Source organism: Mauremys mutica, chromosome 15 (genome assembly GCF_020497125.1).
Source record: "Mauremys mutica isolate MM-2020 ecotype Southern chromosome 15, ASM2049712v1, whole genome shotgun sequence".
NCBI lineage: Eukaryota > Metazoa > Chordata > Testudines > Geoemydidae > Mauremys > Mauremys mutica.
This window is the reverse complement of record NC_059086.1, coordinates 27,998,526-28,142,704: the sequence shown is the minus strand read 5'-3', so window position 1 is coordinate 28,142,704 and position 144,179 is coordinate 27,998,526. Positions and strand designations below refer to the sequence as shown.

Sequence of the window (144,179 nt, the reverse complement as noted above, 5' to 3'; positions counted from 1 at the left end):
GGTTCCCCTACCAATCACTGCGGAGTGGCAGCGTGGGGCAGTGAACAGAATGACTGAGTCACTGGGGGAGTCACGGCTCAGAGCAGCAGGTGTGAGGCCTGCCTGACGCTGCTGGTGGAGAGCGACTCTGAGAGACTCCCCCAAAAGGGGAAATCACAGAGTGACCTGGCTGGAGGGCCAAGTCACAAAATGGCTGTACTGAGACTCCGTGAGTGGGAAGAGAGCAGCAATGGTAGAAAGCAGGTGCTGAATGAGATGGAGCTAATCCCCAAAATTGCCAGAAAGGGGCACCACCCTGCAGTGAGTGAAACACCCTATGACAAGATCCCACACCCCCAGCACAGCCCCCTTCCTCCAATTATGGCGAAGGGGCAGCAAACAACACAGGGCCATCTGCTATATGAGAAACATGGACACACATCATCCTGCTCCCACCGATGGGGATGTGAAAGGAAACAGCACTGGGACATCTGAGATAAAAAATATCCAAAACTACTTCCCCATCCTGAAGAGAAGAGGGATAAAATAGAGCAGGAGCCCTGGCAAACAGAAGGGGGAAAACAAATATTCTCAAGCATGCAGGGATGTAATCAGGAAGGACAAAACACAGCTGGAGTTGCAGCTAGCAAGGGATGTGAAGAGTAACAAGAAGGGTTCTTCTTCGAGTGCTGTCCCTGTGGGTGCTCCACTCTAGGTGACGGTGCGTCCCGGCGCTGTCGATCGGAGATTTTCGGTAGCAGTGCCTGGTTGGGGCGCATGCACCCAGATGGTATCTCCCGTCTAGTTGGAATCTTCCTGAGTGCATGCGCCCCACACGCTCCTCAGTTCCTTCTCAACCGTCCTCGGCTGAAGACGGGACTCGGAGCAGTGCTGCCTTCTCTTCCCTGATCTCTGTAGGAAACATAGAAATAATTATTAATTACTTCCCAGTTGTTTCCCTTCCTTTAGTATAGTTACATAGTTAGTTACTTAGTTTAAAAAAAAAAAAAAAAAAAAAAAAACCCACAGGCTTGTCTCCCATTGAGACACTTTCCTCGCCCATCTCCAATTCACAATGCCAGGAGCTTCGGGTTTCAAAAGATGCATCTCCTGTCAGGACTCCATGCCACAGTCAGATGGTCACTCCCAGTGTGTGAAGTGCCTCGGGGACACCCACATCCCCGCAAAGTGCCAACACTGTGCGAGCCTCAAATCAAGAGCTCGTTGTGACAGGGATCTGCGCCTCAAGATCATCATGATGGAGAAATCCCTGCAGCCACTGTCGGAGACGGGAAAAGTGGAACCCGCTCCCACACGCTCCCCAGCCAGATCAGAACCGGTGGGGAGCGTCGCTTCACCCTCCCTGGAGCGGAGGCACGAAGCGCAGAAGTCTCACAAACGAGACTCTAAGGGCAGGTCTACACTAAGAATGGGGGTCGAACTAGGGTACGCAAATTCAGCTACGTGAATAGCGTAGCTGAATTCGAACTACCCTAGTTCGAACTACGTACCCGTCCAGACGCCGCGGAACCGAACTCCGCGGCTCCAAGGTCGACTCTGCTAACTCCAGCTGCCGAGGTGGAGTACCGGAGTTCGAACTAGCGCTTCCGGAGTTCGAACTATCGCGTCTAGATCAGACGCGATAGTTCGAACTCCGGAAAGTCGAACTCACCGCGTCGACCCGCGCGGTAAGTGTAGACTAGCCCAAACAAGGGTAAGGGGTCTCCGGCGAGATCCCTACCCCCTGTGCTGACAGCAGGAAAGACAGCTGCCTCAGCCTCTTCGAATGCCTCAGCTACTGCTCTGACAGAGCTGAAAGGCAGGGACCAGACTTCCCGCGCTGGGAAGGCACTTACCCATTCAGTCCCCTCGGCGCCGCAAACGGCTGCGGCACGGACACCTCGCTCCTCTGCGGCACCCAGGCACGCTGCACCACCGGCACCACGTGCCTCGGCACCAGCAACAGCAGCGGTGCCGACAGCGCATTCGGCACCGACACCAAGAACAGCCGCACTGCTTTCAGCCTGGTCAATTTCAGCGCTGAAAGCAGCCGCGATCCCGCCAGCGCGCTCTGCCTCAGCGACAAAAATAGCTGCAGTGCCGACAGCTCGATCAGCCTCGGCACCGAGAACAGGGTCGGCACCCAGCCACTCTGCTAGCCGTGCACTAGCAGCAGACCCCCTGCAGGGGGCGTCCAAGCACAATACAACAGGAGACTCTCTGTCACTCTCGCCTAGTAAACAGCTACAGCAGAGAGTAGACTTAGCTCAGCCTAGAGAGCAGGAACGACAGCTGCTCACTCAAAGGGACCTTTTAGTGCCACCTGAGCCTCATTCTCCACTCCTGGAAGCAGAGGACTCCTTCCTTGACCTGCCACTTTCTCCACCTGAAATGGCTTTCACCGACGGTGACCTTGAACTGCAACAGCAGGCAGAGTTCTCCCCTCCTGCTTCTCCTCCACAGGCACCTTTACCACCTCAGGTCACGGCTCAAGTTCAGCAGCCTCAGTTTCCCTATGCTGCCCCTCCGTGGGTGATGCCTGGGTTCTCCTACCCCATGCCTTGGCCGCAGTGGTACCCGTGGCAGAATCCTCCTATCAATCACCTTCCTTCGGTACCTCAGTCTCCTGCTCCATCCACTTCCAGGGTGCCTGAACCCCCTCCTGAACTGGGGAGCTATGCACCATATCCTGATTCGCCTAATCCTAACTCTCCATCAGCCGCAGATGAAGCCAGCCTCCCTCCACCTCCACAGATCGTGGACGACTGCAAACAGTTCCAAGAACTTTTTCGGAGGGTTGCGATCAGCCAGGATATTCCCTTAGAAGAGGTTCAGGAGAAGCAACACAAACTCCTTAAAATCCTTCAACCGTCTGCACCCTCGAAAATCGCGCTCCCTATAAATGAAGCACTCATGGAGCCAGCTGACACTCTCTGGCAAACCCCAGCTTCTCTGGTACCAACTTGCAAGAAGGCTGAGCGTAAATATTACGTTCCTGCAAAGGACGCAGACTTCCTATTCTCTCATCCACCACCGAACTCCCTTGTCATCGATGCAGTGACACAGAGGACCAAACATTCACAATATCGACCCACCCCTCAGGACAAAGACCTTAGACGCCTTGATGTCCTGGGACGCAAGGTTTATACATCCTCTACACTACAGTTCAGGATTGCTAACTACTCTGCCCTCCTCGCCAGTTATGATTTCGATAATTACAATAAGCTTTTCGAATTTGCCTCCTACATACCAGAGGACAGAAGAGCAGACTTCAAATCAATCCTGTCTGAGGGACAATTAATCTCCAGAACAGCCCTACAGGCGTCTTTAGACACGGCGGACACAGCAGCCCGTACTACCGCAACTGCTGTGGTTATGCACAGAACCTCATGGCTCTCTGCATCCGGCATTCCTAAAGAACTCCAGACTAAAGTGGAGGATCTCCCATTTGACAAGGACAAACTTTTCTCCCAAAAAACTGACGAACTCCTCCATACCATGAAGGATTCCAGAGCGACACTGCGCACCCTGGGCATTCAACCATCTCTTCCCAAGAGACAGCGATACCAACCCTACCAAAGAACATGTCAGTATTATCGCCCTCAATCCAGACCGTACGACACAACTCGGAATCGTAATAGACCTCCCAAACGCAGACAAAATCAAAACCAAGCCACCACCTTCCGTCCACAGGGCAATAAACAACAGTTTTGAAGCTTTGGTCGAGGGTCTGCACGACCACCCCTTGATTCCACCACTTACTTTCCCATTTGGCCACCGCCTCCAGTATTTCCAACATGCCTGGCAGCGGATCACACAGGACCGCTGGGTCCTCGAAATAGTTCAGACCGGTTACTCCATTCCTTTTATTTCCTACCCTCCTACCCATCCCCCTTCCCCGTCCCTCTTCAGGGACCCCTCCCACGAGCAATTACTTCGCACAGAAGTGGCTCACCTTCTGCAATTAGGCGCAGTGGAGCCTGTGCCTCTGCAACACCAGGGGACAGGTTTCTACTCCCATTACTTTCTAACACAGAAAAAGACCGGGGGATGGAGGCCTATATTAGACCTACGCCGACTGAACAAATTCGTGAGGACACAAAGATTCAAGATGGTCACACTGGGCACAATAATACCCGCATTGGATCATGGGGACTGGTTCACAGCCCTCGACCTACAAGACGCTTACTTCCACATATCAATTCATCCAGCTCACAGACGCTTCCTACGATTCACAATCGGTCACGATCACTTCCAATACCGAGTTCTTCCTTTCGGACTCTCCACGGCTCCAAGAGTTTTTTCCAAGACCTTAGCCGTCGTTGTGGCTCACCTCCGCAAACACGGAGTCACACTTTTCCCCTATCTAGACGATTGCCTCATCAAGGGCGACTCCTGTGGCGACACACTTCAAGCCACACGTCTCACCATCTCCCTCTTTCACAGCCTAGGTCTCCAAATAAACACCCAAAAATCCACCCTGATACCCACGCAACAGATAGAGTTCATTGGAGCTCATCTCGACTCAACCCAGAGCAGGGCCTCGCTCCCATACAACAGATTCCTCACTATCACACAGCTCATACGCACACTCTCTACTCGTCCCAGGACACAAGCAAGAATCTGCCTACAGCTCCTTGGTCACATGGCAGCTACCACCTTCGTGGTTCAACATGCCAGGCTACATATGAAATGCCTCCAGGGCTGGCTCAACTCCAATTTCAAACCCAGCAGACATCCCTTAGGGATGCTGCTAACTCCTCCTCCCAATGTTATAACTTCCCTACAATGGTGGACAAGTCCAGAAAACCTCTGTACAGGGGTTCCCTTCCAGCAACGATCCCCAACGCTCATGCTCACCACGGATGCTTCCCTGATAGGTTGGGGAGCGCATCTAGGAGAACACAAAGCACAAGGTCGATGGTCTCCATCAGAGACGCATCTACATATAAATCTCCTAGAACTCAGAGCAGTGAGGAAAGCATGCCTTCACTTTCTTCCCCTTATAAAGAACAGATATCTGCGAGTTTTAACAGACAACATAGCATGTATGTATTACATAAACAGACAGGGGGGTGCCAGATCACATTCCCTCTGCATGGAAGCCATTCGACTCTGGAATTGGTGCATACAACATCGAATACAGATCATCGCCTCCTATCTACCAGGCTGCCACAACACTACTGCCGATGCACTCAGCAGGCACTTCTCCACAGAACACGAGTGGGAACTGCACCCCACAGTACTCCAACACCTTTTCTCCCACTGGGGCACTCCATCAATAGATCTCTTCGCCACGACCCGAAATCGAAAATGCCCCCTGTTTTGCTCCAGGGCGGGACTCGGGACTGCATCCCTAGGGGATGCATTCCTCATTTCATGGAACAGTTACCTCCTGTACGCCTTCCCGCCTATCCCTCTACTACACAGGGTTATTCGGAAGATCGCGGACGACAAGGCCCAGGTCATCCTTATTGCCCCGGCTTGGCCAAGACAGACGTGGTACCCTTACCTTCTCCGCATGTCCTCCCGTCACCCATGGGCTCTCCCCAACAGGCCAGACCTCCTTTACCAGGACAACGGGCGGGTCCTTCATCCCCAACTCCAGAAGCTCCACCTCACGGCCTGGTTCCTTCATGGTTCCAAACCCATGAACTAGCTTGTTCCGAGCAAGTCCTACATGTCCTCCTGCACAGTAGGAGAGACTCCACCCGCAAAACCTACCTTCAGAAGTGGAAGCGCTTCGCTCTTTGGTGCTCTCATAAACATTTAGCACCTAACAATGTGACCCTTCCTAACATTCTAGATTACCTCCTCGAACTAAAACAGGACGGACTTTCGCTTAGCTCCATCAAAGTGCACCTGGCGGCGCTTACCACCTTCCACGAACTATTGGATGGGTACTCACTCTTTACACACCCCACCATTGAACGCTTTCTCTCTGGCCTGCAAAATCTCTACCCTGAAATTCACACAACAGTGGCTACATGGAATCTTAACCTCGTTCTTCATGCTCTCATGAAACCTCCATTTGAGCCCTTGGCTACCTCCTCTGATCTCCATATGTCCATGAAGGTGGCTTTCCTAGTTGCCATAACATCAGCAAGGAGAGTTGGAGAAATAAGTGCCTTGATGGCCCACCCTCCATACACAATCTTCTCCAAAGATAAAGTCACTTTGAGACCGCATCCTCAATTTCTTCCTAAGGTGGTATCGACCTTCCACCTCAACCAACCTATATATTTACCAACTTTCTACCCCAAACCTCACAAAACGCCACAGGAGGCAACCCTGCATACTCTCGACGTCAGGCGAGCAATTGCCTTTTATTTAGACAGGACTAAACCATTTCGCAAGTCTCCACGACTCTTTCTTTCAATTGCCGAAAGATCAAAAGGCACGGCTATTTCTAAACAACGCCTATCCAAGTGGATCTCTGACTGCATCAGATCCTGTTACCGTGCGAAGAATCTTCAACCGCCTGAAGGCATTAGAACTCATTCCACTAGAGCCATGTCGGCATCCATTGCCTTCCTACACAACGTTCCCATTCCCGATATCTGCAAAGCAGCTACATGGTCATCTGAACACACGTTTGCAAAACACTATGCTTTAACGCAAGACACCACGGCAGACACACTAGTAGGTCATACAGTACTATCTTCAGTACTCCCTGCCGTATCTCCAAAGTCCCACCAACCGTAGTGGGTACTGCTACACATTCACCTAGAGTGGAGCACCCACAGGGACAGCACTCGAAGAAGAAGAGAAAGTTACTCACCTTGCAGTAACTGAGGTTCTTCGAGATGTGTGTCCCTGTGGGTGCTCCACTCCCCACCCTCCTCCCCTCTACTTTGGAGTACTGAGATGACTCTCCACGGTAGAGAAGGAACTGAGGAGGGTGTGGAGCGCATGCACTCAGGAAGATTCCAACTAGACGGGAGATACCATCTGGGTGCATGCGCCCCAACCAGGCACTGCTACCGAAAATCTCCGATCGACAGCGCCGGGACGCACCGTCACCTAGAGTGGAGCACCCACAGGGACACACATCTCGAAGAACCTCAGTTACTGCAAGGTGAGTAACTTTCTCTTTCTACAGAAAAACGTCAGGGAAAGTGTGGGACCCTTAATGAATGGGGGAGGCAACCTAGTGACAGATGATGTGGAAAAAGCTGAAGTACTCAATGCTTCTTTGGGCTCGGTCTTCACAGACAAGGTCAGCTCCCACACTGCTGTCCTGGACAACACAGTATGGGGAGGAGGTGAGCAGCCCTCAGTGGTAAAAGTACAGGTTAAGGTCTATTTATAAAAGCTGGACATGCACAGGTCCATGGGTCTAGATCTAATACATCTGAGGGTGCTGAGGGAGTTGGCTGATGTGATTGCAGAGCCATTGGCCATTATCTTTGAAAACTTGTGGTGATTGGAAGAGGTCCCGGATGATTGGAAAAAGGCAAATGTAGTGCCTATCTTTAAAAAAGGGAAGAAGGAGAATCCAGGGAACTACAAACTGGTCAGCCTCAGCTCAGTCCCTGGAAAAATCAAGTTGCAGGCCCTCAAGGAAACCATTATGAAGCACATGGAGGAGACGAAGTTGATCAGGAACAGTCAACATGGATTCACAAAGGGCAAGTCATGCATGTCCAACCTGATTGCTTTCTATGATGAGATAACTGGCTCTGTGGATATGAAGAAAGCAGTGGACATGATATATCTTGATTTTAGCAAAGCTTTTGATACTGTCTCCCACAGTATACTTGCCAGCTTGTTAAAAAAGTATGGGCTGGATGAATGGACTAAAAGGTGGATAGAAAGCTGGCTAGATCATCAGGCTCAGCAGGTAGTGATCAATGGCTCGATGTCTAGTTGGCAACCGATATCAAGCGGAGTGCCCCAGGGGTTGGTCCTCGACTGGTTTTGTTCAACATCATTATTAATGATCTGGATGATGGGATGGATTGCACCCTCAGCAAGTTTGCAGATGACACTAAGCTGCGGGGAAATGTAGATATTCTGGAGGGTAAGGATAGGGTCCAGAGTGACCTAGACAAATTGGAGGATTGGGCCAAACAAAATCTGATGAGGTTCCACAAGGACAAGTGCAGAATCCTTCACTTAGGACAGAAGAATCCCATGTGCTGCTACAGGCTGGGGACCGACTGGCTAAGCAGCAGTTCTGCAGAAAAGGACCTGGGGATTACAGTGGATGAGAAGCTGGATATAAGTCAGCAGTGTGCCCTTGTTGTGGGAGCATTACCAGCAGATCAAAGGAAGTGATTATTCCCCTCTATTCAGCACTGGTGAAGCCACATCTGGAGTATTGTGTGCAGTTTTGTGCCCTCCACTAGAGAAAGGATGTGGACAAATTGGAGAGAGTCCAGCACAGGGCAATGAAAGTGATTAGTAGGCTGGGGCACATAACTTATGAGGAGAGGCTGAGGGACCTGGGCTTGTTTAGTCCGCAGAAGAGAAGAGTGTGGGCGGGGGGGAGTTGATAGCAGCCCTCAACTATCTGAAGGGGGTTCCAAAGAGGATGGAGCTCAGCTGTTCTCAATGGTGGCAGATGACAGAACAAAGAGCAATGGTCTCAAGTTGCAGTGTGAGCGGTCTAGGATAGAAATTAGGAAACACTCTTTCACTAGGACGGTAGTGAAGCACTGGAATGGGTTACCTAGAGAGGTGGTAGAATCTCTATCCTTAGAGGTCTTTAAGATTAGTTTTGACAAAGCCCTGGATGAGATGATTTAGTTGGTGTTGATCCTCCTTTGAGCAGGGGGTTTCACTAGATGACATCCTGAGGTGTCTTTCAACCCTAATCTTCTATGAGGCTATGACTCTATGAAATGCTAAACCCCCAAGGTCTGGAAAGAAATGCGCTCAGAACTTGACTCCAGAGGGGTCTCTGGAGCTCACTCTCTCATTCCATGAATATCAGATACAGGACTGCAATGCGGGAATCAGACCCAAACACTGACACCTGGGAAAGAACCTCTCCCCACAGGGAATGTGCGGAAATGGCGACACATCAGAAGTTCCCTCCCAAAGGAAAACAGCAGCGATTCATGATAACGCTTTGACCCAACCCTCAGTTAAATCAGAATGTGCTAATTGGAGGGAACTGTGTTAACTTGATGGATAAATGTAGGAAATTCAATACACACCAGTTGGGGGAGGCAGAGGGGAAGGGTCTCACAGTGGCATTGACTCACTTCCATTGCAGATACACACACACTGCTCCTGCCAGCATCAGGCCATGCAAGTGGGTGACAGGATTGGGCCTTCCTTGTATCAGACTGAATTGTGATAGCCTCACACTGAGCAGCACTCTGCCCCACTAACCTCCCCTTGGAGCAAGGCTGGGGCACCAAGGATGATGGATGATGCTGCAGAAGCTTCTCCTGGAACAAGGACGTGGGGAAGTACAAACCCTGTTGGAAATTGTAGTGAAGGGGCTGAGGTGCAGATGGGGAACAGGCTGCCAGAGCAGTGTTGCCAAGTATCATGGTATTTGCTGTTTCCCTTAAAGTCCCAGCTCCTGGAATCCTGGGAGTGTGGGAGAATCTCAGCTTTGATTTACAACAAATAAAAAAGTCAATTTCTAGCCTATGGCTGTGGGGTGGAGATGTAAAGTGTGACCCTGTTGCATCTCAGTGCGTCTCATGCGGGCATGGACAAAGCCCAACAACCAATGTGATTGGTAGCAGAGTCATTTATTTCTCTCCAGCATACTTCTTATATACAATTATGGCAAGCAATCAAGCAATTGCTAATTGGTTAATAAAATACACACAGGCACAGCTATAACTTCATTGGATAATTGTCATCCTGTACAACCTTCTGATTTATTATCCTGTTTACGGCCTACTAGCAGTGAGAACCAGCCAAGGCCAGCATCTCACTACACAGCTCACAGCCTAATTAGCCCGTCCTTGAAGCCTAAACACCTCAGCTTCCCACATTCCCATCCGCCAAGTTAGCAATACATTCCCACATCTCCCCCCTTTTCTCAAAATCAAAAAAAAGGGGGAAGGCATTAGCAATACATTCCCAGCTCATAGCATCACATTACTACAATCTAATACACACCAAAACTAAAAGGCAAATAAAAACACCAGCTGCCTAAATAAACCGTAACAATATCTTCCGTGGTTCCCTAGCCTCCTACATTCCTCCCCTCATTTTCTCAAGCGCTCCGGTACAACAACAGCAGCATAACCTTAAGCTAATCTAGCAATACAAGCACCAGCATTACACCTAACGCCCAAATGAACAGAGCAGAAAAACAACAGTAACCGGTTAAACAGAACAGAACCAAAACCAAATAGTATTTCCTTATTCTATAGGGCTCACCTATAACCATGCAATTCTTAACATATAACACCAACAGCACCAAACAAAACAAACATAAAATAACAAGGGTAAAACTTATAGATGGTGTAAATTCTGCAGGGCTCCCCCATTCTCTATTGCTCACCAAACTGCAACAAATTTCTGTTACCAATTCATCCCTCATATGTCAGGTGATCAAACTGACACTGAGGGGAGGGGGAAAATAGAGAAAACACACCATGTAACCACATTTTAAATCTTCATTAAAATTAACACAACAACAATTCTGGCCACAAGACAAACACCACAAGACAAAACATAGAACACAAAACATAAATTTCAACTCTGTAAGTAAATGCATGGTACATTAAATGCTATGCAGCTAGCATCAATTTTCTTTAATATCTAAAAAACAAAAACAAATCTACCCCTACTGGGCAATCAATCATTACTTAAAATATACAAATACCCTATTGATTTCAGGCAAAACAGGGGAATTACTTCATCAGTTAAATCATTTACATTAATACAGTTGCTTCCTGGCTTGCTTCTGGATTCAAAGCTATTCACAGCTTAAAGTTTCTTACTTTAACTTCTGCTTTTAAACACTGAAGGAAAACATCACCACTTATATGCCCATAGGACCTAATACAATCTCAATTACATAGCACTGTATACATTCTTTAATTAATTTAACAAAATTATTCATAGCCAAACAATTGCAAACTAATTTCTTTGCCTAAATTTATTTACAAACATTTCAAAAACACCAGAAACTTCTCTTTAGTATCTTTACAAAATTCAACTGTTGTTTCCTCCAGCAACTTACTAGTCCAAATCACCATTCCAAATATTCTCCTGAATATTTGAAATTCCCAAGCTTGTGCTTAATTACCTTTTCTTTCCACTACACCCTCAAAAATTTCCAACCTGCTTTCCAATTTCTCTGTCTGTTGCCTGCCCGCCTGGGCCCGATCCTTTCTTCCTCTTGCTAAACCGTTCCTTTCATGGATACCAACTTGTCTCACTATCAATTTAGCTAGGAGGGTGTGGCGTAATCACCGGAAAAGCCTCGGGTGTCAAACCTTCAAGGATGGCTTCCTTTAGAACCCCATGCCAGCGCTGTACCGGATCCGGAGGGTCTCCAGTTGGAGGGTCCCCGGGGCCAGACGGGGCGGAAGGGCGAGTCGGATGAAAACACTCGTGAAGATGCGAACGCGATGATCCAGGCGGAAAACCTTGCATTTGATCCAACTTATTATAAATATCCTGCAGCTGTTGACCCTGGCGCTCCATCTCCTTATAAAAGGCGTCAGACTGAGTAAACTGAGTAAACATAGTCAAATCGGGATGTATCTGTATCTGTGATGGCACATGTTCCATCCGAGCCTCCTCTGTTTCCCGGCAATCGTGACACCCCCAGGTCCCGTGAACACGGCATGGCTTTGAGGGGGGTGCGTACGGCAAGGCTGTCTCCATAGGCTCGGGCGTATCAGGGGGTAACAGGACCGTAACAGGATCAATCATGTCGGGGCCGAGGGCCACATTGGAGGGTAGTGGGACCGTACCAGGGGCAAAATCATCCAGGTCGGAAGCCAAAGGTATCACCGTGTCCTCGCCACCGAAAAACTCCCTGGCTCCAACCGGCAACACAGAAGGCATTTCGGGCGTTGGGTGGAAAATCTCAGAAAGGGCCGCCTGCACTCCTGCCTCGGCTGCGAGAGTTTCTACTATCTTCCTTGTTTTATTCCATACTTGACTCAGGGAGAAGGCTTCCTTATCGCCCTGAGTCACCGACTCCCAAAGCTCGGAGCCTAGCCGCTCCCAAACAGTTTTATCAAAAATTGTACTCGGCTTAACGAAAAGTCCCCTTCTCTGTCCCCACCGTAGCAGGCGGGATAACATATCAGAGGGGAGCTTTTCTCCCTGCCGTTCCGCGATGCGTATCAAATACTCATGCACTGTTTTTTCTTCCGCTGATGCAGCGGTACCCATATTTGCCGCTCACCTCTGAGCTCAGTTGCGCCTCTCTTCTCGGACGCCCAGGAGCTGACCCTTCTCCAGTACTCCTGCCGCGGCTCTTCTGCCTGGTTCAGGACAACGACTCAATCCGATTCGGATCACGTCGGGGTCACCATTTGTTGCATCTCAGTGCGTCTCATGCGGGCATGGACAAAGCCCAACAACCAATGTGATTGGTAGCAGAGTCATTTATTTCTCTCCAGCATACTTCTTATATACAATTATGGCAAGCAATCAAGCAATTGCTAATTGGTTAATAAAATACACACAGGCACAGCTATAACTTCATTGGATAATTGTCATCCTGTACAACCTTCTGATTTATTATCCTGTTTACGGCCTACTAGCAGTGAGAACCAGCCAAGGCCAGCATCTCACTACACAGCTCACAGCCTAATTAGCCCGTACTTGAAGCCTAAACACCTCAGCTTCCCACATTCCCATCTGCCAAGTTAGCAATACATTCCCACATGACCCCAATGCCCCTATGCGCCGTGTCTGGCTTTACTGCTCAGTGTGCTGCATTTAAACCTTAAGGCCTGGCTTTTGATTTATTGCAGGTCGTGATGGGACCCAGCAGTGAATGGGGCACAGGGAGCCCTGGGCAGCGCCAAGCACAGACGCTTGGTCTGCACTAGGTAAAAGGTGTGTGTGCGATGAGCTTGCTGGGCCAGGCAGTGTTCTCCTTGTCAGATCCTATTGGGGACAAGGCCACCTCGGTGCCATGGGCATTTCACGTCCCTGTAGCTGGTGGAGGTGAACTCCAGGGAGGTATTACAGTGTGAAAACACCTTTCTTCTGGTGTAGACCGCACCCAAACCAGCCGTTTCTATGTTGGCAGCAGCTGGCAGTTGACTTCCTGGCACAGACAGGACACTGGTTGCCATGGGTGGGGAGGCAGGTGAATCTTACGGGAACAAATGAGAATCACTAGGTGTGACGGGATTAGAGCTTCCCTGTAATAACCTCTGAACTTTGCTGTTTATCTGACTGTTGTGCCGAGGTCACTGCATGAACACAAGGGATTAAGTTGAGCAGGGGTTGTTTGCCCCCTAAACCTCCTGCCAAACACTGCAAGGGATAAGAAACACCACAGAGCCATCCATGCCCCCTGCTGAGCCACCTCACCCGTTAACCAGTCTCAGGGATACAGGGGGGAACAGAGACCTCGTGCTGCACTGAGAGACGAGCTGAAGGACAGGGAGGGGACAGGCAGAGACACCGGGGACCAGATGGTCTAGGGATGAGGTAGACTTGCAGGGAGCCCCTTTACTCTTGTTCTCTGGCTGCGCCTGGCTCCGGCTCTTGAGATTAAACGAGACTTTGTGTAAGAAGGTGTTTGGGTCACTGCAGTCATGGCTGGTCACAGCTCCTGGTGGTAGAACTGCAGGTTCTGAGTCCAGTCAGACCAGCTGGGAGTCAGCACGGCCAGTCCACAGGGGGCTGTAGCCAGGTCTTGTGTGAGAGGGGGGAAGGCCTGAGGGTCCTCCAGAGAGGGCACAGAGGAGCAGCCAGCCCCATAACCGTGACATGAGGTTTGTGCACTAGCGTGATTAGAGCTGCCGGGAAAGGAGGATTTTCCTGGGAGAATTTTCTCAGGAATAATCCTCATTTGAGATGTTCCCTTGGGCTCTCCATGTCTCCGTGGAGGGAGGAGAGGTGAAGGGATAATGATTTTTCAACACTTTGGTTACTGGTTTGTAGCTGTCTCAGGAAGAAGGGATGGCAGCGGTTTGTGTCCCCCACTTTCTCACACTCAGGAATTCTCCTGCAGGATCAATCCCAGCTGCCATTGGCAAATCCTGATTTCAGGCAAACCACATTTTCCACTGGGAAAATTGTCAGTCAGGTTCTAACCCCAGCCAGTAACTCTTTCCACAGCTAAAGAGAGAGAATGTCTATGGCCCCCTCCCCAATGGCACCAACCATTACCCCCCCATCCTTCATCCTGCAGCGCCCCTAGGGCAGCTGCTCTTACCTGCACCCACCTGCTGCTCAGCCAAGCCCTCATTTCTGATAAGCTGGGATTGGTTCCCTGCTGCCTCTTTCACTAGACCAGGGCAGGAGATGAAACTGGGAGAGCAGAGACAGGGAAATGTCCCCAGATGCAGTCTGTGTGCATGGAGCTGGTAGGGCAGGAAATATGCCCCATCTGTCTGTCTGTCAGGCCCGGCACACTCTGCTCCGGGTACTCCCAACCTGGCAGATGTTTTGCCAGATGCTGGAGAGGGATCACCCAAGTCTGGCTGTTCTGTGTTCCAAGGGACTGCAGCTGAAACCCAGCCTCTCCTGGTACAACCAGCGGGACACAACAAAACCAGTATGAGCTAGACGCTAATAAATGTTTGGCTGCATGTGAGTGTTCCCCATGTATGCCGTCCCAGCTCTGCACAGACAGCTGGCACAACAGATCTCGAGTGAACTGCCCAATGACCACAAGATCCATCAAGATGTGAAGGCACTTGGTCAGGTTTATTGTCAGCAAAGCATGGTCCTAGATCCGTGGATCAATGCCTACAGTTATGCTATCACATGTATGCTCATGACAATGGACCGGCTCAGTTAGTGGTGGGACTTTCCACTATCCCCTAGTCCAGACAAAGACAGCACCTTTGAGATACATCTTTGTGACCTTGCACTCCATATGTTTTATAGAAATAAGCTAAGAAGTGTGAATATAATGTAACTGGAATATGCTTCATGCAAAAGATCTCTTGTAAGGTATCATTACAAAGCTTGTAATCTATTGAGTGTGTTCATCCTATTTGTATTATGTATCATTCTGGTATCTGAAACTAGAAATATGAAATATAACTCTGAAGTCCTGTTGTAATTATGCAAAATGTGGGCCATTAATGGTGGTTTAGAATCTTGATGGCTCCCATGGACTAGGACAATTGATTGTAAATGGCTCTGTTTACTTGCAAGCCTTCCTGCATTTGTGTGTCAGGCCAGGAGGAATGGAGGCTTGGGGTCTCACAGGACATGTGACCATGTCACCTGATACTGGAATCCATCTTAAACCTCAGAGGGGTAGCCATGTTAGTCTGGATCTGTAAAAAATGACAAAAGGAGTCCTGTGGCACTTTATAGACTAACAGACGTCTTGAAGCATATGCTTTCATGGGTGAATACCCACTTCATCAGATGTAGTTTCAGCTCTTCAGGTAACAGTCCCAAGGGGGTCTCTGTGATCGAACCCATCACAATCTTTATACACAGATACAAACAAGTTATGCATCACTCCTGACATATCAGGGTGCCACCCTCAGACGTATTAGGGATGCCTCATTGACGTATCCAGGGGCCTCCCATTACCTTGTACATGTTGGTTCGATCAAAACATCTCTATTCATCATGTTGTCATCCTGTTCTCATCTTTAGGATGGGTCAGTGTGTTCCTGTTATCTGTGGGGAATGTGCTGTTATCAAGCTGTTCTGGTACCGCCTTTCTGGAATGTGTTTGTGTATATATTCTTGTGCCTAATATGACTTAGGAATATCTGTTTCTGCAGTATCAGCCATATTCTTGCCAGATTCTGTGCTTGCAAGCAGGCAGAACCTGATTTAGCTTCTTTGGTTTATATCAGCAAATCTTGACCAGTACTTTAGTTCAGGCCTCAAGCCTCACACCAGGCCTCTGATATACGGGCTTATGTTTCAGACCCTCTTCCTACTACACATGCAAACCACAGCCACCATCTGGGCCAGAAATATTACAGTGTTAGAGGTTCTTCAATCTCACATCACAGCGTGTGGCTCACTCCTGCTCTGCTGGGCTCCTAGGTCGTGGTCAGGCTGCTCACTGCTGGGCTGCTGGGCTGCTCACTGCTGGGCTGGGGAAGAGGCGTCTGCACAAGGGACACTGCAGATGCTCAGTGTGCTGTGGGCTTGTCCTGTGATTCTATCTCTGCACAGCTGCATGGAACAGCCACACTGGGTGCAGAGAGTCACTGAGCAGCAGCCAGTTGCTCTCTAGTCCTGCAGCATCTGGCTCCATCAATATCCCCTGCAGGACGGGTCTAATTCTCCCCTGGCTGCCTGGGGGTTTGGGCCAGGGGAGGGAGGAAGGAATCAGCTCACGATCCAGGCCCAGCAGGTCAGGGACACTTTGTGAGATCAATGAAACCCACTCAGACTATTTCCCAGCATGTGTCTCTGACACTTGCCCTGTGTTTTCGGGCTCATCCTAGCCAGACTCACCCCAAACTGGGACACAAACAGCCCTTGACAGTTGGCTTCCAGGGCCAGAAGGGACATTAGCTCAGCCAGTGTGATCTGGACAGCCCAGAGACTCCCCCAACCCCCTGAATTGAGCCAATAGCTCGTGTGGGACCAAAGCCTCTCCCAGGAAGGCCTCCAGCCTGGCTCTGACACCGTCAGGTGATAGAGAATCCCCCCTGCCCTGGATGGTTTGTCACAGGGTTAATCACCCTCCTGACTAGAAATTGAGGCTTGTTTCTCACTGGGACTTGTCTGGCATCAGCTGGGCCCAGGCTCCCCAAGGCTCAGCCTGTTCCCAGCGTTAGAGTGGGAGGGACGTGATAAGGAGGGTTTGTGAGAGGTGGGAGCTTTGGGTGAATAGCCCCAAGTCACTGGAGCCCTGGGCTGTGGGCTCAGCTCTGACATAGCATTGTCAGCCCTAGAGCTCACAGCCTGTCGCCAAGGGGGGCTGAATAGATGGGGATTGGCTGCCTCAAGGGCCCCCATGAGGGAGCAGAGGGGAGACAGAGCCCAGCTCCCCTAATGCCTGGGGACTGGACAGCGCCACCTCCCCACAGTCAGCAGTGTGTGGCCCTCAGGTGACAGCTAAGGGCTCCTCAGGTAACACACGGCCACAGCCGCCGTCCTGGCAGTGACCTCCCAGCGCCTGTGCAGGACACGGCTCACACACGAGGGCAGGCAGTTTGGGGGCTGCCTGGCCCCACTCTGCACAGAGAAGAAGCTGCCCTTTCTCACCTGCTCTGGGTCCTTCAGCACCTGGGGCCAGATTCAGGAGCTAAGCAATGGAGACGGGTGCCTTATGTGACTGACAGAGTGCGCAAGGGACTGACTTTCATCAGCTGCCAACAAGAGTCAGGTGCCCGGCCTGCCTAGGAGCTCTAGTGAATCCCACTAGGTACCTGGCTGTTTTGCTAAATACCTTTGTCACACTGGCCCCTTGGGTAAAGAGAGGCAGTGTGGCCTAGTGGACAGAACACTGGCCTGGAAATCCGATCTGACTCCAGTTCCTGACTCCGCCCTACTGGGTGACCTTGGGCCAGTGATATATTCATCTTCCTGTGCCTCAGTTTCCCCATCTGTTTCCCTCCTTCCACTTTGCAATCTATGGATGCACTAGGTGTGATTAATGTTAAAACCTCCATCCAGGCCGGGCCTGTGTTTACCAGGATGGGTTTGGCTGAGTCGTCTACTACTAAATCGGGAGAGGAGGTTTATCAACATATTTGATGTGTGGTTGATTCTCAGGCTTCCGACACTAAATAAAGATGATGTGGCCATGGTGGTTCATGGGACAGGAAACAGGGAGTGGTGACGATCAGACGTGAGGACAGGACGGGGCAGAGCAGAGAGGGGCTGCGGCATCCCTGCTGCCTCAGCCATAAGGCCCTGATGGGGACTCAGAGCAGCAACAGCATCTGGGTTCACAACATTCTGAGCAGGGAGAGGGTCCTTCTGCCCTGAGCCCTGAGGGGCAAAAGGGGCAGGTGGGAGCAGGGAGTGACTGAAGATTGTCTCCACCCAACCCCATCTAGAGCTGAAACCACTGGACCATTTCAGTCCCTTGCAGTTCCTCTCAACTGCCACGATGATCCTGTCTCTGTGCATCTTGCTGCCTGGTGAGTATCCGGGACGCCCCTGCTATCTCCTAGGGGGTTGGGAGGAAACAGAACCGAGAGCAGCCCCTGGCCCAGGGAGTCAGCAAATGCCCTTTTGTGGCAGAAAGGATTGCATTGTTGGATGTTTGAGGGAGTGGGACTGTCCCAAACCAGCACAGGGCCAGCACTCGGTGCTGGGGATGGGCCGGGACTAGCCGTCGGCACAGGCTGCGGTTACAGTCACAATCTCACAGAGTTTAAGGCCAGGAGGGACCATTCACCCATCCAGTCTGACACCCCGATAGCCCAGAGCAGAGAACTTCCCCCAGCTCCCCTGCACTGAGCCCAGTCACTTGTGTTTGATTAAAGAATGCCCCAGAAAGGCCTCCGGCCTGGCTGTGATTCCCCCACTTCCCTGGGGAGCTGGTGCTGGGGGTTAATCCCTCGTACGGGGAGAAACTGCTGCCTCCTTTCTCACTGGAGTTTGCCCAGAGTCTGCGTCCAACCCTTGGGTCTGACTCTGCCTGTTTCTGCGGCACTGAAATGCTCCTCAGCATCTGAGGTTTCTCCCCAGAAGGAGCTTAGACACTGGGACCAGCCCAGCTGTCTGACCAGCTCCACACACAGAGCTCCCCCGGCCTCTCCTGTGAGGCCTCTTCTCCAGCTCTCACAGCATTTTTCTGGCTCTGCCCTGCACCCGCTGCACTTTTCCAATAGCCTTTTAAACTGGGGCCCCAGAATCAGGTGCAGGATCCAGGATCGGAGTCACCAAGGCCGCACGCTGGGGGAAATCCCCTCCCTGCTCCTGCTCCCCTCGTTACACAGCCATGGGGCACATCAGCCCTGTTCCACAGCAGTGCCCTGGGAGTTCATGTTGAGTTACTTGTCCCCTGGGGCCCCTAAATCCTTTCCTGGATCCCTGCTGTCCCAACCCAGGCTCCAGACTGCAGGTCTGGCTGGTGTCCATTGCTGGGAGCTGTGACCTGGCATTTGGCTGTATTCAAACCCCTGGTGTGTCACTGGGCCCAGCTCCCCACACCAGGCACATGGAGTCAGGATGGTCTGGGCTTGGGGGAGGATGCTCATGGGGTGTTAGCTCAGCCTGGAGGCAGAGAGAGCAGGGACGGCTGTTGCCTTTGGAGGGTGGGGGATTATCAGGTTCCAGCCCCAGGGCTCCCTGTTACCGACAGGCTAGAGACACCGAGCTGGGATCCAGGCTGGGCTCTGATTCTGGATTCTCCTGGAATTCAGAGGTTCTGGATCTGGGGCTCGGGGTGAGATTTGTTATAGGTCTGGGCCCAAGTCACACAGTTTGGATCCAATCCCAGATCTGTGTATGGGAGTAGGGGTTGGGATCAGGGGCTCTGCTTTGGGCCGGTGTCTCAAATGTCTGTATGAGGTCTGGGCCCTGTGTCTCTGTGTGTCTGTAGCACATTCCCTGCTGCAGGCTCTGCTGGGGAAGTGAGGGGCTGAGCTCAGTTAATGGGGCTGGGGATGAATGTAGGTGCCGCTGGGCTGTTAGCAGAGCCTCGTTGTGACAGTACTGCCCGTGGGAGCCTGCTGAGGTCACTCAATTAGGGTGAACTGCAAACAAAACGGGGCAGACAAACCCCAAACGCTGGTAGATATTCCAGTACTTAGATTTACCAAGTCAGCACAAAACAGCTTCTATAGTACCTCACTGGTTACTTAGAAGTTCAAACACTCAGGCCTCCGTCCAGACACACCTGTCAGATATGATGATGATTACTAAAAATCTTATCTCGTCATATAAAAGAAAAGGTTCTTCCAATCACAAAGGATGATCCACATACCCAGGTCCAATTATAACTTAGATTTTACCCAAATACACATGTATAGCCAATTCTTGTTAACTAAGCTAAAATTTATTTAAAAAGAAAAGAGAGAGAGAGATACTTGGTTAAAAGATCAATATACATACAGACTTGAATTCAATTCTTGAGGCTCAGATACATAGCAGAGGTGAGCTTGTAGTTGCCAAAAGTCCTTTTAGAAATAGTCCATAGGTTACAGTCCAATGTCCATATTCAGGGTAGCTCCAGTCAATGACTGGGGATCTCAATCCCTTGTGGCTTAAGGTTTCACCCTCTTGAAACCCAAAGCAGATCTGAGATGAAGTAGGATCATGTCTCAGGGTTCTTGTATGTTTCCAGCAGCCTTTTGGCCTGAGAAAACAATCAGCTTAACTCTCCTTCCAAACATCCTGGCAATTAGCACAGGGTAATTTATCCATTAAACAGTTCAGATACAGGTTACCACAACCTTCAAAAAGACATATAGACCAGGGGTCGGCAACCTTTCAGAAGTGGTGTGCTGAGTTTTCATATATTCACTCTAATTTAAGGTTTCTCGTGCCAGTAATGCAGTTTAATGTTTGTAGAAGGTCTCCTTCTATAAGTCTATAGCAGGGGTAGGCAACCTATGGCACACATGCCGAAGGCAGCACACGAGCTGATTTTCAGTGGCACTCACACACCTGGGTCCTGGCCACCGGTCCAGGGGGCTCTTCATTTTATTTTAATTTTAAATGAAGCTTCTTAAACATTTTAAAAACCTTATTTACTTTACATACAACAATAATTTAGTTATATATTATAGACTTATGGAAAAAGAACTTCTAAAAATGTTAAAGTGTATTACTGGCACGCAAAACCTTAAATCAGAGTGAATAAATGAAGACTCGGCACACCACTTCCGAAAGGTTGCCATCCCCTATATATAACTAAATAACTGTTGTATATAAAGTGTATAAGGTTTTGAAAATGTTTAAGAAGCTTCATTTAAAATTAAATTAAATGCAGAGCCCCCCGGACCGGTGGCCAGGACCTGGCCAGTGTGAATGCCATTGAAAATAAGCTTGCGTGCCACTTTGGCACGCATGCCATAGGTTGCCTACCCCTGATATAGACAATAATACTATTTTACTCAAGTATCTTCCTAAATGTTAATATTCCTTTTTTGATATTTGAATTAAAGTTATAGCAATAGACAAGACTTGTTTGCTTACATCACAAGCAGGGGCGGCTCTAGGAATCCGGCCGCCCCAAGCAGGGCGGCATGCCGCAGGGGGCGCGCTGCTGGTCGCCGGTCCCCCGCCTCCGGGGGACCTCTTGCAGACGTGCCTGCGGAGGGTCCAGTGGTCCCGTGGCTCGGGTGGAGCTTCCGCAGGCATGACTGCGGAAGGCCCGCCGGAGCTGCCTGCCACCCTGCCGGTAAAATGCCGCCCCACGCACGCGCTTGGCGCGCTGGGGTCTGGAGCCGGCCCTGATCACAAGACCTGAGCAAACATGTACCCTTGAGATCTCTAACAATACAGACTTGCATTTCAAAGCTCTATTCATTTACATATCTTCCTAACCAGTCCTTAAGTTTCACCCATGGGTCAGGTCAGTCTGTGAGTTAATTAACTCTTTCTGGCCTTGTCACCTTCCAATGAAATATTATAGTACACTCATAATGTCACACCTGTGCAGAGACACTTAAGTGCTGAAGACATGGAAATCCCCCAGGCCTCCGCCAGGGGTGTCACCCACCCAGAGGGGACCTGGTAGGGTCAGGGCTCTCGCACAGCCTCATGGAGCAGGCGGAGGTGCCCCTGGTGGGATGGCTGGGGCTGGAACTGGGACTCATGCTCATGGGGGAGAGCACAGATCCCATCAGCTATTCAGGGTGTCTCACAGCAGGGGAGATTCTAACCCGGCACTGAACACACATCACCTTTCTGTTCCCAGCGCTGAGCCCCAGCAGCCAGGAGATCTGCTCAGCTCCCGGTGAGTCTATCTGTCTGTCTGTCCCCAATCTATACATGACATTTACCCTTGCCTGTCCAGCCACCATCCCTGAGGCTGCTCCCTGCTGTGCATCTCCCCTGTGACCTGGAGCCTAGGTGACATTTGGGTGAGAGCGACACATCCATGGCCCATCCCACCCCCTGGGCACTGGCCCTGGAAAGCAGAGAACACTACGGCTCTGACCCCAAGGGATTCACCTTCCCATGGCACTGGCTTCTAGCCTCTTGTGGCCACACGGTTGTCTTTGATGCTCCCCCTGACCCACCCACATGGACACAGCCTTGTCCTGAAATGTCAGCAGCACGTCAACAGTCAACCCCAAATGGGCAGGGGGCTTTCACTAGGGTACAGCTAGAAGGGACAGTCAGTTCACCTGGCTGAGCTCCTATATGACCCATTCCATGGAGCTGAGCCCAGTAAACCTGTGTCTGGCCCAGCAGGGGCTGGCAGAGCTGGGACGCAGCTTTTCAGTCATGGCCACATTTCTGTGCTGGCTGCCTGAGCAGCAGGGGCAGGGGATGCCAGCCAAGGCAGCAGCCGGGGGCGCTGCCAGGGTAGGGACAGTGGTGGGCAGATATTGACCTACCCAGCGGCAGCAGCAATTCCTCTGCGAGTTCAGAGCTGGGTCCCATCATCCTGGTGATTTCCAGGAAAGGGGGATCTTCTCCCTGCTGCTGCTCTAGGACCTTCCCTTAGCCTGGGCCTGGAATTGATCCCAGTGCCTCTGTGCCAGCTGTGGGGTGAAAGGGGCCCAAGTCAGGGAGGATGTTAGAGCAGACGCTGGAAGGATTAGGGACTGAACACAGCTCCTTAGCTGTTAGTGAGCTCCCTGGGGCAGTGACTGGCCTCAGGTCTCAAATCTAACATTATCCCCTCGTTACCCAGCTGTGCTGAAATAAGAGCCTGCTCCAGAGACATTAGGCAGACCCCACAGCCCTTCCTCCGGTAGAGCTCCTCCTGCTCTGCAATTTGACGCTGGCTCGTGCCATGCATGCAGTCCTGAGTCTGAACCCCGTGATCCCAAATGAGCTGACATGGGTCAACTGTGCCTCCAGGCTTTTGATTGCAGGGTAGACAGACAAGCTGCTTCCATGGCAACCAACTTCCTTTAGTAAAATGCTCCCTGGGATCCCCCTAAAACAGGCGCCACCGATAGCTCTACTGATGGCTCTGGCTCATTCCCCTTCCCAGGTGCTCTCCGTGCCCCCACCCTGTATCTGAGCCAGACGTCCACCCAACAAGGGGGTTCCGTGCAGATCCAGTGTTCTGTGATCTCCCAGGCCCTGGCCACACGCATCATCTTCTGTAAGGACGGGGAGGAGATTTCATCCCAGACAGGTTCAGAGAAGAAGGTCACCTATGTCTATGACCATACAGTGTCCAGTGGCAGCTCCGGGAATTACGCCTGTGGGTACGAGATCAAGGACAGCGACAAACGGGTGAACAAATCCCAGCTCAGCCCTGCTAAGCACCTCAGTGTGATCCCTGAGTCAGGTGTGTGTGTGAGCGAGACAGAGAGACACTGTATCCCAGCTCAGCCCTGGCCAGTAACAGGTTGGGGGGCAGGGGAAGGGAAAAGGCATTTCTGTCCTGCAGGAAATTCTGACATTTCAAAATTTATTTTCATATGGAATTAGGATGAAAAGTCAAAATCTGATATATTTCATGGAACAGAAATTCAGTAATATTTTCATTCAGTAACATCGAAGCACCTCGTTGAACTGTTTTTATTTTGCAGAAACAGCATTTTCTGATGGAAAACTGTTCCATTGGAGATTTGTTGACCAACACCACACACATCTCTACATGCCCTACAGATCTCTAGCCCCAGCTCAGGAAACCTCTGAACACTTGCTCAAGTCCAACCCTATCCAGGACAACACCTTCTATGTAGGTGCTTAGCTTTAAGCACCTGCTAAAGTCCCATTGATGGAACTAAAGTGGTTGTTTGAAGTTGTTTGTACCTGGTGCTGTCCTGAATCATGATGATTTCCTGCAGCAGGGCACTTCCCAGAGGCATGTTTTCTTCCTTGAGAAGCTCACCCTTAGAGCTGAGGGGAAATCCAGGTTTATTTCCACAAAAAATTGTGAACAAAACAATTTTATTCAAAACTTGTGAAGGGAAATGTCAAGGTTTTGATGAAGAAAATAGATATGAAACTTAACAAAAATTTTCTTTTGTCTCATTTTGACCAGACATTTTCCTTTGTTTTAGGTTTTCGAAACAAAAATGAGACAAAATGTCAGTTGGATACACAGAGAGTTTTGCTTTGTTTACTTTCAAAGGGACGTTTTCCTTCTATTTCTAGATTTGGAAAACCAAAATGAAACAAAACTGTAGGTTCAAAACAAAACAAAATGTTTTCTTTCTTTTCAAAATTACTTTTCTGGAATGACTAAGAAGATCATTGCACTTGCATTGTTTGGGGGAAAACATTTGATTCAATTAAACTGTGTGTGGAATAAAATCAGTTGGGTCAAAATAATTTCTGGAAAACGTTACTCACAAAGAACAGCCAATAATGTCACCTTGCAGATAATGTGGGGTGAGCTCCCTGGGTATGTTCATGAGGACATGTGGGTCACTTACTACAGGATTCAGCCAGCTCCAGACAGTGGGGACTTGCTGGTGGCTGCTTGGAGAGGCCATTCACATTGAGGTTCTTTCCTAGGGCCGGGTCTGAAGCTCCCATTGGGAATTACAATCCCTGCCATCGTGGTTCTGGCTGTGGTGCTTTATCTGCTGGGAAAGAAAGGTGGGTATGAGAGTGAGGCCAAGCCGTGTTCGCAAATGTACAGACAGATGTGGCAGAGACAAGCCCTTAGATTCCCTATACCCAGTGTGCCTGGGATGGGGGAGAGAGATAATGAAAGACACAGTGAAATTGTGGTTTAGGGAGGCTGACTGGGGAGAAAGATCAAAGAGATGAGGAAAGGGATTATCATTGTGATTAATTATTTGTATTGCAATAGCACCCTGGAGCCCCAGACAGGGATCAGATCTCCACTGTGCTAGGTGCTGTGCATTATTTATTAGGTGTTTTACTGTCATGCTCTGGAGCCCCAGTCAAGGCTCAGGACCCCACTGTGCCAGGCACTGCACAGATCAGTAATGAAGGGGACAGTCCCTGCCCCAGAGATGGTCACAATCTAGGACTCACCCAGGGGTGTGTGTCTGAATGGAATATTGACTAAGGCTGCAGTTCAGGACGGCATCCCCTAGTGAAGATCTGTACCCATCTGTAAGTGCTTTCCTGAATCAGGATCTAACAACACTGAAAATAGAGCTCTGGATACAGCTCTGCCCTGCCAACCTTTCCTCATGTGGCGCCCTCAGTCCCAAGCTTTCACAGCACTAATGTCATCCCAAAAATCTCGAGATTGGCTTAAAACTCATGGGATTTCCAACAAGTCACCAATGTGGGGTCTTTGTATTTGCCTGGGGGATTTGTTCTTTGAGGGGTCTCTTGGGTCACATTTTCAGGCTTTACTTCCAAAACAAGAAAATGATATATATTTACTTTTTTTGTTTGTTTTAATGAAAACCAAGACCATCACTGAATCCCCTGACTATTAGACCTGGGGCTTTACATAGAATATCAAATGCCATGAGACTTGAAGTTAAATCATCAGACTTGGCCACACCTCTCCTAGGGTACGTCTACACTACAAGACTATTTCGAATCAACTTAGTTCGAATTTGTGGATTCGACCTTATGAAGTCGAATTTGTGTATCCATACTAAATACACTAATTCGAATTTCTGAGTCCACATTCACGGGGCCAGCGTCGACTTTGGAAGCGGTGCACTGTGGGAAGCTATCTCACAGTTCCTGCACTCCCCGCTGCCCATTGGAATGCTGGGTAGAGCCCCCAATGCCTGCTGGGGGAAAAAATGTGTCGAGGGTGGTTTTGGGTAACCGTCACTCCCGCCCTCTCTCCTTGAAAGCGCCGGCGGGAAATCTGTTCGCGCCCTTCTCTGGTCGGTTACAGCTCGGACGCCACAGCACTGCGAGCATGGAGCCCGCTGCGATCATCGCTGCACTTATGGCCGTTGTCAACTCCTCGCACCTTATCGTCCACCTCTTCCACAGTCAGCTGCTGAGAAATCGGGCGAGGAGGCTCCGGCAGCGCGGTGAGGAGAGTGGCGCCGACCTCTCAGAAAGCAGGGTACGCCGCGCAGTGGAGATCATGGTGGCAATGGGTCAAGTTCATGGTGTGGAACGGCGATTCTGGGCCCGGGAAACAAGCACGGACTGGTGGAACCGCATAGTGCTGCAGGTCTGGGATGAATCACAGTGGCTGCGAAACTTCAGGATGCGTAAGGGCACTTTCCTTGAACTCTGTGACTTGCTGGCCCCTGCCCTGAAGCGCCAGGACACACGGATGCGAGCAGCCCTGAGTGTGCAGAAGCGAGTGGCCATAGCCCTCTGGAAACTTGCAACGCCAGACAGCTACCGGTCAGTAGCGAACCACTTTGGCGTGGGCAAATCTACCGTGGGGGTTGCTGTGATTCAAGTAGCCCACGCAATCGTTGAGCAACTGCTCTCAAAGGTAGTGACTCTGGGAAACGTCCAGGTCGTCATAGATGGCTTCGCCGCGATGGGATTCCCAAACTGCGGTGGGGCTATAGATGGGACTCACATCCCTATCCTCGCACCAGCCCACCAGGCCAGCGAGTACATTAACCGAAAGGGCTACTTTTCAATGGTGCTGCAAGCACTGGTGGACCATAGGGGACGTTTTACCAACATCTTCGTCGGGTGGGCGGGCAAGGTTCATGACGCGCGTGTGTTCAGGAACTCTGGTCTGTTTAGACGCCTCCAGGCAGGAACTTTCTTCCCGGACCACAAAATAACAGTTGAGGATGTGCAGATGCCTACAGTGATCCTCGGGGACCCAGCCTACCCGCTAATGCCCTGGCTCATGAAGCCCTATACAGGCACCTTGGACAGTGAGAAGGAACTCTTCAACTACCGGCTGAGCAAGTGCAGAATGGTGGTGGAGTGTGCTTTCGGACGTCTCAAGGGGAGGTGGCGGAGCTTACTGACTCGCTCGGACATCAGCAAAAAGAATATCCCCATAGTTATTGCTGCTTGCTGTGTGCTCCACAATGTCTGTGAGAGCAAGGGCGAGACCTTTTTGGCCGGATGGGAGGTTGAGGCAAATCGCCTGGCTGCTGTTCACGCTCAGCCAGACACCCGTGCCGAAAGACTATCCCAGCGGGAAGTGCTGTGTATCCGGGAGGCTTTGAAAGCAAGTTTCCTCGGAGAGCAGGGTAACCTATGACTCTCCACTTGATTTTAAGAGAAGCTGATCCTGGGCCTGTGTCTCTATGTGTTGAGTGAGATCTGCGGTTACATACCCCGTTCTCCAAGTTTCCCCCACTTCCAAAACACGTTTTAAAACAAATTAAACGGAACAGTTATTGTTAATAAATCTTTCTTTTACTTTGCATTTCTGTTAAGGGTTTGAAACATGGACGCATACTGTGCTGGGTACGGTGTGCACTGATGTACAGACCGCTTGTACAATACAGGACGGACAGCCTCCTGCTCCTACATAGGTCTCTGGGGTGGGGGACGGTTTCAAGTGGTTGTGCATGTAGGGGTTGGTTTGCAGGAAGGGGCGAGTGGTGCCGTCTTTGGATAGGGATTTGGATGCAGGCTCTGGGCTGTGGGTTTGGGCGTAGGAAGGGGTGAGGGGTGTGGGGGAAGGGTGAGTATCTGTCCCTGGATGAGGGCTCTTGTTGGGGCTCAGGGCAGCGGAGAGGATCGCGCCTACGGTGGAAGTGCATGGTAAGGGCAGCATGCCTTAACATTAGGGGGTGGCAGGCGCTAGGACCGTGGACAAGCGTACACATCACAGAATGACCCGGGGCAGCATACACCACACAGAGTGACCCTGGTGAGTACTGACTGCAGTCTGTGTGTGCCCTGCAGTTGATCCTGCCCCCGATAGTCTGTACCCTGCTAATGTAGGCTATCCCGTGCAATTATAAATCCCCTGCCCCCACCCCCACATACACAATCTTCTGACACGAAAGACGTGACGGAAAGAGTGAACAACAGCAAACAGCTTTTATTAATCTACTACATAGTGGGGTGATGAAACTTGGATTTGGGACTGGGTGATCCTGTAAGGGAAGCGCTTCTACACAGTTATAGCGTCAGAGGTGTGTGGTACATTAGCGCTCAGCTGTGGTGCAGTGACAGTTCTCACGGCCCCTACCGCCCCTCCGTCTTGTAATTTTCGGTGAGGGGGGGACAGGACTTCCTGGCATTGGAGGGTGGTTGCAGATACAGTGCAGGGGGGCTCTCTCCTCCTGCCTGCGGTCCTGCAGAACATCAACAAGGCGCCGGAGCGTGTCCGTTTGCTCCCTCATTAGCCCAAGCAGCGTTTGAGTCGCCTGCTGGTCTTCCTGCCGCCACCTGTCCTCCCCTTCGCTGTGTGAGTGCTGCTGCTGAGAGAGGGTCTCCCTCCACTGGCTCTGCTGGGCCGCCTTGGCTCTGGAGCAGGCCATCAGTTCAGCGAACATCTCGTCCCGAGTCTTTTTCTTTCACCGCCTAATCTGCGCCAGCCTCTGCGAGGGGGATGCCGGGGCAGTCCGGGAAAGAGCAGAAGCTGTGTGATGGGAAACAGTAAGTGATTTCCTTGAACAGATACATGTTTGCGAACAGTGAACACTGTCTACTCAGTTTCTCTGAACAAGACCATACAGGGCACCAAGTTCCACGAGATCTCAGGACAAGTTCGAGATTTCGGAATACGCTCTCATTGGCGGCGCCATTGCACAGGAGAGCGGACAAGCGGGGAGAGACAGCTGAATCCGTCTTGCAGACAGTCCTGGTAAGCCTTAAAGTAGATCATGCTTATCAGTTAGTGGATAGCTGTGCTCTCCTGCTAAAGGCAATCTGGAAAGCAGAAAGGCTGAGCCTTTTCCAGCCCCTCCCGCCAGTGCATGGGAAAGATCAATGTATGCTTGTTCTCTGTGGCCTCCAGCACGTGGCTGTTAAGCGAGGGTCGTTGTTATGCAACCTAATTTTAAACCATTAACAATAGTAACAATACACTAATTGCCCTACTTAGATGCAGCCTGTCCAGAACAACATCACCCTGAGGCGGGTCACTCGTAGTCAGAGAGAGCGGATGCTAATGGAAGCCCTGCACAGACCAGGACCATATGCAGCAATGCTGGTGGAGGCGATGGTTCCTCTCTACATTAGGATGTCCTGGTGCGGAAGAGTGTGCTTCCATGGAGCACCGAATAAGGCACCTCTCCCCAGGAACCTCCTGCGGAGGCTTTTCGAGCAGCTCTCTGAGAGCTTTGTTGAACTGTCCCAAGAGGATTATTGTTCAATCCCTATATGTGTGGACCTACTATTTATATAGTTTGACATTTAAAATTTTGTATATAGTATTTCTATTTTTTCTATACCTGTTTTTTAAAAAATAAAAGTTTCTATGTTTATAGCACTTACCGCCTGATCCTTCCCCTGATTCTGAGTCCGGGTTAACGGGCGGGGACGGTTGGTAGGGGATCTCTGTGAGGGTGATGAAGAGATCCTGGCTGTCAGGGCAAGCGGTATTGTGTTCGCTGTCGCCTGCGTCGTCCTCCAAAAACCCTTCCTCATCTTCCCCATCGGCGAACATCGCCGAGGAACTGTCCAGGTACACTATGCCATCCTCAGAGTCCACGGTCACTGGTGGGGCAGTGGTGGCAGACCCACCGAGAATGGCATGCAGTGCCTCGTAGAAGTGGCATGTCTGGGGCTGTGCTCCGGAGCGTCCGTTTGCTGCTCTGACTTTTTGGTAACCTTGTCTCAGGTCCTTGACTTTCACGCGGCACTGCATCGCATCCCGGCTGTATCCTTTGTCTATCATGGCTTTGGAGACCTTCTCGAAGGTCTTTGCATTCCGCTTGTTGGAGCGCAGCTCCAAGAGCACAGACTCCTCGCCCCACACAGCGATCAGATCCATGACTTCCCGGTCAGTCCATGCTGGGGACCTCTTTCTATTCTTGGATTGCCCGGACTCCTCTGCTGGAGAGCTCTGCATCGTTGCAGGTGCTGCGGAGCTCGCCCCGATGTCCAACCAGGACGTCAGATTCAAAGTGACCAGACAGGAAAAGGAATTCAAATTTTCCCGGGTCGTTTCCTGTGTGGCTGGTCAGAGCATCCAAGCTCAGACTGCTGTCCAGAGCGTCAACAGAGTGGTGCAGTGTGGGATAGCTCCCGGAGCTACTAAGTTCGATTAGCATCCACACCTAGCCTAATTCGAGCTAGCCATGTCGAATTTAGCGCTACTCCACCTGTCGAGGTGGAGTACCAAATTCGAACTAAAGAGCCCTCTAGTTCGAATTAAATGGCTTCCTGGTGTGGATGGTTGAGCGGTTAGTTCGAATTAACGCTGCTAAATTCGACTTAAAGTCCTAGTGTAGACCAGGGCCTAAAGGCAGTCAGCGGGGCTGGTGGAGGAGAGCACTTGGGCTGGGCCATTGCGATGGGTCTTTGTGTCAATACAATGAGAAATTGAGGCCGTGTCACTCAGTTTCCGTCTCTCTCTCTCTGTCCTTGAGGAAACGTGTCCACGTCTCTGATCAGATTTTTTTCACTGCTTCGAGTTGCACCTCTACCAAGGGATCAAAGGTAGGAGGAGATTATTCCCTCTTACATCTCATATCCATTCTGGGTCCCTTCTCTCTGCCTCACAGAGCTCAGCTCACCTGCTGGGAGTAGGGGGACAGAAGTTTCAGGCTGTTTGCTGTGGAGGAGTTTTTGAAAGGCCAGGGCAGAATGAACTCCCTGTTTGGGATGGGATCTGGGGGTTAGGAGATGACACTTTAAGGAAGGGGTTTGCCAAAGCGGCATTTTCCCATCTAATTCACTGGCAGCAGAGTGAGTGTGTTTGAAAATCGCCCTTGTGTGTGTGACACACTCTAGGGTGTTGGGGCTGGTCTGCCACAAAGTGGCACCAACTGACCCAGCCAGTTCCCTATAACTGGTCCCTTCTTATGGGACTGGGCTGGAAGCGGCCAGGGAATCAAGAGTCTCCAATTCATTTAGTTCTAACTGAGCACAGATGAAAATGTTCTCTGTAACTTCTGTCCTGAGATGTCAGGGATCTTTGGTCCCTGCACCCTATCTTAACTACAACTTGACCAAGTGCAGTTTCAGCTGGGTGTTTTATTGGCTGCTTTGCTAAAGTACGACAGAATGTTCAATTCTTATCTTTATTAGACATAGAATAATAGATTATTAGGGTTGGAAGGGACCTCAAGAGATCATCTAGTCCAACCCCCTGCTCAAAGCAGGACCAATCCCCAAATGGCCCCCTCAAGGATTGCGCTCACAACCCTGAGTTTAGCAGGCCAATGCTCAAACCACTGACATACCCCGGAATAAATGGCAAAGCCACCACATGTCCTGATTATCCAGAAGTAGAGCCTGCTGCCTTTCCACTGAGTGTGAACTGAATCAAGATGTAAGGTCTTAGCAGTAGAATCAGCCATGGGAAGAAATCTCCTCACAGCTGGATTGCTGAAAATAGAGATTGAGCATTTGGCATCACTGATACGCCCTGTCCTTATTCCTCCCCACAGGGAACGAGTCCAGCGTGACACCAGCAATGCTCGTGAAGATGATATTCACTGTAAGAGCTTTTGGAGAGTATTGGAGTTAGTGGAGTCTCCAGCACATGAGGGAGAAATGCAGTGGGGCTGGGAGTAAATGTGTTAATTGGTGGGGGATGGACAGATCCCAGATCAAACTGTCTGGCCAAGAGTTAGACTAACAAATTGCCTATGATAAAAGTGGATTGAGGATAAAGAGTTCTTGGGGTCCCAGGGCTCGTGCATCTGAGTCCCTGAGGTTTCTTTGTCCCACCCTTTGCCTGTAATCCCCAGTCCTGCATTGCCATGGCTTAGGGGTCTGAGCCAAACTGTTACCACCTCCCTTCCTTCATGGAAAGGAAAAATCATGGCGAAAGTTCCCATTGGAAAGTGTTCCAGCCCCTTCCCTGGGAGCTGGGTCTGCCCTGTTGCTGACCAGTCCTTTCTGCTCTATGCAAACGAAGACCAGGATGTGACAACACAGCAATAAGTCCCAACAGACACTGCATTGGTGACCAAAAGGTGCACACCCATTAGCTGAAGTCTGAAATACATACGTGGGGGATATTCTTATCTCAGGATACTTGAAGTTCAAGTATAAATAGAGAAAACTCTTGTTTAATATCCTCTAAATGTGTAGGGTGTGTGGAAGCTCTGAGAAGTTCCTGTCAAGTCCCAGAGGGAGATTGTCTCCTGAGAAGAACAGTCTCACACAACCTGCTCGGATCTGTTCAACTTACTAATTTTACACTTTTATTTTAAAAATTAAATAGCAAATTCTAGACCTGGTTGGAAAATAGAGTTTTTTCCTGTGGAATATTTAGACAACAATGAATTTATTTTTAGCATTCACCAAACTTTTCTGTTAGCCATTTCAAATTTTCAGTGACAATCAAAAATCAAAATATTTGAGCTGAAAAACACAATATTTTGATTCAAAATAGTGCAAGAGTTCCTTCTTGGAGCTGTAAGTCAGGTTCCTCATGCTCCTGGTCTCCTCTTTCAGCCAGGATCTCTGGCTCTCCCATGATGCACCACTTTATCCCATAGACTCATAGACTCATAGACTTTAAGGTCAGACGGGACCATTATGATTATCTAGTCTGACCTCCTGCACAATGCAGGCCACAGAATCTCACCCATCCACTTCTATAACAAACCCCTAACCTATGTCTGAGTTACTGAAGTCCCCAAATTGCGGTTTGAAGACCTCAAGCTGCAGAGAATCCTCCAGCAAGTGACCCGTGACCCATGCCCCACACCGCAGAGGAAGGCGAAAAAACTCCAGGGCCTTTGCCAATCTGCCCTGGAGGAAAATTCCTTCCCGACCCCAAATATGGCGATCACTTAAACCCTGAGCATGTGGGCAAGACTCACCAGCAAGCACCCAGGAAAGAATTCTCTGTAGTAACTCAGATCCCAACCCATCTAACATCCCATCACAGACCACTGGGCATACTTACCTGCTGATAATCAAAGATCAATTGCCAAAATTAGGCTATCCCAGCATATCATCCCCTCCATAAATTTATCAAGCTTAGTCTTAAAGCCAGATATGTCTTTTGCCCCCACTACTCCCCTTGGAAGGCTGTTCCAGAACTTCACTCCTCTAATGGTTAGAAACCTTTGTCTAATTTCAAGTCTAAACTTCCTAGTGTCCAGTTTATATCCATTTGTTCTTGTGTCCACATTGGTACTAAGCTGAAATAATTCCTCTCCCTCCCTAATATTTATCCCTCTGATATATTTATAAAGAGCAATCATATCCCCCCTCAACCTTCTTTTGGTTAGGCTAAACAAGCCAAGCTCTTTCAGTCTCCTTTCATAAGACAGGTTTTCCATTCCTCAGATCATCCTAGTAGCCTGTCTCTGAACCTGTTCCAGTTTGAATTCATCCTTCTTAAACATGGGAGACCAGAACTGCACACAGTATTCCAGATGAGGTCTCACCAGTGCCTTATATAACGGTACTAACACCTCCTTATCTTTGCTGGAAATACCTCGCCTGATGCATTCTAAAACCGCATTAGCTTTTTTAACGGCCATATCACATTGGCGGCTCATAGTCATCCTGTGATCAACCAACACTCCGAGGTCCTTCTCCTCCTCTGTTACTTCCAACTGATGCGTCCCCAATTTATAACTAAAATTCTTGTTATTAATCCCTAAATGCATGACCTTGCACTTTTCACTATTAAATTTCATTCTATTACTGTTACTCCAGTTTACAAGGTCATCCAGATCTTCCTGTATGATATCCCGGTCCTTCTCTGTGTTAGCAATACCACCCAGCTTTGTGTCATCCACAAACTTTATTAGCACATTTTTGTGCCAAGGTCAGTAATAAAAAGGTTAAATAAAATTGGTCCCAAAACTGATCCCTGAGGAACTCCACTAGTAACCTCCTTCCAGCCTGACAGTTCACCTTTCAGTACGACCTGTTGTAGTCTCCCCTTTAACCAGTTCCTTATCCACCTTTCAATTTTCATATTGATCCCCATCTTTTCCAATTTAACTAATAATTCCCCATGTGGAACCGTGTCAAATGCCTTACTGAAATCGAGGTAAATTAGATCCACTGCATTTCCTTTGTCTAAAAAATCTGTTACTTTCTCAAAGAAGGAGATCAGGTTGGTTTGGCACGATCTACCTTTTGTGAAACCATGTTGTATTTTGTCCCCATTACCATTGACCTCAATGTCCTTAACTACCCTCTCCTTCAAAAATTTTTCCAAGACCTTACATACTACAGATGTCAAATGAACAGGCCTATAGTTACTCGGATCACTTTTTTTTCCTTTCTTAAAAATAGGAACTATGTTAGCAATTCTCCAGTCGTACGGTACAACCCCTGAGTTTACTGATTCATTAAAAATTCTTGCTAATGGGCTTGCAATTTCATGTGCCAGTTCCTTTAATATTCTTGGATGAAAATTATCTGGGCCCTCCAATTTAGTCCCATTAAGCTGTTCGAGTTTGGCTTCTACCTCGGATGCGGTAATATCTACTGTCATAGGTCTTCTCCCCCACTTGGAGCTTTTGGGTTCCAAGATGGGGACCTGCATGGGCTCCTCTAAACTAATCCTAGTCTAGATCCGGTTCTGCTGCCACCAGTTAAGTTTAAAGTGGGTAACACACTGCCTGTCCCCCAAACTTCCCCTGGGGAACCCAGATTCAAATCCCTTGAATCTCACCAGAGAGAGAGAAACAGCCAGCTCCCCTCCCCCCATTCCCTCTCTCCAGCCTGCTCCGGAGAGATACACACCGAGTCAAATCCTTGACTCAGCACAAAGAGGGACTCCCCTCCCCTTCCCTTGAAAATGCAAACAAGAGAAGAATCAATCAAGTCCTAAAAAGAAAAGAGTTTATTAAAAGAACAAAAAGAAAGTACACTATCTCTGTAATACCAGGATGGAACAATACACAGGGTCTAACTTATAACCTGGAGAGATTTCCCCCTCCCCTTTCTTTCTCAGTAAAATCAAAGTAACAGCAACAGAAATAAAGATATTCCTTCAGCAAAACACACAATTGCAAATGTAGAAATAAACTTATAATACTAGTACGCCTTTCTAATACTCACTAGACTGAATAGATGAAAAATACTACAGAAACCTGGAAGGACTTGATTAAGATGCCTGGACTCCCTTAGATCCGAAGAGAGACTCAACACAAACAAAAACACAGAAAAAAAAATTCCCTCCACAGAGATTTGAAATTATCTTGTCCCTGTTGGTCCTCTGGTCAGGTGTTCATCAGGTACTGCTTGTTAACCCTTTACAGGTAAAAGAGACCTTAACCCTTAACTAACTGTTTATGACATCTACCTTCATATCCTCATTCCCAATTGTCATCCTTCCATTATCCCTAAGCTCCTCATTATCCTTATTAAAGACTGAGGCAAAGTATTTATTTAGATATTGGGCCATGCCTAGATTATCTTTAACCTCCTCTCCATCCTCAGTGTTTAGCGGTCCCACTTCTTCTTTCTTTGTTTTCTTCTTATTTATATGGCTATAGAACCTTTTACTATTGGTTTTAATTCCTTTTGCAAGGTCCAAATCTACATGGCTTTTAGCCTTTCTCACTTCATCCCTACATGTTCTGACCTCAATAAGATAGCTTTCCTTGTTAATCCCGCCCATCTTCCACTCCCTGTAGGCTTTCTGCTTTTTCTTAATCACCTCTCTGAGATGCTTGCTCATCCAGCTTGGTCTACACCTCCTGCCTATGATTTTTTTCCTCTTTCTTGGGATGCAGGCTTCTGATAGTTTCTGCAACTTTGACTTGAAGTAATTCCAGGCCTACTCCGCCTTTAGATCCACAAGTTCTTCAGTCCAATCCACTCCCCTAACTAATTTCCTTAATTCTTTAAAGTTAGCCCTTTTGAAATAAAAAACCCTAGTCCCAGATGTATTTTTGTTTATCCTTCCATCTAGTTTGAACTGAATTAACTCATGATCACTCGAACCAAGGTTGTCCCCTACAACCATTTCTTCTATGAGGTCCTCACTACTCACCAAAACCAAATCTAAAATGGCATCCCCCTTTGTTGGCTCTTCAACTACTTGATGAAGAAATCCATCAGCTATCACATCCAGAAAAATCTGAGCCCTATTAATACTACTAGCACTTGTCCTCCAGTCTATATCTGGGAAGTTAAAGTCTCCCATGATCACAAAATTCCCATTAGTGTTTACTTCATTAAAAACATTAAAGAGGTCTCTATCCATCTCCAAATCAGATCCCGGCGGTCTGTAGCACACCCCAAGCACTATCTCCGGGGAGGCTCTAGTAGCTTTCTTTCCCAATGTGATTTTTACCCAGACAGACTCTGTCTTGTCCATTCTTATTTCTTTACAGTTAACCTCATCATTGATATACAATGCTACTCCACCTTTGCCTTTATTTCTATCTTTCCTAAACAGCACATAGCCTTCAATACCTGTACTCCAGTCATGACTACTATTCCACCATGTTTCTGTTATCCCTATAATATCCGGTTTCACTTCCTGCACCAGTAGCTCTAGTTCCTCCATTTTGTTTCCTAGGCTCCTCGCATTAGTGTACAGACAGCTTAATTTTTGCCGTTTGGCTTCACTGACATTCTTTATCTGGTTAGGCACAGACATTCTACCACCAGTATCACCTATTAGACTGGTATCTACACTACCCTTCCTCCTTATGTCCATTCTTCTGCTCATGGCTGTATCCTCTCTTACTTTGTTTTCTTCCCTCTCGGTGTTAATTTCCGGCGTGGAGATTACCTGGACATCTCCCAACCATCTCCCCCAAGTTCCTAGTTTAAAGCTCTCTTAATCAGTTGGGTGAGCATCCATCATAGAAGTCTATTTCCCTCCTTACTCAGGTGAAGTCCATCCCGAGAGAACAGTCCTCTGTCCATGAATGCTTCCCAGTGGCCGTACATCCCAAAGCCCTCCTTATAGCACCACTGCCTGAGCCATCTGTTGATCGCCATGATCTTGTCACACCTTTGTTGCCCTTCTCTAGGAACAGGCAGAATCCCACTGAAGATCACCTGAGCCTCGATTTCCTTAACCGTCTTTCCCAGCCTGGCATAGTCTCCCTTGATACGTTCCAGCGAGAACCTAGCCGTATCATTCGTTCCCACATGAAGGATAATCAACGGATTCTTTCCCGCTCCCATTAAGATCCTTTTCAGCCTCAGGTCCACATTCCGTATCTTAGCACCCGGCAGACAGCACACCCTTCTGTTCTCCGGATCAGCTCTAGTTACAGGCCTGTCTATTCTTCTCAGTAAGGAGTCCCCAATCACATAGACCTGCCTTTTCGTGGTGACAATCTGATTCTCTGGTCTATCCCCTGCTCCCACTGGCTGCAAGTCCTCTCAATTCCCGTTCGCCCTTGCAATCCTCCGCAACCCATCCTGTGTTCTCCTGGGGCTCATATTTGGTGTTGTCTCCATTGACTCTTCCCCTCTTCCTGTAGGGCTAGCTGCTCTTCTCTTTTTCCTTGCCCTCTCACCTTCAGTGACCACCTGCTTTGTCCCTTCTTCATTTTCCAACTCTGCAAACCTGTTCTTGAGCTCTATTTCTCCTTCACTAGCCTGTCTTTTCCTCTGCCTGGTTCTCTTAGTCACATGCTTCCACCGTCCACTTTCCTCACTCAGCAATCTCCCCTCAGAATTCTTTGGTCCTGCTTCCATCTGCAAGTCTGAGATTCTCCCTTCAGCCGCCTCATTTCTTTGCTCCATCATCTGCTCGAACCCCCTTCTAAACTCGACCAGAGTTTCCACCTGCAACTCCAGTCCTCTGATCTTTTCTTCCATCAGCTCTATCAGGCAGCACTTCATGCAGACGAAACTCTTTTCAGGTCCCCCCTCCAGGATCATGTACATGACGCAGCTTCCACATCCAGTCATCCTCATTGTGTCTTTGACTGCTGCCTCTGTATCGGTCATAGCCTTCCCACCTAAAACCTGTTAGTCCAAGAAACACAAAACAAACCCCCAACAGGCACCAGAACACTGGCAGACCACCACCCACTCCCTTCACTAACCTGTCAGTTCCTCTGCCTACGTCTCTAAGTCTCCCCCTGTCAACTCCCACTGAAACTCCCCTGTTTACAGCTCTGTTTGCTGGCTGCTGTGCCGCTGCAGCTGTCTATGCTGCTGCCTGACTGGCTGGCTACTTTTATAGGACCCCTAGGCAGATAAGCCTTGCCCCCTAAGCAGGGCTCAGCTTCTCTCCCATAACCCTGCCCCTACCAGACTCCACACATACAAACTACAAAATACAATACACAAAATACAAAAACCTGCTCCTCCAACAGAACTCCCAGTGAAACTCCCCTGTTTACAGCTCTGTTTGCTGGCTGCTGTTCCGCTGCAGCTGTCTATTAGCTGTCCCCTCTTGGTGATGGGAAGTAGTACATGATGGGACTTCTTGGTTCCAGTGCATCATGGGAGATGAAGCCCAGCTTGCCAGCCCAGCCCAGAGAGAACAATATCCACAAGATGCAGCTGAACTGCAAGTCCGATTTGGCACCTTACAGTATTTCTGGATTTGGCCAAAATATTTCCATTTTGGGGAATTTGTTTTCTGAACAAAATGTTGAAATATTGTGCCAAAAGCTGCCTTTCTTTGTGACAAAATAGCTCTGTGGAAAATGCAGACAGTTGCCACTGAAGATCTTCAACAGCCGCATTAAATTCTTCTGCTTTGGTATAACCTAGTGACCCTGCTCAGGATCAGGCTCGATTGTGCTCAGTGCTGCCCACGGGGGAGTCCCGCCCTGGCTAGGGGAGAGGTAGGAGCTGAGGGGTTATAGTTTGTGCTCAGTGAGGTGCCTTCCCTGAAGGGCATTTACACCCAGTGCCCATGTGTAACTGTCATTCTCTCCCCAGATGCCTCCGTGAATTGGGTGGGAAGCTCCAGGGTGAGTCACAGCTTTTATTAACAACAAAGTGAAGTCATAGAAAAGTGTGATCCATTTGCCTGTTCCAGCTTGGCAGTGACCCGCGGGCTTGGAACATGGCTTGGAACTCAGGAGTCCCAGGCTTCAGATTGCGTCTCTGGTAACCCTCCCTGCTACAGGCCTCCTAAAGGGGAAGGAAGACAGGCAAGGGGTGCAATCCTGGGAGTTTCCCATTGACTTCAGTAGGGACAGGATTTCCCACAATGTGATATAGGTCTCAGAGGGACGGGCATGGTCCCATACTGCTAGCAGTGGCTGTGTGGTGGTGCATGTTAGTGGCAGGAAAGCTGCTGACACAGCACTTCCTTCCACAAACTGCTTCCTTATGATATTTATTTGTCAATACTCCAGCTGATATTGGCAATGAACAATGAATAACCCTGGATTTTTATTCCTCCTCCTGTAAAGCTGCATGGGAGGAGTTTGGGTCACTGAAATTTTGTCCTTTTATTATTGTTTTTAATATGTATTATTTTAATGAGTGTTTATATCAGTGTCCCAAAGGGGGAAGCTGTGTGCCACTATCATGGAGGGATACCTGGTCTCCTCAGAGTTAAGATTGAAGTTAGCATCTTGTTATCAGTCTGATTTTCACCCACATCCTCTCTCCAGTAGACATGAAATTTTCATTGCCATATCTCGTCATGGGGGATATCTTGTCCTGAAAGCTTGGGATCAAGAAAGTAAATGATCTCAGAGAGATAGAGGCTCACTCCCTCTCCAGAGACTTTCCTAGTAGTAAATGATTTATCCCTTAGATCTTTTAGTACATGACTGTAGGACAGGGTACTACCTACAGAGATATTCATGACTCGTGAATTCAGAAGCTGGTTTAACCCTATCAGAATGATACATATTGGTCCCCCTTTGACCTAAGCAGATAACCAATGTTTGGGATCTTGCGGGTTGTTCTGTTGAGAGGCAAAAGTGATGACAGAGTCAGGTATGTTCTTTGATGCAACCCCATTTATTTACAGAATCCTGTTTCCCTGAACACAACAGGAACCAAACTCCAGGAGGCACTTTTCTTTGCTCCTTGCTCCAAGCCAACACCTACCCAAAATCTCTCTCTCAGCTTTTTCTCAGGGTCCTGCTCCAAGTGCTTCTCTGGCTGTGTCTGTCTTTCTTGTTACTTTCTCTATTTGCTTCTGAGGTGTTTCTGCTGCATGTGTTACATGACCCACCCCTGCATTTATTATCAGACCCCAAGGAACCCTGTTGGCCCACATGGCGCTTCCATGCCAGGGCTTGCCTGCGGTCTAGTCCTTGGGTGGTGGTTGCCCATTTCTTCAGCTAAAACTAAGCAAAGAGGGATTTAATGATTTCCCTATTTAGCCTGAATGGCAGGGGTTATCACAGACACCAACTTCAGCAATGTGCTGTGATTGCCTATAGGTCTTGTTGCCTTCTTTGCAGGGCCGCCCAGAGGGCGTGGCAAGTGGGGCAATTTGCCCCAGGCCCTGGGCCCAGCAGGGGCCCCCGCGAGAGTTTTTCGGGGCCCCTGGAGCAGGGTCCTTGACTTGCTCCAGGGGCCCCCGGAAAACTCTCCAGGGCCCCCGGAAAACTCTCACGGGGCCCGTCCCGGGCCCCTGGAGCTTCTTCGCTCCCGGTCTTCGCTGGCGGGGGGTCCTTCCTCTCCGGGACAGAAGGACCCCCCCGCCGCCGAATTACCGCCGAAGTGGGACCCGCCGCTGGAGTGCAGCCGGGTCTTTGGCAGTAAGTCGGCGGCGGGGGGGGTCCTTCCGTTCCGGGACCTGCCGCCAAAGTGCCCCAAAGACCCGCTGCGGGCACCCCCCGCTGCCGAATTACCGCCGAAGACCCAGCTGTACTTCGGCAGCGGGTCCCTCTTTGGCGTTAATTCGGTGGCGGGAGGTCCCCGCCGTGGGTCTTTGGGGCACTTTGGCGGCGGGTCCCGGAACGGAAGGACCCCCCCGCCACCGACTTACCGCCGAAGCGCCCCCCCCCGCCGCCCAAGACCCCGGGCCCCCAGAATCCTCTGGGCGGCCCTGCTTCTTTGTTTGCTTCTAAGGTGTTTCTGCTGCTTGTGTCACATAGCCTGACTCTGCTTTTCTTATCAGACCCAAAGGAACCCTCTTGGACCATATGGCCCTGCCATTCCCATGCTTTTCTGCAATCTAGTCATTGTGTGGTGGTTTCCCATTGCTTCAGCCAAAACTAAATAAAGGGGCATTCAGTGGTTCCCTTATTTAACCTGAATGGAAGGTGCTTATCACAGCCACCAAATTCAGTAAGGTGCTGTGATTGCCCAAAGATCAGAGACGTGCTTAATGGGAGCCACCCAATCTCCAGGATATGAAAAGTATACTAAAAATGGTCCAGAACCATTATAAATATCACCATTAATAACATCAGTGATTAAAATATGAAACTGGACAGGAAAAAATAAAATGCCTGCAGCATAGAAAAATCCTTATATCAGACAATAACATCCCATCGCAGGGATAACCTGGCACTACCTGAATGGGTTATCTAGCATGGAAAGAGGGAGAAGGGCTCCTCTGCCCAACTGGTAGGCATCAGGGCAAAGCCCAGCTGTCCAAACTAGGGGGTAGAAAAAGGCCAGACCAAGGCTAGGGAGGGGGAAAGCTGAGTTGCCTGCCTCAGAGGGGTTGATGTAGGAAGTGAGGCCATTGGTGTTTCCCAGCCTAGATGCCCATTAGAACTGCTCCCGATGTACGTACAACAGTGCTGTCAGATGGACATTTTCTGGCTTCATTTCTCTGGCTTTAGGGTGGCTTAGCAGAAGAGTAACATTACTTTTTTTTATCTGAAAGGATCCACCACCCCAGAGAGAAGAGATATCGACATACACGGACGTCATCCTATGACTATTCAGTTGACAAGTGCTTATCACAGTGCGGCCACATCAAAGAACCTCCCAGAATCAAAGGCCACTATAGCGGTTGTGCAGCAATGAAGAGGTGGACCTTCTCTTTGGCCACAACAGGACAATGTACAGCACCCCAAGGTGCTATAGGGCACTATAATATTTTACAGACACATGCAGCCTGTTTGCCTTTTGGAAAAAATGTTTCTTCTGAATAAAATTGGTAAAAATACCCAAACTCTGTATTCCTACCCCCTTACTCTTTATATAGATCGCTCAGCTCCCAAGCCCTCTCAGTTCTGTGTAGTGATTCCACTGCCAACCCAAAGTATCCAAAAATCATGTGGCCGCTCCCGTCCCTCCTAAAACCAAGTTTGCCTTAAATTAATGAGGTTTTTTAAAAAAAAAATTGTGTCTTTTTCTTTGTCTTCTAGTCTTGAATCTTTTGGGATCATATTTAAAAAAAAAATCTCTTGATTTTTTGTTGGGTTCTTTGTAGGAATAAAATTAGAAAAGCCAAGGCACGAAAAGAGATTCAACTAGCTAGAAACACAAAGGGTAAGAAGAAAACATTCTACAAATACATTAGAAGCAAGAAAAGACCAAGGACAGAGTAGGTCTGTTACTCAGTCCGGGGACGGGGGGAGGGGCGGAGAGAGAGACAACAAAAGAAACTGTGCAAATGGAAGAAGTGCTAAATTACTTTTTTGTTTCAATTTTCACCAAAAATGTTAGTAGCAAATGGACATCTAACATAGTGAATGCCAGTGAAAATGAGGTAGGATCAGAGGTTTAAATAAGGAAAGAACAAGTTTAAAATTAGATTAATTAGATGTCTTCAGGTCACATGATGAAATACATCCTAAAATAATGAAGGAGATGACTGAGGAGATAACAATTATCTTCGAAAAGTCATGGAAGACAGGAGAGATTCCAGATGACTGGAAAAGGGCAAATCCAGTGCTTACTTATAAAAAAGGAAATAAGGACAACCCAGGGAATTACAGACCAGTCATCTTAACTTGAGTACTCGGAAAGATAATGGAGCATATTTAAGTAATCAATTTGCAAACATCTAAAGTCAATAAGGTGATAACTAATACTCAGCATGGATTTATCAAGCACAAATTGTGACAAATCAACTTAGTAGCTCTCTTTGTCAGGGTAACCCAGTAGCTGTGGTATATCTTGACTTTAATAAGGGTTTTGATGCTGTCTCGCATGACCTCCTCATAAACAAACTAAGGAAATGCAACCCAGATGGAGCTATTATGAGGTGGGTGCATAACTGACTGGGAAACCATTTCCAGAGAGTAATTATCAGTGGTTCATAGTCAATCTGGAAGGGAATATTGAGTGGGGTCCTGCAGGAATCAGTACTGGGTCCGGTTCTGTTCAGTATCTTCATCAGTGATTCATGGCATACAGAATACATGTATAAAGTTTGTGGATGATACCAAGCTGCAAATGCTTTGGATAGCATTAAAGTTCAAAATTATCAGGACAAACTGGAGAAATGGTCTGATGTAAATAGAATGAAATTCAATAAGGACAAATGCAAAGTACTCCACTTAAGAAGGACCCATCAGTTGCACACATACAAAATGGGAGATGACTGCCTAGGAAGGAGTACAGCGGAAAGGGATCTGAGGGTCATAGTGGATCACAAGCTAAATATAAGTCAACAATGTAACACTGTTGCAAGAAAAGTGCACATCATTCTGGGATGTATTAGCAGGAGTGTTGTAAACACAACATGAGAAGTATTTTTTCCACTCTACTCTGAGCTGATATGGCCTCAACTGGAGTATTGTGTCCAGTTCTGGGCACCACATTTCAACAAAGATGTGATCAAATTGGAGCAAGTCCAGAGAAGAGAAACAGAAATGAATAAAGAACAGGAGTACTTGTGGCACCTTAGAGACTAAAAAAATTATTTAAGCATAAGCTTTTGTGGGCTACAGCCCCACTATATCTGATGCATGTAGTGGAAAATACAGAAGGAAGATATATATATATACACACAGAGAACATGAAATGATGGGTGTTACCATAAACACTCTAATGAGAGTGATCAGTTCAGGTGAGGTATTATCAGCAGGAGAGAAAAAGAACTGTTTGTAGTGGTAATGAAAATGGCCTGTTTCCAGCAATTGACAAGGAGATGTAAGGAACTGGGGCGAGGGGCGGGGGGAGAGAGATAAGCATGGGGAAATAGTTTTACTATGTGTAATGGCCCATCCACTCCCAGTCTTCATTCAAGTCTGGTTTGCTGGTGTCCAATTTGCAAATTAATTCAAATTCAGCAGTCTCTCACGGAAGCATGAGGAGATAGCAGTTACTAGGTCTGGACAGGGTGTTGGCGAGACACCATTGGTCAGTGCTGAAGAATAATGCGTAATAACATAACTATTCTGACAGGTGGAGTCGGCAGCAACAAGGGCTGGGTTCAGTATCCAGGGGTCCCTATCATAAACATACAGCTAAGGGTAGCATAAATTCCATCCTTACCCTGTAAAGGATTAATCCCTCCTTTACCTGTAAAGGGTTAAGAAGCTCAGATAACCTGGTTGGCACCTGACCAAAAGGACCAATAAGGGGAGAAGATACTGTGGAGGAGAGTTGGGGCCTGGGGTGGAGCAGGCGTGGAGTGTGAGTGGTGCCGTGGGCAGAAGAGACAGGACAGGCAGCTAGCATCCCCCAGGGGAAGCTTCACTCACTAGCCATGCCCTGTGGTCATGCAGCGACCCCTGAAGAAGAGTCAGCCAAACAGAGCAAAGTTCAGAGGTTATTACAGGGCAGCTCCAAACTCGCAACACCCCATGATTGTCATTTCTTCCCCAAACATCCACCTGCCAATGTCCTGCCTGCGCTGGGAAGCTGATTGCTAGTTGCTACCGGGGTGGAAATGGCTGGTTTGGCCACTGCCTGCACCAGGAGAAAGATGTTTTCACATGTAAGAAATCCCTGGGGTTCACCTCCACCAGCTAAAGGCATGTAAAATGCCCATGGCACGGAGGCGGCCCAGTCTCCACTAGGATCTGACAGTGAGAGCGCTGTCTGGTTCAGCCAGCTCATTGCTCTTACACCTTTCATTGATTGTAGATTCAGCTTCTTTGGGCAGCGCTGCCCAGGGCTCCCCGCTCTCCATTCACTGCTAGGTCCCATCACAACCTGCAGTAAACTGACAGCCAGGCCATAGGGTTTAAATGCAGCACACCCAGCAGCAAAGCTAGACACAGCACACAGGGCATTGGGGTCACACTTTACAGCTCCACACCACAGCCACAGGCTAGAAACTTACTTTTATTTGTTTTAAACCAAAGCTGAGATTCTCCCACAATCCCAGGACTCCAGGAGCTGGGGCTTTATCATGGGCCTTGGCAATGCTGCCACTGGCAGCCTGTTCCCCTCCTACACCACAGCCCCCTCACTGCAATTTCCAACGATGTCTGAACTTCCCCATGTCCTTGTTCCATGAGAAGCTTCTGCAGCATCGTCCCTGCTCCCAGTGAGACCAGCCAGCCAGCCCTGCTAGAGCCCAGGGGAGGACTCTGGGTTTGGGCAGGGGGCGGGGTTCAGCCCTTGGGGTGATGCTCAGTGTGAGGCTAACACAATCCAGTCTGATACACAGATTCGGTCACCCACTTGCACTGCCTGAGGCTGGCAGGAACAGTAAGTGTGTGTCTGCAATGAGAGTGAGTCAGTGCTACTGTGAGACCCTTCCCCGCTGCATCCCCTGACCAACCAGTGTGTATTGAATTTTCTACATTTAACAGTCCTGTTAAACATTCTGATTTAACAGGGGATTGGTTTAAAGCGTTATCATGAATTGCTGTGATTCTCTTTTGAGTTTGGGGTGGGAAGGAAACATTTGACGTGTCGCCATTTCCCCACTTTCCCATTAGAGCGAGGTTCTTTCAGGGCTGCCCTGGGGGTGGGGGAAGGGGGCAATTTGCTCCAGGCCCCAGGCCCTGCAGGGGCCCCCACGAGAATATAGTATTCTATAGTATTGCAACTTTTTTTTATGGACGGGACCCCCGAAATTGCTTTGCCCCAGGCCCCCTGAATCCTCTGGGCGGCCCTGGGTTCTTTCCCAGGTGTCAGCATTTGTGTCTGATTCCCCAAAAACATTTCCTGGCCCTGGTAGGCCTGGGAGAAGAGTCAGATCCAGAGACCATTCTGGAGTCAAGTTCTTAGTGTTTTTCTTTCATGATTCCCTTTGCCCCTTGGGAGGAGTTCGGCAGGTGGGTTTCAGACGTGGAGGGTTTGGCTGTTCTTTTCCCCCTTCTGTCTGGGGGGTGTTTCCGGGTGTTGATGCTCCTGCTCTGTTTTATCCCCAGTCCTCTGTTTTGTGGGCAGGAGCTTTTGGAAATGTTCTCCCACAGATGGCCTTGCCCTGGTTTTTTTCCATTTCCTTGTCTGTGGGGGCTGGGGGCTGTCCAGACGATGGGTCTGTTTTTCCTGTGACATGTCCTGTGTTGTTTTCTTCCCCTTCCCTCTCATTCAGGGCAGGGGTCTGTGCAGGGACTCTGGAATCTCCCTGACTAAACAGACCCACTAACTCCTAATTTTTGGAGGAAATCCCAGTTGTTGGGGGGGGGGGGCAGATGCTGAGGGGTTTCCCCTGGTCCTTCCCTGCAGCATGACCAGTGCTGAGGAATGGGAACAATCTCTCAGAACCTTCCACAGGAATCTCCAGGATAAGGGCCATTGAACTGACACTATAGAATGAGAGACTCCCCCCTTCTAGATCCAGATACACCCCAACCACTGTCAGTGTCACACCCCAGCTCTTGGATCACAGTGTCGTCCTCCCCGGGGAAATACTGCTTCCCAGATCTCCGCAGAGCCCAGCACCCCCCCTCAAGGAGTCTCTCCAGCCTCTCCTGTCTCACTCTGTCTCTCACAGACTCACTCAGCACCCCCAGCTCCCAGTCCTGGCTGTCCCCCACCTCTACCTCCCAGTAACCCCGGCAAGCCTCTCCCTCCCCATCATGAACCTTCCTGGCCACAAATCCCTCCCTCCCCACAGCAACCAGGGCCCCAGATGGGGTAGCCAGCTCTAAGGAGGCAGGGTCATGTTGGATTCTTCGGCCATCCTTAGGGATGGTGAGCTCGGGGTGTTTGAATCTGGATCCAGGGTGACAGGAACTGGGGAGAGAAACCAGAATATCCCCATTAGCCATGGGTCAGTTGGGGACCCCACAATCTGACAGGAGAGAGATTCCAGCCAGCACAGCTGGAGTGAAGGACAGCCTAAGGGTTGGGGTGGTTAGTGGGACTGGCACTGCTAGCCTGGATCCAGCCTTGGGCTCCAGGGAGCTCCAGGGCTGTGATTGGGCCTGAGCTGGTGGAGAGGTGTGGAGAGCTGGAGTGGGGGATTGGACTTCTTGTATACTATCACTATCCCCTGCACAGGATCTGTCCCTGAGAAGGGTTAGAGATTCTGGGCAAAGTTCCCTCTAAGCTGCACGGCCACTCAACAGGCTATCAAGAGCCACATAGGTGGGAAAAGGCATCTCTCCCCTGGCCCAACCCAGTCCTGGAGCTGCTGTGACCCGGGAGAGGCACCTCTCCCTCTGCCCCGGGCTGCTGTGGGGGGGGGGCTGGGGGGAGTCCTCTCTCCCTGCTGCAGCCCCGGGGCAGCCTGCACCCCAAACCCATCATACCCAGCCCCACCCAGAGCCCACACCCCCAGCCAGAGCCCTCATCCCCTGCATCGTAACCCTCTGCCCCAGCCCTCAACCCCCTCCCGCAACCTGAACCCCTCGACCCCACCCCCTCCACACATCATCTCCATATTGGTGCAATTAACAAAATTCATTCCACACATGGATGTAAAACATTAGAGGGAACATTGCTCCTGGGGGCCCATGGATTGTGTCCAGTGGGCTGAAGACGCTGCAGGCTGTAGAGAGAGGCCTGTTTGGGAAGCTGATGGGGTAGGGACGGATCATCACTGATGGGCAAATGGGAGATGGGATGTGGGCTTCAGGACTAGCTGAGGTGGGGATTGCGAGGGAGCTGCCCGGAGATGAGACTTACTGCTCAGGGCAGCGTGTTCAGGATCATTCACAGCATCCAGCCCCATGGCTCTGCAGCCAGCTCCCTCCCTGCCCCACCTGTCCCATGGGCACCTCACACCCCTGACAGCTCAGCCCCTCACAGCCCCACTCACCCATGTAGCTCTGAGCCCTCATGAAATCTGCAAGGGAAGAGGAACAAACATGGTCAGGGGCCTGGCAAGTGCAGGGAACTCGCTCACACAGGAGATGCCGTTCTGGGAGAGGAGTAAGGCAGATATAAAGGAACCAAGCAATGTGAAATGTGACATGACAACACATTCTCTTACCTAGCTGTGTGACTGCTTTGTCTGAAATGGAAAGAGACAGAGTTATTCCCTGGCATTTAGGCAGAGGACTGAGTTCTGGGTGCTGCTCTGTGACCAGGTGATCACTTTATACATTCTTCGTGGTCCCTCACTGCAAAAGGAGAAAGGTCCCAGTTCACCCCAGAGACCAGAGATTTCTGGTAACTGCAATGCCCATCTCTCAGGCATGCCTTTTTATTGCATCTTAGTATTGGGGACTGGAGCAAATGTTGCTCTCAGTGGTGCTGCTGTAAATCCAAAATAACTGCATGTGTTCCCCTGGAACAAGTCTGGATTTACACCGGTGTCACTCAGAATTCAGGCCTGTAAGAAGCTGTTGTTTGGCTGCAGTGGCCCCCAGTAGATTTGAAATTTTAAAAGCAAATTGACAGAATAAAATTCCTGGGTGGGATTTACAAAGCATCCAACCTTGATGGAAGAGGCATGTCCGGAGCCCTCTATGGCTCTGACATTGTTCAGCCTTCCATCTCAGGAGAATTTCTTTCCTGTGATACTAACAGCCCTTTGGAGCATCAAAACTACACACTCCAGCTGTAACTAAGGGATAGACATGCAGATGATTGGAGCTTAGAGCTGGGATCTGGCCTTGGCAACAAAGCATGGAAACGTGAGCCATGTTCTGGGAAATGGCGCAGAAGAGCCTGCACTGCAGCAGTCATCTATAGAAAGCGGTTGGCCCCTGTCTGCTGCATCAGAACAATGTGATCAGCATTGGATGGTAAAGGCCAGGTGACACCTTTCTGTCTACCCTAAGGTGGCCATATTTCCCAAAGGGAAAACAGGACACCATGTGGGGCTGGCCCAAAGCTCCCTCCCCACAGGACAGGCTTCAGCTGCTTGCCCAAGGTGTCCTTCCCCAACAAGACTGTCACTGGTCACTCGAACCTTGCCCCCTGCTTGAGGATGCCGCTGGTCACTGGAACCCTGCCTGCACCCCCAACTGGAACTCTCCCTTCCTTTTCCCCCACCCCCCACAGCCCAGCCTCCCCCCTGTTCAGGGCTGGCATCTCTGCTTGCCCCCCACATGTTCCTCTGCACCACACGCCACTTTTCTCATGAAAGTTGGCATTTGTCTCATTTGCTTTTGCCAACTGATCAGGGCTTTAAAAATGGATTGTCCCGCCAAAACGGGACGTATGGTCACCCTCGTCTAACCAGGCACAAGGACTGGTAACCCTGTGTCTGCTGCAGAGCTCACAGTGCTGCCGTGGGACTGGAGTGACTAATGTGACTCAGATTCAGCATGGGTCATTCCAAACAGAGTGACGTGGGGTTGTTCCAAACTTTGGGTACATCTACACTGCAGCTGGGAGTGAGTTTCCCAGTTTGGGCAGGCAGACACACATTAGTTCTGCTCAAGGTAGTGAGCTAAAAGCAGCAGGGCAGCCTGGGGTAGCTCAGGTGGTGCCTTGGGCTAGTATAAATCTGCCTGTATCCTCTGGGTATGTACTTGGATGGTTACACTGAGCCGCTGCACCTGCTATTCACAACCACATTGCTATTGTTAGCATTACCTCAAGCAGAACTAGTTTGTGTCTTGCTACCCAAGCTGGGAAGGTCGCTCCCAGCTGCAGTCAGGGAGGATTTAAGGGGCGTCCTGAGATGCCGAGCTTGGGGGGCACCAAATTTGGGGTACTGTTTTTGTTGTTAGCAACAAAAGGGAAAATAGAATGTTTGAAGTAACATGCTTCAGTTATTCCATATGAGGATTCATTTTTCACTAACCTACTAGAATGTTCTAGACCTTTGTAGAATCTTGTGGAACCTTCCAAACTTTTTGAAAGCTACATTTTCATGCATCTGACGAAGTGGGTATTCACCCACAAAAGCTCATGCTCCAATACGTCTGTTAGTCTATAAGGTGCCACAGGACTCTTTGTCGCTTTACAGATCCAGACTAACATGGCTACCCCTCTGATACATTTTCCTTGAACCTTCTAGAATGTTGTCAGCCATGCCCTCACAGGCATATAAGGAGGAAGATGTCACCTGTCAGTCAGTGAGATATAGGAATGAACTGAAGTGAAGTGAGAGCCCAGCTGTGATATTGTGAACTTTGTTTTATTGTGTAATTGTGAAAGTGTGCTTGTGTTTTAAGACTTGAAGAGTATAATTAGTGAAGGACATATTTAAAGAGACACCAGAGATATCTATCGAACCCCTATGTACACAACAATATAAAAGAAATACTTCTTTTGCCATGCTTAACACGTAATGTTTGATGGCTTTCTAAGACTGGAATATAGATGTTTGCTCTTCCTAATACTGTCTGTCTCCCCCATAGAAAATAAAAGATGTCCCTGAAGAAGCCTTCAGGAGCTTAGTATAGGAAGCAAAAAGCTCAGTTGAAATCTAGTTTGCAGCAAGGGACAAATTTGATTGGAAAATATCTGAAACAGAACAACATAGAGCTGGCTTTAGATAGTAATGATTGTCCTACTGCAGAAGAAATTGAGTTGTGAAGTGAAAATGATGGAAATCCTATTTCTAAGAAATTATCAGATTTATCTGAAGACAGAGAACGGAAATGTGAGGAAAGTGATGGAGAATTGTCCTGTTTTCCTGGAGGCATAAAGGAGAGTGATGATAAAGAAGACTGTGGCTCCCGTGAAAAGGAGAGTAATGACAAAGAAAAATCTGGTTTACACGAAAAGGAGAGAAATTATAAATGTAACCCTTCTGCTAGGTGAAGCCAGCAGCAACAGGGGCCAGGTTCAGTATCTAGGGGTTCCTTTTCAACAATACAACACAGAACCAACTCGAGTCCCACCAGTAACCCGGGAAAATTACACACCACCCCTGGGTGCCTCTGAGAGGCAAAACTTCCCCACTTGGAAGCACAGAGTCTGAATGTAGAAAAGAAATGTCTAATGAAAGGAGGGAAGTCACCTGACATTAATTAGGGAAAATGCCACAAGCAGGATTCATAACCATAAAACTGTGAGCAGGACACCCACCCCAGAGTGCATAGGGCAGTGCCTTCTGCCTCATGTTCTTGAGTGCTACAACCAAACATTCATTTACTATGCCACACTCTTCTCCCTCATCACACCCCACTCACAGTTGTTGTCCTGGGTCAGTGAGGCTGCAGGGTTGAGAGGTGCATCTATGTGAGTTCATGACCCAGTCCAGGAAGAAGGCATCTTGCTTCACCCTATGAGCACTTGCTCTGGCCAGCTGCCTGCTTGCCACTCCTATTGGCTGCTCATCAGTGACCTTTTACTGCCACCTGCCTCTCTGCTGTGACCTCTTCAGGTCAGTCACTTGGTGTTTGTTTGGCTCTTGGCAAGCAGGGCAGAAACATGGCCCAGTACAACTGATTTTAGCTCTGATTGAGCATTTAAAATAACAAAGAGGCTCCTCAGGAAGCCTATTTAGCTCTTTCTTTGAATAGTGGAGAGGAACAAGTTAACCCAGAATGGAGAAAGGCCTTAGGGAAAGACCACAACTCCTGACTAGGATATCTTTCCCCACCCCTCTTACTTTCACAGGGCTCTGGCATTGAGGCCCCTGGCTTAACGAGGTCCTTTCAGCTGAGGGTGAGCCCCTCATTTGAGACAGGTTAAGCACAGTTCTGCTCCCCTTCATTCATACAATAATGACAATAACATTGGTAACAGCATTCCACTACCTCTGCATTCTGTACTAAAGTGATTTGTAATCTGCCACCAGCCAACGTTGATCACTTTGAGTAACACAGCTCTATCTGGTGGATGTCTAGGCAGAGTAGGTGTGTTCATGTAAATACAATTTGCTCCTGAAGTCTCTCCCCCTCCCAGCTAGCTGTCAGGGGAGAGCTCATTCAGAACCTGCTTACATAAAGAAAATCAGCCTCGCATGGTGACAGAAACAGCAGTGAGAAAAACTGCACACCACAAATCGATATATCAGATCCTACTTTATGGCCAGTGATCCTAAACTCTGCCGATATTGATCATACAATTTTGAATGGGCCGGGCAAAATCAAGTATATGACATTTCTGGTAAATGAGCAAAAGTGACATATCTCAAAGTCACACCATGAAAGAGTGCTTGAGAATGGTGAGAAACTGAATCGGCATTGGCTAGTTTATTCAAAATCAACTGACACGAAGTGTGGGCCTAGTGAATACAACTACTGGGGAAAAGGCCCTGCCCCAAACACAATTAACATTGGACAGCTTAAATGAGGCTGTCCAAAAACTGATGGTCCAACAGGATGAGATGCTGAAAGTAATGACTTAAGTGATGAAAGGTAAAAAAAACTTCCACTAATATTCCAAAATACCCAAGGGCACTGAGATCCAAAATATCCCCACTGAAGGATGAGCTGGGAAGGTACATTTGTTACATTTGTGAAAGGCCAGGGCATACTACCCAAAAAGGTCCACTGAGAAGAAGAACAGAGTCCCATGCGCTGGAAACCAATGGAGCACCAAGAGTGAATTGTCCATGCATAGTAGAAGGCCAAAAAGTGGCAGAAGGATTCCTAGGCCTGTCATTGGTGGAAAATCACTCTGCATACAATGTTGAAAGGAACGTGAGCGATGCCATCATATCTAGTGACTTCGGTAAGCAAGCATTTGGAGACTGTCTAACTGCTGAAATATGTATAGCGGGGGTGAAGACCAGATGTTTGTTAGATACTGGCTCATAAGTCACCGCCATTACTGAGTCACATTTTCAAAAATATTTGAAAGACAAGGAGCTGACCATGCACAGCACACAGTTTGTACATCTAACAACAGTTAATGGACTGGCAATCCCAGCAGTGGGATGCCTCGAAGCAGACACAGACTACATAGGCCAGTCACTGCCAGGAAAATGCATCTTCATCCTCAATGGCAAAGCCTCTGAAAGGAACCATATAGGAGAAGGAGTCCCAGGTATTCTAGGGGTGAACATCATTAGTGAGCTGAGGGAGCTACTGTTGCCAGTAGAAGGAACCAGGAGGATGAACTGTCATGGGCCCTCTAAGAAGAGACACAACCATTCACTGGGCCCTATGGGGCAGATTGGAAATGTTAGAGTGGGCAAAAACCAGAAAACTGTTATTCCTCATCAAAGAAGGAAGATCCTTGATGAACACTGCAGGGTACCAATAGATATCGAACTCTTGTAGAGCCTACATCTGGGGTAAACCTACCCAATGGGCTCCAGCCAGCCAATGTACTAATGCCATCTAATGACATCAAAGGAAGAGTACCAGCAAGTCTTCTAAACTCAAGTTTGAAGGCTGTGGAGTTGCATCCTCAAAACAGAACTGCAGAGGTATACCGGCCTGAGGGAGTGGTTCCTCAGGTGAAGGTAACATTTGAAGAGAATGGGAATGAGTTGCAGGTGACAAGGAGGGAGCAGGGAGGACGAATTACCTTTCCTCAAAAAAGATGTGGTGGGAGACTGCCAGTTTCAGTTCAAGTGGCACGCCAAGGGCTGATTCCTGCACAGGTGGCTAACTTAAGGGCGTTGCCAGAGAAGCATCAAGAAGTATTTTCTAAGGATGAGGTGACCAATTTGAATGATTGGGTAAAAGGTCACCATGACAGGCTGAAGACAGACTGTGAAGTAGCTCTCAGAACAACTAAAGATACAGCCCAAAGTAGGAAAAGGACTTATGATCTCAAGTCCAGTAGGGTTCTGATCAGACCTGGTGACTGTGTACTAGTTTGTAGCCATAGATGCCGGAGGTGTAATAAAATACAGGACAAATGGGATCCAAATCCCCACACTGTGGTCATCCACAACAATCCCGAACTGCCGGTTTGCACTATCCAGACTGAACAAAGAGGTCCTGAGAGAGCAGTACATAGAGACCCGCTAAAATGTTGGATTTTTAGTCTGACAGGGCTCATAGGAGGTATATAGCAGCATTTCCTGACGAGACTGAAATCAGTGGGGCAAACCCAAACCCTGATGAAAATGGCCAGATCCCTCAAATTGACCTAGTGTTACCCAGGGACAGGGAAATAGAAAAATGGGTAATGAACCATCAGTCCTAAGAAGGTTCCAGAGAACTACTAAGGGTGTACTGCCTGTTAAACTTAAACTTAGAGATGATTATATTATTGGTTCTATGTAGTGTTTTAATGAATATTGTCATGTATAGTATAAAGAAGTAGATGTAGAATGTTAAATATGTTAAATGTTATTTTAATAATTGTTAATGGGTTTTAATATGACATGATGTGGGTATATGTTGTTGAGATGGGGACCGGATGTACTGGTGTGAATATTGTGGCTGTGGCAAAATTTTAGTAAGGGGGAATGTAAGGGGACTATTGTCCCCTTACTAAAACTCAGTGGGGGTGTTTTGGTTGGCTTGCTCCCAGTACTAAAAAAAGGGGAAGGTCAATGGGAAATCAGGACCCTGTACCTGACAGTCCCCAGGAACAATGTGGAGAGGCCAATGCTCTAGGTCAGCCTGATTGACAGCGTGGGCAGGCTAATAGGGAAACAGGAGGCCAGGGGGGTTCCATCCTCTGTGGGAGCTGGAATTACCTGATGTGAGGAACTGGGAATGTTCTTAATGTTTTCTCTGAATACTGGGGGGGGGGCTCAGTTTCTGGCCGACCCTTTGTCACCTGGCAACTAATGGCCAGGCCCTTCCCCCCTGCAAGAGGATGCTAAAGGTGTTAGAGACAAAGAGATCAGATGACCTCCTGGCCCAGGAAGGGAGCTGAGGAGAGGAGGAGGGGCTGGGGGGGGGGTTCAGTCTGGAGCTGGCTGGGGATGAGGAGTGAAGTGCAGATGTGGGGGTCTGCCTCACTGCCCCCCAGAATGGACCCGGCCGAGGAATCCCATTCGCTGTATCTACAAGCGCTGTTTTAGACCGTGTTCCTGTCATCTAATAAACCTCTTTTTTATTGGCTGGCTAAGAGTCACGTCTGACTACGAAGTGGGGGTGCAGGACTGGGTGGCTTCCCCAGGACTCCGCTGGGGCGGGCTCACTGTGGGAAGCGCACGGCGGGGCAGAGGATGCTGAATACTCCAAGGAGAGACCCAGGAGGTGAAGACGTGTGAGCTTCTTGCCCTGAAAACAGTCTACTCCAAGGGAGAGGAGGCTCCCCAAAGTCCTGACTGGCTTTGTGGGGAGCAGTTCCAGAGCATTGCCCGGGAACTCCATGACACCAGGGTCAGACAGAGTGGGGCTGAGCTAAGGGGAAAGCAGGGGCCCAAGCTGAGCTGGGGAGCAGGGCCGTGCCAGCCAGAGGGGCCAGAAAAGCTACCCAGAAAGCAGGTCAGAGCTGGGAGCAGAGTCACAGAAACAGCCTGCAGAGCGGACCTGTGCTGGGAGGAGAGCTGCAGCAACCAGAGCAAGAGGGGCCAGAGAATCAGCCCAGGGAGCTGGAGGCAGAGCAGCAGTAGCAGCTGTGCTGAGGCAGAGTAGAGGAGCTGGAGCTGGAGCTGGGGATAGAGCAGTCTGGAGCCGGGTGCAGTGAGCAGCTGGTGAGAGTGAGGGGGACCTTGGGCAGCGGGCCAAGTGCAGGGAGATGCCCCTAGCCAAGAGGCTCTGCAGGCCAGACTGGGAGGAAGGTCATAACCCTGACCAAGGGCAGGGGGTGGGGAAATGCTGGGAAGAAGGGTTCTGTCACCTAGAGTCTGAGAGTGTGAGGCCACCACCAGACCAAGTGTCCAACCCACAGCATCCTGGAGCACAGCCAGGGCCTGAGAAGGAGGCCTGGGACTTGTAGGAACAGACTGAACTTCCCTGACATCCCACAGACACTGGTTGTGACGCCCCCATGCCACAGAGCTGGGTTATATGTTTTCCTTTAACCTTTCCCATGTTGTCCTTATTTTTTTTTAAAAAATGATTGCTGTTTAATCAATTGTATTTGTTTTGAACTATATGTAACAATCAGTGGATCAGGGATGCATCCAGTGCAGAGAGAGCACCCCAGAGTGGGGTCACCCTAGCCCCTGCCCTAAGTGACCATGACAAGGTTGGGGGGTTCAGCTCCCCAGGAATCCTGGGCCCAGCCTTGGCGGGGTTACAAGGACTCTGCCACACTGGAGAGTAGAAGAGGAGCCCTTGAGGTCAGTCAGGCCTCTGGGTAAAGGGAGTGAGAGCGGGGTAAAGGGAGTCCTTTCGCTAGCCAATTTCACCATGGTAGTTTATAAGCCAGGAAAGTTCCCCACAACAGCGTGACCATCCCCCTCCTGCTGCATCATAACAATGTGATTGGCATTGGATAGCCAAAGGCCATGTGACACCTGTCTGACTATCCAGGCATAAAAGCATAAGAGCAGGTAGGTATCTGTATCTGCTGCAGAGAGTTCACATAGCTGTGGTGGGACTGGAGTGATGAATGTGACTCTGATTTTTGCTGAAACTGCTTACTCAGCCCTGCCCTGCGGGCCCAGTGCTTCTGTATCTGCTCAGCACCCTTTGTGACTTGGACCCTCTGCCCAGAGGCTCTAATGGGAAGGTGGATGAACTTACCGAACTTCTCACGCAGATCCTGGCACTCTGGGGAGAGAAGAAAAGGAGACAATCATGTGTTCAGCATGGGTTTTTCCAAGAACAGTGACTTGGGGTTGTCTTTGGGTACACCTACACTGCAGTCTGGGCAGGCAGACAGGTGCTAACTTTGCTTGAGCCAGAGTGCGAAAAGCAGCAGGGTAGGCAGGAGGAGCACATGCAGCCACTTGGTCTAGCACCTCAAATGCAAACCCACTTGGAATCCCTGGGTACGTACTCAGTTGGCTACCCTGACCCGCTGCACCTGTTACCACAGCCACACTGCTATTGTTAGCACTAGCTCAAGCAAAGCGAGTGAGCTACCCAATCAGGAAGCTCACTCCCAATTGCAGTGTAGACATATCCAACAAGCCAATGGTCTCAGAACTCACATGACATGTCAGACAAAACTGTTGTTAATGAACAACAGATGATGTCCCAGACTAACCCCTAAACAGAGCCCAAAAATGTCCCCAGGGGGCAGCACCCACAATGATGGCACTGCAGGGAATGAGGGAAGGGAGCACCAAAACAGAATGTGTATCCAGTGCTTCTATATCCTGGGAAATTTTCCAAAATCTGGGAATTTTTGAGTAAAATGTTTCAACTTGGGAAATTGGGAATTTTCATTCAAAACCTAAATAATCCTGGGAAAATTTCATAAAAAGTAAAATATTTGTGCTTCTTTTAAATTTCCCTCCAAATGCATTCTTCGATTGGTGAATATTTGTCACGTGATTTTCATAATCAGGCTGTGCTGCTCTCCTATTGGTGGTGCTTCAATGGACTATATCATGACGGCACAAGTGAAGTGATAAGTGTGCACAGAGTGAACTCAGAGCCCTGCCATTATCTCTTGAATTAAATCAAATTGCAACTTTAAAAAGCAAACTGGCAAATTGCTGGCACTATTATGATGGGTCTCGTGCTTTCTCTTCTTTGGGGGGGGGGGCGTTTCAGGGCACCATTTCTTGTCCCTGGATTGGAATATTAACTGTCCCACTAGAGTCCTAGAGGAGGGGAGTGGAGATGGAGGGACCTGGGCCCGCCCTCTACTCCAGGTCCCAGCCCAGGGGCCTTGAGGATAGTGGTGAACCACGTGAACTGACGGTTCCTTCCCTGGGCTACTTCCCTCTCCTGCCCTTCAGCTTGTGGGGGGCTTCCTGCCCTCCCTCTGCACAAGCCAGGTGCCCCTTACCTAGGGTCTAGGACTTCTTAGCCCACCACAGCACTTCTCCAAACTGTCCTCTGCTTCCCTCCAAACTGTTCTCTGCTCCAATACCAATCCTCTCTGCTCCAACTCCCACACTGTCTGATTGAAGCAGGGGTTTTATGATGTGACTGACTGCAGGTGCTCTAATTGGCTTCAGGTGCTCTAATTAATTTATAGCAAACTTTCTTCCTCTTACAGGGAATAAGGTTCCCTTCTAACCCTCTCCTGCTGCCCTCTGGCCATGCTGTATCCCCTCCCCCCTGATCAACACCATGGGATTGGGCTACTTGGGACGAGAGGCAGTGTTGTTGCGATAGGCCATCAGCATTGCCATGTTGGCTTCCAGCCCTGTGCTGTACCCAGAAATGGAAGGTCTGCAGGGATAAGAACTACCTAGTCACTCTTGCGTTCTTCTCCTTGTTCCTGTGCATCCACTGGAGCGGGGCTGGTCTGTCATGAGGGTAAACCACCGCCCCAGTAGATAGTAGCAGAGAGTCTCCATAGTCCATTTTACCTCCAGACGTTCCTTTTCAACAACAGCGTACTTTTGTTCCCTGGGGAGGAGTTTCCGGCTGAGGTACAAGATTGGGTGTTCCCCCTCCCCTACCATCTGTGAAAGGACGGCTCCTAGCCCTACCTCTGAGGCGTCTGTTTGTAGGATGAATTCTTTCTCGAAGTCTGGGGCTATGAGTACTGGATGGCAGCATAAGGCTGTCCTTAAATCTGCAAATGCTTCTTCTGTCGTATCAGTCCACTTTACTATCTCGGGGCCCTGAGCTTTTATCAGATCCATCAATGGCCCTGCTCTTGTGGAGAAATGAGGGATGAATCTCCGATAGTATCCCACTATCCCTAGAAATGCTCTGACCTGCTTTTTGTGGACTGGTCGAGGCCAACCTTGTATTGCCTCCGCTTTGTTCCATTGGGGTTTCACCAAACCTCTCCCTACTACATACCCAAGGTATCTGGCCTCAGCTAGTCCTATCACGCACTTGAGAGGGTTAGCAGTGAGGCCGGCCTTCTGCAGGGCGTCTAGCACTGCTTCTACTTTTCCTAGGTGCGTTTCCCAGTCAGGGCTATGGATGACTATGTCGTCTAGATAGGCAGTGGCATACTTGGCATGGGGTCGCAGTAACTTATCCATAAGCCATTGGAATGTTGTAGGGGCCCCATGGAGTCCGAAAGGGAGGATAGTATATTGAAACAGGCCATCGGGTGTAGAGAAGGCAGTCTTTTCCTTGGCATTCTCGGCCAGGGGAATTTGCTAATATCCTTTGGTCAGATCCAGAGTGGTTAGGTATCGGGCCTTGCCTAACTGATCAACTAGCTCATCAATGCATGGTATCAGATAGGCATCGAATTGGGATACTTCATTCAATTTCCAGAAGTCGTTGCAAAACCTCAGGGTGCCATCAGGCTTGGGGACTAGGATGATAGGGCTGGACCACTGACTGTGAGAGTCTTCAATAACCCCGAGTTCCAGCATCTTCTTCACTTCCATCTGAATTTCTTCCCTTTTAGCTTCCGTTATTCAGTACGGTCTTATCATCATCCTTACTCCAGGGCTGGTGACAATATGATGTTGGACCAGTGTCGCACGGCCCGGTTGTGTACAGAACATCTGGTTCCAGTGGATCATCTCAAAGACCTCTGTTCATTGTTCTGGGGTTAATTCAGAAGATATCTTTACCTGCCCCTGTGGGTCATCTGTCTGGGGTGGAGCTCCTCGAATGACCAGACATGTCTCTCGGTCACGCCAGGGCTTCAGTAAGTTGACGTGGTAGATTTGCTCTGGCTTTCGGCGGTGTGGTTGTCTGACCTTATGGTCCACCTCCCCAATGGCTTCCTAGCTCCCAAAACTCCTAGCCAGCTGGCATGGACCATATGAGATAGTGATCTCATATGGTCCATGCCAGCTGGCTAGGAGTTTGCTTTCTGCTGTCAGCACTAGCACCATCACCCATTCCCCCAGCTGAAATCTCTGTACTTTCGCCCAACGGTTGTAATATGTCCGCTGGGCCTCTTGTGCTTTTTCCAAATGTTTTCGTACTATAGGGGTTACTCGAGTTATTCGCTCTCTCATCTGTGTCACGTTCTCAATTACATTCTTTCCTGGATTGGGTTGTTCTTCCCAGTCTTCCTTGGCGATATCTAATATCCTGCGTGGGTGGCGTCCATATAGTAGTTCAAAGGGAGAGAAACCAGTGGACGCCTGGAGGACTTCCCGTACAGCAAACATTAGATACGGTAGAAGGGTATCCCAATCTTTTCCATCCTGTGCTACCACCTTCCGGATCATACTTTTAAGGGTACGATTAAACCGCTCAACCAGTCCATCTGTTTGTGGATGGTAGACTGAGGTCCATATGGCCTGGATGTGGAGTAGGGCACATAAGTCCTTCATTAATTTTGACATGAATGGGATTCCTTGGTCTGTCAGGATCTCCTTAGGGATGCTCACTCTGGCAAAAACCCGGAGTAGTTCTTTTGCTATTGCCTTGGATGTGGGGTTTCTTAAAGGAATGGCTTCTGGATACCATGTGGTGTAGTCAAGGATGACTAGTACGTTTTGGTGGCCCCGTGCCGATCTTTCCAATGGGCCCACTATGTCCATGGCTCTCCTCTCAAAAGGGACCTCAATAATAGGCAAGGGTTCTAATGGGGCCCGCAAGTAAGGTCGGGGGTTATGCAACTGGCATTCAGGGCAGGAGGCACAACAGCACTGGACTTCTGCGCGTATCCCTGGCCAATAAAACCTCCTTAGGACTCTATCCAGTGTCTTGTCTACTCCTAGATGTCCTCCAAATAGATGACTGTGAGCTAACTCTAGTACTGCCCTTGTGTGTTTCCGTGGGACTAAGAGTTGCTCTACTTCTTCCCCTCATATTTGCTCCATCCTGTACAAGAGATCACGTTTGAGCACATAATATGACCCTGGGCCTTTGATCTTTCCTTCCACAGGTGCACCATTTACTTCCACTACCTCCTCCCTCACATTCACATATAGCAGATCATTTGCCTGGTCCTGCCCAAAATTCTCATGTGCAGTACTGATCTGACCTAATTCTAGGGCCCTATTTCTACTCTTCCCCCTGGGTTGCTCCTACTTGGGCTAGGAACCGCTTCCAAGTCCTCCCTGGACTAATTCTCTCCTGGCCTCCTGAAAGGGTTCGCCTACCCACAAGGGTAGTTTTTTTGATTCTCGGCTAGAATCCTGGTCCCTAATCTTTTATCTGCCCTCCTTTCTTGCCTAGACTTTTGGGGTTTCCCAGGGGATGAGAATAACTCTGGAGCACATTCGGCAAACATTGGGGTGAGGCTATCTGTAGGTGCCTCCGTCTCAGCCAGGGGGTTGCTACGATTCCCTGGCTCTATTGTGATAAGTAAACTCTCAAACCCGGGGAAGTCCTTACCAATTAAGACAGGATAGGGGAGCTAGGGGACCACCCCTGCAGTCACCCTTGTAGTATTCCCCTGGATCTCAATCCGTACTGGGATTGTGGGGTAGAAATTCACAGTGCCATGAACGCACGTTACCCCTGTGTTTTTGGCCCGGGTTAGTTGGTCTTGCCCCACCAACTTCCCCGAGACCAGCATGACAGCACTCCCAGAATCTATCAATGCTGTGGTCTTAATACCATTCATTTTTACTGATCTTGTATACTCACGTGAGGTCATTGTGACCCCTACCAGGCCGATTAGGACACATTGCTCCTCGTAATCCCCCAGATTACACTGCATAGGTTCTTCCCTGTTGGGGCATTGGGCTGCTATATGCCCCAATTCCCCACACTCATAACACCGCCCCCTTATTCCGGTTGTCACCCTCTGCCTGGGGCTATTTGGCCGGCCCCCCACCTCTCTTCCCAAACCCCTAGGTCCCTTCTTGGCCTCGGGCCATTCCTCAGTGTCTTTCCTCCCTGTTACAGGTCTCCTGTAGTTCTCAACAGTCTGGGGCCTTGGGTTTGGGACTGGCTTCCTGGTTTTCTGTGACTATCCGCCTGGGGTCTGGAACAGTTCACGGGCTGCCAGCTGTCTTTCCACAAGAGAGACCAACTCATCATAGGTGGAGGGGTCATTCTGGCCAACACAAGCCCGGAGGCCTGGTGGTAGCCCCCTCATATACCGGTCCAGTACCAGGACAACCATCATCTTCGCAGAGCTGAGGGCCTGACGGTGGATCAGGTCAAACAATTGTGATCGGGGTGTCTTGTCCTCCGTATACTGCCACTCATGGAACCTCTGGGCTCGCAATGCCATAGTTACTCTGGATCTGTCCAGGATCTCTGCCTTCAGCTGAAGTAATCTGCTGCAGTTTCTGCGGCCATATCATAGTAGACCTTCTGGGCCTCTCCACACAGGAATGGGGCGAGGATACCAGACCACTGATCTTGGGGCCAGGCCTCCCGCAGGGCTGCTCTTTCAAAGGCCAGGAGGTATGCCTCCACATCATCCTCCCATGTCATTTTCTGTAGGCAATGGCTGGCCCATATGGTCCGGGTCCCTTCACAGTTGCGGTTCAGTTCCATAAGGGCCTTCATCTAGTTCACCAGATCTTTCAGCAGGGCTCGGTCCTGGGCAGCCTGACTCATCAACAGATGATTAGTTTCCTGCTGCATCTGAGTCGTCTCCTGTTGGGCAGTTGCTTGGACTCGGGTAGCCTCCTGCTGCGCCGCGGTGCCTTGTATTAGGACCTTGACCACGTCGTCCATCTTAAGGACAGGAGGGTTTTGGCTAGCCCTGGTGTAAGTCCCCAGCGTGCAAATCCCACCCCTGACACCACGTGTGGCACTATTATGATGGGTCTCGCACTTTCTCTTCTTTGGGGGGGGGTTCAGGGTGCTATTTCTTGCCCCTGAATTGGAATATTAACTGCCCCACTAGTGTTCTAGAGGAGGGGAGTGGAGAGGGAGGGACCTGGGCCTGCCATCTACTCCAGGTCCCAGCGCAGGGGCACTGAGGATAGTGGTGAAGCACTTGAACTGATGGTTCCTTCCCCTGGGCTACTTCCCTCTCCTACCCTTCAGCTTGTGGGGGGCTTCCTGACCTCCCTCTATACAAGCCAGGTGCCACTTTACCTAGGGTCTTGGCCTTCTTAGCCCACTATAGTACTTCTCCAAACTTTCCTCTGCTTCTCTTCAAACTGTTCTCTGTTCCAACACCAATTCCTCTCTGCTTCAACTCCTCCAAACTGTTCTCTGCTCTAACACCAATCCTTTCTGCTCCAACTCCCACACTGTCTGATTGAAGCAGGGGTTTTTAACATGTGACTGACTGCAGGTGCTCCAATTGGCTTCAGGTGCTCTAGTTAATCTATAGCAAACTTTCTTCCCCTTACAGGGCATAAGACTCCCTTCTAATCCTCTCCTGCTGCCCTCTGGCCATGCTGTGTCACAGCACAAGCACACATTTACTAGGGATTATCCAAGTACCTGATTCCAGTCGTGTGTTCTTATCCATCTCAGTCTCTGAAATGGGCAAGAGAAAAGAGTTAGACACAGGCACAGGAGCTGTGTGATGCTGTGTGACCCATAGTGACTGAGATTACTTACAAACACCCACAGACACACTCCGAGCCCCAGTGCAGGAGCCAGCAGCATTGATAGCTGTGGGGCTGTTGGTTAGTGACAGACTAACATGCAGGAGCCATGGGATTTGCATATTATCTAACCTTGATGGAAGATGTGGGTCTGGATCCTGATATAGCTCTGATCTTCACAACCCTTCCATCTCAGGGGAATTCCTGTTCTGTGTTACTAACAGCCCTTTGGAGCATCAAAGCTACACTCCAGGTGTAACTAGGGCATGGCCGTGCAGATGATTGGGGCTCACGTCTGTGATCTGGCCTTGGCAACAAAGCATGGAAACATGAGCCACATTCTGGGAACACACCCAGAAAAGCTGCACTCCAACGGTCATCTTTTGACAGCAGCTAGACACCCCCACTGCATCAGAACAATGTGATGTAATTGCATCGTCCAAGCAAAGGTGACACCTGTCTGTCTATCCAGGAATAAGAGTAGGTAATCCTGTATCTTCTGCAGAGCTCACAGTGCTGCACTGGGACTGGGGTAACTAATGTGACTCTAATTTCAGCTCAAAATGTTCACTCAGCCCTGCCCTGCGGTGTTGGTGCTTCTTGATCTGCTCAGCACTGTGTGTGGCTGAAAGCTGCTGCCCAGGGGATGTACTGGGGATGTGGATGAACTTACTAATCATCAGTCGCAGCTTGTTGCATTCTGGGGAGACAAGAAAAGATCATGGATTCAGCATGGGGCTGCTCCAAATTTTGGGTATATCTACTCTGCATTTGGGAGGGTGCTTCTCAGTCTGGGCAGGCAGATACATGCAAGATCTGCTTGAGCCAGTTCGCTAAGAGTAGAAGGGCAGCACACGCAGGAGTTTGGACTACTGACTAAGGAATAAACTTGTTTGGACCTCCTGGTGCATAGTTAACTCCTTCCCATACTGCTCCCAGATACACTGATACTACAGGCATGCTAAACCCACAGCAGGACCCTTCCACAGCCTTCCAGAACACATCACTTCTGATCAGGGGTCTCAGTTCATGAGCTGGTTCCAGTGGAAGGACCTATGCCCTGACTGAGGTCCACATATGTCTTTTCTCCTCTTATCCTCCAAATTCTGGTGGCCAAAAGGAAAGGACCAACATGATCCTTGAACAGGATCTGTGATATTACGTCAGCCAGCACCACAATGATTGGTCCTCGCCTCTCCTTTCTGCAAAGTTTTCACATAGCAACATATACCCATGGATCAAAAAAGACCCTTTTGTACAGCAGACTAATCAGGTTCATGAGTGAGGAAACATCTTGAATAGGCAAGACAAGGATGCAAACATTATGTGGACCATCAACAGCAAGGCCCCACCTACTCAGTGGGGCAAAAAGTATGGCTCTTGATGCAGCACCTCTGCACAGTCAGACCCACTCGCAAGCTAGACGTTCAGTCCCTTGGTTCCTTTAGGATCCAGAAACAGGTTAACTCAGTCTTTGAATGTCAATTACCCCACTCAGGATATTCACCTGGTGTTTCAAGTCTCACTTTTGAAACCCTACATGGAAAACCTCTTTGACAGGCTTTGGTACCTTATCTAAGAGGGATACGGCCCCCAGCACACCTGAGAAGTAGCAGAAAATATACCCACCCCTGCACTAATATGAACATTCCATAAAAAGAACAGGAGTACTTGTGGCACCTTAAAGACTAACAAATTTATTGAAGCATGAGCTTTCGTGAGCTACAGCTCACTTCTTCGGATGCATAGAATGGAACACACAGACAGGAGATATTTATACATACAGAGAACATGAAATGGTGGAAGTATGCATACCAACAGGAAGAGTCTAATCAATTGAGATGAGCTATCGTCAGCAGGAGGAAAAAAACTGTTTGAAGTGATAATTAAGATGGCCCATAGAAGGTGTGAGGAGAACTTAACATAGGGAAATAGATTCAATTAATGTAATGACCCAACCATTCCCAGTCTTTGTTTAGACCACAGGTAATTGTGTCTAGTTTGCATATTAATTCGAGTTCAGCAGTTTCTCTTTGGAGTCTGTTTTTGAAGTTTTTTTGTTGCAAAATTGCCACCTTCAAGTCTGTCACTGAGTGGTTAGAGAGGTTGAAGTGTTCTCCCACTGGTTTTTGAATGTTATGATTCCTGATGTCAGATTTGTGTCCATTTATTCTTTTGCGTAGAGACTGTCCAGTTTGGCCAATGTACATGGCAGAGGGGCATTGCTGGCACATGATGGCATATATCACGTTGGTAGATGTGCAGGTGTACGAGCCCCTGATGGCGTGCCTGATGTGATTAGGTCCTATGATGGTGTCACTGGAATGGATATGTGGACAGAGCTGGCATCGGGCTTTGTTGCAAGGATAGGTTCCTGGGTTAGTGTTTATGTTGTATGGTGTGCGGTTGCTGGTGAGTATTTGCTTCAGGTTGGGAGGCTGTCTATAAGCGAGGACTGGCCTGTCTCCCAAGATCTGTGAGAGTGAGGGATCATCTTTAAGGATAGGTTGTAAATCCTTGATGATGCAACCTATCCTTAAAGATGATCCCTCACTCTCACAGATCTTGGGAGACAGGCCAGTCCTCGCTTATAGACAGCCTCCCAACCTGAAGCAAATACTCACCAGCAACCGCACACCATACAACATAAACACTAACCCAGGAACCTATCCTTGCAACAAAGCCCGATGCCAGCTCTGTCCACATATCCATTCCAGTGACACCATCATAGGACCTAATCACATCAGGCACGCCATCAGGGGCTCGTACACCTGCACATCTACCAACGTGATATATGCCATCATGTGCCAGCAATGCCCCTCTGCCATGTACATTGGCCAAACTGGACAGTCTCTACGCAAAAGAATAAATGGACACAAATCTGACATCAGGAATCATAACATTCAAAAACCAGTGGGAGAACACTTCAACCTCTCTAACCACTCAGTGACAGACTTGAAGGTGGCAATTTTGCAACAAAAAAACTTCAAAAACAGACTCCAAAGAGAAACTGCTGAACTCGAATTAATATGCAAACTAGACACAATTACCTGTGGTCTAAACAAAGACTGGGAATGGTTGGGTCATTACATTAATTGAATCTATTTCCCTATGTTAAGTTCTCCTCACACCTTCTATGGGCCATCTTAATTATCACTTCAAACAGTTTTTTTCCTCCTGCTGACGATAGCTCATCTCAATTGATTAGACTCTTCCTGTTGGTATGCATACTTCCACCATTTCATGTTCTCTGTATGTATAAATATCTCCTGTCTGTGTGTTCCATTCTATGCATCCGAAGAAGTGAGCTGTAGCTCACGAAAGCTCATGCTTCAATAAATTTGTTAGTCTTTAAGGTGCCACAAGTACTCCTGTTCTTTTTGCGGATACAGACTAACACGGCTGCTACTCTGAAACATTCCATAAAAATCACCTCTAAAAGCCTGGTTCAATGTGACCCAGAGGAACTGATGCTAGGAATATGTCTTGAAGCTTGGTCCACAGGGCTCTTCTCAGCCAGTAAGTTGCAACCCTGCACCCACTGACCTGCTGACAGCTACCAGACCTACAATCTCAAATTTGACAGAGGACTCCAGTCAAGGGATCTGATTAGTGCAGGGTGGCCAACCTGTAGCTCCGGAGCCACATGCGGTTCTTCAGAAGTTAATATGCGGCTCCTTGTACTGGCACCGACTCCGGGACTGGAGCTTCCGGCGCCAACTTTCCAATGTACTGTAGGCTGCTCACTGCTCAATCCCGGGCTCTGCCACAGGCCCTGACTCCACTCCACCTCTTCCTGCCCCATCCCCTGAGCCTGCCATGCCCTCGCTCCTCCAACTCCACCCAAGAGCCTCCTTTACACCACAAAACAGCCGATCTGGAGGTGCAGGGAGGGAGGAGGAGGCACAGATCGGTGGGGCTGTCGGTCAGCAGGAGGTGCTGGGAGCAGGGGAGAGGGGGTGGAGCTGATGGAGGGCTGCTGACGTATTACTGTGATCCTATGGCAATGTACTTTGGTAAATTCTGGCTCCTTCTCAGGCTTGGTTTGGCCATCCCTGGATTAGTGGAACAGAGTGGGTCCTGATTGTTTCCCTGGTCTATTTCAACCAACCACGGGACCAGGAAGTTGTCCATACAAATGGGATTTTTACTGCTGAGCTCTGCTTCCCTTGTCCACACCTGATCCTACTACCTGACACTGATCTCCTGGTAACCTGACCCTGCCTGTCTCCTCACACCTGACTCTTGTTGCAACCACTAGGCCTGACCGCCCACATCCTGTTCATGACACTCGAGCAGAGCTAGCATGTGTCTGGCTACCCGATCTGGGAAGCTCACTTCCAAGTACAGTATAGACATATCCAATGAGACAAGGGTCTCAGATCTGACAAAACTCTTGGTAATGAACAATAAAGAAGATCCCAAATCAGCAATAAAAGAGAGCTCACAAATTGTCCCTCGGAGCAGCACACCCAACTGATGGCATTGCACGGAATGAGGTAAGGGACCATCACATCAGAACATGTATCAGGTAGAGAGAGGCTGGCACTGCTGCAACCTGTCACCTGGGCTTCAAACTTCCTATTTCTATGCCAGGCAATCCCTTTGTGGTGTAGATTTGCAAAAGTGTGTAACTGTAGGGTCAGTGGTTGGAAGGAGCTTAGCTGGGGAAGGACTCTGTGGAGTTGGGTGGCACCAGAGTTACTGTCCATCCCTAGATACATGGGTTCAGGTCCTGTCCCAACTTCTAGTGGAACAATGTGGGTTATGGCTCCCATCAGAGTGCCCCTCACAGAGCCCCTACAAAGCATAGTTGGGTTTGGAGGCTCTGTTCATTTGAGGCCCAGGCCTAGACTAGGAGGGAGGAAAACAGAACTGAGGAGCTGAGGGCTGGAATAGCCAGGAAGCTATGGGTGGGGTGACAGTCTCTGTTCATTGGAGGCCCAGAGCTAGAGAATAAGGGTGAAGGTGCAGAGGGGAAAGGATTGTACAGGATTGAGGAGCTCAGGGCATAGCAGGGAGGTAAATGGTGTGGAACGAGGGGCACCAGCAGAGCTGTGCGTATGTGGGGAGCTTGGAGTTGGGATGACAGATATTTTGCAGCTCACAATTGTGATATCTCCACAGACCTGCATGGAGGAAGTTTGCCCAGCTCCTCACTAAGGGCTTATCTACACATCCCCGGAGTTTGGCCTATGTTGGTGTGATCTGCAGGTTATACTAATGTGATGCTTTGGGACTGCCCCTGCTGGATGCTGCTGATGAGCACTAAATGACACCTAGTTCATACTAACAAAGTCTTCTTCAAATAGGACTATATACATGCAAACTAGGGACCTTTTAGTTCACACCCACAGCATCCACATGGGGTGGTTACAGAGCAGCACTTTGGTGCGCATTGCTGTTCACACCCCCGTACTGCGAACTGTTGGGCAGTGAAGATGTAGCCAGAATCCTGCTGTTCCATAGGCATCTCAGTTATTAGGGATAGTACTGAAATGTGAGCTGCCATCTCTGCAGTGCACATTTCTATCCTGGGCAGGGGAAAATGATTGTGATGGTGACTGGGGCCTGGTCTACACTACGAGTTTATCTCAAATTTAGCAGCGTTAAACTGAATTAACCCTGCACCCGCCCACACAATGAAGCTCTTTACTTCCATATAAAGGGCTCTTAATATTGATATATGTACTCCTCCCTGACGAGGGGAGTAGTGCTGAAATCGGTATTGCCATTTCGAATTAGGATTAGTGTGGCCACAATTCGACAGTATTGGGATCTGGGAGCTATATCACAGTGCACCATTGTGACCGCTCTGGACAGCAATCTGAACTCGGATTCACTGGTCAGGTAGACAGGAAAAGCCCCGTGAACTTTTGAATTTCATTTCCTGTTTGCCCAGAGTGCAGCACTGATCAACACAGGTGATCATGCAGTCTGAGAATCAAAAAAGAGCTCCAGCATGGACCGTACGGGAGATAGTGAATCTGATCTCTGTATGGGGAGATGAATCTGTTCTATCAGAACTCCGTTCCAATAGACGAAATGCCAAAATATTTGAAAAAATCTCCAAGGCTATGATGGACAGAGGCCACAACAGGGACTCAACACAGTGCTGCGTGAAACTTAAGGAGCTGAGACAAGCGTACCAGAAAGCCAAAGAATGAAATGGACGCTCACAGAGGGAGGGGCAACTGACGACTGTAGCTATCCCACAGTTCCTGCACTCCCTGGAAACAATTTGAATTCTTGGCTGAGTTCCCAAAGCCTGAAGGGTCAAAAACATTGTCATGGGTGGTTCAGGGTATATGTCGTCAGTGCCCCCCCTTCCCCCAGTCTGTGAAAGCAAAGGGAAAAAAATCATTTCTCGCTTTTTTTCAATGTCACTGTATGTCTACTGGATGCTGCTGGCAGACGCGGTGCTGCAGCGCTACACAGCAGTATCCCCTTGCCTTGCCGGTACAGGAGAACTGATAGCTGTCATCATTCTGTGGGTGCTCCTAGCTGGCCTCGGTGAGGTCAGTCGGGGGCGCCTGGGCAAAAATGGGAATGACTCCAGGTCATTCTCTTCTTTAAGTTTTATCTAATGGAGATTCAGTCCTGCCTGGAATATCATGCCAGCTGGAGGCTTCTGCTTCAGGCTGCTCTCCCCAGTCAGCAACACCGCGTGGTCACACCTACCCCTTCCTACCAGGGATCACAATCAGATATTTAGACCTCTACATTTTGCTGCAAATAAAAAAATTAAGCTGCCGTTTAGAACTGTCCCCCAACATACATATCCTGGGACATTTTGTATCTTACCAGTGTCAACCAAAGGCCCACACACAAATGGAGATTCAGTCCTGTTTGTGCTTCTATCCTAGTGCTTATCACAGAGTCCCATTTTCAGCTACAGGCTTAGTAAGTGCAGAATGATGGTTCACTCTACTTTGCTGTAAGCCAACCACCCTCCCCTCCCCCCATTGCTCTCTGCTTGCAGAGGCAATAAAGTCAGTGTTGTTTCTTAGGCCTGGTCTACACTAGGCGTTTAAATCGGTTTTAGGAGCGTAAAACTGATTTAACGCCACAACCGTCCACACTAGGAGGCACCTTATATCGATTTTAATGGCTCTTTAAACCGGTTTCTGTACTCCTCCCTAACGAGAGGAGTAACGCTAGTATCGGTATTACCATATCGGATTAGGGTTAGTGTGGCCGCTGATCGACGGTATTGGCCTCTGGGCGGTATCCCACAGTGCACCAGTGACCGCTCTGGACAGCATTCTGAACTCGGATGCACTGGCCAGGTAGACAGGAAAAGCCCCGTGAAGTTTTGAAATTCATTTCCTGCTTCCCCAGCGTGGAGAGCACAGGTGACCACGCACAGCTCATCAGCACAGTTAACAATGCAGTCTCCTGAGAATCGTAAAAGAGCCCCAGCATGGACTGCACGCGAGGTACTGGATCTGATCGCTATCTGGGGAGAGGATTCAGTGCTAACAGAACTGCGTTCCAAAAGACGAAATGAAAAAGTATTTGAAAGAATTTCTAAGGCTATGACGGATAAAGGCCACAGCAGGGACTCAGTGCAGTGCAGAGTGAAAGTTAAGGAGCTCAGACAAGCCTACCAGAAAACCAAAGAAGCAAACGGAAGGTCCGGGGCAGGTCGAAAAACATGCTGCTTCTACGTTGAGCTGCATGCAATTTTAGGGGGCTGCGCCACAAGTACCCCACCCCTGATCGTGGATTCCGAGGTGGGGGTTGTAATCTCTGCCATGGCTGAGGATTATGCAGACGGGGAAGATGAAGATGAAGAAGAGGAGGAAGACCTAGCAGAGAGCACACAGCACTCCGTGAGCCCCAGCAGCCAGGAGCTTTTTATCACCCTGACGGAATTACCGTCCTCCCAGCCCTCACAAGCCACTATCCCAGACAATGACGCCATGGAAGGGAGCTCTGGTGAGTGTACCTTTGCAAATAGCAAACATTGTTTTTTAAGCAAGCCTTTTTTAATGATTGATTTGCCCTGAGGACTTGGGATGCATTCGCAGACAGTATAGTTACTTAGAAAAGTTTGTTAACATGTCCGGGGATTGAGAGGAAATCCTCCAGGGACGTCTCGATGAAGCGCTCCTGTAGGTACTCCAGAAGCCTTTGCAGAAGGTTTCTGGGCAAGGCAGCCTTGTTCCGCCCACCATGGTAGGACACTTTACCACGCCATGCATGTAGCAAGTAATCAGGTATCATTGCGTGGCAAAGCATAGCAGCGTATGGTCCCGGTGACTGCTGGCATTCAAGAAGCATCCGCTCTTTATCTTGTTCTGTTATCCTCAGCAAAGTGATATCGTTCAGGATAACCTGGTTAAAAATCAGGAATTTAAGTAAGGGGGGTGGCCATTTTTCTACTGGGTTCGTGGACTGCAGCAGCTTAAAAAAAAACTTTCCTGCACATAGCGAAGCGGGGGGAGGGGAGGAGTGAAATGCCGATGATCTTTTCTGTGTTTGGTCACCGGCGATCTTCCCCAAGCTACCAGCCACGCAGTGGGTGGGGGGGTGGGAAGGTTGTTGATTAGCAGGGAGCTAGCGTGGTATTAGCCATGCGTTGGGGGGGAGGGGGTAAATCACTACAGAAGCCGAAAGACAGTGGCTTACCATGGCCGCATGCAAGCTGAATTCTGATGCCTGGACCTGTGTCTGTGAGATCTGTAACTCGAGAGCTGCAAGCACTCACTATTAAGATGAAAAATGCAACCTTGTAGGGAAATCACATGTGCTAGGTGAATAGTGCTGTTCACTGTGAAAGAGAATAACCATTGTTCTGTAAAATGTATCTTTCTAAATATTTATCTCCCTCATGCAGCTGCAAATTTTTCAACCATCCCTCCTCTATCCCAAAGGCTAGCACAGATAAGGCGGAGGAAAAAGAAGACGCGAGATGAGATGTTCTCGGATATTATGGAAGTTACACGCAATGAAAGAGCTCATCTGAATGAGTGGAAGGACGTGGTATCAAATTACAGGAAAGAGGCCAGTGAACGTGAGGACAGGAGGGATGAACGTGAGGACAGGAGGGACAACCGAGATGAGAGGTGGCGGCAGGAAGACCGGCAGGAAAATCAGCGGTGGCGGCAGGAAGATCAGCGGTGGCGGGATGCAACTCTGGGGCTGCTGCGTGATCAAACTGACATGCTCCGGCGTCTTGTGGAGCTTCAGGAACGGCAGCAGGATCACAGAGTGCCGCTGCAGCCCCTGTATAACCACCCTCAACCCTCACCATGTTCCACATCCTCCTCACCCAGACGTGTAAGAACGCGTGGGGGGAGGCTCCGTGCACCCGCCCACTCCACCCCCGTGGACAGCCCAACCAGAAGGATGTCGTTACTGTGAATTTTTTTTTAATGGCCTTCTCCATCCCTCCTATCCTCCTCCCAAACCACACCCTTACTTCTCTCCCTCTTTTTATAATGAATCAATAAAGAATTCATGTTTTTTAAATGAGAGTGACTTTATTTGCATAAGTAAGCTGTACTCGAAGGGGGAGGGGGAGTTGCTTACAGGGACTGAGTCAACTCCCCTGTTGGGTGTTCATCAACAAACACAGCAGTCACACTGTACCCTGGACATTGATGAAGCTCGTTTTCAAAGCTTCTCTGATGCGCACCGCTTCCTGGTGTGCTCTTCTAATCTCCCTGGTGTCTGGCTGCGCGTAATCAGCGGCCAGGTGATTTGCCTCAGCCTCCCACCCTGCCATAAAGGTCTCCCCCTTACTCTCACAGAGATTGTGGAGAATACAGCAAGCAGTAATAACATAGGGGACATTCGTTTGGCTGAGGTCTGAGCGAGTCAGTAATGTCCGCCAGCGCACCTTTAAACGGCCAAATGCACATTCCACCACCATTCTGCACTTGCTCAGCCTGTAATTGAACAGATCCTGACCACTGTCCAGGCTGCCTGTGTATGGCTTCATGAGCCATGGCATCAAGGGTTAGGCTGGGTCCCCCAGGATAACGACAGGCATTTCAACATCCCCAACTGTTATTTTCTGGTCTGGGAAGTAATTCCCTTGCTGCAGCCGTTTAAACAGAGTAGTGCTTCTGAAGACGCGAGCGTCATGAACCCTCCCTGGCCATACCACGTGGATGTTTGTGAAACGTCCCTTGTGATCTACCAGTGCTTGCAGCACCATTGAAAAGTACCCCTTCCGGTTTACGTACTGGGTGCTCTGGCGCTGCGGTGCCAAGATAGGGATATGGGTTCCATCTATCACCCCCCCACAGTTAGGGAATCCCAGTGCAGCAAAGCCATCCACTATGGCCTGCACGTTTCCCAGAGTCACAACCTTTCGTAGCAGCAGCTTAGTGATTGCTTTGGCTACTTGCATCACAGCAGCCCCCACAGTAGATTTTCCAACTCCAAATTGATTCCCGACTGACCGGTAGCTGTCTGGCGTTGCAAGCTTCCACAGGGCTATCACCACTCGCTTCTCTACTGTGAGGGCTGCTCTCATCTTGGTATTATGGCGTTTCAGGGCAGGGGCAAGCAAGTCACAAAGTTCCATGAAAGTGCCCTTACGCATGCGAAAGTTTCGCAGCCACTGGGAATCGTCCCACACCTGCAACACAACGCGGTCCCACCAGTCAGTGCTTGTTTCCTGGGCCCAAAATCGGCGTTCAATGGATAGAATCTGCCCCATTACCATCAGGATCTCCAAAGCGCAGGGGCCCGCAGTTTGAGAGAATTCTGTGTCTACGTCCTCATCACTGTCATTGCTGCGCTGCCGTATCCGCCTCCTCCTCGCCTCGGATTGAAGGTCCTGGTTCACCATAGACTGCACGAGAGTGCGCGAGGTGTTTAAAACATTCACGATTGCGGTATTGAGCTGAACAGGGTACATGCTTGCTGTGCTATGGCGTCTGCACAGTTCACCAAGCAAAAAAGGCGTGAAACGGTTGTCTGCTGCTCAGGGAGGGAGGGGTGAGGCTGTACCCAGAACCACCCGCGACAATGATTTTTGCCCCATCAGGCACTGGGATCTCAACCCAGAAATGCCAAGGGGCGGGGGAGGCTGCGGGAACTATGGGATAGCTACGGGATAGCTACCCACAGTGCAACGCTCCAGAAATCGACGCTAGCCTCGGACCATGGATGCGATTTAATGTGCTTAGTGTGGCCGCGCTCACTCGATTTTATAAAATCTGTTTTACAAAACCGGTTTATGCAAATTCGGAATAGTCCCGTACTGTAGACGTACCCTTATTCATGCATTCTTTATTACTTCATCACACAAATGGGGGGATAACTGCCACAGTAGCCCAGGAGGGGTAGGGGAGGAGAGAAGCAATGGGTGGTGTTGTTGCAGGGGCACCCCCTAGAATGGCATGCAGCTCATCATTTCTGCGGGATGTCTGGGGCTCTGACCCGGAGCGGCTGTTTGCCTCTCTGGTCCTTTAGTAGGCTTGCCTGATATTCTAGGCCGGACTGACTCTCCATTAGACAAAACTTAAAGAAGGGAATGTCCAGGTGCCCCCAACCAACCTCACCAAGGCCAGCCAGGGGCACCCATGATAGCAGCCAATGGTACAGTATGACTGGTAACCCTCTTTGTCAACTTGCAAAGCAGCAGCCGGTACAGTATGGCTGGTAACCGTCTTTGCTAACTTGCAAAGGAAAGAGGATGCTGCTGTGTAGCACTGCAGTTCCGCGACTGTCAGCAGCATCCAGTAGACATACAGTGACAGTGAAAAAAGGTTGAACGGGCTCCATGGTTGCCATGCTATGGCGTCTGCCCGGGCAATCCAGGGAAAAGGACGCAAAATGATTGTCTGCCATTGCTTTCATGGAGGGAGGATTGACTGACGACATTTACCTAGAATCACCCACGACTCTGTTTTTGCCCCATCATGCATTGGGATCTCAACCCAGAATTCCAATGGGCAGGAGAGACTGCGGGAACTATGGGATAGTTATGGGATAGCTACCCACAGTGCAACGCTCCGGAAGTTGAAGCTAGCCTCAGTACATGGACACACACCGCCTAATTAATGTGCTTAGTGTGGCCGCGTGCACTCGACTTTATACAATCTGTTTCCAAAAATCGGTTTCTGTAAAATCGGAATAATCTCGTAGTGTAGACATACCCTAAAGTCCACACATTGTATGTGCTGATATTCCTAATGATCAGAGTGGGAAAGCACAGACATATGTTTGCCAGGCGTTGACCCAAGTACCTGATTCCAGCTGCTTTTTCTTATTCTCTTCAGTCTCTGAAATGGGGAAGAGAAAAGAGTTAGACAGAGAGACAAGAGCTATGTGATGCTGTGTGCCCCATAACAACTGGGGTTACAGACACCCCACAGCCACAATTCTAGCCCCAGGAGCCTGCACTGCAGCAGTTGTCTATAGAGAGTGGCTGGCCCCTTCTCCTGCATCAGAATAATGTGATGGGTATTAGATTGTCAAAGACAAGATGACACCTTTCTCTCTATCCAGACATGAGAGCCGGTGACCCTGTGTCTGCTGCAGAGAGCTCATAATGCTGCGGTCGGACTGGGATAAGTAATGTGATTCTGACTTTAACTTCAACTGTTCACTCATCCCTGCCCAGCAGTGTCGGTGCTTCTGTATCTGCTCAGCACCATGTGTGGCTGGGAGCTGCTGCCCAAGGGATCTACTGGGGAGGTCGGTGAACTTACCAAAATTCTGGCGTTGCACCTTGAGTTCTGGGGAGAGAAGAAAAGGAGAACATCATGGGTTCTGTGTGGCTCATTCCAAGAACAGTGGCATAGGATTATTCCAATGTTTAATGCATCTACATTCGAACAGTGACTAATATGTTATATCAGTCAGCACCACAATGATTGGTCCTCACCTCTCCCTTCCACAGAGTTTGCATATAACAACACAGACCATTCATCCATGGATCAAAAAAGACTCTTTTGTAGTTAGTATGGGTACCATCCCCGACACCATTCGCAATTACCTATGTCTTCTCCCAGCCCAGCAGCCTTGTACCTAGTACAGCAGATTCATCAGGTTCATGAGTGAGGAAACATCTTGAATAGGTGAGACAAGACTACAAACATTATGCAGACCATCAACAGCAAGGCCCCATCTATTCAATGGGGCTCTCGATGGAGCATCATAGTGCTGCCATGGGACTGGGGTGGCTCTAATGTGACTCTGATTTTGGCCTGAAATGTTCACTCAGCCCTGCCCTGCAGTGTTGGTGCTTCTAGATCTTCTCAGCATTGTGTGTGGCTGGGAGCTGCTGCCCAGGGGCTCTACTGGGAAGGTCTCAGTTCATGAGCTGGTTCTGGTGGACGGCCCTATGCATGATGGAAAGTGTCGATGCTTCTATATCTGCTCAGCACCATGTGTGGCTGGGAGCTGCTGCCCAGGGGATCTACTGGGGAGGTGGGTGAACTTACCAATATTCTGGCATTGCACCTTGAGTTCTGGGGAGAGAAGAAAAGGAGAACATCATGGGTTCAGTGTGGATCATTCAAAGAACAGTGACGTAGGGTTATTCCAATGTCTAAGTGCATCTTCACTGCAGCTGGAGTGAGCTTCCCAGTTTGGGCAGGCGGACAAGTATTAAATGAGCCAAGGGACTCAGAACTGATAGGACACGTAAGACAAAACTGTTGTAAATGAACAGTCAAGGTCCCAGATCAGTCCTTGAATAGAGCTCACAAATTGCCCCAAGGGCCAACACATACCATGAGGTAAGGAAGCGTTACACCAGAATATGTATCACACAGCCTGTCACCTGGCCTTAGACCTCCTGTTTCTGTGACGGGCAATCCTTTTGTGATGCTGATTTGTAAAAATGTGTGACTCTAGGGTCAGTGGCTGGCAGGAGCTTAGCTGGGGAAGGGCTCCGTGGGGCTGTGTGGCACTGAAGCTACTGTCCACATCTAAAGACAAGGGGTCAGGCCTGCCTTGAATTCTAGTGGAACAATGTGGGTCCTGGGGCCCATCGGAGTGCCCATCACAGAGCCCGTACAGAGCATAGTAGGGAGGAAGTTTTGCCCAGACCCTCAGAATGTCCCACTGGTCCATATGCACAACATTCACTCCATCATTCCGGATGATACTGAAATATGAGCTAGAGACACTGCAGTGTTTGAATAGTTTCAGGGCAGGGGGAGATGACCGTGAGGTGACTGAAGACTATACATTTAGTGTGGTGATTGTCCTATCTCGTTATCGTGTGAAAGCACAAACACACATTTACTAGGGATTATCCAGTCACATGTGCTTTTACTTCTGAGTCTCTGAAACGGGCAAGAAAAAAGAGTTAGACACAGACACAGGAGCTGTGTGATGCTGTGTGACCCATTGTGACTGGGGTTAGTTAAAGACACCAACAGACACACTCCCAGACCCAGTGCAGGAGCCAGCAGCATTGATAGATGTGGGGCTGGTGGTTAGTGACACGCTAACATGCAGGAGCCATGGGATTTGCATATTATCTAACCTTGATGGAAGATGTGGGTTTGGATCCCGATACAGATCTGACATTCCCAACCCTTCCATATAAGGGGAATTCCTCTTCTGTGTTACTAACAGTCCTTTGGAGCATCAAAGCTACACACTTCAGGTGTATCTAGGGCATGGCCGTGCAGATGGTTGAGGCTCACATCTGGGATCTGGCCTTGGCAACAAAGCATGGAAACGAGCCACATTCTGAGAACTGGCCCAGAAGAGCCTCCAGCAGTCATCTATAGACAGCAGCTAGCTGCTCCCACTGCATCAGAACAATGTGATTTCATTGCATTGTCCAAGCAAAGGTGACACCTTTCTGTCTATCCAGGAATAAGAGTAGGTAACCCTGTTTCTTCCGCAGAACTCACAGTTCTGCACTGGGACTGGGGTAACTAATGTGACTCTAATTTCAGCTCAAAATGTTCACTCAGTCCTGCCCTGCAGTGTCGGTGTTTCTTGATCTGCTCAGCACCTTGTGTGGCTGAGAGCCGCTGCCCAGGGGCTCTACCGGGACATGGATGAACTTACCAATCATCCTACTCAGCTTGCTGCATATATCTACTTTGCAGCTGGGAGGGTGCTTCCCAGTTTGGGCAGGCAGACACGTGCTAGATCTGCTTGAGCAAGTGCGCTAAAAGTAGCAGGGAAGCACGTGCTGGAGTTTGGGCTCGTCGCTAAGGAACAAACTTGTTCGGATCTCCTGGTGCATAGTCACTCTTAGCTGCTGCCCATGCTGCTCCCAGATACACTGCTACTACAGGCATGCTAAATCCACACCAGGGCCCCTCCACAGCCTTCCAGAATGCATCACTTCTGATCAGGGGTCTCAGTTCATGAGCTGGTTCTGGTGGACGGCCCTATGCATGATGGAAAGTGTCGATGCTTCTATATCTGCTCAGCACCATGTGTGGCTGGGAGCTGCTGCCCAGGGGATCTACTGGGGAGGTGGGTGAACTTACCAATCTTCTGAATCTGCACCTTGAGTTCTGGGGAGAGAAGAAAAGGAGAACATCATGGGTTCTGTGTGGATCATTCAAAGAACAGTGACGTAGGATTATTCCAATGTCTAAGTGCTTCTTCACTGCAGCTGGAGTGAGCTTCCCAGTTTGGGCAGGCGGACAAGTATTAAATGAGCCAAGGGACTCAGAACTGATAGGACATGTAAAACAAAACTGTTGTACATGAACAGTCAAGGTCCCAGATCTGTCCCTAAGCAGAGTCCATAAATTGCCCCAAGGGTCAATCCCCCTTCTCCCCCACTCCCCGCTGATGGTACTGTAAGGAATGAGGTAAGGGAGCGTTACACCACAATATTTATCACACAACCTTCACCTGGCCTCAGACCTCCTATTTCTGTGCCAGGAAATCCCTTTGTGGTGCTGATTTGTAAAAATGTCTGACTCTGGGATCAGTGGCTGTCAGGAGCTTAGCTGGGGAAGGGTTCATGGGACTGTGTGGCACTGAAGCTACTGTCCACATCTAAAGACATGAGGTTGGGCCCTGTCTCTACTCCTAGTGGAGCAATGTTGGTGTTGGGACCCATCAGAGTGCACCTCACAGAGCCCATACAGAGCATAGTAGGGAGGAAGTTTGCCCAGACCTTCAGTAAGTGCCACTGGTCCATATGCAAGACATTCACTCCATCATTTCAGATGATAGTGAAATGTGAGCTACTGACTCTGCAGTGTTTGAATATTTTCAAGGCGGGGGAGATGATAGTGACGGTTACTGAAGACTATACATTTAGTGTGGTGATTGTCCTATCTCGTTATAGTGAGAAAGCACAAATACATGTTTACTAGGGATTATCCAAGTACCTGATTCCAGTTGCGTGTTCTTAGCCTTCTCAGTCTCTGAAATGGGCAAGAGAAAAGAGTTAGACACAGACACAGGAGCTGTGTGATGCTGTGTGACCCATTATGGCTGGGGTTAGTTACAGACACCAACAGACACACTCTGAGCCCCAGTGCAGGAGCCAGCAGCATTGATAGCAGTGAGGCTGGTGGTTAGTGACACACTAATATGCAGGAGCCATGAGATTTGCAAATCATCTAACCTTGATGGAAGATGTAGGTCTGGATCCCAATACAGATCTGAAATTCCCAACCCTTCCATCTAAGGGGAATTCCTTTTCTGTGTTACTAACACCCCTTTGGAACACCAAACCTACACACTCCACGTATAGTTAGGGCATGGCCGTGCAGATGAATGGGGCTCAAATTTGGTATTTGGCTTTGGCAACAAAGCATGGAAACATGAGCCACTTTCTGGGAACTGGCCCAGAAAAGCTGCACTCCAACAGTCATCTATAGACAGCAGCCAGAACAATGTGATGGCACTGGATTGTCAAAGGCCAGGTGACACCTATCTGTCTATCCAGGCATAAGAGCAGGTAACCCTGTATCTGCTGTAGAGAGATCACTGTGCTGCACTGGGTCTGGGATAGCTAATGTGACTCTAATTTCAGCTCAAAATGTTCACTCAGCCCTATCAAGCGGTGTCTGTTCTTCTTGATCTGCTCAGCACCTTGTGTGGCTGGGAACCGCAGCCCAGGGGCTCTATTGGGGACATGGATGAACTTACCAATCGTCCTATGCAGCTTGCCGCACTCTGGGGAGAGAAGAAAAGGTGATCATCTTGGATTCAGCATGGGCCTGATCCAAATTGTGGGCACGGCTATTCTGCAGCTAGGAGGGTGCTTCCCAGTTTGGGCAGGCAGACACATGCTAGATCTGCTTGAGCCAGTTGGCTAAAAGTAGCAGGGAAGCATTTGCTGGAGTTTGGGCGAGTCGCTAAAGAACAAACTTGTTCGGACCTCCTAGTGCATAGTCAGGTGAATACCTTTAGCTCCTGCCCATACTGTGCCCAGATACATGGCTAGTCCGGGCATGCTATATCAACAGCAAAGCCCTAGAGTTTCACACTCTCATCTCCATGGATATCCAGAACGTGTTACCTCTGACCAGGGGTCTCAGTTCATGAGCTGGTTCCGGTGGAAGGCTCTATGCCCTGATGGGGGTCCACATGTGTCTTTTCTCTGCTTATCCTCCCAAATCCGGAGGCCAAAAGGAAAGGACCAACAAGATCCATGAACAGTAGCTGTGATATTACATCAGCAAGCACCACAATGATTGGTCCTCGCCTCTCCCTTCCACAGAACAACATAGACCATTAATCCATGGATCAAAAAAGACCTTTTTATACTTAGTATGGGTACCACCCCCGACTCCATCCGCAATTACCTACATCTTCTCCCAGCCCAGCTGCCTCAGTACTAGTACAGCAGAGTAATAGGTTCATGAGTAAGGAAACATCTTGAATAGGCAAGACAACCCTACAAACGTTATGCAGACCATCAACAGCAAGGCCCCACCTATTCAGTGGGGCAAATAGTATGGCTGTCTATGGAGCATCTCCGCACAGATGCACACTCGCAGACATTTGCACACTCGCAGTCTAGACGTTCAGTTTCTTGGTTCCTTTACGATACAGAAAAAGGTTAACTCAGTCTTTGAATGTCAATTACCCCACTCTCAGGATATTCACCTGGTGTTTCAAGTCTCACTTTTGAAACCCTACATGGAAAACCTCTTTGACAGGCTGTGGTACCTTATCTAAGAGGGATACGGCCCCCAGCACACCTGAGAAGTGGCAGAAAATATACCCACCCCTGCACTAATATAAACATTCCATAAAAATCACCTCAAAAAGCCTGGTTCAATGTGACCCAGAGGGTCTCACTTGGCAAGGAACTGATGCCAGGGAGATGTCTTGAAGCCTGTTCCACAGGGCTCTTCTCAGCCAGTAAGTTGCAACCCACCACCCACCGACCTGCTGAGAGCTACCCGACCTACAATCTCAAATTTGAGAGAGGACTCCAGTCCAGGGATCTGATTAGTGCAGGGTGGCCAACCTGCAGCTCCAGAGCCACATGCGGCTCTTCAGAAGTTAATATGCGGCTCCTTGTACTGGCACCGACTCCCGGGCTGGAGCTACAGGTGCCAACTTTCCAATGTGCAATGAGGTCCTCATTGCTCAAACCCTGGCTCTGACACAGGTCCTGCCCCCACTCCACCACTTCCCACCCCCTCTCCTGAGCCTGCAGCCCCCTTCTCCTTCCCCTCCTCCCCAGAGCCTCCTGCACACCACAAAACAGCTGATCAGGAGGTGTGGGGAGGGAGGGGGAGGCGAAGATCGGCAGGTCTGCCAATGGGCAGGAGGCACCGGGAGTGGGATGGGGAGCTGATGGGGGGCTGCTGATGTATTACTGTGGTTATTTGGCAATGTACATTGGTAAATTCTGGCTCCGTCTCAGGCTCAAGTTGGTCACCCCTGGATTAGTGGAACAGGTGGGTCCTGACTGGTTCTCTCGTCAATTTAAACCAAGCACAGGACCAGTAAGTTGTCCATGCTGTCAGAGAAAAACTTAGTTCTCACTCTTTGGTTGGGTGCAACAAAATTAAATATATATATTTTTTACAATTGCATAGAGGGAAGGACTGCGCTAAGACACAGGGTTTCCCCCTCCTAAGCAGGTCTCTTCATAGTAAACAATTAAAGCAGCATTTATACTTTTTGTTACATAGAATAATAAACAACAGCTGCATTTTGTTTATACATAGGCCATCTTGATATCTTATTTTTTTTTATTTTTATTTAGAAACCAGTCTACATTCCTTATTATTGACACAAGGTCGCAACAACTTTTTACATAGTTCTTTCCCACTTGCCTCACACCATCCTTGTTTCTACAAATCTTGTGTTCTTAGGGTTACAGCTAGCCTGACTCTTGCTCTACTTCCACAATGCAAATGGGATTTTCACTGCTAAGTTCTGCTTCCCTTGTGCTAACTGCTCCTACTCCCAGACTCTGATCTCCTGGTAACCTGACCCTGCCCGGTCTCCTCACACCTGACTCCTCTTCTAACCACTAGACCTGACCACCCTCATCCTGTTCATGACACTCGAGCAGAGCTAGCATGTGTCTGGCTACCGGATCTGGGAAAATTGCTTCCAGCTGCAGTATAGATGTACTCAAAGAGCCAAGGGTCTCAGATCTGACAGGACATGCCAGACAAAGCTGTTGTTAATGAACAATAGAGAAGGTCCCAAATCAGCAATAAAACAGAGCTCACAAATTGTCCTTTGGGATTGCGCCCCCAGCTGATGGCAGCACACCCAGCTGATGGCATTGCAGGGAATGAGGAAAGCGAGTGTCACACCAGAACATATATTGGGAACAGAGAGGCCTGCAGTGCTGCAGTCTGTCAATCGGCTACAAAGCTCCTATTTCAATGCCAGGCAATCCCTTTGTGGTGTAGATTTGCAAAAGTGTGTAACTCTAGGCTCAGTGGTTGGAAGGAGCTTAGATGGGGAAGGACTCTGTGGAGTTGGGTGGCACTGGAATTACTGTCCATCCCCAGATACATGGGGTCAGGTCCTGTCTCGAATCTCAGTGAAACAATGTGGGTGGTGGGGCCCATCAGAGTGCCCCTCACAGAGCCCATTTAGAATGTAGTAGGATTTGGAGACTCTGTTCATTTGAGGCCCAGGCCTAAACTAGGAAGCGGAAAAACAGGACTAAGGAGCTGACAGCTGGGATAGCAGGGAAGCAGTGGGTGGAATCTCTGTTCATTTCATGCCCAGGCCAAGAGTAAAAGGACGAAGATGTGTCGGGGAAGGGGGAAGGAGTGTACAGGACTGAGGAGCTCAGGGCTGGGATAACAGGGAGGTAGATGGTGGGGAATGAGGGGCACCAGCAGAGCTGTGTGCATGTGGAGAGCTCAGAGTTGGGATGGCAGATTATTTTGCAAGTCAGAATTGAGATATTTCCACAGACCTGCATGGAGGAAGTTTGCCCAGCCCCTCACTAAGGGCTTGTCTTAGTTGGTGTGATTATCCTACTAATCCAGCCAGCAGTATCAATTAAGCTCAGCACACAGCAAGCAACCCCCAAACACAAAGAAACACACACTACAGACAGTCACTTACCCCAAGTGCTGCTTTGGGACTCCTCCACATAGATGCTGCTGGTGAGCACTAAATGACACCTAGTTCAATCTAACAAAGTCCTCTTCAAATAAGACTATAGACATGCAAACTAGGGACCTTTCAGTTCACACCCACAGCATGCACATGGGGTGGTTACAGCGCAGCACTTCGGTGCGCATTCCTATTCACACCCCCGTACTCTGAACGATTGGGCAGTGGAGACGTAGCCAGAATCCTGCTGTTCCATAGGCATGAAATTCACTCTCAGTTGTTAGGGATGGTACTGAAATGTGAGCTGCCAACTCTGCAGTGCACATTTCTATCCTAGGCAGGGGGAGATGATTGTGATGATGACTAAGGTCCACACATTGTATGTGGTGATATTCCTAATGATCAGAGTGGGAAAGCACAGACACATGTTTACCAGGAGTTGACCCAAGTACCTGATTCCAACGCCTTGTTCTTACTCTTCTCAGTCTCTGAAATGAGGAAAAGAAAAGAGTTAGACAGAGAGACAGGAGCTATGTGATGCTGTGTGCCCCATAATGACTGGGGATAGTTACAGACACCCCACAGCCACAATTCAAGCCCCAGGAGCCTGCACTACAGAAATCATCTATAGAGAGTGGCTGGCCCCTTCTCCTGCATCAGAACAATGTGATGGGCATTCGATTGTCAAAGGCCAGGTGACACCTGTCTGTCTAACCAAGCATGAGAGCAGGTGACCCTGTGTCTGCTGCAGAGAGATCACAGTGCTGCGGTCGGACTGGGATAAGTAATGTGATTCTGATTTTGGCCTGAACTGTTCACTCAGCCTCGTCCTGCCTTTTCAGTGCTTCTATATCTGTTCAGCACTGTGTGTGTCTGGGAGCTTCTGCCAAGGGGCTCTATTGGGGAGGTGGATGAACTTACCAATCTTCTCATTCTGCACCTTGAGGTCTGCGGAGAGAAGTAAAGGAGAACATCCTGAGTTCAGTGTGGATCATTCCAAGAATAATGATGTAGGGTTATTCCAAAGTCTAAGTGCATCTACACTGCAGCTGGAAGTGAGCTTCCCAGTTTGGGCAGGCAGACAAGTGCTAGCTCTGAACGAGTTAGTGCGTTAAAAGCAGCAGGGTAGCCGGGGGTAACGTGCAGTAGCTTGGGCTAACCGCTCATATGCAAACCCACTCGGAACCCCTGGGCAAGTATTTGGGCAGCTGCCCTGAGCTGCTGCCCCTGCAACCACCAGCCACACTGCTATTGTTAGTGCACTAGCTCCAGCACAGCGAGTGTGAGTCTGGCTACCCGAGCTGGGAAGCTCGCTCTCAGCTGCAGTGTAGATGTGCCTAATGAACCAAAGGTCTCAGAACTGACAGGACATGTCAGACAAAACTTGTTACCAGGGCCGGCTCTACTGTTTTTGCTGCCCCAAGCAGCACAGCGAATTGCCACCGCGGATGGCATGGGCAGTCCGTGCGCCGTTAGGGTGGCATGCACGTTTCCGCGGCAGTGGCAATTGAGCGGCAGCTTTTGTCTTTAGCCGGAAGACAGAAGCCACCGAATAGCCGCCGCGGGCAGCTAAACATAGAAGCTGCCGCCGAATTGCCGCTGCCGCAGAAATGCGTGTGCCGCCCTAACGGCACATGGACTGCCCCCGCCGTCCTTGGCAGCAATTCGGCACACTGCTTGGAGCAGCAAAAACACAGGGACTGCCGCCCATTGCAAATTGCCGCCCCAAGCATCTGCTTGGAATGGCACAACAGACAAGCTCCCAGTTAAGGCCTTGGACAGAGCCCGCAAATTGCCCCAGCTGATGGCACTGCTGGGAATGAAGGGAGGGAGCGTCACAACTGAACATATATCCCATAGAGAGAGGCCTGAACTGCTGCAGCCTGTCACCCTGCCTCAGACCTTCTATTTCTATGCTGGGCAATCCCTTTGTGGTGCTGATCTGCAAAAGTGTGTAACTCTCGGTTCAGTGGTTGGCAGGAGCTTAGCTGGGGAAGGGCTCTGTGGGGCTGTGCAGCACTGGATTTACTGCCCACCTCTAGACCCTGGGTCAGGACCAGTCCTGGGTCTCATGGGAAGACTGTGGGTTGTGGGTCCTATGAGAATGTACCTCACTGAGCACATACTGAGTGTAGAAGGGTTTGGAGTCTCTGTTTATTTGAGGCCCAGCCCCGGGGTAGGAGGGTGGTTAGAGTGTGAGGAACAGAACAAGACTGGACAGGACTGGGGAGTTCAGGGCTGGGATACCAGTGAGGTAGTTGGTAGGGAGTGAGGGACACCAGCTGGCCTGTGTAGCCCAGGGCTGGGATCGTGGTGGTTACGGTTGAGGACAGAGGGGCACCAGCAGAGCAATGAGCATGTAGGGAGCTCAGAATTGGGATAGCAGATATTTTGCAGGTTGGAACTGAGATGTATCCACTAGGGTTGCCAACTGTGGTTGGATGCAGGGCCGGTGCAAGGAAGTTTCGCGCCCTAGGCGAAACTTTCCTTTGCACCCCCCATCCAGCTAACCGCGCCCCCCACAGCAGCTAACTCAGCTCCCTACCCGTGGAACCCCCCCTACAGCAGCTACCCCCCCCACCACAACAGCTAACCCCTCTCCACCCCCATCCCCCCACGGCAACTAACCCCACCCGGGGAGACTCTCTCCCACCCCCCGTGGCAGCTAACCCCACCTGGCCAAGGATAGGTCACATGTGCAATATAGATATATTGAATTATTCCTGAATTCATCTCCAAAAAGAAAACAAGATTGCTAGTGACAGTGGCACAAACCCAAACTAGGATGAAGCAAGAACTCGTTTGCTTATCATTTTTGTAGCTAGAATACAGGTGCTCTTGTTCAGTAGCAAAGATAAACCAAAAAAGACAACTTTTTTCAAAGGCAATTCAGTCTGTATCTAAAATTATTCAGTATGGGTTTGTGTAGTAAAGTGCACAATAAATTGTGTTCACACTGTGGAATTTGTTTGTAAAAAAAAAAACAAAAAAACCCTAGCCCTAACCCTGCCTTGGGAGACTTCCCGCCCTCCCCCGCCCCACCCCAGCAGCTAACCCTGCCTGGGGAGACTCCCCCCCTCCCCCCCTCCCCGGCAGCTAACCCTGCCTGGGGAGACTTCGCCCCCGCCACGGCCGCTAACCCTGCCTTGGGAGACCCTGCTGCAGCTAACCCTGCCTGGTGATCCCGCCCCAGCTCACCTCGGCTCCGCCTCCTCCGCTGAGCACGCTGGCGCTGCTCTAATTCTCCTCCCCGCCCAGGCTTGCGGCGCCGATTGGAGTAGACTTAGAGCGGGGGCTGTGTGCTCCACGGAGGAGGCAGAGTGGAGGTAAGCTGGGGCGGGGAGCTGTTCCCCTGTGCGCCCCCCCCCCCGTTACTGTGGGTGGCCCTCCCCGCGCCCCCCCACCCAGCTCACCTCCACTCCAACTCCTCGCCTGAGGGGAATTTTAGGCACCCCCAACCACTAGGCGCCCTAGGCGGCCGTCTAGTTTGCCTAAATGTTTGCACTGGCCCTGGTTGGATGTATTCCTGAAGGTTTCATCAATGACATAATGGTTAATTAAAGATTAATCTTGAATTTATGGAAACTCCAGGCCAATCCTGGAAGGTTGGCAACACTAGTATCCACAGACCTCTGTGGAGGAACTTTGCTCAGCCCCTGACTCAGGGCTTGTCTACGCAGCCCCATAGTTCAGACTACAGGTGCTTCTGTGTAACTGTCCTGTGTGGATGCTGCTGGTGTGCACTGAACAGTCCCTAGTTTGCACTAATACAGTCCTCTGAAGATGGGACTATGTTAATCTGAAATAGGAACCTTTAAATTCACACCCACAGCATCCACATGGGTTGTCACAGTGCAACACTTTGGTGTGCATTGCTATTTACACCCCCATAATCTGAACAATTGTTGGCCGTGTGGAGATAGACTGAGTCCCACCATCCCACATGCAATAAATTCACTCTCCGTTGTTAAGGATGATATTGAAATGTGAGCTGCAAACACTGCAGTGTTCATTTATTTCCAACCCGGGAGGGGATAATCAGGAAGGTGACTCAAATACACACACTGTATATGGGAATTTCTCCATTTTGTTACCTTGTGAAAGTACAGACACACCTTTACTAGTGGTTTAGCCAAATACCTGATTCAAAGGCCTTCCTCTGAGCTTCTGAAATAGGGAGGAGAAAAGAGTTAGACACAGAGACTGGAGCTGTGTGATCCACTGTGCCCCAAAATGACTGGGTTTCGTTGCACACACCCCATAGTCACACTCCCATCCCCAATGCAGGAATGAGTAGCTTTGATAGAATCGGGGTTGGTGGTTAGTGATACGCACCAACACACAAGAGCCCTGGGATTTACAAAGCATTTAACCTTGACAGAAGATGTGGGGCTGGATCCTGATACTGCTCTGACATTCTTAACCCTTCCGTCTAAAGAAAATTGCTTTTCTGTGTTAGTAACGGCCCTTTGGAGCATCAAAGCTACACACTCCGGGTGTAACTAGGAGATGGACATGCTTATGGTTGCTTGGAGCTCACATCTGGGATCTGTCCTTGGCAGCAAACATGGAAACATGAGTCTGAATCTGGCTTCTTGCTCATTTCCACCTTCTGGGAAATGGCCCAGAAGAGCCTGCACTGCTGCAGTCAGCAATAGAAAGCGACTGCCCCCTCCTGCTCCATCAGAACAATGTGATTGGCATTGGATTGTCCAAGCCAAGGTGACACCTGTCTGTCTATCCAGGCATGAGAGCAGGTAACCCTGTGTCTGCTGCAGAGAGCTCAGAGTGCTGCGGTCAGACTGGGATAAGTAATGTGATTCTGATTTTGGCCTGAAGTGTTCACTCAGCCCTGCTCTGTGGTGTCTGTGCTTCTGGATCTGCTCAGCACCTTGCGTGGCTGGGAACCGCTGCACAAGGGCTCTACTGGGGACATGGATGAACTTACCAATCGTCCTAAGCAGCTTGCTGCACTCTGGGGAGAGAAGAAAAGGTGATCATCTTGGATTCAGCATGGGCCTGCTCCAAATTGTGGGCACGGCTATTGTGCAGCTGGGAGGGTGCTTCCCAGTTTGGACAGGCAGACATGTGCTAGATCTGCTTGAGCCAGTTGGCTAAAAGTAGCAGGGAAGCACATGCTGGAGTTTGGGCTAGTCGCTAAAGAACAAACTTGTTCGGACCTCCTGGTGCATAGTCAGGTGAATACCCTTAGCTCCTGCCCATACTGCTCCCAGATACACTGGTAGCCCAGGCATGCTATATCAGCAGCAGAGCCCTAGAGTTTCACACTCTCATCTCCATGGCCATCCAGAACACGTTACCTCTGACCAGGGGTCTCAGTTCATGAGCTAGTTTTGGTGGAAGGCCCTGTGCCTAAAGGGGGTCCACACGTGTTTTTTCTCTGCTTATCCTCCCAAATCCGGCAGCCAAAAGGAAAGGACAAATAAGATCCTTGAACAGTAGCTGTGATATTACGCCAGCCAGCACCACAATGATTGGTCCTTGCCTCTCCCTTCTGCAGAGTTTCCACATAACAACTTAGACCATTAATCCATGGATCAAAAAAGACCCTTTTGTACTTAGTATGGGTACCACCCCTGACTCCATCCGCAATTACCTATGTCATGAATGAACTTACCAATCATTCATTCATAGAATCATAGAATCTCAGGGTTGGAAGGGACCTCAGGAGGTCATCTAGTCCAACCCCCTGCTCAAAGCAGGACCAAACCCAACTAAATCATCCCAGCCAGGGCTTTGTCAAGCCTGACCTTAAAAACATCTAAGGAAGGAGATTCCACTACCTCTCTAGGTAACCCATTCCAGTTCTTCACCACCCTACTAGTGAAAAAGTTTTTCCTAATGTCCAACCTAAACCTCCCCCTCTGTAACTTGAGACCATTACTCCTTGTTCTGTCATCTTCTACCACTGAGAACAGTCTAGATCCATCCTCTTTGGAACCCCCTTTCAGGTAGTTGAAAGTAGCTATCAAATCCCCCTTCATTCTTCTCTTCTACAGACTAAACAATCCTAGTTCCCTCAGCCTCTCCTCATAAGTCATGTGCTCCAGCCTCCTAATCATTTTTGTTGCCCTCCGCTGGACTCATCTCCCAGCCCAGCCTAGTACAGCAGAGTAATCAGGTTCATGAGTAAGGAAACATCTTCAAAAGGCAGGACAAGACTACAAACATTATGCAGACCATCAACAGCAAAGCCCCACCTACTCAGTGGGTCAAGAAGTATGGCTCTCGATGGAGCATCTCTGCACAGGCAGACCCACTCACAAGCTAGACTTTCAGTTCCTTGGTTCCTTTACGATATAGAAACAGGTTAACTCAGTCTTTGAATGTCAATTTCCCCACTCTCAGAAGATTCACCTGGTGTTTCATGTCTCCCTTTTGAAACCCTACACGGAAATCACCTTTAACATAAGAACATAAGAACATAAGAAAGGCCGTACCGGGTCAGACCAGAGGTCCATCTAGCCCAGTATCTGTCTACCGACAGTGGCCAATGCCAGGTGCCCCTGAGGGAGTGAACCTAACAGGCAACGATCAAGTGATCTCTCTCCTGCCATCCATCTCCATCCTCTGACGAACAGAGGCTAGGGACACCATTCTTACCCATCCTGGCTAATAGCCATTTATGGACTTAGCCACCATGAATTTATCCAGTCCCCTTTTAAACATTGTTATAGTCCTAGCCTTCACAACCTCCTCAGGTAAGGAGTTCCACAAGTTGACTGTGCGCTGCATGAAGAAGAACTTCCTTTTATTTGTTTTAAACCTGCTGCCTATTAATTTCATTTGGTGACCCCTAGTTCTTGTATTATGGGAATAAGTAAATAACTTTTCCTTATCCACTTTCTCAACATCACTCATGATTTTATATACCTCTATCATGTCCCCCCTTAGTCTTCTCTTTTCCAAACTGAAGAGTCCTAGCCTCTTTAATCTTTCCTCATATGGGACCCTCTCTAAACCCCTAATCATTTTAGTTGCTCTTTTCTGAACCTTTTCTAGTGCTAGAATATCTTTTTTGAGGTGAGGAGACCACATCTGTACACAGTATTCGAGATGTGGGCGTACCATGGATTTATATAAGGGCAATAATATATTCTCAGTCTTATTCTCTATCCCCTTTTTAATGATTCCTAACATCCTGTTTGCTTTTTTGACCGCCTCTGCACACTGCGTGGACATCTTCAGAGAACTATCCACTATAACTCCAAGATCTTTTTCCTGACTCGTTGTAGCTAAATTAGCCCCCATCATGTTGTATGTATAGTTGGGGTTATTTTTTCCCATGTGCATTACTTTACATTTATCCACATTAAATTTCATTTGCCATTTTGTTGCCCAATCACTTAGTTTTGTGAGATCTTTTTGAAGTTCTTCACAATCTGCTTTTGTCTTAACTATCTTGAGCAGTTTAATATCATCTGCAAACTTTGCCACCTCACTGTTTACCCCTTTCTCCAGATCATTTATGAATAAATTGAATAGGATTGGTCCTAGGACTGACCCTTGGGGAACACGACTAGTTACCCCTCTCCATTCTGAGAATTTACCATTAATTCCTACCCTTTCTTCCCTGTCCTTTAACCAGTTCTCAATCCATGAAAGGACCTTTCCTTTTATCCCATGACAGCTTAATTTACGTAAGAGCCTTTGGTGAGGGACCTTGTCAAAGGCTTTCTGGAAATCTAAGTACACTATGTCCACCGGATCCCCCTTGTCCACATGTTTGTTGACCCCTTCAAAGAACTCTAATAGATTAGTAAGACACGATTTCCCTTTACAGAAACCATGTTGACTATCGCTCAAGAGTTTATGTTTTTCTATGTGTCTGACAATTTTATTCTTTACTATTGTTTCAACTAATTTGCCCGGTACCGACGTTAGACTTACCGGTCTGTAATTGCCGGGATCACCCCTAGAGCCCTTTTTAAATATTGGCGTTACATTAGCTAACTTCCAGTCATTGGGTACCGAAGCCGATTTAAAGGACAGGTTACAAACCTTAGTTAATAGTTCCGCAACTTCACATTTGAGTTCTTTCAGAACTCTTGGGTGAATGCCATCTGGTCCCGGTGACTTGTTAATGTTGAGTTTATCAATTAATTCCAAAACCTCCTCTAGTGACACTTCAATCTGTGACAGTTCCTCAGATTTGTCACCTACAAAAGCCAGCTCAGATTTGGGAATCTCCCTAACATCCTCAGCCATGAAGACTGAAGCAAAGAATCCATTTAGTTTTTCCGCAATGACTTTATCATCTTTAAGCGCTCCTTTTGAATTTTGATCGTCAAGGGGCCCCACTGGTTGTTTAGCAGGCTTCCTGCTTCTGATGTACTTAAAAAACATTTTGTTATTACCTTTGGAGTTTTTGGCTAGCCGTTCTTCAAACTCCTCTTTGGCTTTTCTTATTACACTCTTGCACTTAAGTTGGCAGCGTTTGTGCTCCTTTCTATTTGCCTCACTAGGATTTGACTTGCACTTTTTAAAGGAAGTCTTTTTATCTCTCACTGCTTCTTTTACATGGTTGTTAAGCCACGGTGGCTCTTTTTTAGTTTTTTTTACTGTTTTTCTTAATTTGGGGTATACATTGAAGTTGGGCCTCTATTATGGTGTCTTTAAAAAGGGCCCATGCAACTTGCAGGGATTTCACTTTAGTCACTGTACCTTTTAACTTTTGTCTAACTAACCCTCTCATTTTTGTATAGTTCCCCCTTTTGTATAGTTCCCCCTTTGACAGGCTTTGGTACCTTATCTGAGTTGGATACGGCCCCCAGCACACCTGAGCAATGGCAGAAAATATACCCTCCCCTGCACTAATATGAGCATTCCACAAATATCACCTCAAAAAGCCTGGTTCAATGTTGCCCAGAGGGTCTCACTTGTCAAGGGACTAATGCCAGGGAGATGTCTTGAAGCCTGGTTCACAGGGCTCTTCTCAGCCAGTAAGTTGCAACCCACCTCCCAGTGACCTGCTGACAGCTACCAGAACTACAATCGCAAATTTGACAGAGGACTCCAGTCCAGGGATCTGATTAGTGCAGGGTGGCCAACCTGCAGCTCCAAAGCCACATGCGGCTCTTCAGAAGTTAATATGAGGCTCCTTGTATAGGCACCGACTCCGGGGCTGGAGCTACAGGCACCAACTTTCCAATGTGCAATGGGGTGCTCATTGCTCAAACCCTGGCTCTGCCAAAGGTCCTGCCCCCACGCCACCGCTTCCCACCTCCTCCCCTAAGCCTGCAGCCCCTACCCTTCCTCCCCAGAACCTCCTGCACACCATGAAAAAAACTGATCAGGAGGTGTGGGGAAGGAGAGGGAGGCGCAGATCGGCGGGTCTGCCGATGGGCAGGAGGCACTGGGAGAGGGCTGGGGAGCTGATCAGATGCTGCTGACGTATTACTGTGGCTCTATGGCAATATACACTGGTAAATTCTGCCTCCTTCTCAGGCTCAAGTTGGTCACCCCTGGATTAGTGGAACAGGTGGGTCCTGACTGGTTCTCTCGTCAATTTAAACCAAGCACAGGACCAGTAAGTTGTCCATGCTGTCAGAGAAAAACTTAGTTCTCACTCTTTGGTTGGGTGCAGCAAAATTATAAATATATATATATATATTTACAATTGCATAGAGCGAGGGACTGAGCTAGGACACAGGGTTTCCCCCTCCTAGGCAGGACTCTTCACAGTAAACAATTACAGCAGCATTTATACTTTTTGTTACATACAATAATAAGCAACAGCTGCATTTTGTTTATACATAGGCCATCTTGATATCTTATTTTTTTTTATTTTTATTTAGAAACCAGTCTACATTCCTTATTATTGACACAAGGTCGCAACAACTTTTTACATAGTTCTTTCCCACTTGCCTCACACAATCCTTGTTTCTACAAATCTTGTGTTCTTAGGGTTACAGCTAGCCTGACTCTTGCTCTACTTCCACAATGCAAATGGGATTTTCACTGCTAAGTTCTGCTTCCCTTGTGCTAACTGCTCCTACTCCCAGACTCTGATCTCCTGGTAACCTGACCTGCCTGTCTCCTCACACCTGACTCCTGTTCCAACAACTAGGCCTGACCACCCACATCCTGTTCATGACACTCGAGCAGAGCTAGCATGTGTCTGGCTACCCGATCTGGGAAAACTGCTTCCAGCTGCAGTACAGACGTACCCAAAGAGCCAAGGGTCTCAGATCTGACAGGACATGCCAGACAAAGTTGTTGTTAATGAACAATAGAGAAGGTCCCAAATCAGCAATAAAACAGAGCTCACAAATTGTCCTTTGGGATTGCGCCCCCAGCTGATGGCAGCACCCCCAGCTGATGGCATTGCAGGGAATGAGGAAAGCGAGTGTCACACCAGAACATATATTGGGAACAGAGAGGCCTGCAGTGCTGCAGTCTGTCACTCGGCTACAAAGCTCCTATTTCTGTGCCGGGCAATCCCTTTGTGATTTTGATTTGCAAATGTGTGTAACTCTAGGCTCAGTGGTTGGAAGGAGCTTAGATGGGGAAGGACTCTGTGGAGTTGGGTGGCACTGGAATTACTGTCCATCCCCAGATACATGGGGTCAGGTCCTGTCTCGAATCTCAGTGAAACAATGTGGGTGGTGGGGCCCATCAGAGTGCCCCTCACAGAGCCCATTTAGAATGTAGTAGGATTTGGAGACTCTGTTCATTTGAGGCCCAGGCCTAAACTAGGAGGCGGAAAAACAGGACTAAGGAGCTGACAGCTGGGATAGCAGGGAAGCAGTGGGTGGAATCTCTGTTCATTTCATGCCCAGGCCAAGAGTATAAGGACGAAGATGTGTTGGGGAAGGAGTGTACAGGACTGAGGAGCTCAGGGCTGGGATAACAGGGAGGTAGATGGTGGGGAATGAGGGGCACCAGCAGAGCTGTGTGCATGTGGGGAGCTCAGAGTTGGGATGGCAGATTATTTTGCAAGTCAGAATTGAGATATTTCCACAGACCTGCATGGAGGAAGTTTGCCCAGCCCCTCACTAAGGGCTTGTCTTAGTTGGTGTGATTATCCTACTAATCCAGCCAGCAGTATCAATTAAGCTCAGCACACAGCAAGCAACTCCCAAACACAAAGAAACACACACTACAGACAGTCATTTACCCCAAGTGCTGCTTTGGGACTGCTCCACATGGATGCTGCTGGTGAGCACTAAACGACACCTAGTTCATTCTAACAAAGTCCTCTTCAAATAAAACTATAGACATGCAAACTAGGGACCTTTCAGTTCACACCCACAGCATGCACATGGGTTGGTTACAGCGCAGCACTTCGGTGCGTATTCCTATTCACACCCCCGTACTCTGAACGATTGGGCAGTGGAGACGTAGCCAGAATCCTGCTGTTCCATAGGCGTGAAATTCACTCTCAGTTGTTAGGGATGGTACTGAAATGTGAGCAGTGCACATTTCTATCCTAGGCAGGGGGAGATGATTGTGATGGTGACTAAGGTCCACACATTGTATGTGGTGATATTCCTAATGATCAGAGTGGGAAAGCACAGACATGCGTTTACCAGGAGTTGACCCAAGTACCTGATTCCAACGCCTTGTTCTTACTCTTCTCAGTCTCTGAAATGAGGAAAAGAAAAGAGTTAGACAGAGAGACAGGAGCTATGTGATGCTGTGTGCCCCATAATGACTGGGGTTAGTTACAGACACCCCACAGCCACAATTCAAGCCCCAGGAGCCTGCACTGCAGAAATCATCTATAGAGAGTGGCTGGCCCCTTCTCCTGCATCAGAACAATGTGATGGGCATTCGATTGTCAAAGGCCAGGTGACACCTGTCTGTCTAACCAAGCATGAGAGCAGGTGACCCTGTGTCTGCTGCAGAGAGATCACAGTGCTGCAGTCGGACTGGGATAAGTAATGTGATTCTGATTTTGGCCTGAACTGTTCACTCAGTCTCGTCCTGCCTTTTCAGTGCTTCTATATCTGTTCAGCACTGTGTGTGTCTGGGAGCTTCTGCCAAGGGGCTCTATTGGGGAGGTGGATGAACTTACCAATCTTCTCATTCTGCACCTTGAGGTCTGCGGAGAGAAGTAAAGGAGAACATCCTGTGTTTAGTGTGGATCATTCCAAGAACAGTGACATAGGGTTATTCCAAAGTCTAAGTGCATCTACACTGCAGCTGGAAGTGAGCTTCCCAGTTTGGGCAGGCAGACAAGTGCTAGCTCTGAACGAGTTAGTGCGTTAAAAGCAGCAGGGTAGCCGGGGGTAACGTGCAGTAGCTTGGGCTAACCGCTCATATGCAAACCCCTGGGCAAGTATTTGGGCAGCTGCCCTGAGCTGCTGCCCCTGCAACTACCAGCCACACTGCTATTGTTAGTGCACTAGCTCCAGCACAGCGAGTGTGAGTCTGGCTACCCGAGCTGGGAAGCTCGCTCTCAGCTGCAGTGTAGACGTGCCTAATGAGCCAAGGGTCTCAGAACTGACAGGACATGTCAGACAAAACTTGTTACCAGGGCCGGCTCTACTGTTTTTGCCACCCCAAGCAGTGCACCAAATTGCCACGGAGGACGGCATGGGCAGTCTGTTTGCCGTTAGGGCAGCATGCACGTTTCTGCGGCAGCGGCAATTGAGTGGCAGCTTCTGTCTTCAGCCGGAAGACAGAAGCCACCGAATAGCCAACGCGGGCAGCTGAACATAGAAGCTGCCGCCGAATTGCCGCAGTTGCGGAAATGCGCGAGCCACCCTAACGGCACATGGACTGCCCCCGCCGTCCTTGGCAGCAATTCAGAGCACTGCTTGGAGCGGCAAAAACACAGGGACTGCGGCCCATTGCAAATTGCCGCCCCAAGCACCTGCTTGGAATGCTGGTGCCTGGAGCCGGCCCTGGTTGTTATGGCACAACAGACAAGGTCCCAGATAAGGCCTTAGACAGAGCCCACAAATTGCCCCAGCTGATGGTACTGCCGGGAATGAAGGGAAGGAACGTCACACAAGAACATGTATCCTGTAGAGAGAGGCCTGCACTGCTACAGCCTGTCACCCGGCCTCACACCTCCTATTTCTGTGCTGGGCAATCCCTTTGTGGTGCTGATCTGCAAAAGTGTGTAACTTTAAGGTTAGTGATTCGCAGGAGCTTAGCTGGGAAAGGGCTCTGTGGGGCTCTGTGGCACTGGATTTACTGCCCACCTCTAGACCATGGGTCAGGACCGGTCCTGGGTCTCATGGGAAGACTGTGGGTTGTGGGTCCTATGAGAATGTACCTCACTGAGCACATAGCGAGAGTAAAAATGTTTGGAGTCTCTGTTTATCTGAGGCACAGGCCTAAAGTAGGAAGTTGGTTGGGTGAGGAAGAGAACAGGACTATACAGCTCTGGGTTGTTCAGGGCTGGGATTGCAGGGGAGTAATTGGTAGGGAGTGAGGGACACCAGCTGTGCCAGGGGAGCCTAGGACTTGGATAGTGGTGGTTATGGTTGGGGACTGAGGGGCACCAGCAGAGCTGTATGCATGTAGGGAGCTCAGAATTGGGGTAGGAGCTATTTTTCAGGTTGGAACTGAGATGTATTCACTAGGGTTGCCAACTGTGCTTGGACATATTCCTGAAGGTTTCATCTTATGGCATAATCTTTAATTAAATATTAATCTTGAATTCCTGGAGACTACAGGCCAATGCTGGAAGGTTGGCAACACTAGTATCCACAGATCTCTGTGGAGGAAGTTTGCTCAGCCCCTGACTCAGGGCTTGTCTACACAGCCCCATAGTTCAGCCTACAGGTGCTTCTGTGTAACTGTCCTGTGTGGATGCTGCTGGTGTGCACTGAACAGTCCCTAGTTTGCACTAATACAGTCCTCTTCAGCTAGGACTATTTAATCTGAAATAGGAACCTTTAAATTCACACCCACAGCATCCACATGGATTGTCACAGTGCAGCACTTTGGTGTGCATTGCTATTTACACCACCATAATCTGAACATTTGGGGGCAGTGCGGAGAGAGCCTGAGTCCCCCCATCCCAGATGCAATAAATTCACTCTCTGTTTTTAAGTATGATATTGAAAAAAGAAAATGAGGATTTCCTGGATAGACGTCAGGATCAGCTTCAGCGGGCACAATGTTCTGAAGATTCAGAGCAGGCTACGCAGCGGGGACAGAAGGCCAGCAAGGATAAGTGGCAGCATGTGACTTCCAGAAGGGGAAAGAGTACCAGAAACATCCATGTACCAGAAACACAGATACAGGTGAGCAACCGTTTTCATGTTCTCTCCGCAGGTACTAGTGCAGAGAGTGGAGTGGATGATACACCTGAGGGAACAGAGCAGAAGGAGACTCCACTGATTGGAAGGCATGAGATGCACCGTCCTAGGGATGGGGGTTCCACGACCACCACTCCCAAGAGGAGGAGGAGGAGGAGGGTGGTGGTGGTTGGCGACTCTCTCCTCAGGGGGAACTGAGTCATCTATCTGCTGCCCTGACCGGGAAAACCGAGAGGTGTGCTGCTTGCCAGGGGCTAGGATTCACAATGTGACGGAGAGACTGCCGAGACTCATCAAGTCCTCGGATCGCTACCCCTTCCTGCTTCTCCACGTGGGCACCAATGATACTGCCAAGAATGACCTTGAGCGCATCATTGCAGACTACGTGGCTCTGGGAAGAAGGATAAAGGAGTCTGAGGAGCAAGTGGTGTTCTCGTCTATCCTGCCTGTGGCAGGAAAAGGCCAGGGTAGAGACTGTCGAATCGTGGAAATCAACGAATGGCTACGCAGATGGTGTCGGAGAGAAGGGTTTGGATTCTCTGACCATGGGATGGTCTTCCAAGAAGAAGGATTGCTAGGCAGAGACGGGCTCCACCTCACGAAGAGAGGGAAGAGCATCTTTGCAAGCAGGCTGGCTAACCTAGTGAGGAGGGCTTTAAACTAGGTTCACCGGGGGAAGGAGACCAAAGCCCTGAGGTGAGTGGGGAAGTGGGATTCCAGGAGGAAGCACAAGCAGGAAACTGCAAGAGGGGAGGACTCCTGTCTCAGACCGAGAAAGCAGGACAATCAGCGAGTTATCTTAAGTGCCTATAAACAAATGCAAGAAGCCTGGGGAACAAGCAGGGAGAAATAGAAGTCCTGGCACAGTAAAGGAATTATGATGTAATTGGAATAACTGAGACTTGGTGGGATAACTCACATGATTGGAGTACTGTCATGGATGGATATAAACTGTTCAGGAAGGACAGGCAGGGCAGAAAAGGTGGGGGAGTTGCGTTGTATGTAAGAGAGCAATATGACTGCTCAGAGCTCCAGTATGAAATTGCAGAAAAACCTGAGAGTCTCTGGATTAAATTTAGAAGTATGAACAACAAGGGTGATGTCGTGGTGGGAGTCTGCTACAGACTACCGGACCAGGGGGATGAGGTGGACAAGGCTTTCTTCCAGCAACTAACAGAAGTTGCTAGATCACAGGCCCTGGTTCTCATGGGTGACTTTAATCACCCCGATATCTGCTGGGACAGCAATACAGCAGTGCACAGGCAATCCAGGAAGTTTCTGAAAAGTGTAGGGGACAATTTCCTGGTGCAAGTGCTGGAGGAACCAACTAGGGGAAAAGCTCTTCTTGACCTGTTGCTCACAAACAGGGAAGAAATAGTAGAGGAAGCAATAGTGGATGGGAACCTGGGAGGCAGTGACCATGAGATGGTCGAGTTCAGGATCCTGACACAAGGAAGAAAGGAGAGCAGTAGAACAGAGACCCTGGACTTCAGAAAAGCAGACTTCGACTCCCTCAGGGAACTGATGGGCAAGGTCCCCTGGGAGAATAACATGACGGGGAAAGGAGTCGAGGAAAGCTGGCTGTATTTTAAAGAAACCTTATTGATGTTGCAGGAACAAACCATCCCGATGTGTAGGAAGAAAAGTAAATATGGCAGGCGACCAGCTTGGCTCAACAGTGAAATCCTTGCTCATCTTAAACACAAAAAAACTGCTTACAAGAAGTGGAAGATTGGACAAATAACCAGGGAGGAGTATAAAAGTATTGCTCAGGCATGCAGGAGTGAAATTAGGAAGGCCAAATCACACTTGGAGTTGCAGCTAGCCGGAGATGTTAGGAGTAACAAGAAGGGTTTCTTCAGATATGTTAGCAACAAGAAGAAAGTCAAGGAAAGTTTGGGCCCCTTGCTGAATGAGGGAGGGAACCTAGTGACAGAGGATGTGGAGAAAGCTATTGTACTCAATGCTTTTTTTGCCTCTATCTTCACAGACAAGGTCAGCTCCCAGACAGCTGCACTATGCAGCACGGTATGGGGAGGAGGTGACCAGCTCTCTGTGGGGAAAGAAGTAGTTCGGGACTATTTAGAAAAGCTGGACGAGCACAAGTCCATGGGGCCGGATGCGCTGCATCCGAGGGTGCTAAAGGAGTTGGCCGATGAGATTGCAGAGCCATTGGCCATTATCTTTGAAAAATCATGGCGATCGGGGGAGGTCCCAGATGACTGGAAAAAAGCTAATGTAGTGCCCATCTTTAAAAAAGGGAAGAAGGAAGATCCAAGGAACTACAGGCCAGTCAGTCTCACCTCAGTCCCTGGAAAAATCATGGAACAGGTCCTCAAGGAATCAATCCTGAACCACTTAAAGGAGGGGAAAGTGATCAGGAACGGTCAGCATGGATTCACCAAGGGCAAGTCATGCCTGACTAACCTAATTGCCTTCTATGATGAGATAACCGGCTCTGTGGATGAGGGGAAAGCAGTGGATGTGCTATTTCTGGACTTTAGCAAAGCTTTTGATACAGTCTCCCACAGTATTCTTGCCAGCAAGTTAAAGAAGTCTGGGCTGGATGAATGGACGGTAAGGTGGATAGAAAATGGCTAGATGGTCGGGCTCAATGGGTAGTGATCAATGGTTCCATGTCTAGTTGGCAGCCGGTATCAAGTGGGGTGCCCCAGGGGTCGGTTCTGGGGCCGGTTTTATTCAATATTTTCATTAACGATCTGGAGGATGGTGTGGACTGCACCCTTAGCAAGTTTGCAGATGACACTAAACTGGGAGGAGTGGTTGATACGCTGGAGGGTAGGGATAGGATACAGAGGGACCTAGACAAATTAGAGGATTGGGCCAAAAGAAATATGATGAGGTTCAACAAGGACAAGTGCAGAGTCCTGCACTTAGGACGGAAGAATCCCATGCACTGCTACAGACTAGGGACCGAATGGCTGGGCAGCAGTTCTGCAGAAAAGGACCTAGGGGTTATGGTGGACGAAAAGCTGAATATGAGTCAACAGTGTGCCCTTGTTGCCATGAAGGCTAATGGCATTTCGGGTTGTATAAGTAGGGGCATTTCCAGCAGATCGAGGGAAGTGATCATTGCCCTCTATTCAGCACTGGAGAGGCCTCATTTGGAGTACTGTGTCCAGTTTTGGGCCCCACACTACAAGAAGGATGTGGATAAATTGGAGAGAGTCCAGCAGAGGGCAACAAAAATGATTAGGGGGCTGGAGCACATGACTTATGAGGAGAGGCTGAGGGAACTGGGATTGTTTAGCCTGCAGAAGAGAAGAATGAGGGGGGATTTGATAGCTGCTTTCAAGTACCTGAAAGGGGTTCCAAAGAGGATGGATCTAGACTGTTCTCAGTGGTAGATGATGACAGAACAAGGAGTAATGGTCTCAAGTTGCAGAGGGGGAGTTTTAGGTTGGATATTAGGAAAAACTTTTTCACTAGTAGGGTGGTGAAGCACTGGAATAGGTTACCTAGGGAGGTGGTGGAATCTCCTTCCTTAGAGGTTTTTAAGGTCAGGCTTGACAAAGCCCTGGCTGGGATGATTTAGTTGGGTTTGGTCCTGCTTTGAGCAGGGGGTTGGACTAGATGACCTCCTGAGGTCCCCTCCAACCCTGAGATTCTATGATTCTATGAAATGTGAGCTGCAAACACTGCCGTGTTTGTTTATTTCCAGGGCAAGGGGGGATGAATAGGAAGGTGACTCAAATCCGTACAATGTATATGGGGATTTCTCTATTACGTGTCAAAGCGCAGACACACGTTTACTAGGGCTTTAGCCAAGTACCTGATTCATAGGACTTCTTCCGAGCATCTGAAACAGGGAGGAGAAAAGAGTTAGACATGGAGACTGGATGTATGTGGTGCTGTGTGCCCCAAAATGACTGGTGCTAGTTGCAGACACCCCACAGTCACACTCCCAGCCCCAGTGAAGGAACGAATAGCTTTGATAAGATCGGGTTTGGTGGTTAGTGATACACACCAACACACAGGAGCCCTGGGATTTACAAAGCGTCTAACCCTTGACGGAAGTCTTGGGTCTGGATACCGATACATTTCTGACATTCTCAATTCTTCCATCTAAGGGGAATTCCTTTTCTGTGTTAGTAACATCCCTTTGGAGAATCAAATCTACATGCTCCTGGTGTAACTAGGGGGTGGACCTGCCTATGGTTGCTTGGAGCTCACATCTGGGATCTGTCCTTGGCAACAAAGCATGGAAATGTGAGTCTGAATCTGGATTCTTGCTCATCTCCACCTTCTGGGAAATGGCCCAGAAGAGCCTGCACTGCTGCAGTCATTTAAAGAAAGTGACTGGGTCCCTTCCGCTGCATAGAGCTCACAGTGCTGCAGTGGGACTGAGTAGACCCTAATGTGACTCAGAGTTTGGCCTAAACTATTCACTCAGCCCTGCCCTGTGGTGTCGGTGCTTCTGTATCTTCTCAGCACTGTGTGTGGCTGGGAGCCTCTGCCCAGGGGCTCTAATAGGGAGGTGGATGAACTTACCAAGGCTCTCATGCAGCTCCTGGCACTCTGGGGAGAGAAGAAAAGGAGACCACGATGGGTTCAGCGTGGTTTGTTCCAAGCACAGTGGCATAGAGCTGTTCCAAACTCTGGGTACGTCCACACTGTAGCTGGGAGTGAGCTTCCCAGTCTGGGCAGGCAGACGAGTGCTATCTCTGCTTGAGCTAGTGCTCTAAAAGCAGCAGGATAGCCGGGGGTAAGACATCCAGCAGCTTGGGCCAGCTGCTCCAGTACAAACCCACTCAGAACATCGGATTACGTACTTGGGTGGCTACCCTGAGCCGCTGCCCCTGGTACTCCAGCCACACTGCTGTTGTTAGCGCACTCACTGGAGCAGAACTAGCATGAGCCTGGGTATCTGCACTGGGATGTTTGCTCCCAGCTGCAGGGTAGATGTACCCAATGAGTAGGGCCCTACCAATTCATGGTCCATTTTGGTCAATTTCACAGTTATAGGATTTTTTAAATGGTAAATTTCATGATTTCAGTTATTTTAATCTGAAATTTCACAGTGTTGCAGTTGTAGGGGTCATCACCCAAAAAGGAGTTGGGGGGGGTAGGGCTCACACGGTTATTGCAGGCGGGGTTGTGGTACTGCTACCCTTACTTCCATGCTATTGCTGGCAATGGTTCTGCATCCAGAGCTGGGCAGCTGGAGAGTGGCGGCTGCTGGCAGGGAGCCCAGCTCAGAAGGCAGAGCCACCACCACCACCAGCGCAGAAGTAATGATGGCCTGGTATGGTATTGCCACCCTGACTTCTGCGCTGCTGCTGGCGGCTCTGAAGGCAGTGCAGAAATAAGGGCAGCAATACCATGGCCCCCCTAAAATAACCTTGCCACCCCCCCCCGTGACTTCCTTTTGGGTCAGAACCCCCAGTTTGAGAAATGCTGGTCTCCCCTGTGAAATCTATATAGTACAGGGTAAAAGCACACAAAAGACAAGATTTCACAGTGGGAAACCAGATTTCATGGTCCATGACACATTTTTCATGGCCGAGAATTTGGTAGGGCCCTACTAATGAGCCAAGGGTCTCAGAATTGACAGGAAACGTCACACAAAACTTTTGTTAATGAACAACAGACAAGGTCTTAGACCATCCCCTAAACAGAGCCCCAAATTTCCCCTGGGGGTTGCATCCCCTACTGATGGCACTGATGGGAATAAGGGGAGAGAGCAGCACAGCTGATCATGTATTACGTAGGAAGCGGCCTGCTCTGCAGCAGCCTGTCACCTGGCCTCAGACTGCCTAGATCTGTTCCGGGCAATCCCTTTGTGGTGTTGGTCTGCAAAATTGTGTAGCTTTAGAGTCAGTCGTTGGATGGAACGTAGCTGGAGAAAGGTCCATGGGCTGTGTGGCCCAGGATTTATTATCCACACGGAGAACCATGGGGTCAGGTCCTGCCCTAACCCTTGTGAGAACAATGTGGGTGGTCGGGCCAATCAGAGTTCACCTCACACAGCCCATACAGAACATAGCAGTGTTTGGATTCTCTGTTCATTTGGGGCCCAGGCATATACTAAGAGGAAGAAAAACTGGACAGGACTGAGAAGCGGCGGGCTGGGATAGCAGGAAAGCTGTGGGTGGGGACTGAGGGATACAAACCGTCAGGGACAGTACTTGGTCTTGCTAGTGAAGGCAGGGGACTGAACTCAATGACCTTTCAAGGTCTCTTCCAGTTCTATGAAATAGATATATCTCCATACATAATATATATAAACAGAGCTGGAGCTAAGGGAGGAAGCCCAGGGCTGGGATAGCAGGAGGCTAAAGTCAGTGGAGGTGTTTGTCCCATGGTGGTGGTGTTTGTCCCCCCTGCACAGCTCAATTCCAGGGCCCCTACCAGTGACTTTGCATATATTGTGTGTGAGAGGGCGCAGGTGTGGGAAGATACGACTGGACAGCACATTGTTAATGGACCATTCAAATTTATGGCCCATTAACTAACACAATGGGCCACAGAAGAAATTTATTCCCACCAGGTGGGCCTCCTTAATGACATTTCAGCCAGAATATGGGTAATGGCTCCTGCTATGACTCATCAAAGCATGAAAGGGCATGTGACTTGCTCATGTGACCTGGACTCCAGACAAATTGCCCCAAGTGGCAGCATCCCAGCTGATTGCACTGCCAGGAATGAAGGAAGGGACCATCCCATCAGAACATGTATCCTGTAGAGAGACGTCTGCACTACTGCAGCCCATCACCTGGCCTCAGACCTCCTATTGCTGTGCTGTGCAATCCCTTTGTGGTGCTGATCTGCAAAAGTTTGCAACTCTAGCGTTAGTAGTTGGGAGGAACTTAGCTGGGGAAGGGCTGTGTGGCACTGGTTTTACTGCCCACCTCAGACGCAGGGGCTCAGGACCAGTTCTGGGTCTCATGGGAACACTGTTGATTGTGGGTCCTATGAGAATATACCTCACTGAGCACATACAGAGTGTAAAAATGTTTGGAGTCTCTGTTTATCTGAGGCCCAGGCCTAAAATAGGAAGTTGCTTTGATGTGGAAGAGAACAGGACTGGACAGGACTGGGGAGTTCAGGGCTGGGATACCAGGCAGGTAGTTGGTAGGGAGTGAGGGACACCAGCTGTGCCAGGGTAGCCCAGGACTTGGATAGTGGTGGTTACAGTTGGGGACTGAGGGGCACCAGCAGAGCAGTGAGCATGTAGAGAGCTCAGAATTGGGATAGCAGCTATTTTTCAGGTTAGAACTGAGATGTATCAACTAAGATTGCCAACTGTGATTGGATGTATTCCTGAAGGTTTCATTATATGACATAATCTTTAATAAAAGATTAATCTTGAATTCCTGGAGACTCCAGGCCAATCCTGGAGGGTTATAAACTTTAGTATCCACAGGCCTCTGTGGAGAAAATTTGCTCAGCCCCTGACTCAGGGCTTGTCTACACAGCCCCATAGTTCAGCCTACAGGGTTGTGATTTGCAGCGTGCACCCAAGTGCTGCTGTGTAACTTTCCTGTGTGGATGCTGCTGGTGTGCACTGAACAGTACCTAGTTCACACTAACACAGTCCTCTTCAGATAGGACGATGTTAATGTGAACTACGAACCTTTTAATTCACTCCCAGAGCATCCACATGGGTTGTCATAGTGCAGCACTTTGGTGTGCTTTGCTATTTACACCTCCATAAGCTGAACATTTTGGAACAGTGTAAAGATAGGCTGAGTGCCACCATCCCAGATGCAATAAATTCACTCTCTGTTGTTAAAGATATTAAATGTGAGCTGCAAACTCTGCAGTGTTTTTTTTATTTCTATAGTAAGGCAGTGGGGGATAGCTTAGTGGTTTGAGCAGTGGCCTGCTAAATCCACAGTTGTGAGTTCAATCTTTAAGAGGGCCATTTAGGGATGTAGGCAAAAATCTATCTGAGGATTAGTCCTTCTTTGAGCAGGGGGTTGGACTAGATGACCTCCTGAGGTCCCTTCCAACCCTGATATTCTATGATCCTGAAAGTAACTCAAGTCCATACAATGTATAGGGGAATCTTTCTATTTTGTTACCATGTGAAAGCACAGACACATTTACTAGGGGGTTAGCCAAGTACCTGATTCAAAGGCCTTCTTCTGAACTTCTGAAATAGGGAGGAGAAAAGAGTTAGACACAGAGACTGGAGCTGTGTGATGCACTGTGCCTCAAAATGACCGGGGTTAGTTGCAGACACCCCACAGTCACAATCCCAGCCCCAGTGAAGGAACGAGTAGCTTTGATAGGATTGGGGTTGGCAGTTAATGATAGGCACCAACACACAAGAACCCTGGGATTTACAAAGCATCTAACCTTGACAGAAGACTTGGGGCTGAATCCCGATACAGCTCTGACATTTTCAATGCTTCGGTTTCAGGGGAATTCCTTTTCTGTCTTATTAACAGTCCTATAAAGCTACCCACTTCAGGTGTAACTAGGGGATGGACATGCCTATGGTTGCTTGGAGCTCAAATCTGGGATCTGTCCTTAGCAACAAAGCATGGAAACATGAGACTGAATCTGGCTTCTTGCTCATCTCCACCTTCTGGGAAATGGCCCAGAAGAGCCTGCACTGCTGCAGTCAGCAATAGAAAGCAGCTGCCCCCTTCTGTTGCATCAGAGCAATGTGATTGCCATTGATTGTGATTGTGATTGTCCAAGCCAAGGTCACACCTGTCTGTCTATCCAGACATGAGAGCAGGCAACCCTGTGTCTGCTGCAGAGAGCTCACAGTGCTGCCATGGGACTGGGGTAACCAATGTGACTCAACTTTTGGCCTGAACTGTTCACTCAGCCCTGCCCTGCAGTATTGGTGCTTCTGTGTCTTCTCAGCACCGTTTGTAGCTGGGCGCCTCTGCACATGGGCACTAAGGGAAGGTGGATGAACTTACCAAGCTTCTCATGCAGGTCCTGGCACTCTGGGGAGAGAAGAAAAGGAGACCATGATGGGTTCAGCGAGCGTTGTTCCAAACACAGTGACATGGGGGCTAGTCCAAACTCTGGGTATATATACTCTGAGATTCCCAGTTTGGGCAGGCAGACAAGTGCTAGCTCTGAACGAGTTAGTGTGTTAAAAGCAGCAGGGTAGCCGGGGGTAACATGTGCAGTAGCTTGGGCTTGCCGCTCATATGCAAACCCACTCAGAACCCCTGGGTATGTATTTGGGCAGCTACCCTGAGCTGCTTCCTCTGCTACTGCCAGCCACATTGCTATTGTTAGTGCACTAGCTCAAGCAGAGTGAGTGTGAGCCTGGCTACCCAAGTTGGGAAGTTCACTCCCAGCTGCACTGTAGACGTGCCCAAAGAGCTAAGGGTCTCAGATTGACAGGATGTGTCAGACAAAACTGTTGTTAACGTACAACAGACATGGTCCCAGATCAGCCTCTAAAGAGAGCCCACATATTGCCCCAAGTGGCAGTGCCGCCAACTGCGGGGAACACCAGGAATGAAAGAAGGGAGCATCACAGCAGAACATGTGTCCTGTAGAGAGACGTCTTCACTGCTGCAGCCTGTCACCCGGCCTCAGACATCCTATTTCTGTGCCGGGCAATCCCTTTGTGGTGCTGATCTGCAAAAGTGTGTAACTCTAGGGTTAGTGGTTGGCAGCAGCTTAGCTGGGGAAGGGCTCTGTGGGGCTGTGTGGCACTGGTTATACTGCCCACCTCTAGACCCTGCGTCAGGACCAGTCCTGGGTCTCATGGGAACACTGTGGGTTGTGGGTCTTATCAGAATGTACCTCACTGAGCACATACAGAGTGTAGAAGGGTTTGGAGTCTCTGTTTATTTGAGGCTCAGGCCTAGAGTAGGAGGGTGGTCAGAGGGTGAGGAAGAGAACAGGACTGTACAGCACTGGGGAGTTCAGGGCTTGGATACCAGTTGGTAGGGAGTGAGGGACACCAGCTGTGCCAGGGTAGCCCAGGGCTTGGATAGTGGTGGTTATGGTTGGGGACTGAGAGCACCAGCAGAGCAGTGAGCATGTAGGGAGCTTAGAATTGGGGTAGCAGATATTTTGCAGGTTAGAACTGAGATGTATCAACTAAGATTGCCAACTGTGGTTGGATGTATTCCTGAAGGTTTCATTATATGACATAATCTTTAATAAAAGATTAATCTTGAATTCCTGGAGACTCCAGTCCAATCCTGGAGGGTTCACAATCCTAATAGCGACAGGACATGCAGCGGCTTTGGCAAGCTGCTCAAGTACAAACTCACTCAGAACCTCAGGTTATGTAATTGGATGGCTACCCTGAGCCACTGCCCCTGGTACGCCAGCCACACTGATGTTGTTAGTGCACTCTCTGAAGCTGAGCTAGCATGAGTCTGGGTATCTGCACTGGGATGGTTGCTCCCAGTTGTAGTGGAGATGTGCTTAATGAGTAGGGTCCTTTTGGTCTATTTCATGGTCATAGGATTTTTAAAAATGTAAATTTCTTGATTTCAGCGATTTTAATCTGAAATTTCACGGTGTTGTAATTGAAGAGGTCGTGACTCAAAAAGGAGTTATGGGGGGTCACAAGGTTATTGCAGGAGATGTGTGGTTCTGCTACCCGTACTTCTGTGCTGCTACTGGCAGAGGTGCTGCATTCAGAGCTGGGCAGCTGGAGCCCGGCGGCTGCTGGTCAGGAGCCCACCTCTGAAGGCAGAGCCACCGCCAGTAGTAGCGCAGAAGTAATGATGGCATGGAATGGTGTTTCTACCCTGACTTCTGTGCTGCTGCCTACAAAGCTGAGCCCTCAGTCAGCAGCCGCCACACTCTAGCCGCTGAGCTCTGTAGGCAGCAGCACAGAAGAGTGGCAATACTGCAGCCCCCCCTAAAATAACCTTGCCACTTTGCCTGCAACTCTCTTTTGTGTCAGGGCCCCCAATTTGAGAAATGCTGGTCTCCCCTATGAAATCTATATAGTACAGGGTAAAAGCACACATAAGACAAGATTTCATGGGGGAGACCAGATCTCACGGTCCGTCACATGTTTTTCATGGCCAAGATTTTGGTAGGGCCCTGCTAATGAGCCAAGTGTCTTGGAAATGACAGGAAATGTCATACAAAACTTTTGTTAATGAACAACAGAAAAGGTCTCAGACCATCCCCTAAACAAAGCCCCACATTTCCCCTGGGGGCAACATTCCCCACTTATGGCACTGACCTGGATGAAGGGAGGGAGTGTCATAGCTGAACATGTATCATGTAGAGAGAGGCCTGCACTGCTTCAGCCTGTCACCTGGCCTCAGACCTCCCATTTCTATTCTAGGCAATCCCTTTGGGGTGCTGATCTGCACAAGTGTGTAACTCTAGGGTCAGTGACTGGCAGGAGCTTAGCTGGGGAAAGGTACATGAGGCTGTGTGGCACTGGATTTACTAGAACCATGGGGTCAGGTCCCACCCTAGTGCTTGTGAGAATAATGTGGGTGATGGGGCTAATCAGAGTGCACCTCACACAGCCCATACAGAACATAGTAGGGTTTGGATTCTCACTTCATTGGGGGCTCGGGCATATACTAAGAGGAAGAAAAACTGGACAGGACTGAGGAGCTGAGGGCTGGGATAGCAGGGAAGCTGTGAGTGAGGACCAAGGGATACAGTTTGTCCTGAATCTGGTATTCTCAGATGTGACCCACTGAAACATGGTGAAACACCCCCATAATCCAAACCATTGGGCAGCATAGACCTAGCCTGAGTCCCATCATTCCATATGCTTTAAATTCATTCTTCATTCTTAAGGCTGAAATATGAGCTGCTAACTCCTCAGTGTTTGGCTATTTCCAGGGCAGGGGGAGATGATCATGAAGGTGACTAAGGTCCATACAGTGTGTGTGGTGTTTTTTCTATCTTATTATACCATGGAAGCACAGACACACATTTACTAGGGATTTAGCCAAGTACCTGCTTCCAAGGTCTTCTTCACAGTGTCTGAAATGGGAATAGAAAAGAGTTAGACCCAGAGACACACACTGGGTAGTGCAGTACACTCCTTAGTGACTGGGATTAGTCACAGACATCCCACAGTCACACTCCTAAACCTAGTGTAGGAGCCGGCAGTTTTGACAGGAGTGGGGCTGGCAGTCAGTGACATGCACCAACATGCTGGAGACCTGGAGAGTTTTTCAGTCCTTAGCACTTGTCTACATACACTCTTGAACCACTTTAACTAATTAGGTATCTAAACACACCTTGAGTTAAACTGGTGCAGGGCTGTGTGTAGAGCAGGTCTTGGGCTGGTGCAGCAGGGCTAGTAGAACAATGGATCGGAGTCAGTTACTCCACAGTGACCCCTCTGGCTAGTTTCAGAACAGCACTGATTGCTAGGGGAGCCCCATCCAGGCCTCCCCACCTGGAGGAATAGTGGCTGCCAGGGGGTATGGCAGAGGGCAAAGGAGATGAAAGAGGGGGATCCTCAGGGCTTTTCCAGGTTGTCCTTGTTGTGAGAATCCCAGTCACCGTGCTGGCGTGTTTTATACATTCTCTCCACCTTCCATCTGTATTTCCCTGCATGTGTGCGCTGTGCCCAGCAGAACAGGTCAGCACCACTCAGCACCATCACAGTGCAAACCAATATTTTTCTTAAATATAGAAAAGTTCACAGTGAAATAAATTAGACGTGTGGACGTCTAAAAAACCACTGCTGCTGTGTCTATTAGCACATTTTGAGAGAGGGAATGTCACAGATTCATAGAGTTGAAGACCAGACAAGGCCATTAGATCATCTACAGCTGTATATCACAGGTCAGAGAATCTCACCCAGTTCCCCTTGCACTGAGCCCAATAACTTGGGTTTGGCTACAGCAGCTTCCAGAAACGTGCCCGGTCCAGATGTGACACCATCAAGAGATGGAGAATGCACCACTGTCCTGGGAGCTTGTGCCAGTGGTTAATCATCCTCCCTGTGTTCTGTGCATTCAACAGTCACAGGGAAGAAAGCATCTCACAGAGCATCACTGATCTTGCCGTGTCATTTCCTTAATACAGAATACAGCCACTAAGCAATTGCCCAGGGTAAGGGCGGTACAATCTCCCTGCCACACCCACATGCAGGGACTCTCACAAGCACTGACCGTTGGGTTTCCACTGCAAAATACACATTTGCCAACCTATTCTCATCAGTGTGTGTGAGAATGTGGGGAGGCAGAGACCTCCTGGCTCTATCCCCTTCATTGCCCTGATAACATAAAGCAGTCGCAGAGCTCACACATCTCAACAGACAGAACTAGAGCAGGAGACCTACCAAGATTTAACAGAGCCTCTTCTTCAGAGTGTTTCTTCTGAGAGGCCTTTTGCTTTGCTGTGAGACAGAGAATCAGACATTGCAGTGAGACAGGGAAGGAAGGGGAAACACTGAGCAATACGCTAATACAGCTGAAGCTAGGCACCCCAGTGTGTTTGTTAGTCTGGTTTATTTCCTAAAACCAACACAAAGTAAAATATCTAAACAATAAGACACTCCCATGCCTCAGCCCAGTGCCCTCTAGGGCTGGGTTCTAAACATGCAAATAACACATTCCCATTACCTGCGTATCCAAGATATGCACAAGCTCCAGCAGCAATGAGAACCAGAGCGAACAATACCCAGAATGCAGCCAGCCAGGGAGAAACACGGGGGAAGATGTCACCTGGCAAACAGAGAGTGCAGTGTGTTAGGAGCAAGGTCCCATCCTGGAGCTAGAGAATGGGGTTTGCCACTGGGTTTGACACCTGAGTCGAGGCTCAGAGAGCCCCAGAAATAAATGGAAATGAGGGAAATGTCCCCTCCATACTCAAATGACAGACGCAAATGGAGCCATTGAAACCAGAGAAGCCAGCGCAGCATCAGTTCCAAGACCCAGGACTCTGCTCTGCCCCAATTCCTCTCACAGTTACAAGCCAACAGCCAGCGGCTCTGCATCCAGCCTGCCCATCCCTGCCTGCACCAGCTGGCTGTTCGGATGGTCACAGTCACACAGCTGCCAGTTTTCAGTCACCGCATCCAATCCAAATAAGTTCAGCAGAGAACAATTGTTCTCCAAGCTGGCCCCAGTGTGTTATGAGTTCATGGATTCACAGATGTTAAGGTCCGAAGGGGCCATCATGACCATACATGCTCCTCCTGTAAAACTCGGGCCAGAGACCCTTTCCCATGGATCTCTGCATCCATCCCAGAACTTCTGTTCCTGCTAGAGCGGATCTTAGAGAAAGAGATGCCCAGTTTGGATTGAAAGATTCCAAGGGATGAAAAATCCACCACATCCCAAGGTCAGCTGTTTGATTGTTTAACTCCCCACACTGTTAAAATCTGTACCTTATCTGGTTTCTAATCTGAATTTGTCTAGCTTCAATTCCTAAGTCAAGTGCAATTCCCAAGTGACCCAGACCCCCTACTCCTGTGGTGAACCCTTCTCCATGGAGGGACTCACCTGAGAGGTGAATGGCTGACTGTCGCTCGGGCTCCAGCAGGCCATTCCACACTATGCAGCCGATGTCTCCATTGTCTTCTTCTGTGACAGTGACGTGACTCACAACACTGTACAGGTCCTCCCTGTCCTGAGTCACATTGGTCACAATCTCCATCGACAGGTTCTGCCCGTTCTTTCCAACCCACCGGAGTTCAGGTTTGGGGAACCAGCCTGCAGATCTACAGGCCAGTCCGATCCCCTGACCCCGGTGGCCCAGCACATCAATGAACACTGGAGCCACAGCTGCAGGGAGAGACAGGGAGTGTGTGTATCAGAAATTCATGCCTTTGGTTGCACCACATGATTCCTCAGCTACCGCTGGATATAGGGTCTGTGACTGGAAAGCTCCATTCCCTTATGTGGAAAGTCACCCTGAGATCCCTCAACATGATGACTGGAGAAATTAAATAACACCGTCTCTGTGACACAGGGCTAGAAAGTCCTAGCAGACTAATTGACCCAGATTCAACCTTTAGAAACATATTAGTAGATAATAATTGTGTTTTTGTGTGTTTACATATATATTGTTAGAGGTTGACAATGTAACCTGCCTATCACTGTATCATGTTTATTCAGAGATCAAAAGGAGATGTTAAAACTCAGATGAATTATAAATGCACTAATAACATTGTCTTCATTTATCTTTGAAATATGTAGTAAACTACCTGTAAATGGCAGAAGATAGGCAGTTGCCTTATGTTAATCCATGAATCTAATTATGGGTGGTGCTTAGAAAACAGGAGGTTACTTCAAAGCCACTATTCTTCACCCAAGAACTGCATGCTGTGAAGAGGCTGCTAAAAAACTATAAAAGGAACACTTGGGCCCTGATCCTGTTCTCACAGATATGCTTAAGCTTCATCAGGGGAAGTCTGAGTTGCAAGACTGAGGTCTCCAGTCCAACTGGATCACCCTAATAATGGACATTGGACTGAAACCTATGGACTAATTCTGAAAGAACTCTTTGCAACTCTAAACCTCACCATGTCTACTATGAAACTGACCTAAAAATGTTATCCAAGTCTCCATCTATAATGATCTAGAATCATAGAATCATAGAATCTCAGGGTTGGAAGGGACCTCAGGAGGTCATCTAGTCCAACCCCCTGCTCAAAGCAGGACCAAACCCAACTAAATCATCCCTGCCAGGGCTTTGTCAAGCCTGACCTTAAAAACCTCTAAGGAAGGAGATTCCACCACCTCCCTAGGTAACCCATTCCTGTTCTTCACCACCCTACTAGTGAAAAAGTTTTTCCTAATATCCAACCTAAACCTCTCCCTCTGCAACTTGAGACCATTACTCCTTGTTCTGTCATCTTCTACCACTGAGAACAGTCTAACCTGTACTCTTTTATTTTTTATACATTTTAGTTTAGTTAATAAGAATTGGCTATAAGAGTGTCTTTGGGTAAGATCTGAAATATTTATTAACCTGGAGGGTAATGTGTCTGATCCTTTGGGATTGGTAGAGCTTTTTATATGATGAACAAGATTTTCAGTCATCCTCCTATTTGACTTGCCTGTCTGGGTGGGAGTTCAAGCCTGGATTGTTTTAAAGGAACCCTGTTTTTGGCTTCTGGGTAACCAGTAAGGTGTTGTGGAAGCTAGTTTGTTCCTGGCTTGGTGAATCTAAGTATAGAATAACTGCCAGTTTTGGGGATAGTCTTGCATTTCCTTAGAGCACTTTGCCCTGCAGGCTCACAGACAAATGTGCTGGGTGAAACTGCTACACAGAGATCGCTGCACCTGCTGCTGAAATGCAGCCACTTCTAGAGTGGAGACCAGCAGCTGTCAGGATCACTGCACTTCAGCACAGAGGAGGAAGTAAAGGATGGTGACCCAACCTACATCACTGCTCCTACTCCTCCTGCTCCTACCTTCTACATACTATCCCCTCTGGCGTCCTTCTCTCAGCCTAGGAATGGTGTCCAAGGGTCAAGCCATCATATTTGGATTTCTCTCTCCCTGTGCTGCACACAACCACCCTTTCCTCATTTAAATCTCTCCCTAAAAGCACACGTCTCCTGTCGAGCCTTTGCACTAGGAGCCACCAAAGATGGGAGATTATTTAAAATAACCTCAATGCTCTGTATTATCATAGGCAGGCCCCTCATCTGGGGCTTGATGTTTCTGAACTGTATTGTCTGGGGCTACGTTACTCAGTGAGCTAAATGGGTAGAGACCATCCCTTCTGCTGGCCTTGTGCAGCACTGAACACGGGGTCAGTGCCCAGGGAATAACAAACAATATCCCAGCTCTAGGACACTACAGGGGGAGTTTCACGGAGGCCAAATGTACTTGTGACCTCACCTGGGATTTGGGCAGAACATGGGGGTAAAGGTCCCACACCCTCAAACAGCACCACAATGAGCATGAGAGCTGATGACTGTAGCTTCATGTCTCACTGAAAAGAGGTCATTTAATGCAGCACCACAGTGGGGTCAGCGCTGAGTGTGAGGGAAGAGCACCCCCTACTGAGTCCTGCACACCACTCCCTGCAGCACAGGACCCTACTGCCATGCTGGGCTAAGTCTGGGGGCATCTGCCCCCAGGGTACAGGAGGCTCTGGCTGCCCAGACACAGTACCCCTTAGTGCTATATCTCACCTGCGACCCGTAGCTCAGTGGTGGCTTCCTGGCTCCATGCTGGGTTCCTCACAAAGCAATGGTATGTCCCAGCATCTGCCAGTTGGAGCCCTTTCAGCTTCAGGGAGACATTCCCACTGCTGAACTCCTGCAGGAACAGCTCCGTCCGGGTCTGGTAACCCTCCCCTGGCAGGTCCTGGGAACCCTCATCCGAATACTTGTGAACTGTGATAAATACTGTTCCAATTTTCCTCCACAGCACGTCCATGCTGCGCAGCCGGGCCGGGGGAGAGAGCTGGCAGGGTAACACCACATCCTGGCCAACTACCCCCACCATGGGGTGCGGGGAGCCAGCCAGGGAGAACTTCTCTGAAATAGAAAACCCCAGGAGCAGAGTGAGTGAGCAGAAAGAGGAGAGGGTGTCGCTGAGCTAGGGCCCAGCTGGTAAAGACACAGTGAGTGTGAGAAGGGGGTGTCACTGAACTAAACAAAATTCCCTATTGGGAATTGCTCATAGCAAAAGATTCCTCAAGCTGAGCCATGTGTAGCTCAATTAAGTTACTCTCAGTGTGGACACAGGGCAATGCAGCCAGACCACAGCTGGCACAAGCTAGTCCTCTAATCCTGTCCTACAATCCCCTGGAAACTCCTCGAAAGGTGCCTGTCTTGCAACCTGCCTTTACTCTATTGGCAAGGGATGGCCCCAGCTAGACGCCACCTGCTAGGTCATAGTGCCCTGCACAGCCCCATGACACCCAGTTACGAGCTCTTTCCACTGGGAGCAACTTCTCTGATGAACCAGTTTGAGATCCACGTAGCCCCACAATGGCTGCTGAGAGGCCACCTCAGAGGGCTTCTGCCTGGCCTGAGGGTATCGGGTCTTTGATGGACCTTTGGGCTGCTGCATCTCTCTTCCATGGATTCAATACCTCAAAAGAAACTGGCTCAGATGAGGAGTCACCGTTCTGGTGATCGGTGACTGGAGGAAATTAAATGTTTGAAGGTGATTTATGAATCTAGAATAGCTGTGTCTGAAGGGTCTCCATGGTCCTTTGTCCCACCATGGGGCATGTAGAGCAATTACTGCTGAGCTGCAGCACCTGACACTCGCCGTGTGGCTACTGGTGGGGAGGAATGAGGGACAGATTTTTAAAGCCAACAAGGAGATTTTCATACCAGTGTTGCCAGAATTTGAGCTACTAAGTGTTTTTCATAAAGCCCCAGCTCCTGAAGAAATGTGATTCTGTGAGAATCTCTGTTTTCATGTTTAAAAAAAGCAGTTTCTAGCTCTAATAGTTGCAGAGAAAAGCTTGAAAATATGACCTGAGTGTGACCAAATACTCACAAAGAAGGGAAATAAGAAGACCCCAAAAGGTGGTATTGTTTTGGTTTTTAAATCTCATGATTTTTGTTAGCCAATCTCCCCGTTTTTGAGGCCTGGTTCATGGTGTTTGAAGGCTTGGGGTTGGTGACACTGCAGCTCCCCTTCATCCCAATGGGAACTGGGCACCCCCATCCCTCAGGCAGCTGGGAAGATCTCAGCCTTGCAGGCCATGAGAATCCAGGTCCCCAGTGGGGCAGGTCTGTCAGTATGGTGCCTTTGGGTCCCATGGCAAGACAGGAAGGGATCAGTGTTGGGGGCTCTGGTAGCCTCTCTCAGGGGTAGCAGGAGCTGGGTGACTTGCTGCATGATCCGACAAGCCTGCCACCCAAAGCTAGGATACGCCCTGGTCACCCTAACATCATCCCCTCCCCACAGCCTTTTACTGTGACCCCTTTTACTGTGCAGAACTGAGGAGGTCCTGGGGGGCGGGAGTGTACTTGGGCCTCATATCCTCCTACTCCAGCCCTGCAGGAGGCAGTGTACTTGGGGGACAGGGAGGAAAATAATTGGGATTCAAACATTGTTACCAGAGAGAGAACATGGAGCCAGGAGGAGGATCCCCAGGCTGCACACACAGAGCTTCCACCGCATCGCCATGGGGACATGCCAGGCAGGGACCTGTAAAGAGAGAGCAGGGATGGTTAACACTCCCCAGACTGTGTGAGGGCTCGGCAGTGCAGGGAACATGCCCCATCCATCGTCTGACTGATACACTCTGCTCCCAGCCAGAGCATCTTCCCAGGGACAGGAGAGGATTTCACCTCACCCATGATGCCCTGTCACCTGCCAGGCCTGGCACTAGGAATTTCCACCCCTTGGCAGTGCCATGTGTCCACCGCCATTTCTTCCCCAATCAGTTCTCTGACCATCCATTGGTGCAGGTGCTCCCTAATACCAGTTCAGGTGAAGCCTGCAGCAGAGCAGGGCCACTTCCGAGGTAACCCCACTGGTCTCCACATTGATGTTGCTCCTACAGAAGGGGTCTGGCTCTGTGCCTGCCACCACCTTGAACAACACAGCAGACCCAGGGCTCTCCACAGCTAACTGCATTGGGCCCTACAGTGTGAGCTAAAGAGTCAGGCTGTGCAGATGGGGCAGTGACAGACAGAAGGGACCCGTCTCACACCCTGGCCAGCGGTTGCATCTGGGCATTTTTCTACAGAGTCAGCTTGGCCAGAAGTCACCCACCTCTGTAAGTGACACTGCCAAGTGATATAGACAGGGCTCTCAGTGGCTGTCACAGATATCAGGGGTTGCTGTCAAATGCCTGCTCCACAACCCCTGATATCTACAGGAGACCATCACATCAGTAGATTTTATAGCAAGATACACAGGGGAGACAGAAGGGGCCATCTGAGCTCCACTCAGAGTCCCAGACATCCTGCCTTCAGTTCTTTGGCCTATGTACACAGTGGATGGACAGAATAGGCTCTTCTGGCCTTAACTTCTGTGAATCTATTTCTGTTTCAATTCCAGCTCTCTCCAAGCCTATCCATCATGCATGAGGTGCTTTGAAAACTGAATTGAAATTTTAAGCTGTCACTCTAAATGCTGTGGGGGTTTTCCTGGTCGTGCTTGCAGACTACAGGCTTTATAGGGAAGTGTGTGTGTAAAGACAGCGGCCTAGAGCAAGATGGGGTAACCTAGGCCTCTCTGCCTTAGGGAGCAGCCTGCTTTGTCTCTCTCTGTTTTGTGTCCTTGTATGTTATTGTTCTGGATTCTAAGCAATCAAGCCATGTAACGTGGCAACCTTCCAGACAGAGGATTTATGTTTATATCACTCTGCGGGGAAGCTGTCCTTTCTGAGCCCATCCAAGGTCACTTGGGAATGACATGAATTGCTAGAGGGCAAGATTAAGGTCGAGACACTGTAGGCCTGTGCCTGGGAGCCCAGAAAACGCTTGTCTTGCATTAAAAAAAAACATATGTTTCCTGGTTTCATGTGTGAGAAGAAAAGCTCAGAATTGTGCCCTGGAATTAATGGTCCTAGCAACACCTGCCTGAGTCTGCAGAGAGTTGGGGGCCAGAACTCTGAGAGGGGAACTGCCTCATGCAGCTCAGCAGGAGGTTTACTGCCAGCCCCACTGCTCTGCGGGCCCTGCCAACCCCACCCAGCAAGGACTGTGTGTGTGAAAGCGCGGAAGAGTCCTGGGGACCTAGTCCCCCGCCAAGTACCACTGTAATCATCTTGGGGTTCATTAAACAACAAACCAGTGAATGAGGAAGGAATAAAATGTTTTATTAAAAACAAAATAGACAATGTCTGTGGAGAACTGCTGGGCACAGCAACACTGTTCTCCACCCAGCTACCAGGCATGGTTCAAAATTCCTGTGTTCATAATATGGGCTTTTATGAGAGAGTGTCTCTAAATTAGTCTTGCACAAACATATCTCTACATCTTTCCTCCTAAAAAAAACACATTGTTTTACATACCCATATGAAAACAACTAACAATTATCTAATAACACAGACATTAAATTCTCCACCAGTCTAGTAAATTTCCATAATCCCAACATGTTAACCATCTAGAGAGGAGAGGTTACCAGCACATCACTCTGGAGTGAGTCTTTACCACTCATTTTCCTCAAATACCCCTTCTCCAGGCAGGTTAGCAAGTCTCTGAGTCTTTCAGGATGTTTAATCTCCCTCTCTGATCTTCTCAGAATCAGCCCTTCATTACTGTCTGAGTTATTCTCTTCTTGCTTGCCAGTTTCTCCTTTGCCCATTGAAGATAAATGATCAGTCAATTGGGAAATGCCAGAGTCCACATGTACTGTCAATATTTTGGAGCTTTCTGGGATTACTCTTAGATCCCTTCTGTTACACCAAAATGTGTCCCCTTGGTCTCTGTGGTTTTAAACCTTGGATGCAGCTGTTCTTTAATGGCAATCCTTTGGCCCAATGCATTAGAGATGTGATTCCTAAAGCACACTCTATCACCTGGGTTAAGAAATGGGAGATCATGGGCCCTTTTCTCAAAATAATATTTCTGCTTCCACTTCTCATTTTCTTTTTTCTTCTGTATAGTTTAATTATTATGAGATTTTAGCAAGTTATCAGCGATTGGTAAATTAGATCTGATCCTTCTTCCCATTAACAGTTGAACTGGAGAAGAGCCACTCTCCAGAGCTCTACTGTGGTAAACCAAAAAAAAAACTTTATGAAAATCATCCCCACCATTGAAAATCATTTTCATATGGTTCCTTACCATTTACATAGACCTTTCCACATGTCCATTCAATTCGGGGTCATTTAGTTTTGATGTTTTGTGATGAAAATCCCAATCTATGGAAAATTGCTCAAAATCTGCATTGGAAAACTGCAGCTCATTATCAACTAAAGACTTCATCAGGAATTTCATGTCTGCAAAAGATTCCCTTCATGCCAGCTATCACTGATTTAGTGTGCAAATTTCTGGATACAGAGAATAATAATTTGTGACTATTAAATAATCCTTTGATTGCCAGGGAAATAAATCAGTGCCGACCTTCTCGTAAGGTCTTTGTGGAACTGGGTGAGGTCTCAGTGGCTCTGCCTCTTGACATGGCTTCTATTTCAAACATTATTAATGTTTTGATTGATCTACTGTCAATATCACACTTCTTGTGCTCATTGTTTGCACTTCTCAATTCCTAAATGACCCTCATGGATCTTCTGTAGCATTTCTTTCTGGAGGCTCATTGGTATTACAGACTTCTTGCCCTTGAATATCACCCTATCTATCACAGTAAGTTCATGTCTGCAGTTCCAGTAGTCTCTCATTCTTGAACAGCAAATGCTTATTTCTCCAGGACACCCTTTAATTATCACTTCTTTGAGGATCACCAATAATTCATCTCTCTCCATTTCATCTCTTATTAGTTGCAGTTTCCTGTTGACTACCGGAATTGACTTTACAGTCAGATAAACATAAGCTTGCAAGTATATTTCTAAAGGCTTCTCTGGTTTTGCAGTGAGGGCCCTGGAAAGTGCATCTGCAGGGAACATATATTTAGCAGGCGAGTAGATCACAACCAAATCTATACTTTCACAGCTTTATCATCATTCTTTGAATCCTTAAGATACAGACATTTAATGGTTTGCCAAATAATGCCCTAGAGTCTCATAGTCCATTTCAACATCTGCTGTCTGGCCATAAATACATTGATTGAATCTCTCACAGGCAAACAATATTTCTAAAAGCTCTTTCTCAATCTGTGCATATCTAGTTTCTGCCCCAGTCAGTGATTTGGGTGCATATGCCACTGGTTGCCAACAGTACACATGCTACTGCAAACTAACGGCACCTAACCCAGACTGTGAAGCATCTGTTGACATTTTTAATAGGTCTGCCTGGGGCATAAAACTGCAACACTAACTCTTGTATGAGTTGTTTCAAACTTTCCCTCGATTCTGCCTGTTCTGCACTCCAGTACCATTCTTTTTTATTTTCTAGGAGTTCCTCAAAGCTGCTGCTTTTGTAGGTAGATTAGTTGTGAATTTTCCAAGATAATTAACCATTCCCAGGTACCACTGGACATCTTTCTTTGATTGTGGACATCACATCATTTCAATGGCTGAAACCTTCCTCTCATCAAGTTTTACACCTTCATTGGAAACAGTTTCTCCAACAAAAGTCAGTTTTGTAGCCCCATAAAACATATTTATCCCTATTTAGTTTCCAGTTTGCAGCTATAATGGCATCCAAGCCTTCCCAAAGTTGGGCCCAGTGATGAGCTGGAGCTGGTTTCCACCGGTTCACGCAAATCGGTTGTTAAATGTAGAAGCCAGTTTAGAACTGGTTGTTAAGGGGGTGGGCAAACTATGTGGCCCATGGGACTGTCCTGTCTGGCCCGCCTGAGCTTCTGGCTGGGGAGGATCCCCCGGCCCCTCCCCTGCCTTCCCCTCTCTCGCAGAGCCTCAGCGTGCCTCATGCCGCTTTGAGCAGCATGGTAAGGGGTGGGGCTGCGAGCCATGCGACATCCTTACACACTGTCCTGAGCAGCATGGTAAGGGGGCTGGCCCAGGATTGGGAGGAGGGGTTGGATAAGGGGCAGGGAGTGGTTGGAGGGGGAGGAGGTTCTGGGGGGGCGGTCAGGGGACAGGGAACAGGAGGGTTGGGTAGGCGTGGGAGTTCCAGGGGTCTGTTGGGGTGGTGGTGGATGGGCTCAGGGCAGTCAAGGGACAGGGAGTGGGGCTAGTTGGGTAGGGAGTGGGGTCCTGGGGGGCAGTTAGGGGTGGGGGGTCTTGGGAGGGGGTGGTCATGGGACAAGGAGTGGGGGGGTTGATGGGTTGTGGATTCTGAGGGGGGCAGTTGGGGGCAGGATGTGGGTTTGGATCGGATGGGGGGGCAGGCACATGGGGTTTGTACTCACTGGGCGGTTCCCTACCAGGTCTTCGGTGGTGGGTCCTTCACTTTCTCTGGGTCTTTGGTGGCACTAAAGGACCCACCACCGAAGTGCCACCAAAAACCCGGAGCGAGTGAAGAAACCCCCCTCCTCCCTCACCGCCGAAGTGCCGCCGAGGACCCAGATTTTGGGAGCTCATCACTGGTTGGGCCCCAGATGATGATGTCATTCATTGAGCTGTTGACACTGTTAATATGGTCATAGATCATATTATGGCTTTATGGTACACTTCTGGTGCTAATGCTGAAGGGTAAGCATAAGAATCTGTGTCTTCCAGATGGGGTATTAACTGTGATAAAGTTGAGCTTTCTTCAGTGGATTTTAGCTGCCAAAATCCCGAGGATGCATCCAATTTACTGAAATATTGTGCATTCACAAATTGAGCCATAAGTTCTTCTCTGGTGGGCAGTTTGAAATGTTCTCTTTGTATAACCTTAGTGAGATCTCTCTGACCTAAGCATATGCCTAGCTGGTCATTATTTTTCTCCACAATGACTAGGGAGCTCACGCATTCTGTTAGCTCCTCAATTTTTGTATTACTTGCATTACTTCCACCCATGCGAGTTCAGCCTTCAGTCTGTCACGGAGTGCAAACAGTACCGTTGTACATGGATGGACAACTGGAGGGACCTGCTTGTTTATCTGAATTGTATGTTCACCCTGCAAGCAACCCAACCCTTGGAACAGACCACGATATTCCCAAACAATTGCCTCATAGCCAGGTTCAGTACGATCTTGTAGTCAGAGCACCCACTTTATTAGACTGAGTTTTTCACAGGCAGCTAGGCCTAAAATTGGTGTCACCTCCTTTGGCATGACAATGAACGGGAGCCGTATGTACTGGTTGATAGTTGATGCTAGCAATGCACCTCTCTTTCACTGGTATAAATTTTTCAAGAATTCTTGTTGGTCCCAGTTTTGGTCTTATTTTTCAGTCTCATAATCTTGTTCAGACAGAATATTAACCTGAGCTCCTGTGTCCAGTTTGAGCGGAATAACTGTTTCATTCACTTTCATAGGCAGTATCCAGTCCCTGTCATCAGATTTGCTTGATCCCAGCATATCTCCTCAACCAGCGTGTCTTCAACTGAATGCTCCTGATTTTTCTGTATTTGGCATCTGCGGCATTTTGCTGCATTCTTTTGTACTTAGTATGTGGATAACCCCTTGTGATGAATTCAGCTCTTTGGCTTGTGCTTTCATAATTTCTGCTGCCCTGCAGATCTGGAGAGGTTTTTCTAAATGTAAGGGGACTGTTGTCCCCTTACTAAAACTTGGGGGTGGGGGGGTTGGTTGCTAGCTCCCAGTACCAAGAGAAAGGGGACGGGTTGATGGGAAATCAGAACCCCAAGATGACAGTCTCCAGGAAAAATGTGGAGAGGCCAACACTCCAGGTCAGCCTGATTGACAGGACAGGCAGGCTAATCAGGGAGTCAGGAGGCCAGGGGCTCTCATCCTCCATGTGAGCTGGAATTGCCTGGATCAGAAAGAGTGAGGCCAAGCTAAGGAGAGAGCAGGGGCCCAAGCTGAGAGGGATCAGAGCTGTGCCAGCCAGAGGGGCCAGAAAAGCAGCCCAGGGGGCTGGAGGCAGAGCAGCAGCGTCAGTGCTGAGTTAGAGTGGAGCTGGAGCAGTCTAGAGCCAGGTGTTGTGAGCAACTGAGGCCAGCCAAAGGGGGACCCTGGGCAAAGGGCGCAGTGCAGAAAGACACCCCCAGCCAAGGGTCCTTGCAGGCCAGGCTGAGAGGGGGATCTTAACCCGACGGGGGGGCTGACGGTGGGAAGAAGGGTCCCACCACCCAAAGCCCGGAGGTGTGTGGCCACCACCAGAGCAAGTGTCCAACCCACAGCATCCCTGCAGCACAGCCAGGTCCTGAGAAGGAGGCCTGGGACCTACAAAGAACAAAGTGAACTGCCCTGACATTCCAGAGACACTGTTTGTGATGTTCTCTGCCACAGAGCAGGGTGATGTGTTTTCCTTTAAGCATTCCCAGCCTAGTCAGGGTTACGAGGACTCTGCCAGACAGAAGAGTGGAAGGGGAGTCCTCAAGGGCGCGGGGGGGAGGTCTCTGGGTAAAGGAAGTGGGAGTGAGGACTCAGATCCTTTCACTAGCTCACTTCACAGGGGTAGTGCAGAAGCCAGGAAAGTTCCCCACAACAGCGGGACCATTCCCCCGCTTACATAAAGTTAAAACTCCTTCACAGAGCAGTCTCTCTCTCTTAATACATTGACTTCCATGCCACAAATGAGTCTATCTCTGACCAGAGACTCTGTCAACTCACCAGAGTCACAGGTTTTACTGAATCTCTTTAATCTTGTGACATATTTTTCTATTGCGTCATCAGTGTTTTGCATGCATGTAAACAATTGGTGACTCTAAAAGGCCTCATTTTCCTTTTGGCATGCAATGTTCCTCAAATTAAGTCAGTATTTGACTTAACTTCATGCTTTCACCTTCTTTAAACTTAAAAGTGTTATGAATATCCAATGCTCCTTTCCCAAAAACGTGCAAAAACACTGATTTCACATTGTTATTTTTCTCCTCTGTCTCTGTGACTGCTAAATACAACTCATATCTCTGCTGGAATTTCTTCCAGTTCTCTGCAACATTGTCTGACAATCGCAAACTAGATGCAGGTTGCAACACATCCATTTTTGGCTTTCTTCCCTTCTTAAGCTACTCAGGCTACTATTGTACTCATACAACATATATAAAAGCTTTTGTTTCTTCTCTCTTTGCTGCTCCACCTTCTCCGCTTGCTTCTGCTTTCAGTTTCAAATACAGGAGTTAACCTCAAAATGACTGCTGTACTCTCTTTGTCACTCAGCACTTCTGACACCATGGAGTGATCTTGAGGACCATTAATCAACAACCCAGTGAATGAGAAAGGAATAAATCTTTTATTAAAAACAAACTAGAGAGCATCTGTGGTGAACTGCTGTGCACAGCTACACTGTGTTCTGCACCCCGGCTTCCAGGGGCTGGCTCAAAATTCCTATATTCATATTGCCACCCCTTATGAGGGAGCCTCTCAAAATTATACTCTTGCAAAAATATATTACTACAACCAACACAACCTGCTGAGGAAAGTGGTGTGCGAGGGGGGAGAAATTCTTGTTAATGCCCCAAGCTTTCTGGGGGCAGAGGGGGCCCATGTGCTGACCTGTCTCTCTAGGATGGGAAGGGGGGACCCAGCCACTGCCACTCCAGTGGATAGGGGGCAGGTCTATGGAAGCCTCATGTCAGGGAGAGCCTAGGGCCCTGCATTGCCTGAATCCAGCCCCACCCTCTGCAGAGCTCATAGCCCCTGCTGGCCAGGAAGGAGGGATTGGAGTCTGGAGCCCATCTAAGTGCTCTCTGTTGTCATTGCATCTCCAGCCCAGCCCCAGAGCAAAGGGCGAGCGTAGCTTTCTGGGTCATTTTATTACCTATTTGCCCTTGTGCAAGGGGGGGCTGTGAGAGCCAAAGAACACCCGGCACTGGGGATTCAGGGAGGCTGGTGACACTGGGGATTTTTTTTCTGACAAAAAATTTGTTTTCATTCAAAAGTTTTCCTGAAATCAATATTCTGATACAATGATTAAAAATGGTTTAAAAAAAGAATGGAAATTCAATTAAAATCAAATGCAATCATAATGATTTTTTTTACGTTCAGTTCTTAGTCTTTTTCTCCATAAATTTCAAGCATTTAATTCCAGTCTAAGGGAATCAAAATGAACTTTTGAATGAAATAAGTTTTTTCGGTGAAACTATTCATAAATTTTTGAAAGCCACTTTTCATTAAAAATGTTATTGATGAAAATTCTTCACTAACTCTAATCACCAGCTTCTTTACAGGGCTCTTGTTCAGCCTAATAACAGAGGGTAAAACGTTGAAAAAGCACCTAAGTCCCATTGGCTTTCAATAGGAGTTAAGGGCCAGATCCACAAAGGGACATAGACAAATTAACGGCTAACTTCTCTGAGACCACCTACCGGTTCATACCCTTCTCTAAAGACAGCCAGGGGTGGGTGAGAGAGACAGAGACTAGGGGCATGTGGCCAGAGAATCCTAGAGTGTGAGGTTGAAGCCCTCACCTGGGATTTGGAAGAACTGAGTTTCATTCCCCATTTCTGATTTGGGGCAGGGATTTGACCCCAGGTCTTTCCAATCCCGGGTGAGTCTCCTAGTAACAAGTGTTCAATAGGCTCCATGGCAGAGGTAGGCTCCAAGGAGGGATTTTGAGGAGAGGAAGGTGGTGGCTCTGTGAATATTGGCTGCGAGCAGTTCCTGTGTGTGGTGGGCAGCGTGGAAGAAGCACAGAGGTGCTCAAGGGGACATTCAAGGCTGTCATTGTTGGCAGTGTGAGCTGATGGCTTGATGCACTACTAGGTCTGACAGTTAACACGTTATCTAACACCACACATCCCTCCAGCACAGACCAGGCCCCTGCATTCAACATCCTGTGCTGGGTTAACACATGTTCTAACACAACTAATGTCCCATGGAGACAAGGCTTGAAAGGGTCTGAGCCCAGCTAGACTCAGCTACATCTGCTTGCCAGACTGAGGCTCTTTGGGGCAGGGATGGTCTCTCATGGTCTGTATGTGCAGCAGCCAGCACAATGGGGCCCTGATCTCAGTCAGGGTCTATGTATCACCTGGCATGGCATAATGGAGGCCAAACCTTGGCTGGGGTCTGTGCAGCATCTGGCACAATGGGGGCCAAGGTCTCAGCTGGGGCCTCTAGGTGCTACGGTAATGCATGTAATAATAATAACCAGGGAGGCACCTTCCATTTAGATCTCTGAGCCAAATAATGCCTCTTCCCTTCCCTCCTCCCCTCCCCCCATGCTTCTGGCCTGGCGCCCCTTCCACCAGGAGCATTGGCAGGGCAGGGCTGTGCGGCCCTTTTGAAAAGGCACCAAATCACCCGTGCGCCCATCAAACCCTCCAGGGAAAGGCCACAAGGAACCCCAAATGGTCACACCCTTCAGTGAGTGGATAACAGGCTGAGCACACACATACCATCAGGGTTTGTCCAGCACTGATGGGAGATGGGAACAGGCCATGGCAGGGGGGATGTGATCCAGGGGCAGGAGTGTGAGCAGCCCTGAGAGCGAAGGATAAGGGGTAATAATGGGGAGGGACCTACCTTAAGGATTCAGCGTGTTCCAGGAGATGCCATGAAGTTAGCCCGGGGTCCCAGCCTCTGGGGCAGACAAGGAAATGGATCGCAGAGCTGTTTGTGAACTCTGACTGGGGGATTGGAAAGTGAAAGCACCAGGGCACCTGTTACACATTAACCTGTGTATCGCAGCAGAGGTATTATCTGGCCAGGACCCAGAACAAGTGTTCGATTACCTGAGCAGACATGGTGAGCAGCGAGGAGTTCATACAGCGATGAGCCACCTCTGCATTGCTTGGCAGGGGCGGCCCTAGACTAGCTCCCAGCAACTGGCACCCTATGCGAACCATGCAATCGGCGCCCCAAGCGCAGATCTAGTCCGAGGTTTTTGGTAAACTGGGAAACATTTTGCTCCTTTTTTTCCTTTTAATGCATCTTAAAGTGTTTTGTTTTATTTTATTTTTTTTTAAAAACAGGCTTAATAATTCAGTTTGTCTGTCCGTCCTTCTGTCCAACCAATGTTTCTGAGATCGGATAAAATAGAGACACAAAATTTTCAGAATAGATTTGTACAACAGATGATATTTCAGTCCAATTTCAAATAAAATGCATTAAAATGTTAATTGTAATTTTTATTATTACAAATCCAAAATCATCCTTTACGCTATCCTGCTTTAACTGCCATTACCACCATATCCAATATAGAAAGAAATAAGAAAACTCTTCAATGAACTTTAACCTGTATTTACAAAACACTCCGAATAAAACACACTCTGTGCTCTTAAAACATGACTTTACTTGCTTTAAGCTTTGAAAATTCAGTCACTAGTTCTTTTAGATCCAGTTTTCCAGCTAGTTCATGCTCTATTGATACTGTGGCAAGTCCGACAAGTCTCTCTTGCACCATTGTTGAATGCAGATATGTTTTTTATCAACTTTAACTTTGAGAAGCTAGGTTCTCCATTAACTTCGGAACCTGTCAAACTTAAAAAAAAATGTATAGAGCTATAAAAATGTTTGGGAAACTGTCTGTGAGTTTATTTTCACAAACAAACTTCATTACTTCTTCAGTAATGGAATATTTCTTAAGTCATCTTGAAAAAGCCCAAAGCTCACTACACAAATCTGTAGCATCAAATATCTTTTGAATTTTCATGAGTCAATGCTGACTCCAGTTTTATACAAAATTCTCTTATCTGTTTTGCTGTTTTCTTTTGCAAGCTGTGGATATCATATAGAAAGCCAAATACTCTAGCTGCTGCTCTGTTGAAATCTTTCCTCAACTGAGTGAATAGCAGCATCAAGAACTGCAAAGTAGAAATTCACTTTGAACCTTTGTTTTTGGGTTCTGAATGAGTGTGTCATGTCCTTCTTACGAAAAGTGCTGTTTCTTTTGCCGAATGTGAACTGACTCTGGTTCAAATTCTGTCGAAAAGTTTATATCTTCAGCAAGCTCGAGAGAATCTACCAGTGTTCTTTTGAACCCTTCATCACTTCTGAATTCCTCCAAATATTTTTAGTTTGCTGCAGTTTTTGAATAGCAGAATGTATGTTCAAATTCTTTTCCTGAAGCTGCTTACTAGTGAGGTTAATCTCAAATTTGAACTCGGAAAGCCATTTGCAAGAATTTCTGCATCTGAATGTGCCATATTTCCAGATGATCCAGTAAAGGTAGTATCATCGGAAATTTCAATTAGGGTATCGGAGATGTTTTCTGAGTTCATAGTGAAGAGGCTTCAAAGCATCAGTGAGACTCTCCCATTTTATCTGACTAAGTGGTTTCACAGTTAGAGAATTCACATGGCGAGTCAGAACCTCCCAATGGCGTGTTGAGCCTGAGAAAAACACATAAACACATTGTACCAGGTCAAAGAAACTGTTTGCCTCTGTCAGGGTTCCCTCTCCACTCTAAATGCTAGGGTACAGATGTGGGGACCCGCATGAAAGACCCCCTAAGCTTATTTTTACTAGCTTAAGTTAAAAACTTCCCCAAGGCTCAAATTCTTCCTTGCCCTTGGACGGTATGCTGCCAATCACCAAGTGAGTTAGACAAAGATTCAGGAAAAGGACCACTTGGAGTTCCTGTTTCACCAAAATATCCCCCCAAGTCCCTTCACTCCTTTCCTGGGGAGGCTTGAGAGTAACCAGTGTGAGTATAGAGCAGACCCTTTGGTTTTTAGGACACTAAAAACCCAATCAGATTCTTAAAAGCAGAACTTTATTATAAAGAAAAAAGTAAAAGCAGCACCTCTGTAAAATCAGGATGGAACGTAACTGTACAGGGTAATAAGATTTAAAATACAGAGGATTCCCCTCAAGGCAAAACTTCAAAGTTACAAAAAAACAGGGATAAACCTCCCAGTTAGCATAGGGAAAACTTGCAAGCTAAAACAAAAGATAATCTAACACATTTCCTTGCTATTACTTACTATTTCTGTAATGTTAGTTATATCATTTTGATAGGCACTGGATTACTTGCTTGGTCTCTTTCTTTGTCGCAGAGAGAACACACACAGAGTATCTTCTTTCCCCATTGGTCCTTCTGGTCAGGTGCCAACCAGGTTATCTGAGCTTCTTAACCCTTTACAGGTAAAGGAGGGATTTTGTGCTACCCTTAGCTATATGTTTATGACACACACCCTGTCATAACTAGAAAAGGAAGGGTAACAACCCTTCTATATACAATACTATAAAATCCCTGCTGGCCAGAGGCATCAAAATCCTTTTACCTATAAAAGGTTAAGCAGCTCAGGTAACCTGGCTGACACCTGACCCAAAGTACCAATAAGGGGACAAGATACTTTCAAATCTGGTGTGAGGGGGAGGTTTTTATTTGTGCTTTTTGTTTTGATGTTGTTTGCTCTTGGGACTAAGAGGGACCGGACATCAACCCATGTTCTCCATATCTTTTTGCAGAAGTCTCTCATATTTCAAACTTGTAAGTAACAGCCAGGCAAGGTGTGTTAGTTTTATCTTTGTTTTCTCAACTTGTAAATGTTCCTTTTGCTAGAGGGTTTACCTTTGTTTGCTGTAACTTTGAACCTAAGGCTAGAGGGGGTTCCTCTGGGCTCTATGAATCTGATTACCCTGTAAAGTTATTTTCCATCCTGATTTTACAGAGATGATTTTTACCTTTTCTGTTAATAAAATTCTTCTTTTAAAAACCTGATTGATTTTTTCATTGTTTTAAAATCCAAGGGTTTGGATCTGTGCTCACCAGGACTAAATGCTGAGGGGCTTCTCAAGCCTTTCCAGGGAAAGGGGTATAAAGACTTGGGGGGATATTTTGGGAGAAGAGGAACTGCAAGTGGTCCTTCCCCTGTTTCTTGTTAAAGCACTTGGTGGTGGCAAAGGAGTACCACATTTTACCCTAAGTTGGTAGAAATAAGCTTAGGGGGCTTCATGTGGGTCCCCACATCTGTACCCTAGAGTTCAGAGTGGGGAAGGAACCCTGACACCCCCAAATCACAGTCGGTGCTGGACAGCCTGCTCCACACGGTCTGTGATTATTCCTAGAGCTCTAAGAGAAAACAGAATTGATAAGACACATGCACCTCTATATATACTACTGATTATATAAAAACTAACAATATTTTCCACATTTCAAGAATGATTTTAACCAGTTGATTCTGGGAAACTTTCATGGAAGAATGCATCAGCCACTTTGTTAGAAGCTCCTGAAATGTGTTTTATTTCAAAATCAAGATCTTGGAGAGCCAAACTCCACTGAAGAAGTGTTTTGTTTTTGTCCTTGACGGTATAAAGCCACTTCAGCGCAGCATGGTCGGTTCTTAGGTGAAAACGCTATCCCCAAACATATGGGCGTAGCTTCTCCAGCACGTACACAATGGCGTAGCATTCCTTTTTGCTTATTGACCAGTGGCTTTCCCTCTCAGACAGTTTCTTGCTGAGAAACATGACAGGATGGAATTCTTGATCTGGTCCTTCCTGCATTGAAACCGCTCCCACACCACACTCGGACACATCTGTGGTTACTAGGAAAGGTTTGTCAAAGTCTGGGGCCCTTAGCACAGAGTCATATATGAGTGTCACTTTAAGCTGATTAAAGGCCTTCTGACACTCTTCAGTCCACTGAACAGCATTTGGCTGTTTCTTTTTGGTTAGGTCTGTCAGTGGGGCGGTGATTTGGCTATAGTGCAGTAAAAATTGCCTGTAATATCCAGCCAAGCTGAAGAAGGATTGGACCTGTTTTCTGTGACTTTGGGACAGGCCACTTTTGGATAGCAGTCACTTTGACCTGTAGGGGGTTGATAGTTCCTTAACCCACCTGGTGTCTAAGGTACGTTACTCTGTTTAGGCCTATTTGACACTTTTTAGTCTTAACAGTTAGTCGTTCCTCCCTTATGAGTTCGAAGACTTTTTGTAGATGTTCCAGGTGTTTTGCCTATGAATCAGAAAAGATGGCCACATCATCAAGGTAGGCGACTGCAACTACTCCGAATCCCACTAGGAGACTATCTACAAGTTTTTGGAAGGTGGTGGGTGCATTTCTCAACCTGAAAGGGAGCACATTAAATTCATACAGCACTGCATGGGTGATGAAGGCTGACCTTTCCTTTGCGTGTTCTAGCGGTACTTGTCAGTACCCCTTGGTTAACTCTAAGGTAGAGATGAACTGGGCACATCCCAGTTTCTCCAATAGAACATCTGTGCATGGCATTGGATAGTTGTCTGGGTGAGTTACAACATTTAGCTTACGGTAGTCCACACAAAACCATATCTCCCCATTTGGTTTGGGAACTAGAGCCACTGGAGATGCCCATGCACTGTCAGAGGGGTGGATTACACCCATCTGTAGCATGTCCTGGATGTCCCGTTCTGTAGCAGTTTTGGCTTGAGGTTACATCTGGTACAGTTGGGCTCTAATTGGGCAAGTATTACCTGTGTCAATGGAGTGGTATGCCCGTTTGGTCCATCCAGGGATGGCTGAGAACATTGGTGCGAAGCTAGTGCACAGCTCCTTGATCTGCTGTCGCTGCATGAGTCCAAGGGTCATGGAGAGGTTCACCTCTTCCGTGCCACCATCACTTTTTCCTTCATAGTAGACAACTTCAGGCCACTCAGCGTCATCTCCTTCCTGGGCTGTAAACTGACAAACCTTTAATTCTCTGGAATAAAAGGGCTTTAGAGAATTAACATGGTACACTTTAGGCTGTAGGTTTGAGGTGGGGGATGCTATGAGATAATTAACAGCTCCCAGGTGCTCATGGACTGTAAATGGTCCTTCCCACCCCTCCCATTGCTGCCTCACCAGTTGTACTGGTCCCTTAATCTCGCGGCCATACACACATTCAAATGGTGAAAACCCTAAACTGGAATGTGGTACAGACCTGTAGGCAAAGAGCAACTGCTGCAACACTAGGATAAAATCATTGGAGTGTTCATTTACGAATTTACATATCATGGCCCCCAAAGTTCTCCACCAGGCCATTTGTTTGATGGTGGTAAGGGGTGGCAACCAAGTGGTTCATTCCATGCGCTTCCCAAAGGCTTTTCATGGTCCCTGCCAGGAAATTAGTTCCCGAATCTGTAAAGGTGTCGGAGGGCCAATCTACCCTGGCAAAAATGTCTGCTAATGCCTGGCACATGCTTTTGGCCCTGGTGTTGCTTAGAGCTACTGCTTCCGACCATCAGGTGGCAAAATCCATGAAAGTCAGTATGTACTGGTTTCCTCTGGGTTTCTTTTTCAGAAAGGGACCCAGAACATCCACAGCTACTTGCTGAACGGAAACCTCAATGATGGGGAGTGGCTGGAGAGGGTCTTTGACCTGGTCTTGAGGTTTTCCCACTCTTTGGCACACCCACATAAGTAGAGACATCCTTCCCCATTCTCTCCCAGTGGAAGGACTTCCCTAAACTGTCTTTGGTCCTGTTTACCTCAGCGTGGCCACTGGGATGATCATGGGCTAAGCACAAGAGCTTTACCTGGTACTTAGTTGGACCTACCAACTGTCTTTGAGGATGCCAGTCTTTCTGGTGCCCACCAGCTAGAGTTTCCTTGTATAAAAGCCATCTTTCTACAACAAACTGGGATCAATTAGAAAAGCTAAGAGGTGGTGGGTTGCTCTGTGCTGCTGCCCAAGCTCCCTGGAGGCTTTCATCTGCTTCCTGTTCAGCCTGGAACTGTTCCCTTGATGCTGGAGACATCAGTTCCTCACTGGATTGTGGACTTGGGCTTGATCCCTCTAGAAGCGATGTGGGTGATGGGGCTGTTTCCATTGACTGTGAACCACTCTCTGCTGGTGCATTAGGTTGTGTTTCAGGCTCTGACTGAGCCTCTTGTGCAGATTTACCTGTGGCTGCCAATGTGAGCTTGGTGGTGCCCTCTGATGTTGGAGTTGCAGATGGAGTTGCAGGTGCTGAATTCAGTGCTGGCAATGGTTCTGGTGCTGGTTGTTCTGCCCAGTGCCGTAACAAGGGAAAGGCAAGTGAGGCACTTGCCTCAGGCACACAAAGCCAGGCGGGGGGCGCAGAAAGTGATGGAGAGGGGGAAAAAAGCTGCTGGCACGGGGATATTTATAACCCGGGTGATCTTCCCCCCGGCCCCACTTGCCCCCCCCGTGTGTCTCCCGGCCCCAACTTGCTCCCCCACCTTCCACAGCCCCAGAGCAGAGAGTCCCTGTCTTTCCCCTGCAGCAACTGCTGCCGCTGGGTCCTAGTGCCCCCCATCTCCACTGCCAGGGCAGACTGACTCTGAGCCTGCCCTTCCCCCTCAGACTCTTTCATTTTCCATTGGGACCCTCGAGCAGCACAGGGGGCCCCGATGCCCACAGTCACCGCTCCTGCCCCATGCTGGGCAAGGAGGCAGCCCCATCCCTCACCCCCAGTGAGGCTACAGTCAAGGGCAACAGCAGGGAAGGAGGCGCATGCAGCGCCCCCCCCCCAGCACCCACCGGGGGGAGGCGAGGGAGATTCCTGGACCCGAGAGGGGCCCTAGGAGGACATACAGTAACAGTGGTGGGGGTGAGTGTGCTGCTGGGGGGACAGGAAAGGGAGGCTCCTCCCCCAGACCTCGCTGCTGCTGGCAGGGAAAGGGCTGGGGGGAGTCCTCTCTGGCCCCTGTCCTGGAGCAGCCTGCCTGCACCCCGTACTCATCCCCACCCTGCCCCACTCCCAGTCAAAGCTTTCACCCCCCACTGCACCCTCAACCCTCTACCGTAGCCCTGAGCCCCTCCAGCACCCCAAACACCTCATCCCCAGTCCCAGCCATAGCCCTCACCTCCATACCCCAACCCTCTTTCCCAGCCCTGAGCCCCTCGCACACCCCAAACCTCCCATTCCCAACCCGACAGAGCCCTCACCTCTACTCTCACCCTGAGCCCCTCCCATGCTCCAAACCCCTCATCTGCAGCCACAACCCACAGCCCTCACCCCTGCACTCCATCCCTCTGCACGCCTCCCATCCCCAAACTTCCTTCCAGAGCCTTCATGCCAATCCCCTGCCCCAGCCTAGGGCGTGAACCCCAGACCTCCTCCCTCACCCAAACTGCCTCCCAGAGCCTTGGGCAGGTGCGGGGGCGAGTTTGGGCAGGGGCAGTTCTGGGCACCACCAAAATTTCTACAAACCTGCCACCCCTGATCCTGACCTGCAAACCTGAACTCCCGGCATTCTCAGGACACATGCTGATCCTTATTGGCCACTGCTGATATCCAGCATCTCCCTCCTCTCTTAACCTGTGAGTCCCTCTCTGGATTGGAACTGGACTGGAACCAAAGACCATCTTGGAAGCAACATTACCAGCCCAAGCAGTCAAAAATCATGAATTAGACCCCCCAAAATCACAGGCTCTACCGCTGCTGCTTCATTCATTCTTCGGCGGCAATTCGGCGGCAGGCCTTTCCCTCCGAGAGGGACTAAGGAACCTGCTGCCAAATTGCTGCCAAAGAGCCAGTTGTGGGGGAGGGTGCAATTTTATATTCTTGCCTCAGACACAAAAATACTTAGTTATGGCTCTGGCTCCACCAGTTCCAGTTCTGGGACTGGCTCTGGCTGAGTCTCTGTGACTGGATCCACTACTGCTGCCACAGACATTGGCATGGGGTCCGGTTCCACCAGCTACTAAATGTCCCATCTCTCTGTCTGGGGTCCAAGACAGGCCGCTGGCTAAAGGCACAGCTGGGGCAGGGTGAAAGGTCACTGAGTGATTGGGGGTCCTGGGATGTTGGATGAGCTTGAATCTTTTGCCTCCACCCTTGTCTCCAGTCTCTCAGGGGGAAATTCACCATCTGGGCTTAAGGGGACATAGATAGGGTCTGGACCTTATGTGGGACCCTTTGCAGCAACATGGAGAATAGAGAGGATCAGACCACCAGAGAACAGCAATCATGTGACTCCACTGGCTTCCCCACCTGCTTAGTCTCCACCTACCCCATCCTCCACACCCAGCACCAACCACTTCTGCAGGCTCTGCCCTGACTGGCCCCATTCCCCATTCTGGGCTCGTTAGGAGTCTGCTGTCCCTCCTGAGAGATGGGCACCAGGTCCCTTCCCCCTATCCTGGTCCCTTCTTCATCCCTGCTCATTCACCTGTCTCTGCTGGGAGGCAGGTACCAGGGAGGTGGGTAACAGGGCACTGCCAGATGGGGAAGAACACAAGGCTGTTGAGAAAGAGCATTCAGAAGTGACCTCTGAGCAGCTGGGAGCTGGAATCCGTGTGATTAAGTAAGTGGAGGAACCAGGAGAAAAGGCCAAAAAACATGTGGAAAGAAAAAAAAGTCTTGAATGTAGAAGCTTCCTACAACAACATACACAACAGAAACGGTTTCTGCCAATGTAAGTAATCCACCTCTCCACGGAGCAATAGCTAGGTTGATTGAATAATTCTGTTGACCTAGCCACTCCTACACTGGGGGTGTGGTTTGGCATAGGTACAGTGCTCCGGGATGAGATTCTGGGTACAAGCAGTGGAAATGAAGTTTCTCCACAGGGGAGAGCCTTGGAGTAGAGCCGCTACTCCTCTGGAGCGAGAGCAGCCAGTTGAGGTGGTTCGGGCACCTGATAAGGATGCCCCCTGGGAGGTTTCCGTTTGAACTCTACCAAGCACATTCCACTGGGCAGTGGCCCCCAAGGCCAAACCAGGACATGCTGAAGGGATTATATCTCCTGGCTGGCCTGGGAACACTGGGCAATGACCCAGAAGGAGCTGGAACCTGTTGTGGAGGAAAAGGACGTCTGATCTTCCCTATTCTCCATGTTGCTGCCACGACCTTCACCAGGAAAAGTGGCATAAAGGAAAAAGAAGAAGAAAAATACTCCCTGAAAGATAATCAATTTTTATTTGTCTTCTACATACAGAGATTGCTATTGGAATTAATACACAGTGTCAGTTGGATCATTTTCAGACTACAAGTCATGGTCAGGAATCATCAACATTTTCATGCAAGTCAGCAAGTTAAGAAAGCATGGCAGAGTGCTGTATAGAAAGACACATTGTCTTTCTATACAGGTGCTCATTGTAAAAATGGTACCTGAAAGCCTCCTTGATTCAAATAACCTCTTGTTGTGCCCCTCTAATAGCCCTGGTAGCTGATTGCTCAAAATCAGCCACTAGGCGATCCAGATCCTTACTCCACCCTTAGGGGGGAGGGATAGTTCAGTGGTTTAGAGCATTGCTCTGCTAAACCCAGGGCTGTAAATTCAATCCTTGAGGGGGCCATTTGGGGGTCTGAGGTAAAAATCTGGGGATTGGTCCTGCTTTGAGTAGGGGGTTGGACTAGATGACCCCCTGATATTCCATGAAACTTTTCATCCTTAGCCTCACAACTATTATGGAGTGCACAGCAGGTTGCTATGACCATGAGAATATTTTCCTCATTTAGATCTAACTTGCCATAAAGCCATGCCAGCACACTTTTAATCTGCCCAGCACACATTCCGTGGTCATTTTGCAGCTCCTCAGCCTATTGTTGAAGCACTCCTTGCTGCTGTCCAGGTTTCTAGTATAAGGTTTCATGAGCCGTGGGAGTAAGGGTACACTGGGTCTCCCAGGATCGCTATGGGCATTTCAACATCATCCACTGAAATCTTCTGGTCTGGAAAGAAAGTCCCTGCTTGCAGCTTTCTGTACAAACCAGTGTTCCTGAAGATGTGTGCATCATGCACATTCCCTGATCACCCCACGTAGATGTCAGTGAAACTCCCACAGTGATCCACAATTGCCTGCAATACCATAAAAAAACTACCCCTTTCTATTGATGTGCTCTGTTGCAAGATGGTTCAGTGCCAAAACTGGGATATCTATTGCCCTGCCGCAGTTAGTGAATCCCATTGCCACAAAGACATCCACAATTTCATGCATATTTCCAAAAGTCACAGTTCTTTGTAGCAGAATGTGATTAATGACCCTGGACATTCAGATTTCAGTATTATCTTTTACAATGTGACAGGTTTCAGAGGGATAGCAGTGTTAGTCGGTATCAGCAAAAACAACGAGGAGTCTTGTGGCACCTTAGAGACTAACACATTTATTTGGGCATAAGCTTTTGTGGGCTAAAACTCACTTCATCAGATTCATGGAGTGAAAAAAAACAGTATGCAGAATATATAGTATAGCACATGAAAATATGGGAGTTGCCTTACCAAGTGGGGGTCAGGGTTAACGAGCCAATTCAATTAATGGGGAAGTGGCCTATTCTCAATAGTTGACAAGGGGTGAATACCAAGGGAGGGAAAATTACTTTTGTAGTGATAACAAGGCCAATGCAATCAAGGTGGCCAATTTCCAACAGTTGACAAGAAGGTGTGAGAACCATCAGAGGGAAAATTACTCTTTGTAGTGACCTCTAAACTCCCAGTCTTTATTTAGTCCTAATTTAATGGTGTGCAGTTTGCAAATTAATTCCAGTTTTGCAGTTTCTTGTTGGAGTCTGTTTTTGTTATTGAAGATTGGCCACTTTTAAGTCTGTTATTGAGTGTCCAGGGTGATTGAAGTGTTCTCCTATTGGTTTTTGAATGACTCAGGAACAGGTGGACACGGGGCTGTGTCTGGAGTGAGCCACCCAGACTGAATTTGGCCGGCTATCTGCCCTTCTCACTGCAGTGGGATTTGGACACTCCAAGGACACAGAGCAGGGAAGCCCCTTCCACCCTCCCTATGTCACACAGCACAGGCCCAATGTCTCTGCTTTGCTGAGTGGGTCATGGTATCTTTATGGCAGGGAGCAGCTGGATGAGCTGTGCTCTCCCCTTCCCCCGCATATCTCCCAGGTGGAATGCCAGGATTGTGGGGTTTCTGATTGACCTGTGGCTAATGGGATTGTTTTGGTCTTTCTCCCCAGTTCTCGTCACCCTGGATCCAAGTTGCAAACACAGAGAATGTACTGTGTCTGCAGATGGCAGAACCGTGTGGCATAACCCCACATCCGTAGGGCTAGCTGCCTCCCGTGGGGCTTTGATCACTGTGGGGAGGGAGGAGTTTGTGTCCAGGAGGGATCATGGTGGGGAGGATGGGGTTTTCAGGTGGTAATTGGAGTTGGGGGACTGGGAGCTGGGGGTGCTGAGTGAGACTATGGGGAGAAGAGTAAGACAGGAGAGACTGCAGAGACTCCCTGAGGGGGTGCTGGGCTCTGGGGAGATCTGAGGGGCAGAATCACCCAAGGGAGGCTGACACTGTGATCCAGAACTGGCTGACTGGCTGGGGTGTATCTGGATCTAGAACGGGGGCATCTCTCATTTTATAGTGTCCATGCAATGCCCCTTATCCTGGAGATTCCTGTGGAAGGTTCTGAGAGATTGTTCCTGTTCCTCAGCCCTGGTCATTCTGTGGGGAGGGACCAGGGGAAATCCCCCAGCATCTCCCCCTCTCCCAGTGACTGGGAATTCCCCCAGAAATTAGGGATTATTGCAGCTGCTAGATGGGGAGATCTGTGATGGGGTGTGCTCCCCACACCGGCCCTGCAAGAGTGGAACTGGGCCAAGTGGCCCAATCAACCAATTAAATTGTGAAGTGTGTGGGGGGGGATTTAGGTTCTGTGGAGGGAGCTAATTAGGAGGAAATTAACCTATGGGGGGACAGGTGGGGCTTCTATAAAGTCACAAAGGGAGATGGTAGGGGGGAGGGATGGCTCAGTGGTTTGAGCATTGGCTTGCTAAACCCAGGGTTAAGAGTTCAATCCTTGAGGAGGCCACTTAAGGATCTGGGGCAAAAATTGGTCCTGCTAGTGAAGGCAGGGGGCTGGACTCAATGATCTTTCAACGTCCCTTCCAGTTCTAGGAGATTGGTATATATCCAATTATTTTTTAATTAGGTAGGGAAGAAGCAGCGCAGTAGGAAGGAGTACAGGGGCAATAGCAGTAAGGTTAGTGTAGACACAGACCTTAACTGCTCGCTGTAGGGCTCTGGACTGGAACCCAGAGTAGAGGGCAAGCCTGGGTTCCCCTACTTATCACTGCGGAGTGGCAGCCTGGGGCAGTGAACGGAATGACTGAGTCACTGCGGGAGTCACTACTCAGGGCAGCAGGTGTGAGGCCTGCCTGACACTGCTGGTGGAGAGCAACTTTGAGAGACTCCCCTGGAAATGGAAATCACAGAGTGACCTGGCTGGAGGGCTGAGTCACAAAATGGCTGTACCGCAACTCCATGAGCAGGAGGAGAGCAGCAGTGGTAGAAAGCAGGTGCTGAATGAGCTGGAGCTAATCCCCAGAATTGCCAGAAGGGGGCACCACCCTTCGGTGAGTAAAATACCCTATGACAAGATCCCACACCCCCAGCACAGCCTCCTTCCCCCAATTATGGTGAAGGGGCAGGAAACAACACAGGGCCATCTGCTACATGAGAAACATGGACACACATCATCCTGCTCCCACCGATGAGGATGTGAAAGGAAACAGCACATCTGAGAAAAAAAATATCCAAAACCACTTCCCCATCCTGAAGAGAAGAGGGATAAAACAGAGCAGGAGCCCTGACAAACAGAAGGGGGAAAACAAAAGCGAAACCTCCAAGGTCTGGAGAGAAAAATGCTCAGAACTTGACTCCCGAGGGGTCTCTGGAGCTGACTCTCTCATTCCATGGATACCAGGGCCAGGAAATACGATGGGGAAATCAGACACAAACGCCGACACCTGGGAAAGTACCTCACCCCACAGGGAACGCGAGGAAATGGCAACACGTCAGATGTTTCCTCCCCCTGAACTCAAAGGAAAACCACAGCGATTTGTGATAACGCTTTGACCCAACCCCCAATTAAAAACGAATGTGCTAATTGGATGGAACTGCATTAACTTGCTTGATAAATATAAGAAATTCAATACACACTGGTCGGGGGATGCAAAGTGGAAAGATCTCACAATAGCACTGACTCACTCCCATTGCAGATACATACACACACACGCTGCTCCTGCCAACCTCAGGCTGTGCAAGTGGGTAACAGGATCAGGCCCTCTGTGTATGAGACTAGGTTGTGATAGCCTCACACTGAGCAGCACTCCACCACCCTAACCTCCCCTGGGCTCTGGCTGCTCTCACGGAGCAGCAGGAAGGATGGATGATGCTGCAGAAGCTTTTCATGGAACAAGGACCTGGGGAAGTTCAGACCCTGTTGGAAATTGTAGTGAGGAGGTTGGGGTGCAGGAGGGGAACAGGCTGCCAGTGCAGTGTTGCCAAGTCTCATCGCATTTGCTGTTTCCCTTAAAGCCCCAGCTCCTGGAGTCCTGGGAGTGTGGGAGAATCTCAGCTTTGGTTTAAAACAAATAAAAAGTCAGTTTCTAGCCTATGGCTGTGGAGTGGAGCTGTAAACTGTGACCCCAATGTCCCTGTGCACTGTGTCTGTCTTTACTGCTGGGTGTGCTGCATTTAAACCCTAGGCCCTGTCTCTTGGTTTATTGCAGGTTGTGATGAGACCCAGCAGTGAATGGGGGAGGGAGGCAGGAAGCCCTAGCAGCACCACCCACAAATGCTGGGTTCATGCTAGGTAAAAAGTGTGAGTGCGATGAGCTGGCTGGGACAAGCAGTGTTCTCCTCATCAGAGCCTAATGGGGACAAAGCCACCTCAGTGCAATGGGCATTTCATGTCCCTGTAGCTGGTGGAAATGAACCCCAGGGAGGTGTTACGGTGTGACAACACCTTTCTCCTGGTGTAGGCTGCGCCCAAACGAGCCATTTCCACCAGGGCAGCAGCCAGCAATCAGATTCCAGGCACAGGCGGGACACTGGTTGCCATGGATGAGGAGGCAGGTGGGTCTTAGGGGAACAAATTGAGAATCACTGGGTGTGATGGGATTGGAGCTGCCCTGTAATAACCTTGGAACTTTGCTCTGTTTGCAGAGGTCACTGTATGAACGCAAGGGGTTAAGTTGAGCAGGGGTTGGCTGCCCCCTAAACCTCCTGGCAAACACTGCAAGGGATAAGAGACACTGCAGAGCCATCCAGGGCCCTGCTGAGCCACCATTAACCAGTCTCAGGGATATAGGAGGGAACAGAGACCTTGGGCTGCACTGACAGACACCCTGAAGGACAGGGAGGGAACAGGCAGAGACACGGGGACCAGATGGCCCCACCCCCAGAGGTGAGGGTCTGGGGTAGGACAGGCTGCCTAGGTGGAGGGATGAGGTAGATGTGCAGGGAGCCCCTTTACTGTGTGAAACCCTGTTCTCTGGCTGTGCCTGGCTCCGGCTGTGGAGATTAAATGAGACTGTGTAAGAAGGTGTTTGGGTCACTGCAGTCACGGCTGGTCACAGCTCCTGGTGGTAGAACTGCAGGTTCTGAGTCCAGTCAGACCAGCTGGGGGTCAGCATGGCCAGTCCACAGGGGGCTGTAGCCCAGGGCTGGTCTGAGAGAGGGGAAGGCCTGAGGGGTCCCCCAGAGAGGACACAGAGGAGCAGCCAGCCCCGTAACTGTGACATGAGGTTTGTTCAATAGCCCGGATAGGGCTGCCAGGAAAGGGGGATTTTCCTGGGCGAAGTTTCCTCAGGAATAAGCCTCATGTGAGATGTTCCTCTTGGACTCTCCATATTTCCATGGGAGTGGGGGTGAAGGGATAATGATTTTCCAACATGGTCACTACTGGTTTCTAGCTGTCTCAGGAAGAAGCAGTGGCAGCGTTTTATGTCCCCCATTTTATCACACTCAGGAATTCTCCCGCAGGATAATTCCCAGCTGCCATCAGCAAATCCTGATTTCAGAGAAACCAGATTTTCCATTGGGAAAATTGTCAACCAGGTTCTAACCCCAGCCACTAATTCAGGGGTCTGAGTGTCTTTCCACAGCTAAAGAGAGAGCACACATATAGCCCCTTCCCCAACAGCACTGACCATCTCCCCTCCCATCCTTCACCCTATGGCAACCTCTGGGGCAGCTGCTCCAGCCCCCATTTCTGATAAGCTGGGATTGGTTCCCTGTTGTCTCTTTCACTAGACTAGGGCAGGAGCTGAAACGGGGAGAGCAGCGATGGGGAAATGTCCCCAGCTGCTGCCTGTGTGCGGGGAGCTGGCAGGGCAGGAAATATCACTTCCTCACTCACTGTCCCACGCTCTGTGAGAGCGGCTTTGTCACTGCTCAGGCCCCCGGCTCTTGGGCTTCAGAGCCAGGTTCCCCTGGAAAATGTCAGAGATGGAGAGAAGGAGCCACAGAGACACTGGCTGGGCCAGATATATCACAGTGTGAGAGGTTCTTCAATCCACATCACAGCCTGTGACATATGCTCGCCCCGCTGGGCTGCAAGCTCGGGGTCAGGCTGGGGAGAGCTCGCTGCTGGGTGGCGGCAGAGGTGTCTGCACTGCAGATGCTCAGGGTGCTGTTGACTCATCCTGTGGTTCCCTCTCTGCACGACTGCACACAGCAGCCAGACTGGGTGCAGAGAGCCACTGAGCAGCAGCCAGTTGCTCTCTAGTCCTGTAGCATCTGGCTCGATCAATATCCCCTGCAGGGCTGGGAGATGGCTCTAATTCTGCCTGGGGGGTTGGGCCTAGGGAGGGAGCCAGGACTCAGCCCAGGGTCCAGGCCCAGCAGGGGGTGGGACACTCTGTGAGATCAATGAAACCCGCTCAGCCTATTTCCCAGCCTATTTCTGACAGACACTTGCTCTGTGTTTTCGGGTCCATCCCAGCCAGGCTCTCCCCACACTGGGACACAAACAGCCATTATGTGTTGGCTTCCAGGGCCAGAAGGGACATTAGCTCAGCCAGTCTGACGTGAACAGCCCAGAGACTCCCCCAGCCCCCTGCATTGAGCCAATAGCTCATGTGGGACCAAAGCCTCTCCCAGGAAGGCCTCCAGCCTGGCTCTGACATCGTCAGGTGATGGAGAATCCCCACTGCCCTGGGTGGTTTATCCCAGTTGTTAATCACCAGCCCAGATAGAAATTGGGGCCTGTTTCTCAGCTGGGCCCAGGCTCCCCAAGGCTCAGCCTGTTCCCTGCACTAGAGGGGGAAGAGATGTGAGGGGGAGGGTTTGTGAGAGGTGGGAGCTTTGGGTGAATAGCCCCAAGTCACTGGAGCCCTGGGCTGTGGGCTCAGCTCCGACGTAGCATTGTCAGCCCTAGAGCTCACAGCTTGTTGCCAAGGGGGGCTGGACAGGTGGGGACTGGCTGCCCCAAGCGCCCCACGAGGGAGCAACAGGTGGGGGATGGAGCCCAGCTCCCCTAACAACTGTGGACTGGATGGTGCCGCCTCCCCGGAGTCATCAGCATGTGGCCCCGAGGTGAGGGCTGAGAGCTCCTCAGGTGACACACGGCCACAGCTGGTGCCCCAGCAGTGACCTCCCAGCGCCTGGGCAGAGCACAGCTCACACATGGGGCAGATAGCTTGGGAGCAGGAGAAGGAGCTGCCCTTTCTCACCTGCACCAGGTCCTTCAGTACCTGGGGCCAGATTCAGGAGCCCAGAGATGCAGACAGGTGCCTCATGAGACTGAGAGTGACGCGCCTAACTCTCATTGGCTGCCAACAGGAGTCAGGTGCCTGCCCTGCCTGGGAGCTCTAGTGAATCCCACTAGGTGCCGGGCTGTGTCACTAGGTGCCTAAATACCTTTGTCACGCTGGCCCCTGGGGTAAAGAGAGGCAGTGTGGCCAAGTGGACAGAGCACGGGCTTGGAAATCAGATTTGACTCCTGTTCCTGGAATCTGCCCTGCTGGGTGACCTTGGGCCAATGATATCTTCACAGTCCTGT

General features: G+C 49.1%; 1 protein-coding gene across 1 annotated transcript; it reads right to left on the bottom strand.

Annotated features, from left to right (window-relative positions):
• Positions 1-46,919: 46,919 nt before the first annotated feature.
• On the bottom strand, positions 46,920-117,331 carry LOC123350604 (butyrophilin subfamily 3 member A2-like). The gene is made up of 28 exons (XM_044989256.1): positions 117,328-117,331; positions 115,199-115,546; positions 112,554-112,835; positions 111,672-111,773; positions 111,389-111,445; positions 110,050-110,076; positions 107,061-107,087; positions 106,250-106,276; positions 102,670-102,696; positions 101,951-101,977; positions 95,958-95,984; positions 95,489-95,524; positions 88,866-88,892; positions 88,058-88,084; positions 84,839-84,865; positions 84,370-84,405; positions 80,519-80,545; positions 79,753-79,788; positions 78,895-78,921; positions 76,876-76,902; positions 76,141-76,167; positions 75,676-75,711; positions 64,140-64,166; positions 63,360-63,395; positions 56,697-56,723; positions 48,236-48,256; positions 48,062-48,088; positions 46,920-47,034 (listed from the first exon to the last, which is right to left on the bottom strand). Exons 1-28 carry the CDS (start codon positions 117,329-117,331, stop codon positions 46,946-46,948), a joined length of 1,515 nt encoding a protein of 504 aa, XP_044845191.1. The 3' UTR covers positions 46,920-46,945.
• Positions 117,332-144,179: the final 26,848 nt, after the last annotated feature.

Excerpts from the sequence above, each read along its gene's own strand:
- LOC123350604 (XM_044989256.1), bottom strand. Across the intron at positions 111,774-112,553 it reads GTCAGCCATTCACCTCTCAG|GTGACATCTTCCCCCGTGTT; the intron begins GTGAGTCCCTCC and ends TCTGTTTGCCAG. Across the intron at positions 95,525-95,957 it reads GGTGCAGAATGAGAAGATTG|AGACTGAGAAGAGTAAGAAC; the intron begins GTAAGTTCATCC and ends TCCTCATTTCAG.